Source organism: Cimex lectularius, unplaced genomic scaffold, assembly GCF_000648675.2.
Source record: "Cimex lectularius strain Harlan isolate CLEC.00 unplaced genomic scaffold, Clec_2.1 scaffold2, whole genome shotgun sequence".
In the NCBI taxonomy this organism is placed as follows: Eukaryota; Metazoa; Arthropoda; class Insecta; order Hemiptera; family Cimicidae; genus Cimex; species Cimex lectularius.
In genome coordinates, this window is record NW_019394219.1 from 3,204,456 (window position 1) to 3,348,634 (window position 144,179).

At 35.2% G+C, this 144,179-nt stretch overlaps 1 non-coding gene across 1 annotated transcript; it reads right to left on the reverse strand.

Moving 5' to 3' along the window:
• Positions 1 to 51,175: 51,175 nt before the first annotated feature.
• Trnad-guc lies at positions 51,176 to 51,249 on the reverse strand. The gene has a single exon. It is a non-coding gene; the product is annotated as a tRNA-Asp (tRNA).
• Positions 51,250 to 144,179: the final 92,930 nt, after the last annotated feature.

Consider the following 144,179-nt stretch of genomic DNA (forward strand, 5'->3'; position numbering starts at 1 on the left):
TAAAATAATATAAATAAGGTGTTCCAGATTTTATGGGATAAATGAAGGTGTTTTCAGCTATTTGTCGAAATTTTTCTTATTCCGGTTGTTGATTCGAATAGAACTTGCCAAAGAGCATATGAAAAATTTTGTTCTTATATAATAGTGTGTTATTTGTTATCATAACTGTCTTTTAAGTATTGTATGTAATTACATGACAAACTCACTAAATGTTATAATGAAAACAGAAAAAAACTGAAACCGTGAAATTCTGTTCCATTTAATATCAACAAATTTGATCATAACTGTACTAAGTACACAAAACCACCTGTCATGACAGTTCTATTTTATTTAGCTGCGGAAATATGTTACTGCTGATGAAAAATTGAGCCTCAAATTATTATTAAAACATTAGCACGCCATTATTAATTCATTTCACTGTTTTGGTCCAGTTTAGATGTCGTCAGTTGTATCGTAATTGTTAATCTATATTTTTCGAATCAGGTTATTTTACAGTTAGAAACCTATAGTTCTATACTAAACTAATTAGTAACCGATTCCGATTAGGTTTCATTTCATCAGTCGAAATACGTTTTTTTAATGTACATCACGGAAATCTTCAATAAATAATTAAATCAGTTAACAGAACAGTTAAAATACCCTGTTTTTTTTAAAATGCTGGAGCCTCGTATTGCTAAAGCTTTAATTTCACAGTGATTACCAAAACATTGTACATCTTTATAACGTTACTAACTTAATTTAAAAAAATCGTTTTATAACGTAAGTGATGGTGTTAACGTTTTGTCGAAATCATAATCAGTCATCACATAGAAACCATAATTAGTCATCTTGGTCTGTCAAACAACATTTATCTTGCTGTCGGCTGTCTGGTTTGTTACAAAACAATAGAATCTTATTGTAGACTTCAAATAAAATTATGAACCCCGTTAATGACGATTATTTTACATTACACCCGCCACAATAAGCCAATATTGTTTCTAGTTACTGTGGAATGTATGTGTATGTTGTATAAAATGAGTTTCCAAAGTCTTTTCAACAACGACATCAAAGTTCATTGAAGAGACAACCGTACAATACAGAAAAGCCTATTTTAATTAACCTAATGTAAAAAGGTCGAAATATTGCTTTAATCAATATTGTTGATGTTTCAACATATAAAAGTAAGTATGGATGGCAACGATCGTAAAGAATAATAGTGTCCTACATAGTGATTTTTATGCGTTTTTCTTTGTCAGGAATAAAATTCAAATAATTGTTGATAGATACTAACTACCGTGTAACTTAATGTATTTTGAAGCATAAAATGAAATTTTGTTCATGCCACTTCATTTTTTTTAGGCTCATCTCTGTAAACGTCCCGAGTTGGGCTTAAACTTACGTACAAATTGGCTTAAAAAAAAAGAGTTGTGAAATTTCATTTTGAGATCTACTGTGTTAGGAAGATATTGTTTGGTCGTTTGCTACCATTTTAGTTGGCCTATAGTCGCTTTTTATTTTTTTCCATCGTTACCAAAATTGTCCATAATAACCAAACTATGAGGTAATCTGACAGGGATGTTAGCCAAACTAAAACCATCAAAAACGGCAAAATTACGAATACATGAGTATTTGAGGTAATATTTTTATGCAAACCATTAATCGGGGACGATCAAGCTGCAGATTTATCAGGCGCAGATATTACTATAGAAAAAACTAAAGTAAGTCATGTCATACAGGCGGGCTAGCGTTCAACTACCGTTGGGTATCGCGGTTGATGGGTCCAACCTCGTTACAATATTTTTTCCGTATTATTCACAATTAAAACTCCCTGGGCAAAGCCGGGATTCGAACCCAGGACCGCTATCGTAGTAAATACGAGTCACATGCCGTAACCAATAGTCATCGAGTCCCCAGGCATCATGATAATATTTCACATTGTTTTTCATTAATTGGTTGTACAAAATAAATTATAATTAGAACGAGCAAATGATAAAATTTGGCTTTATTTTGAGAAGTGTGGTTTAAATTACGATGCATGCTCCAAGCATAATTGGGTAAACTAATATTGTAGGTGCACTGCAACTAAATATTTTATGACAATTAATTAAGATTTTTAGTTGAGATGAAAAAAAGCTAATGGCACGAGAGGGATTCGAACCCACGACCTTCGGCTAGATACGCCGCTGCTCTACCACCTGAGCTATCGTGACCTCGATCCACTCGGACATCAACTCCCCATCTCAATCCCACCTTATGAGTTTTCCCTCCTTTTGCCATTTTTCAATTTTTTTTCATCTCAACTAAAAACCTTAATTAATTGTCATGTATTAATTGGTCAAGCGGACCACGAAAGTAGTGAATTAAATATTTTATCCTTAATATCTTTTGTCTATTTTCAATCTAAATGCGGCTGTAATGCTGTTTGCTCACGATGTATTCTCATTTCGAAAGGTTCCCACATCCTATGGACTTTCGCTTTTGACGTTTTCCAGCTTTCTATGTATCCTTGTTTCTGGTGTTCTGTAGCTTGTTATGTATCCTCGCTTCCAATGTATTCCAGCTCGCTTTGTACACTCCTTTCCGATGTTTTCTACACCCTAGGTACTCACGCTTCCAATGTTGTCCAGCTTCATACATACCCTCGCTTTCGATATTTTCCAGCTTCCTATGTACCTTCGCTTGCGAAGTTTTCCAGATTCCGATGCACCCTCGCTTCCAAACATTTTACAGTATACCATGCTATCTAGCTTCAAATTTTACTTCCTTTCCCTTTTACTTCCTTTTTATTAGGCCTTTTTTCCCTTGGTTTGTGCAAGTTGTTATCGGTATTGATTTTTCTATTCTTTTACATCCAATGTGATTTGTTTCTGGATATATAACCCGTTGTGATATTACTTTTCAGAAGGAGAAAAATTAATCTTATGCGATATGTTTATGCCAAAGTTGTAGAGTACTCTCCTATCGTCTCTCCATATTGCCAAAATAGTGGGCCAAATTTCCCCGTCACGGTTTGTCATAAAGCCAGAGCACACGATGACGAGTGCGTAATTTTTCTTCTTTCATTTAAAATTTGTTTTGCAACCTACTAGCGCTTTTTCAAATTTGTTTTTATTTTTGCAAAACATTGACTTAGAGTGCGTAAAATTGTATCGTACAGCGATCAACTTTGACCAGTAAGGTTCCTAAAGCGAATATTTTAGTCGTCGGACCATAGCCAACGTAAAAGAAGAAAAAACGACACGATGACAAAGCCTTTCGACTTCCCAATTTTTTCTGCATGGCTCTTCGTCGGATGGAACTTCCAGATCTCAAGTCTAGAAAATTACTTCTCTCCTCTCGGTAAATTCGGAATCCCTATCGATGTAGGTCTGGGAGACTGGCGAGAATAGACGGATCATAAATTGCCAATTTTTATCGAACTACTCTCGACCTAAGTGGAAAAACGAAGGAACGATACTCGATATCCACCTACCGCCGCACTATTTTTTCCTGCAAATCTTCAACGTACACGGACCAATTTACTCTTTTTTTAATATAGTTAATCTTTAAACAATTTTTAAAAATTCAGTGACAATAAAAAAAAAATTATCCCGAACATCCAACTGGGGGCCTTAGGTAGAACAGACTTATACCAAGCATGTAACGAATTTTATTAATTTATAATAAAAAATATACAAATTTAACTATTTTAATCAGGACATTTCAATGCCATTAAGGATTATGTGTTTGACAATAAAGTTTAGCTTTTTATTTAGTTTATTTAGTTTTAAGGGTTTTTTCAATAATTGTGTTCGGATCTTTGTGGTTAGATGTTGGCATAGAAGCAAGGTAAAATTATTCTCATGATGAATAATATTTAAAAAATCGAAAAATCATTACAATTCAAATCAATTCTTTTACCATAGTCCGATTATTATATCGCTACTAAATGGAAATTAATGTTCTTTGTTTCTATAGAAGGGTTGTTGAATAATTTAATAATTGTAATTATGATAAATGTTTGTTTTGAGTAAAATACAACTGTTCACATTATTCAGTGGTCTGTTTTCTAAGTTACGACAATTGTATTTGTCATGAAAAGAGGAAAGCAAATAGTTTAAATAAGTGCTTAAAATATTTCACTTGTCAAAACGGTAATTGGTACTTGAAATTTACTTTAACTTAGTAGGTTATGAAAGTACGTCATTTTTTTATGTTTAATTTGTATCCAGCCTCTCCACCGTTTTCAATTACCTATTTAAATTCGACAAGGTAATAATAAAATAGGGTCGACGCTAAAAGAGCTGGAAAGAATGAAAAATAAATTATAAATGCTTCCCTGAAGGGGACAAGCCGGGGAAGTGTAATTATTTGAACATTGCTTCATTTGTGGGCGAAGAAAGAACAGTCTTTTTTCTCCAGGAAATAATTTATTTATCAAAAACCATGACGTCACAATAATAAAAACAAATTAGGGAGCGTGTCTGTGATTTTTTAACTCATTGGCAAACATTAATATTGTATTATTTTAAGAGTCGATTATCGCGCAATGATCCTGTCCAAATTAACAAACATTCGAGGATTTGGGACTTAATAAAGACTTACGTTATTTCACGATTTTGTAATTCATGAACTGTCAACAGAAAACAGCCAATATTTGATCTTTTGAAAATGAATAGAGGTAAACAAAAAGAAATTTTTTCAGGGGAGAGAGTTGATTAGATCAACACTCAGCTGACTATTCATTAGTTAATCTCTAACGGAAATTCAAAAATTAGAATTTCAGTCAGTTACGCTTTTATTTAAATAGATTCCACTTTTCATCTTCATTTAATAAGAAAATTATTCAGAAATCGTGAGATGCGGTCTGGTGTGATGTAGGATTCAGAAAAGTGCCCACTCTCAACACGCAAGAATGGCAAACTTACGCAGAAAACGAACATTTTGAGCCCTGAAGGTGATCTCAATAAAGATCGAAACGTTGGCACGATAAAGAAAATGTTTTTCTGAAACCTACATCACACCAGACCGCAACTCACGATTTCTGAATAATTATCGACTAACGGTCAATAATCACCACACATTTAAGAAGAAAATTATTTTAAAAAGGTTTTGACATTTTTGTGCCTATTTTAACTTACAAAGGGACGATCATTTTTATGGTTGATAATTCGTTTTAAAGAAATTGTTAAATGTATTTTATTATCAAGCATTAAAATTGGTCTATCATTTATATTTATTGGGCATCGCTCGTGCCATTGACTTTTTTATCTCAACTAAAAACCTTAATTAATTGTATGATATTAATTGGATAAGCGGACCACGAAACTAGTGAATTTAATAAGTTTGAAATGAAGTATCCTTCACTAAAGCTCTCCGTGGCCATTTCATTTGTCGCCGAGAATCAAATTGATTACAGGACATTTGAAAAATGGCAAAAAAGAGGGAAAATTCAAAACGTGGGGTTGAGATGGGAAGTTAGTGTCCGAGTGGATCGAGGTCACGATAGCTCAAGTGGTAGAGCAGCGGCGTATCAAGCCGAAGATCGTGGGTTCAAATCCCGCTCGTGCCATTGACTTTTTTAGCTCAACTAAAAACCTTAATTAATTGTATGATATTAATTGGTCAAGTGGACCATGAAACTAGTGAATTTAATAAGTTTGAAATGAAGTATCCTTTACTAAAGCTCTCCGTGGCCATTTCATTTGTCGCCGAGAATCAAATTGATTACAGGACATTTGAAAAATGGCAAAAAAGAGGGAAAATTCTCAACGTGGGGTTGAGATGGGAAGTTAGTGTCCGAGTGGATCGAGGTCACGATAGCTCAAGTGGTAGAGCAGCGGCGTATCAAGCCGAAGATCGTGGGTTCAAATCCCGCTCGTGCCATTTACTACCTTAATTAATTGTATGATTGACTTTTTTATCTCAACTAAAAACCTTAATTAATTGTATGTTATCTTTTATACAAAATATTTTACGATGTTAACTAGGCTGATGAATGCTGGTTGATCGCATAGCAAACAAAATATTTTAGTTTATATTGAATGTTATAAACATATAAATGTGAGAACCTGCGAAATTAAATATGTCCAAACTAGATTTTCGTCAAATTTACTTGTACGAATTTCAACTTTGGCAAAGTGCGGTCCAAACCGCGTGAAATATCAAGTCAGTTTGGGGGGAGGGAGGCATTAGAGAATGCACGGTGCATTTTACATTATTATTATCATTATTATATTTTGGATATTTCGATCTCGAAATCAGGGAAGGTCGCGTTATTATTTTCATACAAAGTTTATGGTTGAGATGAAAAGTTAGTGTCACGAGCGGGATACGAACCCACGACCTTCGGCTAAATACGCCGCTGCTCTACCACTTGAGCTATTGTGAATTCGATCCCCTCGGACACCAACCCCCCGTCTCAACCTACAACCATTCGAATTTTCCCCTTTTCATCTAAACCTTTAAATTTTTAAGTAGTTTAGTTTAAATCTAAACCTAATTGGAATGTGTGCTGTTTGGAATTGTGTGGTAATTGGAATAATTAATATGGTCAATTATGGCCACTAAACAAACATGGATTAATTTAATAATTAAAAAGAAGTAATTTCTTCACTAATAGCTCCCCGTGGCCACATCATAAGTCGCTTAGAATCGTATCCTGATTACACGACATTTGAAAAATGGCTCATAGAGGGAAAATTTGAACGACTGTAGGTTAAGATGGAAGGTCAGTGTCCGAGGGGATCGAAGTCACCATAGTTCAAATGATTAGAGCACAGCGTATTCAGCCGAAGGTCGTGGGTTCGAATCCCGCTCGTGACACTAATTTTCCATCTCAAACAAAAATCTTAGATGAAAAAAATAATTACCTGCATTATTTTTGCACCAGCCGAAAAAAAGCCGTTTTTGGATTATATCCGTTTGAAACCGATATTCCGATAACGACTTTTCAAAAATCCGAAAAATTTTAGGTGTCATAAAATCGATAAACTTCAGTTTAAAAAAAAATATAACTAGGGTTCTCTAGAGGTGCTAAAACGAAATTTCATGTTAATTTTACGAAACAAATTTGCTATTTTACGTCACCTATTTTACTTGAAAAATATACACACCTTCCTTTTTAGAAACGTTTTGGTTATTGATTAACTTAGCGTTTACTATGTTTTTATTGCAATCTACATATAAAATGCTACAGTTGACTACTCAGGACGGAAGCCGTTAAATTACGGTTGCTTAGTGCGTTAAGAGCAATAAAATGATCGTAGTACATCGCGGTCGACACTACCTTCTCTTTGATCGAGACTTCCGGTGGCCCGTCGTTGGTCAACGCGTCTGCCCGGACGAGACCTTCTCGACTTTAAAACACTCTATTTAGACAAAAAAAATTCTATAATTTATTTAATTAAGATTGATTAATATAATAATTGATTAAAGTAAGAAAATTCATTTACAAGTTGGCTTTGGAAAGGATGAAATTGGACAGATTTTCTTTATTTTTAATCTGTAGAGTGTAAAATGATTAGTCACACTCTATAAAGGAAAACAAGTTATAGTGTTCTGTTTACATTTTAAGCCAACTTAATCTTATCCCTAATTATTATGGAAAATAAATAAATACAAGTTGCCGTTGTTTGTCTTTGAGTTTATTTTACTCCCAAACAGGGATCGTTCTTACTGATGATTTTACTTGACGTACCTTGGCGACATCACGTTTTGCATGTATTATATGCTATTTATATCACAGATTGTTATTAGGTGTGGGGAGAGAGAGTAATATCGAAGGAATTAAATTTTACAGATTTAATCATTTATGTGATTCTCGATTGCGTTATTAACATCTAGTAGTTCAAATATGATGAATTCAAACACTTAAGTTATGATAAACTTGTTTTATTTTTTTCTTGCAAGAAAATTGAGTTAAAGTATAAATTCCGTGCGCGAATGCTAAATCTGAATATACACAACTGGTAATGATTAATTTCCAACCGAAAGAAAGTTGTGTCAACACCTCAACAGAATGCCAGCAAACGGTGGGTAAATCGCGATGTTTGTTTCGGTGAATAAGCAAAAGGAAAATTGCGGCCGAGACTCAAACCGACTTCGTACGAAGTCCTCAACAAACCTTTCGATATTTTCTTTTCAAAACGGAACATGTGAATCGGAATATACACGGTTGGGTTGAATTACTTTTTTTCCCGCCGGGCCGCCGGTTTCCATTATCGACGTCGTACTGAAATCCACAAATGTACAGACCGAGATAAATTCATTTGATTACATTAGACTGAAAATTAAAGTGATTTTTTATATATATATATATATTTTTAAATTTTGCTTTATAATGTTGTAATAATTATAAAAGCTCTCGATCATTTCGCTCTGCATAATCCCCATGTTTTTGTTTTTCGGAGAGAAAGGTACAAATTGTCATGGATGGGAGTCTTATCTTATCTCAACCTGCTTATACCCTAGATAGATAGATAGATTTCATAGGAGCCGGCCTCTTTACGGCATGTGCACCGTGAGCAGTATAGGTCTATTTTGCATCTGTATTTCTATCTAGTGCTACTCTTTAACCTTGAGGCTTTTTACCAAATCCCAATGTTTTTCCAAGGGCTCCTGTGTGTATCGTTCAGGCCCTTGCTTTTCCTTTCCCAGGATTACGAACCTCAGCCTACAGAGGACGATTTCTAGGCATATACCTCCGGAGTCTGCCGTGTCCAGTTAGCAGCCCTACTATTATTCTAGTCCCTGCACGTCCTGATTTAGTAGTTCTGCCATTAGTTTCTGCGATGGTTCTATGATAAATTTTTTCGCAATGCCTCTGTCCCGGGCTACATTCCTATTGAGCGGAGGACTTATTAATCCATTGTCTAATGGATCCGCGTTTTTGGCAGTTTGGTAAGCCACGAAAGGGTTCAGCGCCCATAGGTGTCCTCATTGAACTTTCCTTTGTCAATTATCGTCCTCCTCGTTGCCCCTCTGCGCTGTGTGCCTCGCACCCATACAAGGGTAATTTTGTCATTTTCCCCCATGTCTGACAGGGCTCTAATTCAGCCCCAAACGTCTCGGGACTTTACTTTCCGTGCCCCCTGGCTGTCCCAGTATATGCTTATATCCTAACCAATCACTAACGTGGTACAAGCCGAAACACGTGTGACAAACCAAAGCAGGAACATAGGGAGGAAACGACCAACGGGTTTCACCTCGCAGACCCCAAGTACGAATCTGACAATTTAACTTTATTTTTGCAGAACGTGTAGAACTGTAGATAGTAAGGAACTGCAGTGAATAAACAACGCTCCATACATCTAAATATTTATCTGCTTATCTACAGCAGAGCTGATTTCCGTCGATCTATTATATATAGATTATGAATTAAATATAGATCTATAAATTATATATAACCCTCTACTACTCTCTTTTTCTTATCAAGGGAAAGCGGCGGATGTATTTCTTACCTCGTTTGCCCTGACTTCCTGAGACCGATTACTGCTATATGTACAACATGAGCTGCCTTTACTTATATACTATAGATAACCGATAGAGGAAAAAATCACATAAATGGATCAACTTTAAATAACTGTTCGAAGCTGTCGGCCTTAATTTACGGTAGAATGAAGAATTTCACCCTTAGTAGATCGTAGAATAGTTCGAAGATCCAGTTAAGAGAAGGCAATCAGGCGGTCTACTTAAAATAAATCGTTCTGGTTTGTGACTGAAATTACAAATCGGTTACTAACTGATTAGAAATGCAGATCCTCACACGAAGCTTTCAAAACGAGATCGATCTTCCCAGTACTATCATCGTTACAAAAGAGAAAAAATGCGAAGATTTCGCTTCATGTGTTTTTCCAACTTTGTTATGCCTTTTCAATGTCTTCTTTCTTGGAGTATCCAGGAAGCGTAAAGTTCTATGAAACAGAATGCTCGCATAAATAAATAACCGAAACTGAGCAACTTAAATCATTATTGACTCGGCAGCCAAGTTGCCTGGAACTTATAGTAACGCGTCAGTAATCAGTAACACCGTTTGCGGTGTCTGATTTACTTACATTGAAGTGACCCGTTGCTAATTAGTTAGTAAGTCCAGCCACTAATAAGTTTCTTGTGAGTAGCTCCCGTGTGTAGACAGGACACTTACATCTAATTTTTAAATATCAACTGATATGCTGAACCCATTTTCCAATGTTTTTCGTAAGTTTTTATAAAATCTAATGGAATTGATGAATCTGCTAAAGAAAATGTCGATTACTATTCGAAAAACAAAATTAAATAAATTAAATTACTATATTTGAAAGGAAATGTGTGGTGATTAGTGACAGTTAATCGATAATTATTCATTATTCATTCAGCACTCTCAACACGACACGCAAGAATGGGACAATTACACAGAAGACAAACACTTTGAGCCCTGAAGATGATCTCAATAAAGATCGAAACGTTGGCACGATAAGGAAAATGTTTTTCTGAAACCTACATCACACCAGACCGCATCTCACGATTTCTGAATAATTTGACAGGAAAGTTTAGCTTAGCCTAAATATAGTTTAATGAATTATCTTTAATAAACATAAAATTTAAAATGCGATGTCATAGATTTTGAACATTTTTGAAATTATTTAATTACCCTCATTTCTATTGGTTAGAATTGGAGAGGAGGAGAAGCAAAGTCTTTACTGAATAAATAATTCTTCCTGCTACATTTATAAGAATCAACCACTCCAGTTTCACTCCTCCTTAGTATGCGTAATAAGAAAGTAATTTAGGCTTCTAAAAGTGAGGAACTGGGGCGAAATTGGGATTCCTCTTGGAAAGCCGGACCCTCTCCCCGGGTGAGTTTTGTTTGGAGCTCGGCCTCCATAAATCCAAAGACGTGCTTTGAATCAGTTTGACGTCTATATAGGATTTTAATAACCTGCCTTTTGTCAGCTTTACCTGGGAATTCGTAAGAAAAGAAACGCTCGGCCCTCTCTGACACTTCGTGGATGCATTGTCACCGATTTGTAACTGCACGTCTCTGCATCTGAGCAGATGTTAATGTTGAAATTGCAAAGTACTGTTATTCGACTTGAGAAACCAGATACATTTATGCTGTCAAGCCCAATCGTCACATTTTTTGACTTTTTTTAGTATGAAGGCTATTATATATTTTAAAATAAATTTGGCATAGTAGTTCGCAATTCCCCAAAAATAATTTAAATGTGTTATTAGGGCGTCGACACGGCGTTCATCACTGTAAGGTCCCGGGTTCGAATCCAGGCCGCAGGATTCAACCTCTACATACTTTCAAATGGGCTTCTTTTTTTTATCTAAAACACTGGCATGCAGAGAGTTCATATAACCTAGTAGTTGAAATATCCTCCTACAAAATGAAAAAGGGTTATTCTATGATCTATTTCATTGGTTTTAAGGTTTATTTGGACGATTAGCTTGCAATTAAGTGGAGAGGAGTGTAGTGCCTATATTTTAATTAAGTGAGTTGGTTCCGAAGCTTCGATTTGTAAAGACGTTTGTTTAATCAACTGTGATTTGAACTGTGCTTTTATTTTTTAACTACTTCACCTATCTACTTTATTTCAAAACGGTGTCACAATTCGAAAACTTTTCAAAATATTGCTGTACAATACAAGTACTTTTGAATCCGCAACAAATAAAAATGAAAAAGTGATTATGACACACAGAGTGAGTTTAGTTTCTGTCCCTACACCGAGACACGTAAATTTTCATTTTTTGCCTTTTTTCTATTGAACCACATAGTTGTATTTATTTTATGTTGGTTTTACGGGGGATTCACAACAGCAGAGGTTCAATCAGCCATGGGGTGTCGGTGTTTAAAAAAAACCCTATTTGAAGGCATGTTTCAAATGCAGGGCCGCTGGATTCGAACCCGGGACCGTCACCTTACACTGATGAGCGCCGTTTCAACGCCTAAATCGTTGCGGCCATACGCCCCCTATTTTTGTGACATTCTAAATGATTATAGTTCTCATTGGTAATTGATAGTGGTTTTAATCTATCTTTATTTATACTTCAGTGCAGCCAATATGGCTCAATGCGATCGATTTGTCAGGGTTGCAGTTGGTTTTTCTCTCTTGGTCGTTTCTGAATTAGTGGATCTTGGACAGTTTATGTAATAGTTGGGCCAAGATAGTTTTCGCTGTTCTGTCGGACATTTTTGCCTTATAATATTTAAGGTTAGTATGGTCAATGATGTTGTTGCTGCGGATGGCACGGCATGGGTAATTTTGTGTTTTGTCATAATTCCAGATATTTTCTTCGGGTTTCTTAAAGATAAACTGCCCAAATATGAATAGGGACATTTGTAATTTTCTTTTCTTTTTTTTTCTTTTACGAGGGTTCGCTACAGCAGAGGTCATATAAACCCTCAGGGTGCCGGTGTTTTTGAAAAAATGCCCATTTGTAAGTATGTCAGGTTCGAATGCAGGGCTGCTGGATTCGAACCCGGGACCTTTACCTTACAGTGATGAGCGCCGTGTCAAAGACTAAACCTTGCGGCCACCGACGCCCCAATTTATTCTTATTATATTAATTTTAATCAAATTAACCGACAAACTCTTGTTAGTTGGATAAAACAAAATAGAAAATACAAAACAAAAACAAACAAATGTTAATCCTCATTTTTAACAATAGATTTACTTAAGAATAGTAAACATGAGATTACTTCTTGAGATTACTTATTTTGTAAACAAAGACTTTTTCTCGTCTTGTCTCCATTTTATTCCAGTTGTAATCTCTTTAACCATGGAAAGACATCTTCTTGAACCAGAAGTTCGAAATATTATTGCGAGATGAGTCATCGAGTTCCCCGGCAAGTGGTATCGCAGAGGCAGTTGGCGTTTCTCCGAGCGTGGTCTCTCACTAGAATGGAAGTGCCAATAGGAGGGCTGGTAGTGGATCTCAGCGCACGACGCTAAGCCAAGCCAGAAATATGTAATTGCTGCAAGACGAGTTATTTTTACTGATGAGTTGTAACCACAACCACGGTTCTATGTGTATAGGGATAGCATGCGCTAAAGACTCTACCGAGAACAGGGGATGCGTACAATGCCCTTGTTCGTGCATCCTTCAGTCCAGTTGGTGGAAGTTGAACGCAACCTCACCGCAGTCCGTCATGTCCAAGAAATACATCTCTCAAATCAGGGATCTCATTGGCAGGGATTTTCGATTTCTGGATGACAATGTTAGAGCTAAAAGTGGCAGAGTTGCTCATCGTTGTTTTAAAACCCTGGGAATTTCCCATCTGCCCCTTTCCGTCATTGTCTCCAGATCTTAATACCACTGAGCACATATGGAATGCGTTGCAGATAAAGCTTTTCGATCACCATCCGCAGTTAGTCGACCTGCAACAACTGAGTGCAGCGTAGCAACATCTATGGAGTGAAATTCCTTATGAAATTAGTGACAACCTTATTAAAATATGCCTAACAGGTGCACAGTGGTTTTAGCTAACAGAGGGCATTAATTGTTCAATTGTTGTTGTTGCATTCACGGTATTAATTGTTTAAAAAATTATTGTGTACAATAAACAAAATTACGGAATTAAAACCTTTTATTTTATTATATTTCAAAATCCCTTAATTAAATTTTCCTTCAGTCAAAAACAATTTCTAATACATTTTAATACAATTAATAATATAAATAAAAGAAAAATGGTAGGGAAAATAAAAAAAACTACAAAATTAGCAATATCCATATTCACGTTTGTGCAGTTGATGTCGGTGTTGTTGCTGAATGAGGGTTTCTCCATGTTCTATGTTACATATTACTTATTATGTCAATTAGAAAATATCCCATACATTTTTTTACATTTTTGTTAGTCTGTTAGTAAAGAAAGGTATGGAAACAATATACGATTTTCAAGCAATTACAAACAATTTAAAAAATGAAACACTTCATATTCTTTTTTCGCCAAAATTTTACCTGGCAGCTACGAAGAATAAGCCAATATTTTCTCCTAATGTTTGAAGTCGTTTCAAGATCCAATCATTTGGACGGGCAGAGCTGAAATAGGGGCTGGAGCGAGCACCTTTCAGGGCCGAGGGTCAATTGGAAAGGATATTGAATTTCAAGAGGCTTAAGTAGAGTGTGTGAGCTCCGTTACCGGCAAATATTATGATTGTCCGAGGGTCAAACAAAACTATGGGCACCGTACAAGACGCCTCCCTAAATCAACAAACCCGGCACCCGACGCTCGTGGAGGGCTCCGGACGTTGAGCGACGCCTCTGGAATCCCGAGGTAAATATTAGTCCGGATCGGCCCTTTACTAATCCGGCTTATTGCATTAAAATGGCTTATGAGATTCTGACCAAAGTATAATATAAAATTATTACACATAATCGTTTTTGATCAGGATTATTCCTTTTATTTATAATCATAATAAATTTTCTTCTGTTGACCAGTTTTAAAAAGATCCAAGCTTATAAAAGGGGCGGTAATTCAATAGGATCAAATTTTTTATTCAATTAAAATATTCAAAAAATTCACAAGTACCATAGCTATCGTGGTAAATTATTTCTAAAAAATTACCACCAAAAACAAACTGTTTACAATCAATAATCTTCAGGCTAATACACCTCCCCCTTTCAAGCTTAAGTACAAGCTATCAGTGCTTGTGCCATAAAAAATTTTAAAAGGGGTTACACAAAAAACCATCATTAGACCAGAGAGCCAACCAGACATAAAAGCATTAGCACGTAAAAAGGTCACATCCCAAACAGTCAGCCCACATGATAAACACAGACTAAAAACAGAGAGAAACTGAGAAGGGGACAAACCCAACAGGTCTCAATTGTAGGTTATGCAATGAGGAGAAAGAAACTGTCATCTTTCAAAGCGAAGCAACATATGAATGTTGACATAACCTAGAGCGGGGCTTCCCGGACTGGTCCGCCGACCCTAAAGCCGGGTACACACTTGCCCAATGCAACGCTATGGGACTCTACCCGATGCTACCCGACGCCTTGCCACTTTTTGGTACGGTGTGCACATCCGATGTCAAGCGCACACCACGTACAGTCCACAGCGTTTGTCACAAATCAGTACCACAATCGCAACGCCTCTTTTGTTCTTAATGCATCATTTTGAGCAAAAGCATGTTATAAATTGTCTTTTAAATTTAATTGTTTTAAATAAAGTTATTCCGGTGTTTTGCCACATTTTCTGCCTAACCATCATAATTAAATAATTTTGATAAAAACTCATGAATTTTTGATCTCGTTTAATTTGGGTTATATTAAAATAAGAATGTTTTAATTAATACAACGACAAAATTACATATACATAGTTTGAAATAAACTACAAAAAATATGGGGGTCCTGTTCTGACGCTACTCGACGAAAATGGTGTAATTGTATGAGCAAAATCATGAAAAAAATTGTTAGATGAATTTTATGAGCAAAACCGTGTAACAAAATTGTTAGTTACATTCATTATATCAAAAAATGGTATTCCGGCGTTTTGATCAATTTTCTACCAAACCCTTAAAATTAGTTTTTTTAATAAAAACTAATGAATTTTTGATCTCGGTTAATTTGGTTTATATTAAAGTAAGTATGTTGTAATTAACATAACGACAATAATACATATAGTTTGAATAAAAGTATGAGTGTCCGGTTCTTTTGTCTTCGACTGTACTCGATACTTCTCGACGAAAATCTGGACAGTGGGGATAGCAGAGCGTAGATTAGGTTAGCGTTGCATAGCATCAGGCAGATGTGCACGGTGTAATACAATCTTATTGAAAATTGGACTTTGGATTTGCGTGTGTTAAGTATGTTCCCGGCTAAGCTCGGTGCTCCGCGGCGAACGTCGAGAAAAATAAATTTAGAATGAATAAATAAAATTAAAAAACTAATAACAAAAATTAGTGAAAACAAAATTTTTTATTTTGCAACAGCAGTCATTGTGTACTTCCGAGACATGCTTTAGCTATTAAACAAATACCAATCTATTTCAAGAAAGTTTTAGATAATCTGTGCAAATTATTAATTATATCAAATCGCGACCATTGAAGTAAAAAATGTTCACAATACTATTTGTCAATATGGGATGTCTTCATCATTCCGTGAGATGGCTGCCTCGTGGGAAAATCTTACCTCTGTTGATAGACACAATGTCAAATAGACCAACGATTTCACTGATTAGAAAAGGCAATGCATTCTGTCGTATTTATAAGATGTTTCCATTAAAATGAATGAGATTAGTCTTTCTTTACATAGGAATAATTATTAATGACAAAGTTCACTCTTTCAATAGAAAAATCCAGCTTTGAATTGAATCTGTCGTGATAGAAGAGGTGGAGTGTTTTTCTGTGTTAAATGATTTTTTACAAGAAAACAAACTAGAGATTGCGAATGGCACGTAGATTGATGAAAAATGTTAATAACTTCAAAATTTTGATATGTCCTTTGTGCACTATTTCCCATCTGCTCAAGATATAATGCTGCATGACCATGAAGATCAAACCGTTTTTAATTTCGGCGAAGCCAGACAGACTCTTTAAGTAAATACGACTGTTTGATTGACATTAATTCAGACTCCACTCTGAAATCTACTTTTACTCACCCCCACGTTTGAACAATGACAGTCAACTTCCCACTACTTCCAATATGAAGGAACGTGTCAATCGAACTGAACTAAGAAACTAGGAAAATAGGCCAGAAGGTTGCAGTGCTAGAGGACAGAACACCTAGGCTTCCTTGTGTCCTTCTCAACATTTTCTTAATCTGGCAAGTAAATAAGAAAGTAGCTGTATATTTCGCTTGGCAAGCAATATGGTTATAGTCATCTTTACGTCTAAGATATCCTGTTGTCCCTAAGAATACTACCACAGCAAACAGTCTTAGTTTGTTGACTAACCTAGCGAGAAATGTATTTGACATCACACTGAAGATGGCGAAACGGGCCTGACTGTTCTAGCGCGATTGACAGCGAGAGCGATAGTCAACCAAACTACAGGTTCCATACCCGCTGTGGAAGGAGGTAATCGAACATTTATGATTAAATTTGTATACGACCCACCTGTAGGAGGTCATTTCCGGCCTTCATTATTCATGAGAACGATTAACTGTATAAAACGTTAAAAACCACTAGGTTCGTTCATCGAGAATAAAGAAAAATTTGTTTGTGATTAAATTGAATTAAATTTGTTAAATTTTGAGATATCCGTCTTCCTTTCCCATGTTTATATTGTCTTATCTGTTTTGTCAAATTTGTGAAAAATAAAACGTTTTAAAAGTAGAATTTAATGCTTATTTTATTGAAAGTGAAGGTTAAGGTTGCCTAATTAATTAATGGCTGAAATATATTTCAAGACTGTGATTTAACTAAAACTTATTTTTTAACAAGTAATTAAACGGATTGTCCTTATATGTGCACAAATTTTTGTTACAATTTATTACCTAGTTTATCAGGAATATAACAGAAATACAAATTTTACTCCGTAATTAGCAATTTGATGGCACATTCTTATCAACCGGGATTTTTTTTCTCGTTTTGGCTATTCTGCCATTCTATCTTTTTTAATAAAACAATTATGTACAACCGCATAGCATGAATTTTGTTAAGTTTGCTCATCGATAATTTTGCATAAAATTTATATTTACTAAGATATATAGACAAAGAGACATTTCATGTTCACAATCGTTTTGGATTTCTTGAAAGCAAAATGGGTGGTAATAAAATGATTGGAAAATATTAAAGACCATCAATAAAAATAATACAATTCTCGGACAATAAATTATACAATTATTTATTGCTGATAGTCAATTATGAACTTTCACGTACCAATCTAGAACTGTACCTAGGATGAATAGAAAAAGTTTCAATTCACCAACTTTTAATCACGAGCCCGTTTTCAGGCTTTAATTTATCAATCTAAAAGTTCAATGCTTCATGTTTTAGATCTGATAAAAAGTTGCCCCACTCGCGAGGCGATTTAATTTATTTTTCCCGTCGAAATTCTATTACTGTCATAGCACATTTTCGAAGCGGTATCCCATCAGGAAAGATTCCGACTGAAAATGGAATGAAATTCAACCTGAGGAGCGGAGCAATAAAAGCCCCTCACGTCATCTTAAGCCGGCTTGACACGATGCACTTTTCTTGTCATTCCGTCAATTGATAAGACCGCCATGAAGCTATGAAATGAGAAACGTGCGTGTGGATGGAGCTCGCGAAACCATCAAAGACTTCATCTTTTGATTTGAAGAAATGATATTTGGCATGTCATTCGAATCGTTGAAACAATTTGACTAAATGTACATCTTCTCTTTCTCTTATCACACTCGCTTCTCTGTCACTTCTCTAATCATTGATTGATTTTCCTTCTAGATCAAGATCAACGAAACCAAATCAACAAACATAATATTTACCCTAAACAAGAAAACGCTCCCATCAGTATACCTCAACAACGTTCCCATCCCAATTGCGAACTATGTACGATACCTCTCTACGAACTCTACCTGGACAAACGACTTAGCCAGGAGCACACCTGATGCTACGCCATGCGACGCTACCCGATGCTACCCGACGCCTTGCCACGTTTTGGTGGGGTGTGCACATCCATCCGACGCAAGCACACGTCGCGTACAGTACACAGCGTTTATCACAATAATCGCTATCACAATCGCAACGCATCTTTTTAATGCACTATTTTGAGCAAATCCTTGTAATAAATTGATAGTTAAATTTTATGAGCACAACCATATAATAAATTGTTTGTTAAACTTAATTGTTTTAAATAAAGTTACTCCTAACCATGATATTTAAACAATGTTTATAAAAACTTATGCATTTTTTATCTCGTTTAATTTGGTTTACATTAAAATAACATGTTGTAATTAATATAACGACAAACTTACACGTACTTAGTTTGAAATAAACTACAAAAAATATGAGTGTCTTCTTCTGATGCTACCCGACATTACAAAATGGTGTAATTTTACGAGCATAACTATGAAATAAATTGTTAATTAAATTTTATGAGCAAAACCGTGTAATAAATTGTTCCAATTGTAGTATATGTACCGCCGAAGCGAGTACAATAAATTGTAAGTTAAATTCATTATATCAAAAAATAGTATTCCGGTGTTTTGATTAATTTTCTACCAAACCATTAAAATTAATTGTTTAAATAAAAACTAATTAATTTTTAATCACAGTTAATTTGGTTTATATGAAAATAAGTATATTGTAATTAATATAACGACAATAATACATCTAGTTTGAATAAAAATATGAGTGTCCGGTTCTGTGGTCTTCGACTGTACTCGATGCGACCCGACGAAAATCTGGACAGTGGGGATCGCAGAGCGTCGGGTAGGAGGTTAGCGTGGCATAGCATCGGGTAGATGTGCACGGGGGTTATGCAACCTTATGGAAAATCGGAGTTTGGATTTCCGTCGGGTAGCATCGGGTAAGTGTGTTTCTGGCTTTAAGCGCACAGACTGTAACATACGATTTTTCATGCTTAAGCGACTACTCGACAGACGATCAAAACTCTCACTAACAAACAAAAGAAAACTTTACATTGCCCTTCTGGCCCCCATTTGGACATTCGGAATCCAATCTCTTCAATCTAAAATCCTCAGAACAATAGTCAACGCCCCTTTCTACTTATCCAATCCCATCACCCATACCGACCTAAATGTCCTTCTTATTACCGAGCTAGTCCAATCCCGCTACGAACGTTCCATTCCAAACTACCCCATCATCCGAAACCTTCCGTCAAAAACCTGTCATCCACGTCATTACCTAATAATCCAAACAGAAGACTGAAGCGTCGGTGGCACCGCGACAACCTTTACATCTGTCTCCTAGGATGTAGTACATCTCGCTCAACGTATTGATATAGCAACGGCTACCATCACTGGATGGTAGATGTTCAAGCTCTCGTGCTACCGTTAAAATGTTTATATGTAAATATTATCTATTTTACTTGTTGCGTCGAAGAATGCAGTTGTAAAAAAACAAAGTTTTAACAAAACGTTCTTTGCCTTGCATTTTTCAGTTTCAATACACCATTCCCTCCCACTTCAATTTGTCCCAATTTTTTCAGTGCCCCTTTCTCACTCAATCTCTCTTTCTTTCTGAGAGAGGGTGTGTGGGAGAGAGAGATTGAAAGAGTGGCAGAGAATGAATGTGTAATGTGTATTCTTGCAGATTGATTTATAAGATATGTTTACATATTTATGTTTACATTATTGAACATCCACATAGTTAAACATACAAAAAACTTTTTGAACTTTCGAATTAAACGGTCTTTTCAAATACACATACAATAGGTTCTAGAAGGCAGGTTGTTTTCACAAAACACTCGTTGGAAAAGAAAAGCCCTCGAGGACCGCTCGGGCTCTATTTAATGGCAAAAGCTATTATTGCAAAGACAGGTAAAAAATATTAAAGCAATAAACCATAATAGCTTCTGAATGGCTGCGGGAGGAGGAAAAAATTTTGAGGCCGGACCTTTTTTTGTGTGTGTTAGTTTCTTCCACTCCCAACGGCAGCCCTTTGTTGGCAGGCTGAAGAGCTGGCAATAGATGTCAAACATCCTTCCGGACCGGTACGTGTCAGTTGGCCCACCCCAATGTACCACCCCATTGAAAGTACGGGCTTAGATCAAATCTTTCTCGAAGCCATCGGGGTAAAATAAAATTTCGGCTTAAGCCCCTGACAGCTTCCTGCCGGTGAGACCTCCTCAAATCGCACTATTATATGCCCTGGGATCGCCAAGATCTCTTTTTCCATTGTCACGATTTGTACCATAAGTAACGTTTTTTACGCGAAAATTGAGGAAACCAACTACTCATGTTTTTTCGCTTGACATTTTTACTGTATAATCCTTACCATCCTTTTATATTGTATATTAATAACTTTTAAATTATTAATCAACAAATTTCATGAGTAAGAGTTTAAGATGAACTTTTTTAAATATATTTTTCATATGTTTCTAATCTTCTGGTTCAAAAGATTACGGACCTTTGCTAATTTCATTGTTTTAAAAGGGCATGCATTTTTTAATATTCGTTAACGTTTTTATGTGTGATAATTTACAAAAAGCAAGAATGGGAGGATCAAACAAAGCCAGCCACTGTGAATTGACGATGGTTACCGTCTTAATTATTCTTATTGGATTTGTTTACAAAAACAATTTTCATAAAACTATTTGAATTTATTTTCCGGAGATACATTATTGCTAATACAATAAAACAGGGTTGCACTTCGCCCAAAATTACCATATTTTTTATATTTGTTCCGAAACGGTTCGTCTTTTTATTGATTTTTCAAAACTGTGAAGCATTGCTTAACATTTTCATATATTTCTCACGCTTGTTAGTTTTCTTGTCAATTAATATTTTTGTTCAGTGTTATTTCACGGACAAGTAGCGGCAGTATTGTTCCACATTTTCTACGTTAAGTTAAATTTAAGTTGGTTCGACTGGTGCAAAGGGAGGAAAATCATTTTCCCATGTCAAAAAGAGAAATAATGTTTGCCAATTCCTTAAGACGATATATAAAATGGCAATATAAATCTTGAAATCTTGGATCACGAACGTCGAGCTGAATCCGGAGGTTTTTTTATTCCCGCGCCATCACGTTCGGACCGTTTTATCATCCCAGACGGAGATTAAGAAAGTTTATCTGGCCCTTGATACCCGTAACTAGGGGTCCACTATCGGAAAAGGAGGATAACTGCTTTTCCTGACTTTATAACATCTCAAAACATCCACGTTCCGAAGCAGCGAGGATTAGAGGCACTTAAAGTTTTATAGGGTGGAGAGCTACTTCATCAGTTGTATCCCTGGACCCCGGTTCCCACGAGACTTTCAGATTTAAAGCATTGGGCTCATTTGATTAACCGCATTCGAGCTGAAAGGCGTCAAATCCTGGAATCCGATGAGTCCCGAAGGAAAAAAGGGCACTTATTCCATTTAGACCTGGCGGTGAAAACAAAAATACAAACAAAAAGTAGGACACCTTTTTTTTCAACTGTACAAACAAAATATTTCCATTTGAATTCAACTCGTCATAATCAAACGTAGGGTAATAGATTTGGTTAGATGTCAACTCATTAAAGGAAGTCATGTAAAACAAAAATTTTATTGTTAGACAAGTCATTTTGTGCTTCTCTCTTAGGTCCGGCTAGATTATGATCTTGGTAGTTTCGTATCATTTTGTTGTGTCATACACGTTTCCGCATCTCGACATCTTCAGACCACCTTAATTTAATCTATAATCACTATCTTCCAAAACCATACCTTTCCAGCAAGTACAAACCTTATTGCAACAAAAATTTGTCCGTCATCATTATTGCTCGTCAGTTAGTATACATCATAAACGAGGTGATGAAATTGTGAAGTCATAACGGACTGTCGTCTCTTGCTTCTCCCTGCTTCCCAAAAGAAACGAACCTCCACGGGGTATTAATAGTAAGGATGTTCTTTTTTTTCCTTTATTTCTCGGCCGGCTATTGCCAGTACCTCGCGTTTTCACCACCACATGTTTTTGCCCGAAGTTTTTTTTTGTTGAAAGATTTGTCTTTCCCGTAGGAGCCCTAGCGATCTTTCTAATGGAACTTCTGGGTCTTAATTTTTACTCGCATTTATCCCTCCACACGTGGTGAAAAGGTTCTGCAATTGGTGCATACCCCACGCATTCAAACTTAGCCTAACCTTACTTTGGCAGATTTCAGGGGATTCGAAATTCAGCTGAAGGCCCACCCTCATTCACGCTAATAAATACTGATAATAACCTCTCATACCTGCTAAATTTTTTTAGAGTATTAATATTACACCCGTGCCTCCCCACTTTCATTCTAAAAAAACTAGGCTAAAGCTAACCTAGTTTAGTGGGTCGGTGGGTACTCGTTATTCCACCCGCATATATTCAACACTCTCTCTAATAAATACATTCATTCAACACAAAACACTCACAAAAAAATCCTAACCTAGTTTGGTGGGTACTATATATTTCGCCATATCCCACCCACATATACGCATCCGTCACGCTAATAGTTTCATTTCAGGTAACGAACACCACGTGTGGAAAAGCATTAAATATGACCATATGAATTTATTCGCTTCAGGTAAGAAGGCAGTAGGGTAAAGCTATAAAATTTATACAAATAATTAAAGGCTATTCCATGATATGCATGTTGATGAATATATAGTTCTACCTCTCCGATCATCGTCTGTCTATCTTCACTGTTATGTATCATAATATGCTTAGCTGTATTTTGCTATTTATGATTTCCTGGCCTCAGGTGACTTACTTCGATGACCTAAAGGCTATTTTGACATGTCATGATCTGCATGCTGATAATCTGTTGTTTTGTCTTTCCGATCAACGAATATCGTCACAAATTTGGACCTATCATACGCTTACCTGTATTACGTTAACGGATTTGGCTATTTCTTGACAGCACCTTCCTTAAATTCACTCAACTAAACCAAACCTATTTTTCCATATATTGCTCGGTGCAATGATCCTGTATTTGTGTCATTCACGATCATAGTTTGATTATCGTCACTATTTTAGCCTAATATTTGACTATCTGAATTGTGCTCTTTATTACTGGTAGGGAGGTTTTCTGGCTTCACCCTAGTTATAAGCTTCACCTAAAGGCGTTTTTGCGTTTCGTGTTATTCATTTTGAAGAAATTATAGTTTTCTTTTCGATCATCGTATGTCTATCGTAATGGTTTTGGTCAGACGAAGGCTTCTACATTTTTTCTTACCCTGTTTATGCCACATATGTGAAAGCTTTATTGCCATTTTATGTTCAGGATGGTACATCCATTTCGGTGGTTTCCGATAATCGTCACTGTGTTAGTCTACTACTTGTACCTGTATTTCGTTATTTATTGTTTACATTCATTGCCATTGTTCTGTAGCTCTGACTTGCTAACCTCCAACTGTTTTGGTTACTATATTCTTGTCTGCATTTAGCTATAACCGCTATTGGAGCTGTTGTCTTACCCAGTTTATACCCTTTACCTAAAGCCTGGTTTCACTATTCGTTTCTTCGTTTCCAATTGTCGTCTTGTTACCCTCACCGTTTTGGAAAAATCGGAAGTTATTGTCTGAGTAGATCGAAGTCACGATAGCTCAAGTGGCAGAGCAGCGGCGTATTTAGACAAAGGTCGTGGGTTCGAATCCCGCTCGTGATACTGACTTTTTTATTTCAACCAATGCCGTACATAAAAATTAATAATTGAAAAACGTTATTCGGACCACGAACTACAATTAATTTAATAAGCCAAATAAGTATACCTTCACTAAAGCTCTCCGTGGCCATTTTATTTGTCGCCGAGAATCAAATTGATTACACGACATTTGAAAAATGGCCAAAAGGAGGGAAAATTCAAAAGGTGTGGTTGAGATGGGAAGTTGGTGTCCGAGTGGATCGAGGTCACGAGAGCTCAAGTGGTAGAGCAGCCGCGTATCTAGCCGAAGATCGTGGGTTCGAATCCCTCTCGTGCCATTGACTTTTTTATCTCAACTAAAAACCTTAATTAATTGTAATATATTAATTGGTCAAGAGGAACAAGAAATTAGTGAATTTAATTATTTAAAATTAAGTATACTTCACTAAAGCTGTCCGAGGCCATTTCATTTGTCGTCGAGAATCCAATCCGATTACACGATATTTGAATAATGGCGAGAAGGAGGGAAAGTTCGAAAGGTGGGTTGAGATGGGAAGTTGGTGTCCGAGTGGATCGAAGTCACAGTTCAAGTGGCAGCGGCGTATTTTTTAGCCGAAGGTCGTGGGTTCTAATCCCACTCATGACCCTGATTTTTTTATCTCAAACAATGCCTTACATAAAGAATAATTAGATTTTAGTGTTCATCAAAATAAAAACAATGGTTAACCTTTTTTTTAATGATTATATAATACGTGCTGGGAAAATGGAATGCTTGGCGAAGGAAAACATTGGAAACATGTTAATAAGATGAAAATCATCATTATTTTCATTCTATTTCCAGAGAAGAGACTAAGAATCTTTTTTACTTCTTATCTATGTTTCTTACGTTAAAATAAGTGATTTGTACAAGTTGTATGACTAGTAGCACTTCTTATTGGGACAACTTTAGCAATTCAAAAGCATTCTCCCCTGGCGTCGGTAAAAAAAACATATACTAAAAGTCTTTCATTAAGAACAAATTTAAAAAGTGAAAGTATAAACACTGTAATTAGAGTTGTGGTTAACGTCAAAGTGTAGCAGCAATGATAATTGGTGAGGAAAGACTGCAGGTTAAGACATGTCCCACTCGCCCGTAATGACGGTACTACCTTACTTTTCTCCTAAAAGAGGGGATTTTAATAAATTCCAGAACCTTTTTGACCGTCGACTAACATCACTTAGTTTGACCCCAGGATAGGGCGTTCGGAGGCTGTGCTTATTATCTTAGTCTAAATGAAAGACGGACATCGCCTAATAACAGGATACTCCGACTCCCTTTGACCATAAATTCGGCATACCTTTCTGCAGAGTACCGTCTGCGAATAAATAGCCGGTGCCTTGGCTACAAAAGAACGGGATTTTTCACCGTCGGATGAATAGACCCTCTCATTAACATGGAAGACACTTGGCCACGGACTCATTCAAAAGCAATGGTAGAAAAAAGAGCTAGATAGAAATACCGACTTCTCATTAGCACAGGGGGAAATGGCGGAATATTTTTATAACAACGATAGGATTTAATTTGTTATTACAGTTATTTTTGAATTTTATGTTAGAACCGATAAAATTTTTATAGTTATCATACCTGTTTCCTTTTTATGATAGTGTTTTCCTTATAAATGTTCATCAGTGTAGAAGGAAAATGCATTTTAATATATTATTATTTATTTTGTTATAACAATAAAAACTTTATTTATTTTTTATGTAAAGGTTAGGCTTAAAATAACGAGAAAAATAAAATTCTATCGATAAACTCACATATCTGAAGAACACTCTACTTAAAGAAGCCTATATCTTACATGTTGCCAATTTGTCACACGTACAAAATATCATTTTTAAATTGATCACTATTTTGTGTTCACTTTGTAGTATGAAAAACATTACTGAACATAATTATTTTAATAATTAGTGGTTATCTTTATGTTTTATTGCATTATACATTTTATAAAAACTGCCAAAAGGTAAATTTGCAAAAAAATTGTCATTTATTCTTATTCTATTAATTTTAATTAAATTAACCGATATCTTTTTGTTAGTTGGATAAAAAAAAAAAATACAAGCCAAAAACAAATAATTTGATAATCCTCATTTTTAATAATGGATTTATTTACTAGTAGTAGATTACTCATTTTGTAAACAAACACCTTTTCTCGTCTTTTCTCCATTTTAATCCAGTTGTATTCCATTAATTAAGTGAATTGGTTCCAAAGCTTCGATTTGTAAAGACGTTTGTTTAATCAACTGTGATTTGAACTGTGCTTTTATCTTAGATAATAACTACTTCACCTATCCACTTTATTTTAAAACGGTGACACAATTCTTAAACGTTTCAAAATATTGCTGTACAATACAACTATTTTCGAATCAGCAGCAAATAAAATGCTTGCCGTTGGTTTTTCTGTCTTGGCTGTTTTTGAGTTATTGGATCTTCGACAGTTTTTGTAATAGTTAGGCCAAGATATTTTTCGCTGTTCTATCGGACATTTTTGCAGTGTAATATTTAAGGTTAGTCGTGGTCAATGCTGTTGTTGCTGCGGATGGTACGGTATGGGTAATTTTGTGTTTTGTCATATTTACAGATATTTTCTTAGAATTTCTTAAAGATAAACTGCTCAAATATGAATTGGGACATTTGGAATTTAATTTTATTATATTAATTTTAATTAAAGTAACCGATATATTCTTGTTATTTGGATAAAACAAAATAGGTAATACAAACCAAAAGCAAACAAATGTAAATCCTCATTTTTAATAATATATTTACTTAAGAATAGTAACCAAGAAGATTACTTATTTTGTAAACAAACACCTTTTCTCGTCTTTTCTCCATTTTAATCCGTATGTAGTCCATGGAAAGACATCATCTTGAACCAGACGTTTGGGATGCTATTGTGAGAACGAGTCACCGAGGTGAAACCCTTTCCATAGTGGTCGCCAGATCCTAAATGAAGTACGGGCGTCGTGTACAAAACGTTTGTGGGATGTTGGCCTCGTGTCGTTTTCCCCTTTGAGACGACCGACAGCAAAGGCCCGCCACCAGCAACTCAGGAAAATATGGCGCAGAAAACGCCTAGAAAAGAAATCCAATTGGAATGTTGTTATGTTTCCTGACGAGCCGTGTTTCTGTCTTTAAGTGATAGCATAAGAAACTGGAAATAAGTGTATATTTAATTTAATTTAGATGTGTGTGTGTATGTATGTGTGTGTGACAGTTGTTGTATATGTTTTATGCTTATGTGGAATAATGCATTCTGAACGTTTGATGTTTATTTTACAAGTAACCAACTTAGTCAACAAGTCAGAATGTTCTTTTATAAAAATATTTACTGAGCTGTGCTATATATGTTTACATCAATAGTAAGCCCGTAAGTATAGAGTAAATTATTTAGACCAGACTTTATCAGCATTAGCTCATGTTTTTATAGGTCGTAAGAATTTTGTAAAGAAATGTATGAAAAATGTATGTGAATAAACAATAGCATAATAACTCTTTTAGCCTTTAATTCATTTGTTTTTTTATACGTTTGTGTTTTCCACAGAGTGCGATAAGACACGAGACAAGTCTGTCTTTAAAGCCATGGAAGGTTTTAGCAAAGCAAGAAAAAGAAAAAAGAGCAGTAATCTCTCTTTCCTTTCTTGACTCTACATATTCCCACTGGGAGGAGCTGCTTTTATGCTAATAAAACAATAAAGATATTAAAAGTCAAATTTTGTAGACAATTGAAATCAAACATTTCACATTTATGAAGGAAGTCCATAAAATATGAAATAAATGTTTAAATCAACAGGTTAAAAAAATATATCCTGATCCACTATTGGTTAAAAAGCTATCAGGAAAACTTAACAAAAGCACTTGTTGCCATTTTTAATTAATTAAATTGATTGTTAAGGACTTGCAGTCACCTGTATAATTACCTGAAGCCAATCTAGGTTGAACTGTTTGTTTTATTATTCAATAAGAAAAGGATTTTGTAGGCCTTTATTGACAGTGTTAAATAAAGAAAGAATTATAATTGCATATTTTGTAATAGTTATGGTTATTAAGAGCAAAAATCAACAATGATCTGATGCTGCGAAAAACTCTTTTTTTAAACTACATAAGGGTTTATACGTTATGTATGGTACGTGTAATACGAAAATGACTTTTACGGTTTTTTTTCTTCTTTTACAAATATGTATATATTAAAATGTTATTGTGACTATGATTATTTTTATTGTGACAACTAAAATTACTGAATACAATACGACAAATCTACAAAATGTAGAACTCTTTGTGTTTATTGGAGCAACAAAATATAAACGTTTTATGACATCCTAATCATTGCACTAGCCGTCGTATATTTTCATCCAGTTTTTTTCACCTGTTTTAGGTGATGTTTCCCAAACTGCAATCTCCAAGAAGGGTCAGGAAAGGCCAACTCAGGGGGTGGAGATGACCCATTTCTAGCGGGTACACAATGGCAATTCCGCCGGGGAAATTTCTATTTCGGATTAGGCCTTGTTGAGAGGTCTCTAATCCCAGATATTCTCTACCTCGTAATGAATGCAAGGCCGGTTCTAAGCTGTCGCAATTCTATACCAGGTTAAAATCCGTGATGAGCCACGAAATTATCCGTGGGGGGGGGCTAAATAAGATCCAGGCCGAACTTTCGTCGGCATCAGTTTCACTCCGGACGGCGACGTCAATTGCCCGAGGCCATGATATTACCTATCACCAGGTCGATAACTACACGAAACGAGGGGGGCTGTAACTGAAATGTAATATTACACATGTCACATGGCTTGGCAGATTGAATATCACTCCCTCGTAATTTAGTGGACTGGACAGTTGATCCGTCTCCTCTGATTATTCTAATTGCGAGAAAATAACAGTAAATTTTACACTTTTTTGCAATTAACGTGCAAATAAATAAAATACATTTAAAGATGTGATGTTCTTTTAACTCAACTCATTATTTTACCTTTGGAAAAAGATGAAAGTAGCTATAAGCTTGAAATTCAGATATCTGAAAACAACTGTATGTAGGAACTATGTTTTTAAAAGGAGTGAACAAAATACTCACTCCACCATTTATCATTTTTCTATATATGGAAGCAGTGTCACTTATCCTTCACGCATTGTTTACAAATATGAGCATTTAATAATAAATGTTTGTGAACAAACTTTGTTTTACACGAACCCTTAAAAGTACAAGGTTTGACAGCCTCTAGTGGTCAACATATTTTTGCTCGTAATAATAATTAATACTCTATCAATTTAAACCCCTCCAACCCATTCCTTATCATCCTGAAATCTTATCTAACCGACAGCCGCTTCAGAGTGATGTGCAGAAACAAGATTTCGGGAATCAAATAGTCACAGTCGGCGTCCCACAAGATTTCAAGCTTGACAATTCTTGGTCCCATCTTTTATTTAATTTGTACTGCTGAACTCGAATCCTATACAGGATACTTTCACGCCAATGAATACCTTGAGCTAGTCTTGCCCTCCATTATACATCAACAGTAAATAGATACGAATTTCCATTCAATTTTGAGACATAGAGAGCAGACGGCCATGGAATCCCCCCACGCTTAAATGGCAGCTACCCAACAGAAGACTTGGACAACTACGAAGACTTCCTATACCGAAATCCGTCTTGACCGTCCACACTAAACTAAACTTATACAAGACTTTACTGCAACCACTTTGGACATACGAAGTGGAACTGTAGATTTCCCAAGCTATTTAACACCCAATCCTTTCAATCAAAAGTCTTCAGGCAAAACGTCAATGCTCATTACTACATGAATTCCTTCACTATCAGCAACGTTCTGAACAGTCCTTTTGTCAACGAACTGATCCGTTTCCGATTCCAAAAGTTTTACTCCAACCTCCTCGATCCATCTGAACCCTATTGCTGAACCCATCTCTAAACATTCCAATTCCTTAAATGATGGAGATATCCTTGCCCCTTAATCACTCACACTGTGTGCCAGCATTGGCTGGTTTCCCATGTGTCCTCAGGGTGCAGCGCTGGCATTAATGTTAGTGCTTTGACCGGGTGTAAAATCGTTTTGTGTATAAGATACATACAAAATTATTAAAAAAAAAAAAAAGGTTTTGCCTCAACTTCTTGTAGAAATTTTTATTATTGAAAAGAAAAAATTCGGTTTAGAGGGTTATAATTAATAAAATTATGTACAACTACATCTCCAGACTTTACAAATTTGATAGTCATGCCAAACAATAGCCAAAGCCAACATCAGAACATAGAATATGCAATTTTTAAACATACTTAAGACGATATCAATGCAATCGATGTTTTAATGTTGAAACTGAGATGAAGAAATAAATGTCGGCCTCTCTGGTTCGAGCTGTCTTCATCAGGATTTGTTAGTTTCTTTTTTCTTCGATATAACGAAAATGGTTCGACAAACTAACAATTGCAAGTATTGACGTCGGATTGATCAAGATCGATCGTCCTATCATCTGTCCTTGCATGTCCGAAACGAGTTTCATCTGGTGATTGGCTTTAGTATTAAAAAAAAAGTCACTCGCACTTAAGTACGTCAGAAAACGGGTTGACGGAGATCAATCACGATCAAATTACGGTTTTCTTCTACTCGTAGACAGACCTGAGCAGTTAAACGAAAAAACTCACGTTATTTCATCAAACACGGTACAGTTTGAGCTTGTTTATTAACAATATTGTATAAACCGAAACTATTAATATATTCAAAATATATATTAATATATTAAAATTCAACCATTTCAGATTAGGAAATTTACGCCTTTTTGTGAATTAAAACAGTCAATTAATCTTTACAATTTTAATTAAGATATGTGAATGATGCTTATTGATAAGAAGTGTTAAGTATATATTTTTTATTTTAAAAAAATCACAGTATATAGCTTTATATTATTTTATCTATTTTTTACTGTTGTACCGAGTAGGAGGAATGGAAAAAAGTATCGATATTTAATTCGTACTGATATTTGGTTATACAATACTAGTACTTTGCACGGTTCTTTCGATAAAAATTCAATACTTTTGTGAAGAATTGAAATAAAATACCAAAAAACTGGCATAATCCGCTCGTGGATTTGGTAATAAATTGCAGATATCAGATAGAAAGAGGCAGCATCGGCGAAAGCGATTTTGTCTCAAAATTGGAGGAACACGTTTTCTGATAATCATAAAACATTGGTAGAGGCCAAAACAAACAGTGAGAAATTTGCCTTTCAACTTTTCAAACATAAAAAATAATCAATACATATAATACTAGAAACACATACAAACAAAATCATCGACTTACTTGAAATATTTTGACAATATTTGTTTATTCCTGGAAAATAGATTTCAAAAAAATTATAATTCTGCTTTGGTCACCTTCGGACAAATAAAAGCCTTGGGACATTATTATTTTTAAAGAAGAGCAGCAAAAGAGGGGGGGTTTGCTTAAGTCTGTATTTTTTATGTAAATATTTTTTATGTTGATATCTACGTTTTGTAAATAAAAACTGTTCTTTTTCATCCTCTTGTTTTTATGTTGTGTCTATAAATGTACATACATAAACAAAAACAGTTAGCAATATTTTCAACTGGGTCAATGCACTCATGGATATAATAATATTTCAGAAGTAAAAGAAAAGAGGACAGTACAAGCAACGGGTAAGGCATTGACGCGGTGCTCATCACTGTGAGATAAAGTTCCCGGGTTCAAATCGCGCGGCCCTGCATTCGAACAACAATTTTTTTTTCAAAAATACTGACACTATGAGTGGGTTGAGGGAGAGGAGAAGAAATTTTTTTTAGATAAAGTACATTCAGCAGGACTTGAGATGGTATTTTTCGTCGCTTAGTGTTTTAGACGCCTTCCAGAGGTTTTGATTTTTTTCGGGTATTGTAACAATTCGTTTTCATAAGGAGCATTGAGTATGTATCGAAACTAAATATTAAAACAAAAAATAAAATTAAATAAAGGCGGGAAAATTCGAAAGGTTGTAAGTTGAGATGGGGAGTTGGTATCTGCGTGGATCGAAGTCACGATAGCTCATGTGGTTGACCAACGTCGTATTGAACCGAAGGTCGTGGGTTCAAATCCCGCTCGTGACGCTGACTTTTCGTTTCAGCCAACACATTACATACAGAGAATAATTAGTTGAAAGAAGTAATTTGATCAATCAGACCACTAAACATAATGGATAAAATTTAATGTTGATACATTGATGCATTTATGATCTGTAGGACCTTCATGTAATTTGCGAAAGCTTGATTAATTAACATTGGAAAAACTTTTTATTACCATTTTATTGAATGCAATAATAATAAATAACCATACTTAAACATGTCCGGAATAATATCAGATTGATAACTACGGATCGGATTTATGCGTGAAATGAAATACGTATTTATGTTTTTTTTTAAATATGCATATATGTATGTGTGTAAATATGCATATATAAATTGATAATAAATATTTAATAAATAAATGGGTAAAAAAAGGAAAAATATAAGAAGTTAATATAATGTAAATAAACCTTTAATTTTCAATTATGTTTAAAATCCTGTTCTCTTTAAAATTGTTAAAAATAAAACTTTATCTTTCGAGTTTCTATAAAGTTCTATAAAGATAAAAAAGTGATTCGGAATTACAAAAGGTAATTATACTATATATTTTTAAAATTTTAAAAAGAGAAACATAAAAATTTAATCTTAAAATTAATTGGAATAATGTACATTTATTATACCAACTCAAAATTGTTTATATTATTATTTCTTTTATTAAATAAAGTAAAAATATCTAAATTAAGAAAACATGTAATTATATGTAAAATCATGTAAATATTTAATGCAGTACAGTTTATTTTATTCCCAATAACATAAAACATAAAATAAAATTTTCAAAAACGATTTACGAGACCCAGAAAAAAATTACAAATACGTATAAATCTGATGCCTATTGATAACACATGTTATTTAGACACTGGGATTATATTATTTGATAACAAAAAACGATATGTTTGTATAATTGCGAGGGCAATGTATAAATAATCAAAATAAAAATACACAGTTGTTATTGTAAATCTCCCGTGGCCAGCTTGGATGAAATTGCCGCTTAATGACGTCAAAAGAAATGAATTTAATTTACCATTATAACGACCCTTTTCACGAGATAACCTTAAGTTTCGAGTCAGAAACTTGCCGGCTATTTATTTCAAAGTCACTACCACAAAACGGCCGTTTCGCCTAATTTATTGCCTACTTCGGAGAAATACTGTAGCCAAAAGAATGGCCGCTTAATAATAATGATACAAACTAACCCTCCTTCAGGTCCGGGAAGGATAAAGAGTAAACAGACCTAGACGCGATATGCTACCAATGAAATATGCTAGTAAATAATATCCTAAAATAATTTATAATATATAAAAATATCAGGAAATATCCAGTAATCAATCCTATCAATATCAATTAATCCTTAAAGTAAGGCTGATATATAGTTTCATTTTTCATTTATATCAGATTATAACAAAAATTGAAATTCCAATCAGATAAAGATTTTTATAAATCTGTGCACGTAATCTTATTTTTTCAAATCACGAACTATATCCATTTCTGACAATAATTTTGTTTGCTCTATAAACAGATAAAATTATAAACAGATAAAAAGTCTAAATATTTTCTAAAAGAAGGCTACTAGTGGGAACTATTAGAACCTCTTGGAAAATTATAATGAACTTTTGTAAAGATAGCTAAAACATTTCGGCATAGAAGCTCTTACGTATCAGGAGCACTGTCGATAGTTCGCCTTCGGAGGAGCTGAAGAGGGATCATCTTCACCCAATAAGAATAAACCAGGCGCGGTTGAAACGCAGACACCTGCTTTTGGGCCAATGTGTCCCGCAAGTAGAGAATGATTGTTCTATGTGTGGTATTTCATCAAAGTATGCCATTTCTTAGCACTATAAAGAGAGCGTGTAGCCACCCGATGTGAGAATTGCAATGAGTATGTAGATCCGATTTTTAGAGAAAACATGGGTGTTTTACTGTCTGTAATATAGAATTGTAATAAATATCTCATCTCATGTTTGTTTCCTTGTGTATATAGAGACTGAATTTATTTAGTAGCGTGAATGTACAGGGTGAGAAGGCAATGGAGATATATCAAGAGATACATCACCCTAACTTAATGAAAAGTATGTAAATAGGAAAAAATGTATTTAAAAGTGATTGAGAGTGTGAGTGAGTTTTTATCTAAAAACTGAACTTGGCGTTGGGGCTGAAATGACCTAGGTGATGCCTGTGGCCCCAACCTCAGTGACCGGACAAATAAGACCATGGTCTGACGCCGGAGTGCCAACACCCATTCTTCTCGAAGTCTTCCAGTTATTTATTATAAATTACACTACGGTTGGAATTGCAGCGGTGAGAAGCGATAAGTTCAACTCTGTATACGTGCATGAATGTGCAGATCCACGATAATAGCATGGATGTAATTATCAATGTTGATTGTCATGTTAAAACTTGCAAGTATTGGTCCGAATACTGGGTTCGAGTGACACACATGACACATCTTATCATCTCAATATATAATATATACCATTTCCCTAAACGAGTATAAATAAAGTACATCAAAATTCTTAATAATCAAGGAATAGAACTAGAACTAGAATAGAAAAAATGGGCAAAACATTGCCCCGGTCATAACGCCGAAGCCCCAGGAGTTCCACAGCTAGATCATTTCAGCCCATCTCCGCTTTAATCGCCTGACGGGATTATAGGTCTTTTTATGTTGGACATGGATTCAGCTAGTGGGCTGGGGAGCAGTGGAACAGAGAAAAGTTTGTATTGATTAATTTGGACACATAGTAAGGAGTTTACTATGATTCTGTGGACTTGAATTGGAAGTACTGATTCGATGGATAATTGTAGGTTTAGAGATACCACTTAGTACTAGTCCATATCGCACACCCACAAGAAAAGTGACATAAGTCTAAAAATTACAAAAACCGTATTGTTTAGTGTTTTTTTAATTATTCGGGGGTATGAAGCTACTGGAAAAATGACACAACTGTAGGTGGACTCTTAGCTGCTAGGCAGCACTATGTGTCACTTTTAATTTTGTTTAATTGTCAATTTTGATTGGGGGAACGTACTGTCACCATTAACGAAAAGTGGCATATCTTACTTCTTTGTCGAGGTTTAAAGCATCAGTATGAGTATTTATTAGAAAAAGTGGCACATTTCGTGTTTCAGGAATTTTTTTCGTGTTTAGTGAAGGCTTCTATGATGTATCGGAATCATATATTCACATTATGAAAAAAATCTTGTTAAATCATTTGTACAAGTATGTTTTTCGTAATGTAAAATTAATACAGGCTTTGATGATGACCTTAAAATAGGTAAAAAGATTGGCAGTAACAACTGAATTTGCTTTTTTTCTTCAAGACCATACCTTGATCTGCAGTGTTCGTGAATTATTTTAATTTATGTTATTTTAATAATATTCTTAATTATAATGATTATCTAGAGGTCGTGAGATGCAGTCTGGTGTGACGTAGGTTTTGGAAAAAATTTTCTTTATCGTGCCAATGTTTTGATCTTCATTGACATCATCTTCAGGGCCTGGGCTTTCCCAATGGCATGAAAAATAGTGAATTTAGTTTGGTCTTATTCGGACCAGGCACTACAATGAATTTAATAAGCCAAATGAAGTATACCTTCACTAAAGCTCTCCGTGGCCATTTTATTTGTCGCCGAGAATCCAATCCGATTACACGACATTTGAAAAATGGCAAAAAGGAGGGAAAATTCAAAAGGTGGGGTTGAGATGGGAAGTTAGTGTCCGAGTGGATCGAGGTCACGATAGCTCAGGTGGTAGAGCAGCGACTTATCTAGCCGAAGATCGTGGGTTCGAGTCCCGCTCGTGCCATTGACTTTTTTATCTCAACTTAAAACCTTAATTAATTGAATGTTATTAATTGGTCAAGCGGACCACGAAAAATAGTGAACTTATTGTATTTTAACGTTTACATTATTTTATAGTTTCAACGATTTTTTAATGTTTTAACTACATTATTTTTAATAATCAATAAAACCTTTATTTCAATAATTAATTTATTAATTAAATAACTAATTAGCCCTGACTCCAGGAGGAAAGCAAATTTGGCCAAAAATAATCTTAATAATAGTTACTGCATGAATATTTATGCTCGTTTATTTGGTTTGTATGTTGTATGATACTATCGCAAAAACATTAATTCCCTTACAGTCACTTAACTAAGTCAACTTAAATTACTGAGAGCCGATATACGCAAGGCATGTGTCTTAATTAAAAAAGGGCTAGTTTTTTAGGAGTAGTACAGCTGGATTTTTAAAATTTTGTGTTTTCGCTTTTGTCTTGGATGAACGAAAGCCAAAATTGATTGATCATGACAGTTTCTATTGCAACCAACCGTATGGCTTGTACTTAATACATAAGTCAAAATAAGTAAACTATCCATTGTCTCTCCTGTAAATTTTTTTTTTTTGTTGAATTATATTACTTTTCTTGTGGGTGTGCGATACGTCCAAATCGGATTGAGAAGTGTTTTGTGCAGTGTCAATTTGTTTTTTGACATGTTAGATTCGCGTCCTAGTATTTGTAGAGGATTCCAAAGCGTCTGTTCAGTTTCTGTCGTTTTATTTGTGTGTCGGTTCTAGGTTAGTGTGAGTCCAGATAGAACCAAGGTAGAGTACACAATCGGTTTTAAGGACGCCCATATTCATCCAGTAAAGGAGTTAAGTGTGAATTTGGCTTTTGCAATACTGTCAATTTAATGACAGTTTGACTATTGATAAATTATTATAGGTGCGTGTAATACCAAGGTATTATAGAAGTTCATAACTTCTATTTTTATCTTAATTTAATACAATAAGTTCTATACTTAATTGTAATTAACAAAATGAAAAATAATTCAAATTCACTTATTCTACATCAAATTAATTTTTGCAAACAAAATTTTGTTTTTCTCAAACCGTTTTTAAACTTTTCTAAGTAAATTCGGTTATGTATAGCTTTTTCTTTTGCTAATTCAATTTTTTTCTATTTAAGAATATTTTAGGTCGGAATACAAAGGAGGTAAATAAAAATATTAAAGAAGCCAAAAACATATTTTTGTTTACCTATATTGTACTTTGTCTGAACATATATATCCGAGCTTCTTAAATATTTTTTGTTCAAATACACTTTTTTAAACTTTAGTGCAATAAATAATTTTAAAAAATAATGTTATACCTAAATGTATTGATTAATTTTAAATTTGAACAGTAAGTTTGATACTTGAAGAATAAGCTAATTTATGTAATTCACCTAAAATTGTAAAGACGTTTTGTTGTTTACCAATTGTTACACTTTTAAAAGGAAAAAGAATAATTGGAAAAATAAAAAGCTTAAATTAATTTGTAAGATTCCAGATTTTAATTTGGATTCCTAAAAGATTGGCTTAGACTCGGCAAATTTGACATCGTCAAAGGTCAAATCCATGTAAAATGGGTTGAAATAATTCCCTCAAATTCCCACAGCGTTTGTGGCAATTTCGCCACGGTCGTTTCTGGGTCGGTGCAAATGTTTCAACTCCAGCCGCAATTTACGACACTTAGGACAAACCAGGTTGCCGCACCCGAGGAGGGTGAAGGATGAAGGATAGAACGGAGCGAAGCCCGGCGGGAAGCTTAATCCAATTTGAGAGGGCGCACTCCCTGACTCATTCCAGCATCTGTGCGCTTTTACAGCCAAGGCCATTCAAGGCATAAGTAATATTTGAAATTGACTCCACCTTATGTACACTCGCCCAGACGCCCTGTTTTATGGACCTTTTCCATCCGCGTAGGGATTAGGGGCGAATTGATTTCACGGAGGGATTCACCGTGAGAGAGTACGCCATGAAAGTTGTTCAATCCTGATGGATAAAGGGGTTAAACTGATATCAAAACGCCATAAAAAATACTCTAAGGGCAGGACAACAAAACGTACATTATTTTAAAATAATGATCTTTGTTAAAAATAAGGTTTCTAAAGTTCTTCGCTTATTTTCTTTAACCGAACTACACTAATTTTACATTCATTGTAGTTCGTAGTCCGATTGACCGAATAACGTTTTTCAATTAATTAGCCTTTATATAAGGCATTGGGTGAGATAAAAAAAGTCAGTGTCATGATCGGGATTCGAATCCACGACCCTAGGCTAATTACGCCGCTTTTCTGCCACTCGAGTAGCGGCGTATTTAGCCGAAGGGTGTTGGTTCGAACCCTGCTCGTGACACTGACTTTTTATCTTAACCAATACCTTACATAAAGATTAATTAAATAAAAAGTTATGTGGTCAATCGAACCATGAACTCTAATGGATTTAATAAGTAAAATGAAATATATCTTCACTAAAGCTCTCCGTGGCCATTTCATTTGTCGTCGAAAAATGGCAAAAAGGAGGGAAAGTTCGAAAGGTGGGTCGAGGTGGGAAGTTGGTGTCCGAGTGGATCGAAGTCACGATAGCTCAAATAGTAGAGCAGCTGCGTATTTAGAAGAGGGTCGTGGGTTCGAATCCCGCACGTGACACTGACTTGTTTATCTCAACAAATGACTTATATAAAGATTAATTAATTGAAAAACTAATTTTACATTTATAAAATATATTTTCTCAATAACACCTCAATATATTTTAGCGTGTTTTATTATTTTTTTAATCAACCAATAACAGTTTAACAGAACGAAATACCAAATTATAAAACTTCTGAATTAATTAGTTTTTTTGTAAAATTTTTACACATTTGAAAAACACAATGAAAACCTCACGTGGCTGTAATTTTAGAAGGAATGCGGAAGTTAAATTTTTAAAAATTGGCAAACAAAGATTCAAAGATTATCACAAAAGTTATTTCAGTAGCTTGCTCGCCAAATATTTTTTTAAAATTATTATCATTTGTATTATTATTGTTATTACTATTAAATATTTCGAATGCATAGTAACTCTCCAGCATTCAATTATCACAAAAGCAGGTAGGAGAATATATAATTGGGTGTTTCTGTGATAAAGTTTCAAGCGCGTTGAACTACTAATTACATACCTCACGATAAATACGACTTGAGCATAAGCCGCCGGTTATCCCGTTCACATCTGGGTCCTGGAACAAAAAACAAAATATGGTTAACAACCAGGGTGGAAGATAATTGTAAATTTCATTCTCAGGATCGGGCCTGTACTTGTCAAATCTAATAACCGGGGTGGTAATATCTGTCGCTCTGAAAGTATTCCAATTAATGGTTGCACTGTGGTGTGGTTGCCGTCTTTCGACGGGAGCCTTAATTAATCCAGACTCAACTATTCGAAGCATAGCTGGCATTCAGAAAACACCGCCTTCACATCCCCACAAAGATTTTGGGATTAGTTACACGTTGAAGTATTTATTTATAATTTTTCCCACTTTACTCGTGAAACATAATACTACTATTAACTGATAGAAAAGATAGCTTATAGAGTAAATATAAAACATTAGAGAAAAAACATTTTATTATTTTATATCATCTAAATAAGAAGCATTTGAATAGATTTCTTCGATAGCCTTAATTAATCCAGACTCAATTATTCAAAGCATAGCTGGCATTAAGAAAACACCTCTTTCATATCCCCACAATGATGTTGAGATAAGTTATATGTTGAAATAATTATTCATAATTTTTTCCACTTTGCCCATGAAACAATACTTCTATTAACTCATAGAAAAAATATAGTAGCTTATTTAGCAGATATAAAACCATAGAATTAAAATTAGAGGTTGAGTTCTGATCGGGCGCCACCTACTTCTTTGGTAATTTCGGCGCACTTACGTTCCCTAAAACTAGTCATTCTCACACTCACTCATACAATATATACATGCATACTCCTATATACAAACCCAATAACACATTCATATCCTCTGTCTAGAATCCGGGTCGGAGGGTACTCGATATTCCGCTCCGACCCGGCTTGGCGGAGCAGCGGTGGATCCTTGAGATCATATGCTGCCCCGCTGCCGAGCATACCCCTACTCTAACATAAACTTTAACCTATGAAATGAATACCTCTCTATATACCACCCATTATCCTAATATCTCTCAGAAACTTAAAAAAATTTTCTTTAAAATCGCTGCCATGCTCGAGCATTCTCCTATAGTCCGGCGGTATTCCATTTCGGTCCCTATATGGGGCCAAGCTGGGACACCCCTCCAACACCTGTAGCACCGTGAGTCTGTTATCTTGGCATGCTGGGCACCTAGTTCAACTAGCACCGGACAACAAGTACCCATGAGTCGCACGTGTTACCGTTCCACAAGCACTTTCCCTTCCGGATATCCCCCCGGGCTCCACGGGTTGACCGTCGGCTTGACGGACACCAGCGCGTCAGTCGAATCTGCCTAACGACTCTTCCACTTTTCAAATATAATATTTTTCACTATTCTCTTAGCGTCGTCAGGCCGAATCGGGGTGGTCTCAGCATCATCACTGTGAGGGGCGAGTATAAAACCATAGAGAAATCATTTCATAACATCCCAATAAGCCGCATTTGTATTTAGATTTCTTTTCTTATATTACTCATAAATGGCATATTGTAAAATTTAAAATGTTACAAGAAGTATAATTAATGTTATTAAGTATTTATTAAATCATAAAAGTGTTCTCTTAGTTATTATGTGGTCAATGAAAGAAATTTTTAGTTCTTTCAATTAATTAATCTTTTTGTGTAAGGTTTTTGGTTGGATTGAAAAGGCTAGTGCTGCGAGCGGGATTCGAACCCACGAACTTCGGCTAAATACGCCGCTGCTCTAACCAGTTGAGCTATCTGACTTCGATTCACTCGAATCCTGCTCATGGCACTAGCTTTTTCATTTCAACCAAAAACCTTAAGATTAATTAATTGAAAGAAGTAATTTGGCCAATAAACCACTAAATATAATTGAAATTTTAAATTATAAATTTTCGCCTAACTTTGAACATTTTGTTGTACTTTCTTCAGGGCTCTATAAAACGATATATTATACGTTTTTAATTTTGGCAAATTTAATATCAAATATGAAAGAACAAGATACACATTTTTGAACTTACTGATTTTAGGTCAGAAGAATACAAACTTAAATTCTTTTTATTTTAATTTTAACACTAAAAACCTTTTTACTTTCTCCTTCACACTTTCCAACTATGAAATAACTAGACTAATTTATACAAACATCTCAAACAGTAAAAAGAAAAATCTACATATATTCGTCGATAAATCTATAAAACATAACATCAAGTATCATGGAGAAGTGGAGTCAGGTAAGGTAGTGGCCATGGGACAGGTCGATGTACTAGACTTGGCATGAGAAAAGCTCTGATGCCATCGACATGATGCAGAGTACAACTATTCGCATCGCACCTGGGAATAAAACAAAATTATTAATTATTAAAAATTATTTTGTTACCAAAAGTTGGTTGTATGCAAAAGTGACGTAGTAAAAAAATCAGGCTATGAGCAAATTGGTCGTTCTGTAAATTTTGAGTTAGTACTTAAATTACCTTTTTTACTGGCAATTGTATTGAACGTTTCTTACTATTTAGGCACTTTTCACTGGTAATTATTTAGATATGTATGAATAATTCCATCAGAAATTTACTACCATCACTTTTTTATTTAATACGACTTCGTTTTATCCGCTCACGTAAAAATAAAAAAAATGAAAAGATAAATAAATAAAACGAGAAAAAGTAGTAGCACAAATAAAATAAAACACTCCAAGCATTAATAAATTTAATAGATAGTTATAGAATTTTTCAATTTAATTACAAACAATATAAAACTACCACTTCTTTCTCATAGTTTGTCATTTTTGGCAACGCTTAAATACGTTTTGTTTAACTTTAATGTATTTAAAAAAAATTTAAATATTTTTATGAAATGGTTTCATACAGAAATTGTCTATTATGATGGGTTGTCTTAGGAAAAAATTATTATTGATTTTTGTTATTAGATAAAACAGTCGTAATGTATGTGGTATTAATTTCTATTTTCGTTCTAGATTGTTCTTTAATTAACAAATTATTACTGCGGCCAGGTGGCCTGAAAAGTTTTTACATGCTTAGGTAGCCGACCTGCTACCTGCAATCTAAAATTGTAGTCAACCATTTAATTTATGCTTAATAATTGGGTGTAAATTAGTAAGCTTACGCTTAAATATAGCCTATTTACCGGGGTGAAGGATGAAAACGAGTATTTATTTTAATCCGGAATTCTTCTCCGCCAACTAAAACAAAATTATGAGTTTAAAAGTACATTTTAATTCCTTTAATGAACTCACGCCCCAAATGGTGAATTCTAAGTTAAGCTAAGTCCTTTTAGCCAGGGTTAGGTTGAAATTCGGTAAAGGGAAGGGAAAGGGGTTACGACAGTGTTCGAGGGAGATTAGTGGTGGCAAGTGGGCAGGGTTGACCTTTTCCCCGATAATCTGCATGTGCGTTGGGATCCAATGTTCCATTGTAAGCCGAGTGCTGTGCCTTCCAACGGTCTGGCCCTATTGCCTTAATGCCCTCGTCAAAAGCAAGTGGCAAGCTTTATCCGTTGACTGTGAAGCGCGCGTAAGTTTTCCCGACCCCCCAGGACGAGGAACATTAATGGAAATGAAGGAACATTGATTAGCGGACCCACCTCTTTACCATGAATATTCCCCTTTTGACATAACCGATTCACCTCAAAATCACTATTTAAATTCCCTTTATAAATAATGCAAGAATCAGAATGGATATTAATTTAAGAGATCCTTCCAGCCGGGGAATGCGTTGTTTGTCATGCTAATAATGTTATTTAACACGTACCCTGAATTATTCACTCAACAGCTTCCCACATACTTGAATTCTGTGCAGACGCTATCGAGAGGGAGACAAATGCGATTAAGAATTTAAATGGTTTTGTTTCCTGAAACCTCTTCCAACTTCTTTACACCGGCATGAATTTGCATAGTTTCCTTTGGGTAAAAATGAGTTTATGATTCGCGGAATACTCCACAGTGATAGGGGATATCAGATGAAATCATATGAAATCGAAAACAATAAAACAATACCATTTTAAATACACTCGTAACAAAACAACCAGATGGCACATTAATCACAGATTGGTATCAAAAACCAAGAAACACAGATCGCTTCCTCAACTTTACATCACACCATCCTCTTCGCACAATAATAAACACGGCCAAAGGACTACTTCACAGAATTATTACCCTAAGCCATGAATCATTTCACCACAAGAACATAAAGTTATATCCTCCATGACAATCACTACCCTAAAATCAACAGAATAATCAACACTACAACTCAACACCAACACATTCCACTATTACTAATAATACTACATTAAGTATAACAAATACAAACAAACAAGCATACATTTCCATACCATTTATTCAAGGCCTATCACATAAATTAAACACATTTCTCTCGGCCGATAACTTCAAAATAGCTTTCAAAAATTATAAAACAATCCAAACACTTTTTTCCAAAGTTAAAGATCCCACACCAATAACAAATAAATCTGACGTAATCTACAAGATCAACTGTTTAAACTGTCCGGCAACTTACATCGGTCTTACATCCCAATATCTGGACAAGAGAGTAAAGCAACATATCTATGATTGCAAAAAACCTAAGCAAAATCCTACAGCACTCGCTACCCACCATCTTGAACACCAACACAATTTCGACTTCAAAAATCCAAAAGTATTACACACAGAACAAAACAAACATAAACGTAATTTCTTAGAAATGGTTTATATCAACAGGGCATAAACACAGCATCAATTACAGAACATATACATGTAAACTCAGTCGCAGCTACGCCAATATCATTAATCAAATACAATACAGATAACATACATATATCATCTCATCACATTCCACGCATCAAATCCTTTTCGCATAGTCTAATTTTCCAACAATTTAGCTTTCCTTTTCCTATTTATCCCTTTCTATATAATCCTGAAAGGATAATCTGGCCGAACTATTACCAACACATTGTCACACACATCCCCTTTGTCGGCTTAGATAAATTAGACATCCCACAACAATAACAAATAAATCTGACGTAATTTACAAAATCAATTGTTTAAATTGTCCAGCAACTTACATCGATATTACATCCCAATATCTAGATAAGAGAATAAAGCAACATAACTATGATTGAAAAAAAAAAATCCTACAGCACTACCCACCATTTTGAACACCAACACAATTTCGACTTAAACAATCCAAAAATATTACACACGGAAGAAAACAAACATAAACGTAACTTTTTTAGAAATGGTTTACACCATCAACAGAGATAAACACAGCATCAATTACAGAACAGATACATGTAAACTCAGTCGCAGCTACGCCAATATCATTAGTCAAATTCAATATCGATAACATATAAAACAATCATCACATTCCTCATCAAACATTTCTACATCGTCTAATTTTTCAACAATTTGGCTGAAAGGATAATCAGGCAGAACCATTACCAATTTTATCCCATTGTCGGCTCCTTTCACCTCAAAGAAGCCGACTCCTCATAAAAATGTCTTTCTATCCCGACTTCCTTCCCCACCCCTTCGAAATCCAAAGTATATATACATAAAACAGAAATATCTCACTGGCACACTCAACGCGACACACAAGAATGACACATCAACTGTTTTAACAGAAAACAAACACTTTGAGTGAGTCAATTGATTATACACAATTTTTTCGAAATGAAAAATTTGTGTAACAGGCGGCATTCGAACCCAAGACTTTCTATACTAAGCAGCAATTTGCTTCCAATAGGAATAAAATCGGGGAGTTGAGATGAGAAATTTGTGGCATGGGCGATCGAAGTCACCTTAGTTCAAGTGGAGAGCAGCGGCTATTTAGCCGAAAGTCGTGGGTTCGAACTCCGCCTGTGACACAAATTTTTCATTTCGAAAAAATCGTGTGTAATTAATTGAATATTTATGTAATTAAGTAGAAGCTGATAAAATAATTTAAAAATTTAGTACTTTGAGTGAGTACAAATACTTTGATTGAATATAAAATTTTCTAGCATTGTGTAAATTCTTTTTTTTCTCACATCCCACATGTATTCGTAAATTTTAAACAATGTTTATAAATCCAAGGCTTTGAAGATGATCTCAATAAAGATCGAAACGTTGGCACTATAAAGCAAATGTTTTTCTAAAACCTACGTTACACCAGACCGCATCTCACGATCTCCAAGTAAAAATGAAACGAAACTTGCATCGGCAATCAATCAGAGAACTTTTTTGTTGAAATGCAGACAACACAAGGCCCTAAAGATGATCTCAATAAAGACCGATACGTGTGTTTAGAGATTAGTGACCGTTAGTCGATAGTTATTCAGATATCGTGAGATGCGGTCGGGTGTGAAGTAGGTTTCAGAAAAACATTTTCTTTATCGTGCCAACGTTTCGATCTTTTATTGAGATCATCTTCAGGGCTCAAAGTGTTTGTCTTCTGTGTAATTGTGCCATCCTTTCGTGTCGTGTTGAGAGTGCCCCAGATGATGATCTCAATAAAAGATCGAAACGTTGGCACTATAAAGAAAATGTTTTTCTAAAACCTACGTCACACCAGACCGCATCTCACGATGTCCAAATAATCATTGGCTAACTGTCACACACACACACACACACTGTATATTTGAAAACTAATTATATAAATAAAATAAATAACATTTTTAGGAATACATTGATTTTGTCCTTATCTGAATACATTATATGTTTATAGTACAATTGGAAACATATCTTATTTATATATTTACCTATTGTACATTATCAGTTTTGCTTGTTGTAATTAGACATTCAATGGCGGATTAAAAGGGGGGTATGTTTTACAGATTAGCTATGTCCATACTACGGAACATGAAATAGATAGATCATAACTTATGTATTCTATTTCATGTTTCATAATATGGACATACCTAATTTGAAATACATACCTCCCCCTTTTATTATATTTTATGGGATATGACAACAAATATGGCAAGGAATTACGGAGTTGACTCAAGGAATGAAGCCAGCTATAGTAGTATTTTCTATTTCTTCAAGTTCTGAATTAAATTTAGCTAAACTACTGATGATTACATTTGATTTCACTGTTTCTTTTGATAGTTTAATAAGTTAATTTTTCTGTTTGGTTAAAATTGTAATATAAGTCAGGAGGTTAACCACCACGTAAAAAACGTTAAAGTTTTGAGAATCGCGAGGCCGGATAGAGGAAGTACAAAATGAGTGGAATAAAAGGGCATCGGAGACATGTGTCGTAAGACAAAAAGTTTCCTTTCGTTGTGCCAGCCGAGCAGAGTTTGTCTTGTAATTAGGGCCAGGGATGAATGCAGGAGGGGTGGACAATACCGTAAGTTCTTTTGTGACGGTAGGGAGCTAAAATCTCAGCCGGTTATTGCTGCCACCAGCTCCCTGCCATCGTCGACCCCCCCCCCGCAGGCTTCCGCTCTCTTACAGAACCTGAGAGCTTTCTTTTGTTTCTCGATTTGCTTAGCTCCCTCCTCCTCGAAACCTCCTTTCAGAACTTGATTTAATGGATAATACAAGTATTCTAGAGAACAAACGCCACTCCGGAGAAGGAACAAACGACACTCCAGGATCCATTTGAATTAGGACCGCATTTCACAACCTTTTATTTCTTGTTTATATTCAACTATTGTTTCCGTTATGCTTTCCAGCATACCTCGAAATAGAACATAAAATGATTATGCTCTTAAAATATTCTCATATTAGACGTAAAATTTCTTAGTTATGTTGAGATCGACCTACAATTAATAATTGAGATTAATAGGATCAAAAGCAGGTCAGCTGATGCACTGCACTAAAGTTGTGCCAAGCTTTCTATGTACATTATGACAGGGCTTTAGTGTACAACAAAATTATATGAGACAAAATATTAAAAGAATGGTTATTCAGATATCGTGATATGCGGTCGGGTGTGATGTAGGTTTCAGAAAAACATTTTCTTTATCGTGCCAACGTTTCGATCTTTTATTGAGATCATCTTCAGGGCCTGGGATTTACAAANAACGTTGGCACGATAAAGAAAATGTTTTTCTGAAACCTACATCACACCCGACCGCATCTCACGATATCTGAATAACTATCGATTAACGGTCACTAATCTCTACACATTAAAAGAATGATTGTTGAACAGTTAAAAATAATAAAGGTGTGACATTAATGTCATCTACAGGTAACTGAAGGTTTTCTAAATATTATTAGAACGCATATTTACATTTGTACGTAGCAGGTAATGGGTGAATCATTAATTAATGCAATAGATTTAATGAAATTGCTAAGCAGTCTTGCTAGTCATGTCCAGAGACGTGGTTGTAGAGCTCCTTCAACCTGATGATGAGCTGTAGGCTGGAAATCCGGAAAGTAAAACAACTTACTGTGAGTAGGAACTATCTTTTTTAAAAAGATTGAACAACACACACACTCGACCATTCATCTTTTCTAGTATTCAGTTATTGCATTCCCTTCTACAAATTACATTCGAGAAGTTTTTAAACTGGACTTTAGATTTAAGGCTTGAAAACAATTTTCTTCAAATTGAGGTTTTGTAAGTGAAAACACAATCTTAACATTAATGGTGGGATGCTTAAAAATATTCTTCTATTTATTAGATATGTATGGCTATTCACCTATTCTATTTATTGGGCGTCTTAATTTTATTTGAGCCCGATACACTTTAACGGCAGGACAGACGTACTTACACGATAAATTATGTGTATGGCAGTACATTTAATGTATTTTCACAATATCTAAGATTTGCATTGTCCATATTCTAAGGGTTTTAAGTATAGACAGTGAGGAGGAACTAGAACTTTCGATATGTAAAGTGTGGCTTGGCGAGCTGGTCTGATGCTTGTCGTACCTCACGCCGTGGGAATGTAAAGACTCGTAGCTCGAGGTGGCTCGGCCTTTCTCCGTGTATTGTCGCTAAATACTCCGAAATTAAAAGTTTAGGGCTGGACGGATGACAAGCATCAGTACGGTTCTAGCACTCCCTTACCACGATCTGTTCTGGTTTGTTGCAACTATATCGGTTAATTCTGAATTGAATTCATTTTTCAAAATCTGTAAACTATAATAGAACGCTGTACTAACGTTGATCTTTAAGTTTAAACTGACCATTAAAAAATTTACGCAGTGGGTGACTAGTGGCTGCTCGACATTCGCCAAACCACGAGCCATGGAAACTGCTTGCTATCGGAATACAGCAGGTCACAAAACTGTGACTACTCCTGCCAAGTTACAAGCCGTGGGAACAAGGCTTAAGTTCACAGTTGAACTTTCGGTCAATCAGGCCCTGATGATGACGAAATATACGTTGACAGCTTTGCATAACATTTATCTAGTGTTCAGTTGACCTTCTGATCCACATAAACTCTCTAAAATATATTGTCATATTTGCCTTCCGGTGTGCGTATGGGCTATTTACGATTAACTTTAATTTTTGCAACAGTTATTCTACTTTATTTTTGAGGGAAAATAATAATTAAAAACGGAAATATGGCACAATGCAAATCTTAAATATTGAGAAAAATAAATGTATTGTAACACATACAATTTTACATGTAAGTCCGTCAGTCGTGCCTTAAAATGTACCGGAATCAAATAAAATTCAGACCCCAATAGAAAAATACGACGAATAGCCTCTAGTCTGAATGTTCAAAGTCAGTTTTCACAACTTACGAAAAGCTTAAGTACCGAAGTCTCACGAGTAAAAAGTTAAGGCGAATCCGTCGGCGCAATTTGTGTGTCCGTACAAAAATCCCCCCTCAGCAAAATTGACTATGAAATTAACCTTCCTCCCGGCCAAAGTGTTAAAGCACACATTAACGTGTCACGAAGATTAATATTCATTGCCGTTAGATAAGTCCCACCCTCCGGGTGGCAAATGCTTACACTCTGAGGTCATTTTGGCTCAAGTTGTCACAAAACACAAATGGGGAGATAATAACTTAAGCCCGAACTCTTGCCGCTAACTCTGTTCCACAACAAGGGCCAGTCCCACCTATTATGCTATAGGTCAACCTCGGAATTAGAGATAATATTTTAATAAAGTTAGCGGCCAAATTAATTTAGATTGCTTCTATAAAATCATCACACTCAAATACAGAACAGTATGCTTTGTCTTTTTACTTGAGTTTATGTTTTATCCAATTTAGACATCAAATTTTCTGAATATCATCAGCAGATTTTCTTTAACGGATAAATAAATTAAATAATATACCAGATAATGAAGTTTTTTAAAAATGTATACACTGTTGAACGCACTCGAGAAAAATAGTTGTATTTGTTTAAAAGTAACTTCTCAGAATTTATTTTCCCTCCGTGGCATATATGTATTATACGTGACAATTTCCCGTAGGTTGGGCAGTTCCGTACCACTGATTTTGGCCATTTTTCTTCTTTTCGTCCTAAAGAAAGCAGAGCATTGATTAAAGGGGTTGTCGTCTTGTGTTGTATTGGCCTGTGGAGTTCCTTGAATGTGGTCCGGGCCCCTGTCGAGTAGATTGGCCCGCGGCCGGCAAATTGCCCGGGAGCGGCCGAGGATGAACTGACTCCACTCCGTCGGTTTATTACCCACCTCGGACCAAGGGAATAATTAAACTAATTTCACCAACAAGGATCCTTTTCACAACACGGCGACGTACCTGCTTACCTAGGTAAACCGAACTGGCCTGTAAATTGTCTAAATATATTTGTAAACGCTGCCCTAATTAAAAGGAAAAATAAATTTAAATTATTATCAAAATCTTTAACAATACAACCAGTCTACTCAATGAAATGAACTTAATAAATACTTAACAAACAAAGTACATATTAAGTTAATGTATTTTAATCTGAATGATTCATTCAAATATTTTTTCGATAGAACAGTTAAGTAAAATCCGATAATCATGTTATGCTGGTGTATTGAATATTTTATACATATTATGGTTAATTAAGGTTTTTAGTTGAGATAAAAAAAGTCAATGGCACGAGCGGGACTCGAACCCACAATCTTCGGCTAGATAAGTCGCTGTTCTACCACCTGAGCTATCGTGACCTCGATCCACTCGGACACTAACTTCCCATCTCAACCCCACCTTTTGAATTTTCCCTCCTTTTTGCCATTTTTCAAATGTCGTGTAATCGGATTGGATTCTCGGCGACAAATGAAATGGCCACGGAGAGCTTCAGTGAAGTATACTTCATTTTAAATCATTAAATTCACTAATATCGTGGTCCGCTTGACCAATTAATATATTACAATTAATTAAGGTTTTTAGTTGAGATAAAAAAGTCAATGGCACGTGCGGGATTCGAACCCACGACCTTCGGCTAGATACGCCGCTGCTCTACCACTTGAGCTATCGTAACTTTGATCCACTCGGACACTGTTTCATTTCACAAACACCTTACATAAATATTAATTAATAGAAAGAAGTTAATTCAGTCAATCGGACCACGAAATATATTGGTTTTTAATTTTTTTATTCAGTATAAAATTATTTACCATATCATGTGTAGAATACACAAATAAAAAAATTAAAAAAAATCTAAAAGAACAAAACTCAAACCTTTTATGCTCTTTTATGGTCCTGCATAGACTGACAGTAAAAATTAAAAAACTCCTTAAATCATAGTAGTACTAAAATATTTAATTAATGTGGCGGGTGACAGTTTATAAACTGTTGTTTAACTAAGTACTTAGGAAAGAATACTAGGTAAGAATGAATGCCTGTGGTCGTGGGATCACCGATTCTTATTAAAATTGTCTTGGCGATCCTAATTCCAAAATATTAAAAAAACAACTTAAAAATTGAATTCGTTTTAAAAACCATTTAAAAACATTAGGACTAATCTATAATATTTAGTGGTTATTGCATCTTTCAATTAATTAATCTTTTTATGTAAAGTTTTGGTTGAAATTAAAAAGTCAGTGTCACGAGCGGGTTTCGAACCCACGACCTTCGGCTCGACACGCCGCTGCTCTAACCACTTGAGCTATCGTGACTAATTTGGAATAGAAAAAACTCAATTGGTTGGGTTTGCCCTAGACGTATTCTTTTTCCCAATGTCCCCCTTTAAAATTCATAACAGTCTGGATTTTATTCTAATTCAATGTTATTACAACCGTTAGAAAGAATAGTTTCTTTAGTCTATTAATTTAGACTTTGGCAGAAAGTTTTAATTTTTATTACTACGAATGTGAAAAATAAGGATAAAATCATCAACAACAAAACATCTTAAACCTTTTATCTTACATATCTTTTTTTTTTTTTTTTTCGGAGGCGATGTTATGCCGTTAAGTGTAATATACAAAGTTCTCCATCCTTGAAAAGTTTTGAGTAGATAAATGAAATCCACTTTAATTTTTTTAAACTAGTTTTCCTGTTATGATGGTTATTACTGTATATTCATCGTGTTCTGGGGATATTTATGAACTTCTCAACACGTTTTATTTTTACGTTTTATTTCCAATATGTGTATCGGGTCCAACATACATAAGTTTTCAAAGTTTGTTGGAGCTCAGAACATAACCGATTTTATCATTCCAATAAAGCCCCGGGATACAATTTGTCTTAATTCATAAAAAAATTATTCAAGGGGTTTGTAGAGTGATAAAATCGACTGACAACTTAAGTTTTTCTTGTTTTATAATTCAGTTTCTACGTCCCTTGGTCACAAAATAATCGTGTGTTGTATTTCGTTAGATAGTTCGAAACTTTTGTCCGCAGATTGATTCTCATTGTGCTTTTCTATTGAAGGTTAAAACAAGTAGATAAAATCAAGTTTAAAGTTAAATTAAAAACAAATATAATGGTACAAACCTAGCCTTCGTAAATAAATCAGAATCGGAGATTTAAAATGAAACGTTTGGAGAGGGGTGGCTGATTTCATCGTAATGTTTTTCACCTGTAGTGACAGAAAAAGTAAATATTATTAATGTAGGCTCAAAGAGAGGTACCGCATTTTTCTGACTCTTTTAATACCATGTACATTGGATAATTTCCAAAGAAATTATACACATTTAAGTAAATCTGAAAAGGAGAAACCGAAATGCGTACTTGCGATGTCTATTATCTCTGTCTATTAATACAAATGTATATTTTTGTTTAAAGATGATGGCGGGTTTTGTTCTACCGCAAGAGAGGCAGTTCAACTTAATAATGTTGCTGTATGAAAAAATTGTGTTTTCGGGTTTTCCGAAAAAACCCAGTGATCTAGTGCCTGTTTCAAGATAGTTTTGTTTGCTATGAAAATTCTTAATTAATGGCTGATTTTGGTGTTTAAAACGAATCCGAATTTTTTTTTTCAAAAAATTACTTTTATTGTGAACTTTATTATATTTTTTATTTTTCATTTATGAATCTTTTTATAGATCTAAACTCGCTGATGCAATCCTGCAATTTTATCAATCCATTCCTCAAAATTTCAAATTTGCTGTCAGGTGAATTGAATTTCTGTCACAGCCAGAGTACAAATACAAGACCTCGCTTCTTCGGATTACCATTTTGCTGCATCAATTTAATTAATGGCCATAGAAACAGTGCATTCCCATAACTGGAGATATGTGGGATGTACATTTTAGATGGTCCGGCTGAATTTCTCTTAAATGACCAATGACGCTATAAAAAAAAGTGTTTAATATTTTTTAGTCTAGTTTCAAATTTTTAATTAAATTAAATTATTGTTTTTGAGAAAAATTGTAGTGGGTACCTTAATTAACAAACAACGAAGCAAACGAAATGCGTTTTTTCAAACTTTTTGCCATAACGTTGTCATTTTCTGACCAATTTAAAATCCGGTTGCACGTTTGTTTTCAGCAAAAATTAAAATCCTTTAAAATGATGTGTCAATTTTGAAGTTGAACTGGGCCTAAGGTACCCGGAATAATTTTTCTACAAAAAAAAGGTAAACAGGGCACCCCGTGTTCTCTAGCATAGGAAAAATAAATTTATTAGGCGTGTATATAATTAAAGTTGTAAGTTAGGTTTCTTTTTCATTCTATAAAAATCTTTTTCTTGACATATTTAAATATGTTAATTATTTTTTCAATGCAATTTAAATAATTGTATATTTAGAAATTTAACCTGTAATTAAAATAAATCCGTTGAAATAAAGTATTTTATATTTGATTATTTTAATATTTTCTGATGGCAATATTCAATAAATACCAAATTAATTTTACAAAATCGATATATCATTATATATTGAATATTGTTAATTGTGAACTTGTTTTAATGTAAAGTGAACATTTTAGGATTTTAAGTAAACATAAGAAAAGAAATGGCGTCCTATGAGCTTAAGATGGAGATATCCAGCAGATGTCTAGGTTAAATTAAATGGCCTCTTAATGTAATTATATAATTGGCCAGGGCTTAATTTAATCAAATTCATTAGGTACTGTAAGGGAATGAAACAGAGTAAAAGGAAGGGTTTGTTCATTTAATGTCCTTTTAAATTCAGGCTTCCCCAGCGAGGGATATCTAACATTCGCCATCTTATACGACCACGGTTGTATTATGATATAGGGCAGACAATCTGGGACTATGCATCCTCATTACTTAGCGCGAGTGGGGGGATTGGTTAAAATTTACTTAGACCCCCTGGAGGCGGCCATCTGGGAGACATAAAACTAGGCCTTGCCCACCCTCCGAACGGAGAAGAAGCCCAACCCTTTTCTTCCCTTATCACACAAACTTTCCCCCATCAAAACAACATCAGCTAAGTGGCGGAGGATAGGAACCGATCGGCTGGTTTGAAAAACAAAATGTTAATACAAAACATATTTTATGTTCAATCAAGAGATTGGCGTTTATGTTTATTCAAGTGGGTAGACTTGGGGTATGTCTTTGTATGAGCTTTTTGCACAACTCTTGAACTTTTAAAAAGTGAAAAAAAATAAGTTCTGTTGTATATCATAGAAATCATTGTAATTACCCTAGGCGTAAAGTATTATGTTTTGTCCAAAATGGCTTCGCAGTGTTTTATGAATAAAATATTTTTCCTTCAATAAAAAGAAAATCAGGCATGAATTTTTGTGATTTTGTTACATTGTTTGCTACTTTACAGAATTTTTTAAAATAAAAAGTGTACTACATTTAACAATAGGGAAAATCGTGAAATAGGCAAATTATCGATACAGGATTATAAAAAATAAAATCTTTCTTATTTGACATAATCGTGACAATCCGTCCGGGCGGCTTCCAGCTGCATAGCCACCCCATTGTTAAGCCGTGAGGGGTGGAAAAAAATCGCGTCAGGGTCATTGTTATTTATCGTCCTCTCCATTTCCATTGTATTGCCGGTTTCGCTTTTAATTCAACTGGAATTTCCCACCGGTATTTGGCCCGGGAAAAGTCCGATTGTTATCGATTAGTTCGAATTTTGATTTATCTCTAGGAAAACATGCTCGTTTCTGCGTTTACGGAATTATTAGATTTATTGGCCGTAGATTTGCCCCCGGGGTTTTATATGTGGGAAGGACCGAATTCGTGAAAACCGATACAGGACGAACCACGTAATATTTGTATACACTCGCCTTCGTCATATTTACTAAACTTCACCAAAGAAGAAAACTTTTTCTCTACAATTATTTAGATGTCTGTTAAATGTTAATTTCAATATCAACATCTAATTGGGTTTATAAAAATTTATCATAATGATATTAGGAGTAAAGATACCAAATTTCTACCCTTTTCAAAAACTTAAGCATAAAAGTATTTTTTTTTTTTTTTAATTATTGGCCTTATGATCTTGCATATTAGCCATAGTACGAATTCTTGTGTGTTCAAATTGGGGGTTATCGGGAAAAAAGGGCCAGAGGCGACGGTGGGAATCGAACCCACGACCGCGGCGTGAGAGTCTCTCATGCTAACCACCCGGCTACCGCGGTCCCCAATAAAAGTAATTTAAAACTTATAAAATTGTATTGGGCGAAATTTTAAGATTTTATTGTAAGAAAGCCCTTACAGTAACAAATGCACTGGGGTTACAAGAAAGCTACGCCAAAAACGACACCAAAGAGTTTCTAAACAATCGGAAAAAATCTTCAGATGATTAGAAAAGATGAAAGGGAAAGATTCTATAGACAACTCAAAAGAATGGGAAGTAGTGTAAAACACGGGCGTCAAATGGGATGAAAGGAGAAAATGCTTACATATGAAAAGATTTTGAACATTTCTCAGAACATTTCCGTTACAAATAGTACACGCGACGACTGATAATTATTTGTTATCTACAATTCTGATAGTGAAATTAAAATTAAAGTTGAAATATCGAGAAAATATTTTTAAAACATATAATGAGTATTGGGAAAAGTCACACCATAGACTGAGTAAGAATTGTAATTAAACATGAAAACCGTTTTCACAAGATTAAAATAATTTTCCAATTATCTGAATTATTATCAAGTTAACATTATTAAGTAATAATCCATTTTATGTTTAGTGGTCTAATTGACCAAATAACTCATTTCATATAATTAGTGTTTTTATGAAATGAAAAAGTCAGTGTCACGAGCGGGATTTGAACTCACGTCCTTCGGCTCAATATGCCGCTGCTCTAACCACTTGTCACGATGGCTCGTGGTTAGAGCAGCGGTATATTGAACGAAGGTGAACTCTCGGGACACAAACTTTTTTCATCTCAACCAAGATTTTACATGAAAATGATAATTAATTGAAGCAAATAAGTTGAAAAGTGTAGATCAGTAAAAGAAATGAAGAAAGAAAAAAGTTAAAAGCGAGACACGATTTTTTCAGTTTTGAAGGTTTCAACTGTGTGAATTTAATCTGCCTTTTTTTGCCGTTAGTGTGGATATAATAAACTAAAATTGAACATGTTCCCCCCAAGACATGTACGGTCAGAAGTTGTAAGATTTCTCCATGTTGTCTGTGGTATTTGTGCGTTTTGGTCTGCTATCCTCGCTGGATTGGTCAGTCAGACGCCATTGGGAATTTTATCTTATAAGAAAAAAATAAATTTCCAAAATTACAAAGACACAAAGATAGTAAGTATTAATTTGTGACTATTAAAAGCTGATGAATTTTTTCAAATATGTATTCCGAGTTGAAAAAGAAAACTCATTTGGTCGTTTGGTTGGTCATTGGGCCCTTGCACTCGCGCACGAACACACACAGACTTGGTAATATGTTTTGACCTGATGTTAAATTAGTCCCACCATGTGCAATATATCTGTAATAGTACCAGCCTACTAATACATGTCTTGTCCAGATCGGCCAAAGTATACTGGGTTGTGGGATGTGAGTCGTTAAGCACCGTACTCAGGGACCTTCTGCCAATTTTGTCCTACGGTGTCAACATTTGGGGAGAAACGCTGGATCTCTTCTGTAATGTCAAAAGACTAAACACAGTTCAAAGGAAAATCGCGCTAAGAACATAAAAGGCTTTAAAGCAATATCCTTTGTAACTGCTTGCATCGTAGCGAATGTAAAGCCAATACAATTGGTTCTTAGAGGAAAAAATGTCTTTTACGAGCAATACAAAATACCATCAAAATGTATCCAAGATATGAGACAGATTGCAACATCCATTCACACCTCAGGGGTTACTCGATCAGAAACTACGTTTTTTAACTACGTTCTATCCACTTGTACAAAATCCGAATTATTCCATTATTCCTCCACGGGAGTAAAATCAGTGAAGATTTGGGCTGTTCTTTCGTAGTGTACGACAATGAGAACCCAAAACTCGTTCGTTTTTAGAAGTATCGCTTGGCGGATTAGTGCAGTAAAACCCAGGAGGAACTGCTGGCGATTCTTATGGCATTGAAATGGCTGGAAACAATGCCAATACATCCTAAAATAATACCGAAATCATGAACGTCAGTATGGCATCCACCCAGGCGTTAAAAATAAGAACAATAAATGCGGAGCATATAAGAAGCTTGCATGGCATCTCATCTGTTACAAAATTGGGAGATCTCACTGGAATGGGTCTAGGCTCATAGTGGAACAAAGGGGAACGAATTGGCGGACCTATTGGCGAAGGAGGCAGCCTTAACAGTTAAAGACAATGCACCGGACTTTTACCTCGTACTATCCCATGTAAAGGAAGAATCCATACTAAAACAATAGAAAGAGTTGTGAAAAGCAAGTGATAAAGGATCACATACAAGAAATTTCTTTCCTGAAATTGAATACCGGGTAGACAAAAAGATACACCACACTTACGAAACGACACAAGTTCTGTCGGGACATGAGAATAACGCTGTGATTCAATCTACAAGCTGACTCGGAATGTAGATGCGAAGAACGGGCGTGGGAACGTCTTGTCGTCGAATTCTCATTGTTCGATCAACAACGAAGCTTTCCAATAAGAAAAGTGACTTTAAGCGGGAAACACTGGCGACCACCTTTCTCAGACTTGCCTTAAAGACTTTTCTGAAAAATTTAAAAAAAATTGTAAATAGCATGACTTTAACAAAATATAACAATGCATTTAAATGTAAATATTATAATTATCTGAATAATTGCAGGTAATAATTTATTTCGAACTTGCAGGAAATAAAGTCCATTAGCACAGGGTTACTGTGTTGAGGAAAAACTTTCTCACACACATAAACACATATGATGGCAATAAGGAGCCATGAAAATATTAAATTAAAAAAAAATGATTTACGGTTTATTACAACTTTCGATTCTTTAGAGTTGAGACATTTTTTCTTTCCATTCCTTATACAAAACAGATTTTCCAACAGCTAAATTAATTACTACTGTAGACTATGTAATCCAAAAGTACACAAAAACAGAAGAAGAAAAAACATAACACGATCAAAATGCATTAACACAATAACAAATCACCTACAACACCTCACTACAAATCAACACAACATATCTCAACAAACATACACCAAAACCAAAAATTGTTTCAAAAATAATCCTGACATACTCATTCTTTCTGCTGATAAAGCAAAACAAACAGAAGCAATCAGCAAAAACGAGTACAAGGAAAAAATTAACAAAATTATCAACGACACAAACACACAACACATACAACACAATCAAATCAGACCCTACCCCTTGTCTCATCAAACAGATAAACAAAATTCTCCAAGAAACACTTAAACAAAAAGAAATTGACATATACACTTACAAATCACTTCAAAACAACTCACCAACGCCCCCGAAACTATACGGATCCGTAAAAACACATAAACCTGAACACCCTCTAAGACCCCTAATTTATTTGTAAATTATACAATACATATATAACATGTCAAAATACCTAACCCACATACTCAACCACATCACAGATAAAGCATATAACGTAAAAGATTCATTTCATTTCACTAATAAAATTAATAATATTCACATCCCCTCACACTACTCTCTCATATCCCTAGATGTTTCATCATTGTTCACCAACATTCCAATGGGCACAGCACTGAACAGTATTAACGATAAATGGCCCAACACAACACCACACACAAGCCTATCAAAGAACACGTACATAACAATGGTTCAATGGGCCTCTCAACACGACACGTAAGAATGGCACAATTACGCAGAAAACAAACACTTTGAGCCCTGAAGATGATCTCAATAAAGGTCGAAACGTTGTCACGATAAAGAATTTTTTTTTCTGAAACCTGCATTACACCAGACCGCATCTCACGATTTCCGAATAATCATCGACTAACGGTCACTAATCACCACACATATATTGTTTGTATCGGTCTATATTCTTTCTTAAAAATCATCTGTACTACTTACAAAGTCATATTGTTCGAATCAACATTGAAGGAATAAAACGGTAAATTGGTTAAAACATTTTATTTTTAACTGTGTAGCACACGTTTACCAGGCCACCAAAAATTTATTATGTCTAATAAGATTTTTTCTTCATTTCAACCCGAGAGGCTTACGTGGCCGGCTGTTTGTGGATGCAAAGAGTGACCGGCACCCCCTGGGGATGGAATGGCGGGGGCGGCTCATTTGTAATGCAAGTGTTGGGGCGGCGCACACACTGGGCCCATTGTCACCGCCCTCCCCCAATCACACTCCCATTTACATACACCACTTACCACATCTCCACAATTAGAGACTTCCTCCTCCTCCTCCTTACTTAATGCACCCAGCTTTGAACCGTCTCCGTTAACTAGGTGCCCGACCAATGCTAGAATCCCAAAAACAATTAACGGATTTATGCTGATAGCTGCTCCCAATATTCCAGCAAATCCAATAGCATTTATTTATAATAATAAAAATTAATTAACAGTTTTTCTTACATAAAAAGTAAATTGTATTGCATATAAGTAAAGAACAACACTACATTCAGAAATGTAGTAAGAGCATCATTGTCTAAACATACTTACAAAGTAAGCAATTTGAAAAAACATACATATTAAACACGACTTAGATCATTTTGGTGTAAACAAAATAATATTCCAAACACTAAAATTACCTAAATTAAATATTTAAAAAATTTAAGTATCCGTTATAAAGATGTTCTTAAATCTCATCCTTAATCTATTTACGAAAACTTATTTGCATTGTACTATAATAAATATTTTTCAATATCGTTCTAAAATTTAAAATAATTATCAATGAATTAATAATAAAATTATTGATTATTCCATAATTAATTATTTTATGTTTTATGTTCGGATGTCAAAAACAAAAACGGAGTTAGTCAGAAAATCTTCTCAGAATGGAAATATTTTTATTATTTATTTTTGAACACAGGGAAAAAATAAATATAATATAAAGACTGATTAGTTTATTATCTATCTTTGTTTCCTTGTTCCAGAGAGCTGTTTTATTTAATTCACTAATAGATATCTCATTTTAGGTTTCTTTTTTATGTCCATTGAGAGTGAATGTATTTATTAGCACGAATGTGAAGTGTCAGAGGGCTAATGGTGGAATATCGAGTACCCGTCAATTAGATCAGTTAATATTTTTTATCACTACATACATGATTAAAGAACTTGCAGCATATGCGGGTGATCAAGCTAACGCGCCTACTCCATTTTTTTTCTTTGCCGTCTTAGATAGGAAAGAAGGATGAATTGAGACTCTCCTTCATTTTTCATTTAGTTTGTTCATGTAAGGTAGATTTATTTTTTTCGACCTCGATTCGACACAAGTCGAATTCAAATTCTTAATTTTAAATGAGAACTCCCATTTTTCTGATTTTTTTAAACTAGATTTTTTGGCGAGAAAAATGAGCACTGAGTTATTAAAATAGGTCCAATAGAAAGGGTGATATGATTTTTTGAAAACTGCCTGAATGCTGTTCTAGTGCGTTAGGTGGAAAATACATTATTTTGCCTTCTACTGCAAATATTTTGAAGAGGAGTGTAAAATCAGGCAAAGTAGACTGAAAAGTCTGAAAGCGTACTAAATTTCCTGCCAAATTCCGGCTATTTTCAAAAAATCATATCTCCCTTTCTATTGGATCGAGTTTAATAACTCAGTGCTCATTTTTCTCGCCAAAAAGTCTAGTTTCAAAGAAAAATGCGAAAGATGGGGGTTCTCATTTAAAATTAACAATTTGAATTCGACTTATGTCGAATTGAGGCCGAAAAAATAAATCGACCTTACACGAACAAACTGCATGAAAAATGAAGGGTAGTCTCAATTCATACTTTTTTCCCGTCTAGAACTGGAAAGAAAAAATGGGATGGTGGCATTAGCTTGGACACCCTGTATACAACACATTCAAAAATTTCAAACTCTTGGTTAAATTATGTTCGTAAAAGGTAAAAGGAAACCTTATGATTTTATGCTAAAAATGCAATAAAAAATATGATCAAAATGGATGGATGGCTCTCTGAGGATCTGAACCATCATCACTTGATTAATAACAGGCGATGCGAGGTTGGCACAGAGAAACTTAGTTTTGGGCCGAAGCCCGCGAATGTGTCCAACATGTGGAGAAAAGTTGCTTGATGTGTCCCACTTAATTGAATATTGGCATTCCTCGGCCTGATATGAGAACTGTGCTTGAGAGTATTTAGGTTCCCTGCTCAGATTTTTGAAGGAAACAGTGCTGTTTTATTGTTTATAGTACTGATAGATCTCGTTTTTACTCTATTTGGTGTACATTGAATCTGAACCATAGTGTGAGAGAGCCTGTTATTACAATTATAACCCCATTTGGTTATCCTATCACATAAAGCCAAAATATTTGTCTATTTACCTCAAGTTTCAAAAATTAGGATTTATATCTGGCAATAAATTACATCTGTTTGTAAAATATTACATACAAAATAAATGAAAAATAATCAGACTGAAGAACCAAATAAATGTATTTTGTAGTATTGGTATTTTCGTTAATTCTGGATGAGACTCTGCAAAATCGTAAATCTCCAGACTCTTTAACCTGGGCACAAGATATATTTTCAGTGTATAAGTTAAAAGCTTGTGGAGGTGAGGGATCGAATCGAGGTTTTTTTATGTGGGCAACTTTAGAAAATTGGAGTGCCTCTGACACCTCGGGTATGGGGCTTGGGGGTTTAATTTAAAGGGAAGGATGAGGTGCACGTGTTGGTGATGGGAGTGGGGAGGTGGCGGTGCACCTTAAGAAGTTGTTGGTAAAGAGATAGGCGTCATTTTTTCCTTAGAACCCTCCCCGATAGTTAAACTCCCCTAAGGGGTGGCCCTTCAAATATATTGACCTTGGGAATTGGAAGTCACCCCCCGCACCTTCACAGTGCAAATTACGTTATTACTCGGAAAGAGGGTCCGTCAAGTCTAGTGGGCTATCTCTATCAATATTTTCATATCTTCCATATCCCATCTCTCACCCTGCCGAAATCATTTATTGATAAATACGCTTTCCTCAAATAATCCGGGAAATGAATCTCTCAACCTTATGTACACACCGGCACTTATCGCTTTCGGAGACAAATCCGACCCTTCCTTCCTATTTTTTTTATTGGTTATTACTACTCACCCTTCTAGAGTACAGTATCATTCTCACATAACAACAACTACCTTCAATTCGGTAACATGTATCAATGAGATAGGAAATATACACAAAATTAAAAACAAAATCTATCAGTTGAGATGGGGAGTTGTTGTCCGAGTGGATCGACGTCACGATAGCTCAGGTGGTAGAGCAGCGGCGTATCTAGCCGAAGGTCGTGGGTTCGAATCCCTCTCGTGCCATTAGCTTTTTTTCATCTCAACTAAAAACCTTAATTAATTGTCATGTATTAATTGATCAAGCGGACCACGAAAGTAGTGAATTAGTAATATTTAAACCTGTACGTAATTTGCTACATGCATAAAATGGAGCAACAAGTATTTTTCAGAGGATTAAGGAAGGGGCATTTTGGAAACGGCGGATGTTGGAATGTCCGTAAGACCTTATCGACTTAACTACGGTGTTTACAGCAGATTTTTAATTTGAGATTCAGTATCAAGAAGTCTTGCAGGAGCATCGTGTCATAAGTACTTGACGTTTCAATGGTGTGTAAGGATTCCACATCAAGCGTTTGTCGATGCACATTACGAGGTACCACATTTTGTTCGCAGCTATGAGGGGCTATTATTTCAGAATACTGGACGAGAGGAGGAGAGTTCTTTTTAAGTAAAATATAAAATGTATAAAAATTAATAAAATTAGAACTATAAATGACAACTTGACAGACAGCTACGGCTCGTGTTATAATTTCTTAACGTTTTAGTCTTATATGACGATTCCACGTCAAACGTTTGTCGATGTACAGCTCGACGTACAGCATCTTGTCCGCTGATTGGAAAGAAATATTACATATGTCAACTGGCGAGGAATTTGTAAGGAGAAGAAAGGTTATGTGGGTAGAATTGTCTGTGTTGAATTGTATACTTTTCTTTGTAAACCAAGACATTGTATAAATATTGCATTACATTTGCATTGTATAAATTCACTTTTCCACATCCAAAATGTAATTGTAATATGTAAACAATGTTTGTAAATCCCAGGCCCTGAAGATGATCTCAATAAAGATCGAAACGTTGGCACGATAAAGAAAATGTTTTTCTGAAACCTACNTGTTCTCAATAATGATCGAAACGTTGGCACGTTAAAGAAAATGTTTTTCTGAAACCTACATCACACCAGACCGCATCTCACGATTTCTAAATAAATATCGATTAACGGTCACTAATCACCACACACAGTAAACCAAGACTTTAATACTGTGGGTTTAGTAGGTTTTGAGCGGAAATGACAGGATCGGAGTTACTAAAGAGAATTGCAGTATTGTGAGCAAATGTGAGTGTGGAAGTTTGAGGATGTAATGGGATGTCAGCTATGTACACCTGACTATGGGGGCCAGAACGTACCCTGAGGAATGGATACGCGGATATGCAGAGAGACAAAGACTCGGAAAAACCGAGCAGAGATGTTTCTGTGCAGTTTGAGCCTAGATGCCAAAATCGGTTAAAAGCTTGCCTTCAAAAAAGGCCCCACAATAATACGGTCCCATCTCAAGGGAGGAGGAAATAATGTCTACCAGGCGATGGCACAGTGGGCAGTTGAGTCGCAGTTGCGATAACCAAATTGTTGTCAGGAATTATATTTTAAGAATGTAAGCTTTGTGAAGAAAAATTACTAGCGCATGCAGTTCTTTAAACCACAAAGGACTAATGGAAAGATTTTACCCTTTTCAATAGATTTAGGATAATTAAATGAATATGGCAGAGAGTTCTTCAAACAAAGAAAAAGGGGGAGGACCCAAAAGAGAACCAAAAGATATTCTAATAGGAGGCTTTATTAATAATACTTGAAAAATTATTGACAATATATACACTAAAATCCCATACCATCACCACTCTTTTGTTTATCTTCCCAATCACCAAATGAACAGAAATAATAATGTTTTATGAGCTTACTTGCTCTTTTTGAAACTATCGTGTTTTTGATTCTGTGAGAGATCTGACCTGTACCGCCTTTTCCCTACATCAGTTACACGACGTCACTAGGGTGGGGGAACCAATCATCCACGTGTCGCTGCTGATGTGACACTACCCCCTCTCGATTCCCGAAACATCCTCCAAGTTTCGTAGAGGCTCAAGAGTTTCTCGAGGTATCGAGTGTCCATGATGTTTTAATTATTATATTATTATTATTATTATTATTATATATCTATATATATATACATACGTATATATAAAAAAGTTGTAATTGAATCAGGATTAGATTCTTTAATTCCGCACCCTCACAGATTGGAAGAATTCTTTTCAATATGACCCTTTCTTAATTTTACTCAAAATGAACCTATACATTTATCAAATATTATTATCAAAAGTATATTTGTGCATAATAATTTAATACTTAATAATTCAAATATGTTTAAGAAACACCAAGAATTATTAAAAATTAATTATTTAACGTTTGTCATGTCCCTAAGAACAATTGCACACTATTACACCTTTGAACACGCTTGAATCCCATTTAAATAATAAATCTAGGAGAGAAAAAAGAAATGACGCAATCCAAAATAATTCCCTGTCAGCACTTTACCCTTTACAGCTTTTCTCTGGGTCCGCATATTTTCGCAGTTTGCTTTTGGGTTGGGCCGTTTCTGCCTTAGGCCCTTATCTCGTCTATGCGGGTATCGAGTGCTCTTCCTGCCATACTAGAAAGGATGGGGTAAATTTGTATATTTTGTTAATAAGGTGATCTTGTCTGTTTCAACCAACCTAGAATTTTTGATGTTATAATTTCCTCGTTAAATACTTATTTATCTTGAAAGAATATTAATATTTATTTTGACATGTTTAGTCAATTAGTGAGATTTTTTCCTGTGAATTTCAACCGTTGTAGAATTCAATTGCGACGAGTCTGAATGATCAATTGTCTCGAAATTGCCATGATCGATCCCTTAATCAGTCTGATATTAAAACTACCTCGAGCAATTACAAATTTATTGCGAATACCGTCACTCGGTGTTGTGGACGGGGAGGAGGGCGGAAGCCGTGATAATTGTCGCACGGCGACCGGCCGGCTCATTAAGCCCCAGGTTCGTTCCAACTTTGTTTACGCTCAGTGTTTTCACTGGCAAACGGCGAATGCATAAATTCATCGGATTTACACTGCCGGATCGATAATACGTACCTGGGAGTTTCGCTAGACAAATCCGACCAATTGGCTCCTTTGATCTCAAAAAGTTTTACAATGCGAAAATATCTTTCTTTTTTTTAAATCCCCATACTTTAATATTTTGCTATGTTAACAATTAGTCTGTTATAATAATTAAACTAGCTAATTAACTTATTACATATGTGGGCCCAACCTAGACATTGTCTAGGTCCCAGGGGAAATCCCTCGATCGGTCCGACTGTATTTTTTTGAAATTTGCCAGATACCTTTTTAATTGATTTTACCTTTAACAATAAAATTGATCTTTATTTGTTATAATGGATAAATTTTGAAATGTCAGAATTAAAGAAATGAAATACACAAACTTAAAATTTTATATCTTTAGAAAATTATTTTAATAGTTTAAATATTACAAAATAAAAGTGAAGATGAAAAAACAAAATTAAATAAAATGAAAAAAAAAAACAGTTTAACCCACTAGTTTTTCCTTTTTCAATCGTAAGATAAGTATGAAATTAAAATTTAGTGACAATTGATGGAATAGTATTTTGTTTTACTCCCAGGACCAATTATAAAACGTAGCGTCTTACTCGGTCGTAAGTCTTTCTCTCTCTGGCTTAAATCCCAAAGTGAGTAAACAAAACAATATTAAGGGGATTGTCTCACACCGTGTGACAAAACATCCACTAGTTAAAAGGGGAGGAAACCCCCTCGTTCAATATTTTATATAAAGTGAAAATATTTGATTATTTTAAATACAATGTTTTGAATGGTTTTTTTATGGTAGAGTTATTCGTACTTCTTGTTGTGTGAGATGAAGCTCTTGACATTTGTCGTATAGGTGGTGTCATCTTTTCCGGGTTGACTTGGTGAGTTGACTTGGCTGATGGTCTTGTTGATGTTGCTACTGCTTTAAGTACTTATAGCATATTGCTGACTACCATCCTTCCTGTGTTATCTCTCCTCCTTTAATCCGTCACATTCGGCTCCTTATTGATGGGTAGGTAAAACCTGTTGCTAGCTGCTGCATGTCTATGGGAGGTCCAATTGGGTACTGGAAGACATTCATATTCCCAGTTGCGACTCCGCCATGTTTATGGATGGCCCTTTAATTATCGAGTACACGCACTTCTTTAGAATCACAAGATGTTGTAACGTTATTAGTACTCTGTAAGAGGAGTTTCGGAAAAGAACGTGAGGAATTGTGAAGTGTAGGCAGATAAAGGAAGCATGGATAACTGAGGATGGTTTGAACTGTCATTGTTATGTATTGTGCAATCAAATTTTACTGTTCAAACGTTAACATTTTGAAAATAAATTGATTTTGTTTTAAAGAATTTTCAAAGTATTTTTTAATTGTATTTAATCATTTGATTGACTAATGAAATTTTATAGAATTTCGTAAACATTTATTTATTTTATGTTGTATGTAAAACAAATGTACAATTATTCAGAAATCGTGAGATGCGGTCTGGTGTGATGTAGGTTTCAGAAAAACATTTTCCTTATCGTGCCAACGTTTCGATCTTTATTGAGATCATCTTCAGGGCTCAAAGTGTTTGTCTTCTGTGTAATTGTGCCATTCTTGCGTGTCGTGTTGAGAGTACCAGTGAGAAATTGCTGTTTTGGGTTTATATATGTTAGATTTTGAAGGGGTGGGGAAGGAAGTCTGGAGAAAGGGCTGGCCAGGCTAAGACCTTGATGTGCTGTTGAACGTACGTTTGTACAATGCGAGAAAATGAGAGTTCATGAGAAAATGAAAAAAAAATTCAATTGGGTGGAATTTTTTGCCTGTCAGTGTAGGTTAACAAATTGAAATTCTTCTTGTGAAAATGTTTTTTACAACAAAATAAAACAATAAAAATTCAACTGTCTAATATGATTGTATTTTTTAAAGATAATTGATGTAAGATACTATCGATTTCTGTTTCAACCATTCTGACCGGGATCGTCCCTTTTGACCTGGGGACCGTTTCTTTGGATTGAGCCTTCGCCCTTTACTCGGGACCAGAACATCCACTTGGACTGTTGAGAACAGCGTGATTCGAACTGACATTCGCGTCTGTGTCTACATCAGTGTAATCAGTTGAGATTTGAATTATTTAATTATAATTTTCATTTATATTTTAAGGGGAAGCACAATTCATATACAACTAAAATATATGTTTTCAGTTCTGATAGCTACATTTAAAAAAATTGTTAAATAGGAAATAAGGATACTCCTAGAACAGAGATAACTTGGATTTTCTCGATATTTAATCCGTAAATCGTTCTCGTGAGCGGTTCTATTTCCTTCCTCCCGATGCTCAGCCGATAAATGATTCATCGAGTGAAAAACTGAGTAAAAACGGGGGAGGGCGGCCGGGTGTGGGAATTAATGGAGCAATCCATTTTGGGGTTAGCCCCTCGGGGGTGTCTCCCGGCGGGAGGGTATCCAGGGAATCCTCGAGGGGATTCGACGAGTCTTATCCCAGAGGTGAAGGGTGCGAATCTTAACGGGCATTGACAGCCGGTGTCACAACCCATGCCTCGTACCCTTCCCGAGGAATTTTATTGCGCCGTCTAAACAGTCTCAATCCGCAAAGATGAGAAATTTATAAACCCTAAAAATCTTCTGAATTGAATTGTCTCTTAAAATTTATTTCAAGTATTTTATTTATAGGACATTGTAAACGTTAATTACCGTTTCCATGGTGATGAAGCATTTTCAAGAAAATGTAATATATTAATTTGTCAAGCGGACCACGAAATTAGTGAATTTTCAAGAAAGTCGACTTAGATTTTAAATGTGATGTTTCTTTCTTCACAAATTTCCGATATTCCCTACAAAACACAGATTGTTTCTTTTAGAGTTTGAAAATTAAAAATTATTGTTTTTAAAATGTAAGTAGCTAAATAAATATATAAGTAAACGTCAAAACTATTTTATTTCGAAATTAATATACTGCACATACATTAATGTTATATCTTATTAAGAAATAGACCAATCAAAACCAGGGTTTGTCCTCTCAAAAACCAAAATCTTTAAGCGTGTGTGAGTTCTCATTTTTGTGTGGGGATTAGTGATACGACACGCAAGAATGACACAATTACACAGAAGACAAACACTTTGAGTGAGTAGAAATACTTTGATTGAATATATAAAATATATTTTGCATTGTATAAATTCACTTTTCCAAATCCAAAATGTAATTGTAATATGTAAACAATGTTTGTAAATCCCAGGCCGTAAAGATGATCTCAATAAAGATCGAAACGTTGGCACGATAAAAAAATGTTTTTCTGAAGCCTACATCACACCAGTCCGCATCTCACGATTTCTAAATAAATCTCACTTTGTGTGTGTGTGTGTGTGTGTGTGTGTGTGTGTGTGTGTGTGTGTGTGTGTGTGTGTGTGTGTGTGTGTGTGTGTGTGTGTGTGTGTGNGAGAGAGAGAGAGAGAGAGGGAGGGAGTGAGAAAGAGTGTGAGAGTGAGGGAGGGGATCAAGCGAAAAAATGAGTGACACGAAGAGAGATAAGGTAGGTGCGCATACTCGATTAATCTCGGGACAACCGAATGAAACGAACACTGGTGAAATGTAAACAGCTAATATTAATTCACGCTTTATGTTTTGAACCAAAATTGTTTAGTTTATTGTAGGTCGATTGACAAAGAATAATTTGTTACAACACAGATAATTTATCGTGAACTTAAGCAAGATAGTTACCAATTGCCATGTTATGAAAAATAAACGCAAAACGTGCGTTGTTTTTTTTGTGTGCCAAATCGTACGCTTTAGCTGTATTGGCAAGTGAGATTTACTTTTGAGAATTCTATGTATCTGTGTAAATCAAGTTTATTTGACTCATAAAGAACGACCGGAACAATCAAGCAAGTCCAGGATGATCTAAACACCCCACCTCTCAAGACCTCATAAAACTGACTCGACTTAATAGAATTCACACAGACCCAACACTGAAGATGGTGAAATGCTGAAACCAATCACAGAAACACAAAAAATCTTTTTTGAATCTAAAATTTTCTATCATTGTATAAATTCATTTTTTTCACAACCTACATGTATTTGTAAAATTCAAACAATGTTTATAATCCCAGGCCCCGAAGATGATCTCAATAAAGATCGAAACGTTGGCACGATAAAAAAATGTTTTCCTGAAACCTAAGTCACACCAGACCGCATCTGACGATCTCCGAATAATAAGTGTTCAGTACGATACTCCATTAGTGATGTCCCTCTTAAGGAGGTTTACTTGGTTACTGATTTGGGGGTGGTGTTCAGTAAGAAGTCTACTTTCGAGGTCCTTGATGAGAGACTTTATTATTATTCATACATGATCAATATGCCATGATTCTTTACGTTTCATAAACTGTTGTTACCTAATATTATTATTACTATTATTATATCTTGAAGATTATGTTTGACGACAGCGTCCCGGATTGAACTATGTAATAAATGAATGGGTGTGCAGAGGATAAAATACCAGAGACATGAGATTTCGTTATCAATGTTATTGAACACGATAGGGTAAGAAGGTTTAAACTATTTTCATATTTGATATGAACAATATATGAAATACATTTTCAAAATTTTAAATTTAAAAAAATAATATTTATAGTATGCCAATTATCGCGCGTCACTGTTAATGGTTTATATACCAAATAGTCAAAAGAGTCTTGCATCTTGGCAAGTGGCTTAATTTGGCTGATTGCACCACCGGCTAAGTCCCTTCTCGTGATTAATTAATTCATTAATTAAAGTTGTGGTTTGATACCAACCGCCGTCATGGTGAGAGATGCATGTCTGAAGCGTGTCAGCCCTGTTTCAATTATGCATCGGATGGAGTGGTCGTCGCACGCAGTTTTCATTATCGGCCGGAAGGACTGAAAAATGTATACAATGGCAACAAAAAAAAAGCCAGTCTGATCCTAAATGATATAACTGAGAGTGGATTTATTGGCTGTTTTACAATACATTTGTATATCAATATTTGTTTAACTATGAAATAAATTATACAGACTTACTGACGATGGCGGACGATGAACGCATATGGCAGATCAACCTAAGAAAAGGTATATTTAAATGATAGGTAGAGACTAATTTAAAAATATAGAAGTTTTTTTTGTGATTTCAGTCATAAAATATTTTCATTTTAAAACTACCTTTCACCACATAGAAAATGAATTTATATCCCTACTTCTTTCCCTATTTCTTCAAAACCCAACATATCTAAACAAAAAACATTAATATCGCACTAACACTCTCAACACGACACACAACAATTGCACATCTACACAGAAAGCACACACTTTGAGTGAGTACAAATACTTTGATTAAACTTAAAATTTCTCTGTTGTGTACATCATTGTATAAATTCATTTTCACATCTTACATCTACTTGTATAATTTAAACAATGTTTTTAAATCGTAGGCCTTGAAGATGACCTCAATAAAGATTGAAACGTTGGCCAGATGAAGAAAATATTTTTCTAAACCTACATCACACCAGACGATCTCTAATATTCAAAATACTTATATTTATGCGGCTGTCAACGTTTGTACATTTTTGTTATTTTATGAACATCATTGTATATAGTTTAAGTACAAAGCCTGACATAAAATTCCTTTGTTTGTAACTTATATATTCTAACGTAAATGTATTGTCTACACAAATGGAAGAAAAATTAACCCATTGGCCCTGATCTAATGTTCTTTTTACAACTTTCTTTTACTTCCGTAGCAAAAGTTTTTTAACTTGCTTGAGAAGTTAATCCGAGGCGTATCCCCCCCAAAAAAAGAAAAAGGAAAGTTGTGATTCCCGGTGTGGAAAGTGTAGAGGGCAGCCCTGGGGCTAAGATACAAATAACTGAGCAATATCTGTAACTTAGTCCTGGAATGGTCGTAGAACATGGGCGGCGGGGAAGCGGACTAGATTTCTTCCAGAGAGAAAAAAATCCCGTCCGAGGAAAGGCGGGATCGATAGGTTCGCATCCGTGTCTAGGCCGACGGAGTACCCGTTGCCTGCGGTACGGGGCCTGGAAAAAGCTTGACCGGTACAGATAAATATACGTTTACGGACTCGTTCTAGGAGACTGCCGTAATCGTAGCCCGTCTTCCCCTAATCGTTAGAGGCGGCAATTCAATTACTTTTTCAACCGCCCCATCCCCCCGGCACCCCTCTTCACCCGTCCATTTACTTCCGGCGCATTGCTCTGCCCCCGGCCCGTATCCAGAACGGAGAAAATTAGCCGTGGACCTTTTTCCACGACGGGAGGACGACTTTTTTTCTCGGTTAATCATTCTCAACCCTTTCCCTGCTCGCTTCACGGAGAATTTACTCAGATTTCTAATGTTGTTTTTTTACTCTTTTATAAAGAAATTAATTTTCTACGAGCAGTTTCCCCCTCTTGTTTTTCTGCCTCTCTTTTATTGCCATCAAATTGCCCTAAGAGGCCAGAATCCCCGGCATCGACCCGAGTAACGCAAATAATAAAAAGCGAAAACTTTCTTGGCTAGTCGATCTCAGTCGGTATCCATTAAAGGAAACATGTACAATTTAAAATAGGCAGCGGTTGCTTTAAAGAGTGTAAATAAAATTTGGTTCGAAAGGAGCTTTTAGAGATCTTAAAATTAATGAATGTCCGTATGAACATTTCACAAACTTAGATAAAATTAATATTGATTAAACATTCATTCTATCTCTCTCACTCTCTCTCTCATGCTTTGACTGTCGGTCTGTTCTTTTTCTCTCTCTCAGGCTCTGTGTGTGTCGGTCTGTCTGTAATAGTTTGCATAAAATGTATGTATATTGTAAAATGTACTACTCACGTTAAGTGAAAGAAAGGTCCACGAAATCTATCTTTTCGTGATTAAATAAAAGGTTTAATCAGTCGATCGTTTTTTTCTCTTTCAGGCTCTTTCTGTCGGTCTCTCTCTCTCCTCTCTCTCTTTCTAGCTATCTCAGGCTCTGTTTGTCGTCTGTCTTTCTCTCTCTCTCTCACTCTCTCTCTCACTCTCTGTCTGCCCCCTCTCTCCTTCTCCCTCTCCCTCTCCCCCTCCCTCTCTCTCTGTTTCTATATCTCCCAGGCTGTGTCTGTCAGTCTGTCTCTTTCTCTCTGTCTGTCTGTCTGCCTGTCTGCCTCTCTCTCTCTCTCTCTCTCTCTCTATCTCTCTCTCTCTCTCTCTCTCTCTCTCTCTCTCAGGCTTTGTCTGCCTGTCTTTCTCTTTCTCACTCTCCCTCACTATCTCTTTTACTTTCTTCTCTTCTTTCTTGCTCACTCTTATCTCTCACACACTCCCTTCTTCCTAGACATAATCTTAGTTTCATTATAAAAATCAAATATTAAGCATTAATCAAATATTATTAAATTAAAATTATTAATATTAATTAGACGCCCTTTATCAACTCTATGATCAATGTGGATTGTATTGTCTTTGCTGTGTAGGATAACAGGATGGAGGTTATAATTCTGATATTAAACGGACAGGTGGAATAGCCAATATTATACACCCAATGCACAATCGTGCTAAATGGGGACAAGTTGGTATTTGATTACCTTGATAGACCACGTCTAAAAGTTGCACATGCAATGCGCATATCAAAGTGGTATTTGGTACCTTTATTAGCAATTTAGATATAGTTACAGACGGGAAATAAAATCTGAATACTGTGAATATTTCAAATAAGTTTGTTTACGAGCTAAAGTTAAACAACCATTCACATAAAATTCAACAAGGCTAAAGTTTTTTTACATTGACTTGCAAATAGCGTTCACTTATATGTAACATTAACATATTAGTGAATGAGTATATAAGTTTTTTGTCGCTAATTACGTTGTATTTACTGAAAACCTTTAATTCTCTGTGTATTTGTGTCTGACGTTTCTGTCTTTGTCTCGTATTTGTATTAGATTGTGTGTAGTATTTGATATGATTACTTTGTACGAGTTTGGTCTCTCTCTCTTTCTCCCTCTCTCTCTCTCTCTCTCTCTCTCCCTTTCTCTCTGAGTCTTTGTCTCTGTCTGTCTGTCTGTCTCTCTCTCTCTCTCTCTCTCTCTCTCTCTCTCTCTCTATTTCTCTATTGTTCTAATGGTCTGCAGCATTTTTCTCCCCTTATTTTCATCTTCTATTTTCACCTGCATATTACACTCTATTTCTCTCATTGTCGCTCCCTCCTCTCACTCTCCGTCACTTTCTCTCTCTCTCTCTCTCTCTCTCTCTCTCTCTCTCTCTCTCCTTAGATCTTTTGCGAGTTCAGATACGGTTTTTTCGTGTATCTCAAGCTATTTAACACAAATCACTGTTTAGGACGACATCATAGTAAATAGTAATAAGCAATTTATATAACGTCGTAGGCCTAAAGGTAAGATCACTACAGTGCTATGTAGAATAGATTCAACAACCCAAAAACATTACAAGATACCTGTTAATACCGGTAATTAATAAATGTCTTAAAGGGATAAACTAGGCGTCCAAGCATTAAAATATACAGTAGACAAAACACTTTGAGAAAGACATGAATTGCAAGAGTGCTGGAAATAAACCTTATATGCAGAACCGCTAATTTATGAGAAATACGTGGATCGGAAAGTAGAACAATGGGAAATAAATAGTATTATTGAAGAGGCCAGAAAGAAAACCAAGCCCCGAGAATTGATAGAGTTCCATATACATGCACCCTACAACTCGGAAACTTTTAAAAGACTGTTTTAACATCAATTTAAAAATATTAGACAGCCTTTCAATTTTAAACGAATCCATCTATTACCCTTCATGCAAAAGAAACCGCAACTCCCCTGAAAACTATAACCATGACTACTTCTTACTTTTTCAAATTTAATCTGATGTCATAAAAAAGTAGGTTGTCAGAGTGGTAAAGAACAAAATATATTCTGCCCAAAGCTCAAGTAAATTTTAGAAACCTCAACCAATCGTTTTTATTTTCTTTAGCCTAAGGAAACTTAAAACGAAGAAGAGCTCTCTCTCTCACTCTCTCTCTCTCACTCCCTTTCTCTCTCTATATCTCTCTCCTCACACACACACACACACACACACACACACACACACACACACACACACACACACANAAGATCGTGGGTTCGAATCCCGCTCGTGACACTGACTTTTTTATCTCAACTAAAAACCTTAATTAATTGAATGATATTAATTGGTCAAGCGGACCACGAAAACTAATGAATTTAATAATTATTAGATTGTAGATTTTGAATGATTTTTTCCAACATCACAGATGCATCAATTTTATATATTATTTACTTGTAGTAACAAACAATTGTATTTTAATTTGTTCCTAGTTCTAATTATAGTTTAATATAGATAGATTATAGTTAATATATAGATATAATATATAATAATAAAATAATAACTATATATCATATAGTAGTATATCAGTAGGACAGAGTAGTAAAGTAGACAGGTATTCTTCATAAAATTTGGGTTTATGACTGTATCGGGGAGTTTATGAAAAACGGCTGAGGTCATGGCCGCGTTTTCCTTTTTTTCTGTTCTTTCATCGTATTTTGTTTTAAACTGCAGTCATTCGATCGTCTCGATCTGGTTAGTGATTCTTTGCTTTTAAATGTATGTAACTATATTGATATCTTAAAATGCTAGATCTCGTTTGTGCCCCAGGTTGTTAAATACTAAATAGAAACAAAACATGTTATGGTATGGTGGAAGGGATGCTGGGAAGCGGGGCTTGTACTCCCCAGGCACTGCAGCCTTCTGGCTTATTGTACCTTCCCAGTTCCCTAGTTTAGTCAATAGACTCAATCCTTCTTCTCAGAAGTATCAGGTCATTGACTGTTATTGCTGAAATTTGGTTCCCTGAATCTTTTTCGTACGTTAGGTTAAACCTCCATTGAGCTGTTGCTTCGCATTCGAAGATGATATGAGTGGCTGTTTCCTCCTCCTCATTACATAATCTTCAAATGGGATCATCATTGTATATACCCATGTTGTGTAGATGTTTTCTCAGATACCAGTGACCGGTTAGTAGTCCCACCACTCCTCTGAGTTTTGCCCTCTCCAATTGTAGCAGTGTTTTTGCCAATTTTGGTGAGGGTTGTTTCATCATAAGTTTACTATGTCTAGCACCGCTAGAGTTTATCCACTTCTCTCTTTGTTTTGTTTGGATCCATTCTGCGATGGAGGATTCTATGTTTGTTTTTGTTATCCCAAGTATAGGTTCGGGGCCTATGTATGGTCTTGCAGATCCTCCTCTGGCCAGTTTGTCCGCCTCTTCGTTACCCAGAATTCCCCTGTGCCCTGGCACCCAAGATATCATCAGGTTGTTGTGTTTTCCCAGGCTTTGGAGATTTTGGATACATTCACTGGCTAGTTTTGATGTATGATTTTACATGCCAATGCTTTATAGCTGCTTGGCTGTCTGATGTTATGAGGATTATTTGTTAGTGTAACCTCTTTTAAGATTTTCCAGGACACAAGCGTTGATGGCATGTATTTCTGCTTGAAAGACCGAAGTATACTTCCCTAATGAGTTTGATTGCTCATGTTTTGGCTTGTACAGAAAACGCCTGATCCGGTTCCTTCGTTTGTTTTGGAGCGCCATCCGTATACCATATCATTGTATCTGGTACTTTCCTGTGTTCTTCCTCTCCTTTATAGTCTGTTGAGACTTTATAGGAAGTTGTGAAGATTGTTTCCGGAATCATGTAGTCAGTCCCCATTTCTAATAATGGGTGTCTGATTTTATTGATTATGGTTGTATGCCCGAATTGTTTGGTTCCTTTCCAATTTAATTGTTTTTGGAACCTACATGAGCTTTTCCTAGCCTCTCCTTGTATGAATATTTCTAGTGGAGGTAGGTTTAGCAAGGTTTCTAATGCGTTTGTAGTGGTTGTTCTCATCGCCCCTGTGATACATAGGTTTGCTAATCTTTGTAAGCTGCCTAATGTTTGGGTAGCTACTTTTTGTTGAGCTTTGTTCCACCAGATTAGTGATCCGTAGGTTATTCTGGGTCTTATTACTGCCGTATATAGCCAATAGGCCATTTTCGGTTTTAGTCCCAAGGATTTGCCTAAGGTCCTTCTTGCGGTCATTAGCGATATTTTACTTTTTGCTACTGAATGTTGCAGGTGAGGATTCCAGGATAGTTTCTTGTCAAAGATTATTCCTAGATATTTGACCTCATTTTTTAAAAGCAGCATTTCATTATAGAAGCGTAATCCTTGTATTTCTATATTTCTTTTCTTGGTGAAAGCAATTGGTGGTTTTTGAGGGGTTTACTTTAAGTCCCCGTTTTAAGCACCATTGTTCCACCAGGTTTAGTGCTCTTTGGGTGAGCTCTTTTAATGTTGAGTTGAATTTTCCCCTGACTAGTATGACAATGTCATCTGCATAGCCTTGGGTGTAAATTCCACTTTCATTTAGTTCGCATATGAGACTGTCCACTACCACATTCCACAGCAGAGGCGAGAGCATTTCTCCCTGTGGACACCCCCTCGCCACCACTGCTTCTACTTTTTCGTGGAACATGGAGACCTGCAATTTCCTGCTTTTTAGCATTGATTCTATCCATCTACAGCAGGTTTCGTCTGTTCCTCGCTGTTTGAGTGATGTAACCATCGCTTCGAAAGGAGTTTTGTCAAATGCTCCTTCAATGTCCAAGAAGGTTCCTAATGCTGTTTCTTGGTTCTTCAGTGAATCCTCTATCTGTATTGTTAGTTGATGTAGTGCTGATTCACACGATTTTCCTTTCTGATAGGCATGTTGATGTTTATAAAGGGGTTTTTCTTGTAAAGAGCTGCCCCTTACATGTTTTTCAACCAGCCTTTCAAGTGTCTTGAGTAGAAAGGATGTTAGACTAATCGGTCTATACGATTTTGCGTCTGTGTAGTTGTTCCGAGCACCTTTAGGAATGAAAACTACTTTTACAGTTCTCCATATGCTTGAATACACATATGAATCAAAACATACATTACATATATACATAAATGTTTGGACACATTCACTCCCCCAGATCATTCGATATTCCTCGGGGCGGGATCGAACCTACTCTATTCTCGCTAATAACTTACTTTTACTTTGCAGACGTCACACACTCACCCCAGAATACTCGATTTTCCTCGGGGCGGGGTTAAACAACCCCTTGCTTTCACGCTAATAAATTACATTCATTCCAATATATTATAAAAAATCAAAACAAGCATAAACAAACATAAACAATACATACATTTAATTTTTTTAACCCTTTAGCCCTGAGGTACCGCGGAACAGTGATCTGTGCCTCATCCCGAGCCACAAGACTAAGTACAAGTCCAATGATATGCCAAAATATTGTCTATATACGTCAACCATTCTACTATTAAAAGGTGCTCGACCTATCCTGGCATAACGGGCACCCACCTATTTTAAATTATAGTTATGGAAATCTATTCAAAATAGTAATAAACTTGTTTTCTCTGTAGCTGGAAACATGTTCGTTTCAACAAATCCCAGGGACATTTTGATTATTAGTTCAAAAAATTAAAAGTGTGCAGGATCAAGTTGAGCTTGTCAAACAAAGCAGAAAGGGACATTATATTAAATTAACTGAACCGTAGCTGCTGTCAATATTGTTATTGTTCCGAAGATAGATCAAGGGCCTTTTGATGTGATAATGGCAGCCTGTAGTAATATAGTATGATCCTAATGGCGTACCTGGAGCCCTTCCATAATTTCAACCAGGTCAAATTATCAACGCTAAGTAAAATTAAATAACTACTGTTTTCAATAACATAACGAAACAAATTGTGCAAAATTTATATATTATTATAATAATAAATAACCAAAGTTCTTAATGATTATACACTTTCTAGCCAAAATATCAATGCTTAACCGGCATTGAGTCATTTATTGGATCCGTCATCACTCGCGGGTTTGATGAACTACTCAAACGAATTTCGGCATTGCGCAATTTTCTGGAGGAAAAACTTTTACACGTTTTACTTTAGTTATTTAAATTAGACCATAAAAATTAAATTCCCGAGTGATCGAAAAGATAGTCCTTTCATTTTAGATGGGTAGAGAACGTACGATTTCACATATAATTCATTCTATGAATTTATACATTGATCCGAAATGAGGCAATTAAGTAGTATGAAGCTATAATTACAGGGGGTATGTGTCATCAACATGACTACATCCCACCGCCATTATCATCGAATACAAAGCCGCAGTATACTAAGCCGGTTAATGGAAATTGTTTTCAAGGATTATAACATTATATTATTCCGTACTGTGAACGAACGACGCACCGCCCCCGTAAAATAAATATACGAGTCACCCTCCGGGGGCGCGTTCGACTTATTGATGACTTCTAAGAGGCCATCAAAACTCCTAATAAGGGCGGGAGGGCGACTTTTCGATGCCATGGGGCTTCGGCTTAGAATGGAATATTCCATGTCCCGGCTACATATCAGGAACTGAATAGTTAATCCTGGAGATGAGTGGCTCTCTATTGTAAAGTTCACTCGGATGTTCCATTTAACTTTTACTAACGAAAAAGGAATAACAGAGAGGGACCAGGAATAAACCATTAGATAACCATTTTTAATTATAACAGATACTTTTAAGAGTGAGCCAGTGTGTGTTTGTTTAAGAATTTAAGAAGGAATGAGGTATGAATAGATAGAGAGAAAGAGAGTGAGAGAAAGGAGGGATACTGAGAGAAGGAAAAAATGTCGTGCGAGATAGAAGAAAAGAATGGGAGAAAGAGACATAAGATCTCGAGAAAAATAAATAAATAAAAAGAGCGAAAGAAAGAGAGAAAGAGAGAGAGAGAGAGAGAGAGAGAGAGAGAGAGTGAGAGAGAGAATCCCTGAATTTAAGTTTGCATTGCATGATTTGGAATATAATATTAAAGACTACTACGACTCGCCAATTCTTTTTATACCTATATACTGTATGAAAGTTTATGCTTTGTACGAATGTATTTATAAGAGAGATTCAGGATGGGACCTCAATAGAATACTGAGTACTTCGTGCACCACCAAACTTACATTTTGTGTGGTGAAGAGAATGATGATAATAATGATTACTGATAATGAGGTTGAACCCTTCTATAGTGCTCGCCAGATCCTAAGTGAAGTACAAAATGTAATCAATTAGGAATCGTTTGTGGGAAGTTGGCCTCACACCTTATGCCGTTTGAAATGACTTGCAGCAACAGCCCGCCACCAGCAACTCAATTTAATATGGAGCATGTATGTTTCTCATTGGTGGTCACAATGCCTTAGGCAATGAGGTTCTTTAACGTTCGCACCTGGCACATAGACCTTATCGTTTAGTTTCTCGAATTAGTAGCGACTCACCTCCGCTCGTGTCAACACCGTGAGGTTCGGCGTAGAATCCACCTAATCCACAGACTAATCAAATAGACATGCTGACTTCTCCCACTTGAGCCGTCCGAAAGGACGTTAACATTGTGTCCTCAACCGTGTGCCGCGCGTAAAGGGATACCCAAAAGAGCTGAAATGCATCAGCCGGTCTCCCAAAACGCTCTCTAGATATCTATAGACCAGAGTGTTGGTGCTCCGCTAGCGTCGAAACTTCCCGATCTGCTTCTGCCGCGGTTTCGTTTAAAGTGGAATTTCTAACCACCCTGCTTTCGGTAAAGGGCGCTCATGCGGGCACCACCGAACAACAGGCCCCTCTCTAAGTACTAGACAGGAGCCTCACCACTAAGCCACTACGTGTCCAATCCCACGCAACTGGGTTTGGATTTAGAACGATTTTTCGTTGCCCCTTAGTTCAGAAGGTTATGCACGGTCTAAGCAGACAGGATCTGGTTCGCGGCCAGCTAGCAATCCATCAACTCCCTTAATGCATTTCGAGGGACTGGGTAGGCGTAGTCTTTGCATCCTCTCGTACCATCCGTTTTTTGTACATGGAGGAATTTAGGCAATTGGTCTTTTAATTTTTTTTATCGTGTTCCATAGGGAACGAGTTCTTAGTGGCTTCGCCTAGTATTAGATTTTTCAGATAATTTCTGGTTGAGTAGTCATGTAGTTTTTTTTAAACTTTCTTTTAATTTTTGGGCCATGTTTTTTTCTGCAACATTACAATTAAACCCAACAATTTAATGCTAGGTCAAATAAAATTCTTCATTGTAATGTGTCGTGCAGAAAAATATTTTTTAAACATTTAAATTATTCTTGATTTACCTGATATATATATATGTTATTTTGTCCAAAACATATTGTACTAACAAGATAATATTTAAAGTTTTATGGATTTGAGAATTAACACAACCATTTTCCTGGTAGAATATTGTTGCAATATTGTTAGAACTGAATAATATTGAACATTATGTATGTCACAGTAAAAATTTGTTATCTATTGCTACTGACCATTTTGTTCTGACTATCTAGGATATCATACGACGCCTGCCAAACGATTGTAGGTATTTGGGGCCATTTTCAGTGTTGGGTCAAGGATAGGGAAACCAAAATGATTGGTAACAATCAAATTAAATATTGACTTTACTTAATAAAAATTAAGTAGCAATTAAAAAAATGTTATTATACCTACATTTATTCCTTACAATCTTAATTTTTAGAGATAGTCGTAATTTTTAATATTGATATTGTTTATATAAACAATGTTTTACTTTCTTATTGATCTTGGTGGTCGTATCGGTGAATTTAAATGTAATTTATGTAAGCAAACTAATTTAAACCGGACCAAAAATTAATATTGAAACAGATAAATATTGAGTAGAAATGGTTATTTAATATGACTTTATATGAACGCTCCTTTTTTTCTGTGTTCATAATAAAAATAAACCTTAGAAGAGAGCCTTTAAATAGTGTTAAATTGAACAGAAATGTATTCATTTGCATTCTGGTTTTGGCTCCGTCGCATGATTCGTTTTGGCTGAATTACCAACGGGTACATTTCAGTCCGCAAGTCAATATCATATATGCTCGGCGGGTGCCTTCCAAGTCCGCCCCAACTTATTTACGGCCATATTAACAACCAGGACGGTCCTCCGTTTTTGATTAACCCGTTATTAAACCTTGCTACGTGTAATTACGTCCCTAGCTGAGATTACGGCAAAGTGAAGGCAATTCTAGGACCGAGGATCCGCATAGCTCGTAAAGCGAGAAAATTCCATTTAACCCTTGAGCAACTGCCTGGGTTATTTCATTTAAAAACTATACTATCTAATTTCTCATGGAGCGTGCGAACGCTAAAAGCGGGCAGAAAGGACGTTTTATAACGTAGATTGCTATTGTTAAAATTAATTAAATGAACGGTGCACATGAACCAACAAAAACGGTGTTTCCTTTATTTATTAATAATGATTACTAAGGGCGCACTTTATGACTTTATAAGCAAGTCAATGTAATAAGTATTTGGATTGTAAAATAAGTCTATTTTCCAATAAGTCGTTTTTATAATTTTTACGTTGAATGTTGGTCCGTGAAAGGGTGAGCACAGTAAGTCACCCAGTTTAATATATTGCTGGGTGAATATTTTTTTTCTCACATTTTCGCTAAACAGTCGGATTTTCAGGCAAAATATCAACAACAATATTGCTTTGCAACTTAGATGGATATTAACGTTTTATAGACCCTAATTGATATTTAATCCGGGGTGGCGATTAGTCAGTTAGACAGGCAGAAATCCTAAAACGATTTAGTTTAATTTTGCCTAATCATTGAGCATAAATCATATGAACAAGGCAAAAACATATACTCATATTTATAATCAGACAATTTTAGAACAGTGATGTTACAATATTTTCGTTTCTCTTTCCCCTTTACTTCATAATAAATAAGTGTGGTGATTAGTGACCGTTAATCGATATTTAGATATTATTATTTATCTTGCCAACGTTTCGATCTTTATTGAGATCATCTTCAGGGCCTGGGATTTACAAACATTGTTTCCATTTAACAAATACCTTAAGGATGTGAAAAAGTGAAATTCACTAAATGTATTTGTTAAATGTAAACAATGTTTGTAAATCCCAGGCCCTGAAGATGATCTCAATAAAGATCGAAACGTTCGCACGATTAAGAAAACTTTTTCTGACACCTACATCAGACCAGACCGCATCTCACGATTTCTGAATAATAATAAATAAGGCAAAATATATTGGTAATGTATTATCATAGGTACAAGTATCAGGTAACTAGAAAAGTTCCTGCGGTTTTTCATTTGTTATTATTTTATTGCCGTTAGTCAAAATTTTTATTTACATATGGGGATTAGAGGTTTACATCACGTAATACCATATGCGTCAAGTTCGTGAAGAAACAGTGTCGTGAATAGTTTACTGTAAATTATAAAATATTTTCTTTCCACATTCAATTTTGTGCGTACTTATTGTATGAATTTAGGTTTTTCACTAGGGTAACCGACGCAACTTTTAAAATTCGTACTGCATTCAATGATGAAGGTTAGTCCAATGCCTACAAGTGGTCTAAAACGTGCGCTTCTGGGAATGATGGGAGTGAAGATGAATCATGGTCTGGTTGAATTTCTGTCATGAATGACGACGAATTGAGGGAGGCTGTAAAACTTGATTGTAGCCAAATATGTCAGGAGCTCGCCATAAGCGATGACACCATTCGTTCTAGCTTACATCGACTTGAGAAGATGTGAAAGCTGAGCAAATGGTTTGAGCGACGATATTAATCGTTTATTGCTTTCACGGCACAGAGTTGAGAATTTTATGAACGGGGTGTTACATGCGACGACAAACGGGTCCAGTACAGTTACCCCAGGCGGCTAAACCGTTGTCTGTCACCAAATGATTCTATCCCATTGGCGCGAAAACTAAATATTCACCAACAAATTGTGTTGGTGAAGTAGGGCAGGCTCTGAGCACTATGACCTACTGTCATATGCCAGACCATACAGATACACACTGCTCTCATGAACAGGAGAGGTGTACGTTTTCACCAAGACAACAGGAGATTTCATATAGCCATAATGAAACTTGGTTGGGAAATCCTACCACACCAGCCGTACATTCCAGACCCGTCTGAATTTTTCACCTTTCAAGCAATAGATAACCGATGCACAATCGGGAATTCGATAAGCTCCAACGGCGGGAAAATGAGCAGTACTTATTTTGTTAGTCCCGAGACCCAATTATGTCCTGTCCTTGCGGTGTACAAGGTACTGAGAACTTACACTATTACTGAAGCCCAGTTACCTCGCTCACTCTCTCACTCTCTCTCACTCTCTCTCTCTCTCTCTCTCTCTCTCTCTCTCTCTCTCTTTATATATATATATATATATATTATTCACTCAAATTGGGTGGTGGATTACATTTGACTAATCTAATTGAGGGTCGATATGGTAAGTACACCAACTGATCCGTCATTAGAAAAAACAACTAATTCGTCATTAGTACACACTAATAAATACATTGACACTTTATTTATATAAAACAACGTGTGTCATTACGACACGCTTTCTATGAGGAGCCAGGAATGACATCTGGCAATTATTTGGGTCACATACATTCCGTTTTGTTAATTTCTGACCTGTCCTTATACTCTCATACATAATAGGTCCATTCCCTATCCTATAAAGTTGTAGGCAGTTATACGTTAGCATACAAGTTAGGCATGCCGGCACGAATTGAAACGTGTCATTTGTTAATACTTTTCGAGTGCATAGATTTTGAATGAAAGAGTTGGTTAATTTTCCATTTTTATTAACTTCTGGCATCTTACAATTTAACACAGAAGAAAACCAAAACAAGCAATAAGCCTGCAAGGACTGTTATAGCTTTATTTTTGGTTCTACCAGTCGCCACGCGCAGCATTGCGGAAAAATTACCGTTTAACATGCTAAGAAAAGAAGGGTGGGTTCACGATATTAATGGACATTTCTCTATTCGAGTTCTTATCTTACAAACATCGTGAATACCTCTATTATTATTGTTGTTATTGTCGGAAAGCAAAAAATCTCATGATCATATAAAAAATTGATTTTTCAAAGACATGTGGAGATTTTACTTTACTAAGGTAAGAAGAGGAAATTCAATAAAATAAATGTCCGAAATGGCATGACAATTTAAAAAAAGAAGAGATTTAATGATTTAAAACATTGGTTAAAATAGTTCGAACATTATTTCTCCCTCGTAACTCTCACCTGGCTACTTGTTCTCTCCACTTTTTCTTTCTTTCTCTCTAACTTTTTCTCTCCCTTTCTCATTATATATATATAGCGTAAACGGCCTAACACAGGAATTCCAAACCGAAATGGGGGTAAATGCAGGGCTGCCTCCTCAGTCCCACGTTATTCTCTCTGTACCTAAATGATCTAGAGAGCCAACTAGATCGTGGAATATGCCTTGAACGTTTACACTGAAAGGAATGATCAGCTCACTAGATAACTACTGCAAAAACTGTAACTTAAAAATCAATCTTTGAAGTGATGAGAAAGTGATGGTCTTTAGGAATGGAAAGACAATCTAAGACCAGCGTCAAACGAGAAGTTGCATCTGGGTAAAGAATGCATTGAGGTGTTTAATGAGTAAAAATACATAGGGATCAGCCTTACACCCACTTTGTTCTTAAACAAACACTTTACAGAAAAGTCGGGAAAAGTTAAAATGGGCTTAAATATAATATGGCGCTAGCTTATGGATAACAACGATATAAGTTTCCCAGTAAAGGCGAATTTGTTTAATACAGCTTGTAGATCTGTGATTTGCTATGGTGCCCAAAAATGGGGATGGGAAGAGTACGAGGAAATAGAGAGAGTGCAAAGGTTCTTTATCAAAAAGTTGCTCAGACTCCCTCAATATTTGTATATTTTTTTTGTCTTTTTTGTCCAAACGGAAACAAAATCGCTCCCCGTGTATTTGTATACAATTAAATTGCATTTTGATTATATAATTAAAATTCGAAATCACCCAGATGATATGTTACCAAAAATCTTAGCCACTCAGGTAATTAAAAAAAATATACTCGTTCAGGCAAATACAAATTCTGTTGAAAACGTTTCATATAGATATAACACTAAATTATTGTAATGCAACTAATACTGAACTATGCCAAAACTGTTTTACAGAAATAAGAAAGTTTATACTAATTAATTACAACAAAGAATGTGAAGATAATATTAAAAATTCTCTAACCTGCCCTGTGCACTTAATTTGGATTTAGAAAATCATTATTTAAATGACAGCCTAACACTCGACTCTACGAGGTGGATTATTAAAATAAGAGGCGATGAGCTAAACCTGAATTATAAATATTTTAAAAAAACAGATTGATAGTACAGATTGAAATATTTCAACGAAGAAACCGTTTCAGGTGAAAAAATGTTAGAGTATATTAACGGCAGAGATTGGACACTTAGTTAAATACTGTAAAGCGGCCAACACCTCTCGTAACAAACAGTTACAAACCTAAAAGTACGATTTTTTATTTTTACTTTGAAAGCACAGAAATACCAATGTTAGGGTTTATTATTCCTATGTACTAATTATAATCACTTATTACTATCATTATTATGTATTAAATATTATCATATACTATTAATCATGTTATTTCAAAATTATCATAGTAGACTCTTCTGACGGTCTGAGACCATGATATTTGTCTTTATGAAATAATCATTTATTCATTAAAAGGCCCTATTATGTTAAGGTGATAATTTTTATCATTTTAATCAGTTTGTATAATTATGTTTGTATGAATTAAAAATAAAGAAAATAATAATAAAAANATATATATATATATATATATATATATATATATATATGAGAAAGAGGAGAGAACAATTAGCCAAGTGAGAGTTACGAGAGAGAAATAATGTACTGTTGAATAATGTTTTTCTTCATATTTGTCTGTGTGGAATGAGATGCCTGTTTCGATTTATAAATCACATTCCACACAGACAAATATAAAGAAAAACAGTACTAAAGATTTATAAAAAGTTACATTAACGGTAATGATAAAATAGCTGACATATCTTGTAACAAAATATCATTACTCACGTGCAAATATTAAATTCAAACGATATCTCTCAACTGAATACGGTTCAAGGAATGTAACAGTGTGGAATATCTGTGGCACGGGTTAATTAATCCTGTAATCTCAGTCAAAGTGATTTTGAAACGTCATACCCGCTTCGAGTGATATTTATAAACAAAAAGGTTTCTATTGCATTAAACTTTGTAAACAGGTTAATGGCAATTGCAAGGTTGGTTTTCACAAAGTAAACAATATATAATCATTAAATTATTTTGTAAATTTAAAAATGAAACGACCTTGCACTTATTAAATATATTTATTTATTCTTTCAAGGAATCACATCTAATTTTTTAATAACATCCTCATTACACATATTTTTTACAATTGCGGATTTATTAAAAAAAGATTAGAGATGAGACTTTCCTGATTTGACTGTTCAAATATTTACTAAATTAATGTATTTTAATCACATCAGAATTTTCTAAAGGGCTCATTAAGCGTGTTTTAAATTTGCATAGTTTTCTAACAATGTTGGTTTAAGACAATCTCGTCTGTCTTATCGGCAAGTTAATTTGTAATGACATTAATACTATAATCACAGTTGAATTTGAGCAAAACAGGTAGCGTTATTTTCAAAACAGTGTTAGCTTTCTGAAATTTAATAAGTCCTATTTGTATGAGCAATATTTTTCTGAATATTATATTTTTACTACATCTGCAAACAATTAGCCAATGAATTAAATCATGTATGTTTTCCCCCAATATAAATATATTTTCTGCATTTATCAATTTATCAAAAAACAAAAAAAAACAGCTTGTTGGAGGGCGTATCTAACGTTTTACCCCGTTTCCATTTGTAAGGGGACCACAGGAATGAGTAAACTGGAAGAAAAAGAAGCATCTAAGGAACAAACGGAGAATGAACAATTACTTTCGCTTTCGTCTGTCCTAGCCTTTTCCTGACAAGGGCTCCATGCAGTCTCCTAGCAAATGACAGAGAGTTTTAGAATAAGTGGAAAAAGCGTGACATGAATAACATTAAAAGCCGGCTACTTCAAAGCGGAAGTGTTGGAAGTACACGGACTGGATTTGTTGGCTGCTTTGTAATTTTAACACTTAGTTCAACGTGTAATAACCTGGAGAGAGTTGAAGACCGAAATATCAGATCTGTCATTAGAAATAATTAAAATGTTAAACAGTTCAACGAAGTAAGGTGAAGAACATTCTTTAGATGTAGGCACCTTTGCTATGTCAATCAAAATTTTTACAGAAAATGTTCAGCTTTTTTTTAAAAAAATCGCCTTTCTCATAATTAAAAACAATTTTCAATTAATTAAGGTTTTTAATTTAGATAAAAAAGTCAGTGTCACGACCAGGTTTCGAACCCACGATCTTCGGCTAGATACGCCGCTGTTCTACCACTTGAGCTAACAATTATGCCGCCTACGCATTGATTTTTTTTTTGCGTTGCGGTTGGCGAGTCAGCCAGGATTGCAACATCGTCGGCGTATAATAGAATCTATATTAAGATCTTTCCACAGTGAATTCCAAGATCATCCAGGAAGAGTGCAAGCAATAATGGACACAGGTTACAACCCTGTCGAATAGTATTTTAACGAAATACTATGTGAAAAAGTGCTATTTGTTAAAAGGAAATATTTTTTTTTGTTGATATAATTTGTAAACATGACTTTTTCCAAAAATTAGGCAAAAGACCAGCAGCGAATTTGGTCGGTTCTGATTAAAATGTTTTTACAAGAACATCACTGTCGCGGGGAATATGAACCGATTCCCTAATTCCAATGCGAGTTCACGTTTAAACGGAAAGGGTTCCAGTGCATAAATAAAGTTCGAGTGTTGCGAGTGTTGTGCATTATGCATAAGGATCTCCGGTTGAATCCTGTAGACGCTAACTGATAGTGTTCACTTAGCTCGCACAACGTCTCATAGTTTATGCAAGAAGATGCCATTGCAAGGAGCTTCACGAGAAACTTGCCTTCTCTTCTCCACCAAGACGTATTCGCAGATATCCTTTTGAACGTGTCAGTGAATACGTCAAATGTCTGCAATACTCAGGATGAGAACCGCTTCCTGTAATAGAAATCTTCTTAATGAATTTAGTAGCCACGAACGAAATGCTTTCCCCTTGCCCAATAAAGCCATTTAATTACACGAATGGCAGCCGATCCATAACTGTTATCACCAATTAAAAGCTCCCCAGTGGAGAGTAATAAAGTTTGGCGATGAGGCTTCATTGAGATTAATGATATAATATGAAAATGTCACATTAATTATCGCGATACAACTTTCCAGTACAACATCCATCAAAGTGATATCGTAGCTAGGTACAAAATTCATCAGTCAGTCACAGGCTGCTGATGCGCTGTCACCGGAAACTTTTTTGTTAGTAAATAACTATTCTTTCACGAGTTCTGGTCTGTTTAAATAAAAGTGACACATACTTCAATATTATACGATAATTACATACGTGTTGGTAATTAAAATTTATAATTGGGAAACAATTATGGTAAAAATTTTGTTTGTCTTAGTTCTGCGATCGTTACATTTATTTTATATGTTTTTAATACGGCCTTTAGAATAATATTGTATATTTTGGCTTGAAAATTGAATGATATTGATTGTTTCATTCAGATTCATTGATTGTCATTAAAAAAATGAAATGATATGGTACATAAATGTGTGGTGTTTAGTGTCCAGTACTTGATGATTATTTGGAGGTCGTGAGATGCAGTCTGGTGTGACGTCGTAGACGACATCATCTTCAGGGTCTGGGATTTCTAAACATTGTTTAAATTTTAGAAATATATGCCATTCTTGTCAGTCGTGTCATTGGCACTCTCAACACGACTGACAAGAATGACACATCTACACGGAAAACAAACACTTTGAGTGAGTACAAATACTTTGATTGAATCTAAAATTTTCCAGCATTGTAAAATTCATTTTTTTATCTAAAATTTTCTAGCATTGTCAAAATCCATATTTTTTCCACATCCTACATATATTTGTAATATTTAAAAAATGTTTATAAATCCCAGGCCCTGAAGATGATCTCAATAAAGATCGAAACGTTGGCACGATAAAGAAAATCTTTTTCTAAAACCTACATCACACCAGACCTCATCTCACGACCAAATAATCATGATACATAAATTTAAATAACAGTCAATATATAAATTACATTAATCGAGTGCCGTTTGAGGTTATTTAATTTTGTTATGAAAACCTATTGATGGTATGGAGTGTTTTATGTGATATAATCTTGAATCTTGGCATAACTTATAAGTTTTGGATGAATTTGGATTAAAAAAAATTTAGAAAAATTATTTAATTAAAATTCACGTAGGGTTAATAAACTGGAAAACATATTTATTTAGAAATTGTGAGATCCGGTCTGGTGTGATGTAAGATTCAGAAAAACATTTTTTTTTATCGTGCCAACGTTTCGATCTTTATTGAGATCATCTTCAGGGCCTGGGATTTGCAAACATTGTTTACATATAACAATTACATTTTGGATGTCGAAAAGTGAATTTATAGAATGCAAAATATATTTTTTATGTATTCAATCAGAGTATTTCTACTCACTCAAAACTTCTAAATAAATATCGATTAACGGTCACTAATCACCACACATTTCTAAACTGGAAAACATTTTGTCCAAAGGTAGAATTACCGATTACTTATATGTATAAGCTCAAATCTTCACTTGCATATACATAGGCACAAACGAGTACAGAGTTAAGCCGATCACAACTCGCAGTCTGACCTCGGTCGTATCAGTTCAGTCACCGAGGTTGTGCTTCAGGTCAACAGCTGGGTCATTTCACCTCCCAACGCAAGTCTAAATCTTAATCCATTCGTACTCTCGCTCATTCTTTAATACATTCTTTTTTACGTCTATATTTTTACAATAATGCAGCCTGTAGATCCCGTCCATGATATAGGGGCCAAATTTGGGAATACAAAATATATGATAGGGTGGAGAAAGTGCAACGCTTTTTTATCAGTAAATTGTTTTCATTGCTTTACACCCAACTATCCCTACAAAATATATATATATATATATATATATATATATATATATCTTCGGTTTGTACTCTAAATCTGCTATATCTGCTAAATAGTCAAAACCTTCCCTTACGTAAAACGTCCCGAGATTCTAGGCTTGCCAATATTATGGCTAAAGTTATTATTTATTCCGACCTGTCTTAGTTCTCCCATAAAAGGTCTTATTCGAAAAATACGGGATTCGAAGCATTTAAACTTAGAGAATTTAACCGAGTGGAACTCTTTATTTCTAAAAACTTTTAGCCCATATTTCCCCAGTACTTCAAAATGAGTCACTCCGTCGTATTCACCTTTCAACCAAAGATGTTCTTTACAAAGCTTTGTCGGAGGCCTGGTCTGTTTGACTGTAGAAAGACAAACATGGATAGTCTAAATCTCTCTGATCGTCGATGGATGTTCAAAGTACGATCTGCAGTGCTATGCCTAAATGTGGTTGTCTGATAGCATAAAAATGAAAGATTGTATTCTCTACGCAATTCAGCAGTTAAGAAAACGTATTGCATTTTATGGCGGAATGCGAAATGGTTGGGGGGGTGCGGTTTTTGCATTTAGGATTTTTTCGGTGAACAAAGATACAACTACTTGAGTTCTGTCAAAGGAAAAGAAACGTTAAGCCTCTTATCACATATACCTCAGATCAAGCTTGGAATAGGTAGGAACTAGTTAAGGAATTCAATTTTTGAAGAAAAAAAATACTTCGAAGGAACCTGTTTTGTCGCCAATGTTATATTACCCATTTATATTTACTATTATTTTATTTATTTATATATTTTTTGTAAATACAACTCCGGCAGAAAGAATAAAATGCATGCTATTAAAAAACTATTTTTTGTTCTATCATGTTAGCTTACTTGAAAAATTAAGTGTATTCTATTCTATTCATCCAGTTAGGATGGTGATATTCTTCGATACTCGATATTCTATATTTATATATATAACTAACTTAATTGGGGGTCGATGGGATACTCAATATTCTGTTGAATGATTGTCTCATCGACCATCTCACTTCAATACACGTTAGGGACACAAAACTATCATTACTATATAATAAAACAATTTTCTTTGAGAATCGGAACAGGGAACCCAGACACTCGCTTCCATGCTCAGGTAGAACTCTCATACTTGGCTTCTATGTGAAGCCAAGGAATTGCATGCATGACACAATCGCGGGCTTCGGCTCAAAATCAAATGTCTGTTTATCGACCTCGTATGGCCTATTTTTTATCATGTGAGGTTGATCCTTCTTCTACGAGGCAAGAGTTCCGAAATACTCATCGTAGTAGAATCGATAGGAAATGCGAAATAAGGAAAAAACGTCACTTTTGGGGAACAACGTCCGTTAAAGTAAGGTTTTTTGATACAAAAGGGACAAAATCTGCCAACTCGTTTAACATGTGCGTTTCAAATTTTTTATGCCGTAACATAAAAGGTCTTTAAGCACTTTTACGATAGCTTGTCCGAAAACAACAATTTCGTTGAGAAAATGTCCCTTTTAGGCTACGCCTTACCCCCCTCCAACCATGTAAACACTACCCGCAACACTTTTCCGGGTCCCCTTAAGTCAAAATAAAGTCCGACCTATGAGTAACCCATCATACAATCCTGTAAAATTCACTATAAAAACCGGATATATTATGTTGTTTATGTTGCACTTACATAGGTCTTTTACCGTGATATTAATTATGCATACTTTTTTTTTCTTAAGAGGGTTCGCAACAGCCGAGGTTATAAAAAACCCTCAGGGTGCCGGTATTTTTTAAAAAAATCCATTTGTAATTATGTCGGTTTCTAATGCAGAGCAGCGGATTCGAACCCCGGACCTTTACCTTAGAGTGACGAGCGCCGACGCCCAAACCGTTGCGGCCACCGATGCCCTATACTTATGTTAATGTAAACCAAATTAAACGAGATTAGAAATTCATGAGTTTTAAAATAAATAATTTAATTACGATCGTTTGCAAGAAAATTCACCAAAACATTGAGTGATAGATTAAAATTTTCCTAACAATTTTTTAAACCTAGATTTCCTCTTAATGTAGTTGTAATTAACGCAACGTTAAAAGTACATATAATCAGAAATTAACAACAAAATATGAGTGTGGTTTTATTTTACTTTGAATATTTAAAACTGTTGCCAATATCTCAACCTGGAAAGTAAACGTATAAGTCTCACAACAGGAAATAGTTGAGAAAAATAAACAAGACTTGATACTGGCCTTTGCCTACTCAATTACCACTTCAAAAAATGAGAAAAACTGGCAAAGAAATCTGTCGATGACGTGGTTACGCAGAAAAATCGGAACATGTCCTATGTGTTGCAAAGCATTAGACCAGAAAAAGTACAGTTTTTGTGCACTTTTCGGACTCGGAAATAACGGTGTGTCAATTTCACAATACATCTGTATGTCGCAGAGGAAGAAAGTTAAAGACACAAAAATCCTCGTAGGAAAAAAAAGGTTTATTTAAACAAACAAATAAGCTCACGACAGAGCATAACGAGTTGTAATAACATTCAGATGTTGACTTCAAAACTTAACCAATTCTCAAACAAATTAGTCAACAAAAAAACGGACCTTTTTCAGTGAATACATTAACAAAAGGCCGGGGAAAACAAATGATAGAATAGCTTGTTCAAATTGTCCGAAAGCTAGTCCAACATACTTCAATATTGTTATAAGGTATACAACGGGGGGGATGAAATAACCACAAAACTTGGACGGAAGTCAAAAAATCATTTATTTAAACACAACACAGTTTGCAGGTATAAAAAGGACATATTGTCAACATGGTAGCAGTCACCTGGTTGACATTTTCCGCTCTGATATTCCTTTTTTTTTTCTAATTACAGTTCGGTATACAATCCTCGGGACATCTGCCTCAATCTGGACCTCAGGTAAACACTACCTTCGAGTTCAGCTTTAATTAATAGAAGTCGAAGGTTTTGTCAGGATGACAGGTCGCATACGTGATTTGGAACATTCGTAGGTCATTAGAAGGCCACGGCAGCCAGTCAAATCCCCCGGGACGATCCAGAGTCAGGTATCTCTTAGACTGTAAATAACCCTCCTTTTTTAATCTTCAAAATCATATCCTTGTGCGACGGTGTTCTAGAATTCACGAATGCTCGATCGGTATCTCGCCTGGGAAAACTGGAGAGGTAAATGGACCTTCTACACGGTGATTTTGGTCTTCTAAAAAACAAAACAGTTATTTTTAGCTCCTTCGGATAATCGGACTTATCTGATTCGTGGATCGAAATCATGATCTGGTAATGGCCCATGCCCGAGGCGTCAATGACTTTCATTAATTTATTACTGCAAGACAAAAACCTTCAGTAAGTTTAGACCTTCACAGATATACCATTACCTAGTCAAGGTAGGGAGAATAAATTCCTGTGCATCTACGTAAACGAATCTTATTCAATCTGTCGTAAATAATTTGTTAACCTGAAGGAAATACATGTGTGCTTAAATAAATCCTACTAATAAAATTACGGAAAAATTTCACATGCACATAAATACAATTTTGTGAATTAAAAAATATTCAAAACTCTATTTCATATTAATAATAATAATATAATAACAATATAAATTATTGCAAAAAAAAGAAAAGTTATAAATATTACATAATATATAATTTAAAGTAAATTTACGGCATGGAAGGTCCGTCTGCCGGAATATTTAATATAAATATTGTCAATAAATAAAAATATTTGCCCCAAAGTAACAATCATACACCTCAAATCCCACCCTCTGAATCTGACGGTCTGGGCAATTTGATAATTCGCCGGACATAACATGGACTGATAAAGGAAACCCCGTATCTTGTAAAATGTGCAACTCAACAGTTTCCTTTTCTCTCGACCTGGCCCGGTGGAAAGAAAGGGTTAGGTGAGAAGTTCTTAATTAAATAAGTTCCTTTCTTCATAATAAAGAGTTTAGCAGGGCTTGCTGAACTTTACTGCTTAAGCTAATTGATGATTTTTTTTTTCCGCCCGAGGGCCACACTCTCCCCCGCTGCCAGATATCCGTAGTTGTTAAAATTTGCCGTGTTCCCTCCCACACTTTCCGAAGAGTTTAATGTTTCTCAATTTTGAAAGTTGACAATATTTTTTTGAGGTTAATTTTTAATTACGTTGATTGTGAAAGGATATAATAGATTTATCACATCCTTTGTGACTCATAGGGCTGTTTTTAAAATTAGCCTTTCTTCGACGGTTAATCCAGTCGGAAGATAAATATCGTTATATAGTTAAATACCCGGTGAAACTTCATCTCCCTCAGGGGAGTTAGGTAATACAGTTTAAGACAATAGAATGTGATATGGCTTTGAAATGTTTTAATACTTCACTAAGGCCAGGGCTTGTTTTTGTGCTGAACTCGCGTGCATTGTGCTGCCCATTTTAACTTTTACTACTTGACAGCTTGTGTACGGACGCAAAACCCGAAGCCGCCCCACACAATGCCGGCCTCCAGGAGATAAAGAAGGCAAAAAAAAAATAAATGCGAGAGGATATCGATCTATCATTTGGCTATCAAAAGTGAGAGGCGACAAGGGCTTAGGTTTGACAGTGGTGTGACGAGCTATCGCAATCTGACCCAGGTAAAAAAACCCACACGGGCTCTCACACAAAAGAGATTTTGCCAACGGTCGACCCAGATTTCTTTTCTAAAAATGCAAAATAGGTAAAATAAAATATCTAACTAAAAATAAAAAATAAATTTTTTTATAATATATATATATTTAAAAAAACTGATATTAGTATAACATACTTCGTTCAGAAACAGCCCAGCTAGCTTGGTAACAACAATAGTGTATATTTTGGTGTACAATTTGAGCGAGCCCGTTCAAACCGACCTCGTAAAGTCTAAAACAAGACGAAAAGCAATTTCCAACAGCGCTAAATAAACATTAACCTTAACGCGGTGCATAATAACGTACGGGAAAGATTAAGCTTTCTTCCCTGACTAGATTTTCAATGCTTAGGTGCTTAGGGGAAAAAGGAATAAAAATATTTAGAAACCCGGTATACAAAAGAATAGAAAGAAAGCAGAATCAGAACACCTCAGAAGATAATGCAAACTTTAATTAAAAATAAAAGCAGCTTAGAGAACAACTTGTCCATAGAAAATGTTGATACAAGATTATGTTCAACATTACATACTGCTGGTCTATTTTGTTCAAACCGGTTGAAAATATGAAAACTTTTTTTTGGACACGACTGAAAATATTTCATTGCTTCTGATTTTCCACTTTCATATTTCCCCATTTTTTATATTCCTTCTCCAAACTCAATCTTTTCACTCCCTCTCCCTCCCTCTTTCTCTCTGTCTGTCTGTCTGTCTCTCTCTCTCTCTCTCTCTCTCTCTCTCTCTCTCTCTCTCTCTCTCTCTCTCTCTCTCTCTCTNCTCTCTGTCATTCTGTCTGTCTATCTCTCTCTCTCTCTCTCCCTCTCTGTCTCCCTCCCTCCTTCCATCACTCTCTCACACACATTCTGTTTCTCTCCCTCTCTCTCTCTCTCTCCCTTCCTCCATCACTCTCACACACATTCTCTTTCTCTCCATATATATCTTTCTATCCATCAAGCTCTCATACCATCTTAAATAGTTAAAGCTAACGTTTAATTAATGCAATTAATTAACAGGCTTTATATTATGTACCACTAACCCACATCAGTCAAGCTACCTAGCGTTAAAGATTTTGCCCAAAATTCGTAAATAATCCCCACAAGTCTCCCAGTTCTATTTTTGATCTCAAATGTATTCCATCAAATATACATGTAGATTTCCTAATATGTACTGAAACTGGATGCTTGCTTATTTTGATTTAATCAAATAAATAGTCTTGTTTGTTGCAGACTATTAGAATAAATAGAAAATAGTTTTTGAAAAAATGTGTGGTGATTAGTGACCGTTAATCGATATTTATTTAGAAATCGTGAGATGCGGTCTGGTGTGATGTAGGTTTCAGAAAAACATTTTCTTTATCGTGCCAACGTTTCGATCTTTATTGAGATCATCTTCAGGGCTCAAAGTGTTTGTCTTCTGTGTTTCTTTATTTTTATGTATGGCAATGTAAGGCCCCACACAGCTATGATCGCTAGGATCGTTCATGACTACTTGGAACACGTTGTCCCTATTTAAACCCTATCGAACACCTTTGGGACGAGTTATCAAAGGGGTAAAAGTCGCCGAGTAATAGCAGAGAATTAAGAATTATGCTAATGTAGGAGTATGAAAATATTCCACATCACTACATTCAAAACCTCATAAAATCGATGCCACGTCGAACATGAGCGAGAGAAGGAAAACAAAAAATAAAAATTATAGCGATTCCATTATATTTCGTGGTACGATTGACCAAATAACTTCTTTCAATTAATTAATCTTTATGTAAGGTATTGGTTGAAATGAAAAAGCTAGTGTCAAGAGCGGGATTCTCACTCACGACCTTCGGCTAAATACGCCGCTGCTCTACCACTTGAGCTATCGTGACTTCGGTCCAATCGGACACCAATTTCCCATCTCAACCAATAACGATTGCAAGTATTTACTAAAAAAGAAGGGTTTTCTTTTTCTGGGGGAAAATTCTTTTCGAACTATTCGATTAGGTACTTTCATTCACTTAACAACATGAAATTACATACAGCTGACGTTTTTAATTAATAAATAACAATAATGAACAGTAATTTGTCAAGTATATGAAGGAAAAGGCACATTTCATTGTAAAACATTTGGTAGTATATGTAGCAATCTTTCATGAATTTACTCGGATAGAAAAAACTAGTTTATAGAAAAGTGATATATGAAGAGCGATCTAGCTTGTGAAAAATCGAAGGGTAGCTCGTTGAGGAATAATGGGACCCTGGCCGAGGAAAGTAATGAAGTGGGCAGGATGAAGGTGGGATCAATCCGCGGACAGAGCACTGTCCTTTGTCCTACTGGATCAACAAGTAACCCGCTCCTGATGAATCGCACCCCGATCATTTACCCACACACATCCTCCGTCTACTTCCTAATGACTTTTCCCAGTTCGCCGGCCTTTGATTGATGGGCCGTCGGAATTGCCGTTCGAAAAACGCCCAATTCAAACTACGCAACCGCGCCATCACTATCAATCTTCGACACGGTCCTTCGATGTTCAAGTTTCAAACGAGATTTTGGTCAATTTGCCATCTCTGTTCATTTCACGCGGAACATAGGGCTCGAAACTTTTCCCAATTAGCAGATAGACTGTCGAACAGGTGACTAGAAGTTCCGGTCCATCTCCGCTTCTCGTCTCCCACTCTGTGTGAAACAATGCATTTATATCGGAAATTGAGCTGATATTAAACAAAAACATTGCCGACGTATTTTTGTCTCTTTATAGAATGGCAAAATAATGCTATTAAATGTAAGAACCGACGTTTTTCAGTATCCAATAATTATAATAACAATCTTTCAATTAATTAATCTTTAGGTAAGGTATCGGTTGAGATAAAATAGTCAGTGTCACGAGCGGGATTCGAACCCACGTCCTTCGGCTAAATACACCGCTGCTCTACCACTTGAGCTATCGTGACTTCGAAATTCAATCCTTACAATTGATAAACATTTACCAGCCCAAGACCCTTGTAAGTCAATTACAATCCAATCAATGTATATGTTTAAATAAATGACAATAAGGCGATGTTTGAAATGGGTTCGTCGTGGGTTCGACTCCCCCTCGTGACACTGACTTTTTATCTCAAAAAATATATATACCTTACATAAGGGTTAATTAATTGAAAGATGTTATTTGGACAATCGGATCCGTAATGTAATGGATATAATAACAATTTTCAATTTCAACACATACAAACATACGTACATGCGCCACACATTTTCTATTTCGTAGTCCTGTCTCTCACATATTCCATCTCAAACTTTCACTCTTACTCGCTTTTTCACTTTCTCTAATTACCAGTAATCGATATAATTCACGCTTTATTCATTCCCTTGTAAAGTTACGTACACTTTCAATCTTTATTACTCTCTCTCATTCTCTTTGTATCAATCAGTTATTTACTTAATCATTCTTTCTTTCCTTCTATGGTTCACTTTATTTCTCTTTTCATAGTGATATCTCTTTCTTTTTCGTCAACAATCTTTCAATATTATTCACCCTCATTCCTCTACTATATATCTATCTTTCTTTATTTTTCACTCTCTCTCACTCTAACTATCTCTCTCTCTTTTTTTCTTTATTTCGAGTTCCTTAATTATGCCTCTCACATTAACTTTCTCTTTTTCTGTCTCTCTCTTCCCCCCTGTTGCTATGTCTCTTTTTTCAACCCTTATTCTTTCAATCTCTTTCTCTCTCAATGTATATTCTCTCTCACCCTCTCTTTCTCTCTCCAACTCTCTCTTTATCAATCTATATAGCTATATCTATCTATATCAATTTATATCCATCTATCTATGTATCTGTCTACCTATATATCTATCATTCTATTTATATCTCGTACAATACAAAAAATCACCTACTTTACATGTTTACATAGCATACTAACTTACCGTACTAACCTGAGTTTTATGTAACACTTTGTCTGTCAGATTGATTGTTTCATTCATTCATTGCTATTAATTAAATTATCCACTTTGGTTTTATATATGAACAAAACACTTAATCACTAATTACCATAAAACAAAACATGTAATCATTACAATTAATTAAGGTTTTTAGTTGAGATAAAAAATTCAATGGCACGAGCGGGATTCGAGCCAATGATGTTCGGCTAGATACGCCGCTGCTCTACCATTTGAGCTATCGTGACTTTGATCCACTCGGATAATAACTTCCCGTCTCAACCCCACATTTTTGAATTTTCCCTCCTTTTTGCCATTTTTCAAATTTCGTGTAATCGGATTGGATTCTCGACGACAAATGAAATGGCCACGGAGAGCTTTAGTGAAGATATACTTCATTTTAAATCATTAAATTCACTAATTTCCTGGTCCGCTTTACCAATTAATATATTACAATTAATTAAGGTTTTTAGTTGAGGTAAAAAAGTCAATGGCACGAGCGGGATTCGAACCCACGATCTTCAGCTGCTCTACCACTTGAGCTATCGTAACTTTGATCCACTCGGACACTAACTTCCCATCTCAACCCCACCTTTTTGAATTTTGCTTCCTTTTTTCAAATGTCGTGTAATAGGATTGGATTCTCGACGAGACGTGGCCATTTCATTTGTCGTCGAGAATCCAACCCGATTACACGACATTTGAAAAATGGCAAAAGAAGGGAAAACTCATAAGGTGGGGTTGAGATGGGGAGTTGATGTCCGAGTGGATCGAGGTCACGATAGCTCAGGTGGTAGAGCAGCGGCGTATCTAGCCGACGATCGTGGGTTCGAATCCCGCTGGTGCCATTGACATTTTTATCTCAACTAAAAACCTTAATTAATTGTAGTATATTAATTGGTCAAGCGGACCACGAAATTAGTGAATTTAACATATAATCATTGTCAAAACGATCTGAGTTAGAAATTACAGTTTAATCACATCGAGATACATATGTGGATGGATTTAATTAATTTTTCATACAAAAACACTATCGTTTTGTAAATAAAATTGAAGAAAGGGATGATTGAATGGAACCAATTGATTTTATTGTGAATCTTTCTGTTTACATTGCCAAGTCATACACACACACACACCTCGTGCATACATTTTTTATAACACACACTTTGGCAAATTGAATAACATAAGCATTTTAATGTGGTAAATGAAAAATTTATAAAATGTAGGGACAATTTATACTAATAATATATTAATTATTGTAATTATAATTACAATTATTAATTTATTGAAATTCTGGAAAGTCAATTGACACTCTAAACATACAGAATCAGTACAATTACTTCTTAAATTAATATTCAAGTTGGTAGAATACGATTTCAGTACTGTAATTAGAACTGAGTTAAAGAAGTTTTGAATAATGTTAAAATGGTTGAATGGTTCATGAATAGAATCCAATTATATCCGAAAATTGAAAAGGTGGTTAAATTAAGATGTACAACATTTTGATACAATTCGAATGAAGTATTGAAAAGCGAAGTGTTGTTTTTTTATACCAAAATAATAATATTTAAAATATTAAAATTTATAAAATAAATTGGATTTTTCGGAGAATGATAGTAAATTATTATTTTATATATTATTTTATTATTAATTAAAACTAATATATTTAAATATCAAGCTTTTTAATGCTGGCCATAAAAAGCCCAGCTTTATTATTTATACGGACCATAAAGAAATTTAAACATATACAGAAAATTATTGTAAAAGATGAAACTCGTGTGAACGCAAAAGTAAGGAGGAAGTTATAGGAAGGGTCTGGAGACCTTTCACAAAATATTGCATCTAAATCAATTGTTACCCTCGGGGTTGACCGGGAGAGTTTTTCGCCCTCCTAATAGAGCCGATCTCATATTGGCTTTTTGTGCCTGGCTGAATGGGCCCAATCAGAAGTGGTCTTTGGACAATTACTGAAATATCGGGCGTCTCACCGGGCGCACCTGGCCTTCAAAGGAGCCGGCAATCTTTGGCCGGTACAATGTACGCCAGGGCTAACAGCCTGTAAGTAATATCCGGGACATGATTTGTTGCCGCGGTCATGCTTTTGAGAAAAAGCCGCGTTGTGGCTTCCACTCCGACGAGCATCGACGTGCATGCATACTCGGCCCAGGAGGCTATTATCGACCTGGACGATATTGTTTTCCCTGTCGTGAGTCGTTCCTTCGAAGCTCCAGGCATGATATCTAATCGTCTGAACTTTCCTCTTGACGGATCTTTTGCATTAGGAAAGCGTTGAGTTTCCCGCGAAATTTCACCCGGCGGAATACTGTTTGATACACTTAATGAAAGTTCAGAAATGGTGCTTTTTGCCCGAGAGAACTGAGTTGCGAACTTTCTTGTTAACAATTTGTTCATAACTTTTTTGTACAACGTTTTCAACCATTTTTTTAAAAGATTTTTTACGCCAATATTGAGCAATATAACAAATACTAGACTCAACAAAACAACACCAACAACAAATATTAAAAAAATATAAAAACAAGGATACGAAGAAATAATTCTTTTATGGAATGAATAAACTTAAAATTTCATGTTGATACAAAAAGAGCGGTCTTAACCGGTACTTACCATCAAGCTAGCCAATGTCAAGAACAGAATGTAAGAAAATAAAGAAAACAGACATGCAAGAAGTTGACATTCTAATCAGGAATGAAGCTGGCCTGCCCTGTCAAACACCAAAAGGTATGGGATAATGAAAGCTACATAAGCCTAGATGGTACCCGCTCGAGGAGGGACCCGGGATACGGAGGTCACATAATTTTTTTTTTTTTGGATACCAGGGACTGGAGGAGTTCCCTCCTGAGCACTGTACAGCTTATGTACTTTATCCCTGGCTCCATATTTTGGGGGAGGGCTCGCAACACAAATGTGAACTTGAGTCCCCGTTGTACCGGTGTTCTTCCATCGAAGAAACTCATTTTTGAAGGGGGATGGGACCAAATTCAGGTTCGCTGAGATCCGATCCCGCCCCTTCTATTGATGAGTGTCGTGTCAATTTCTTTCAATTGCGGCCACCGGTCCCCTTAGGCGTCAGATAAAGTCCATAGGCGACGGTGGGGATCGAACCCACGACCGCGGGATCTACTAGCCGAGAGTCGGACGCCTTAACCACTCGGCTACCGCGGCCCCCACTTCACATATAAACCAGTTGCTAACCTATGCTAGGACATGTATATGTTATTAAAATGGCGATAATCTTTGGGAAAACTAATAAGGGGGTGCCTTGCTACCGTTCATAAATGTTCAATACCGGACGTACTGTCACCAGTTTTAGGTAATACGAGGTCAAAAATACTAGAAACATGTATGAGTTTTCTTACTAATGAGCCCTAGGAGCCTATTATACGCATTTAGAAAATACTGCAAAGGATCGTTGAGTGTAATATCGGCCTTCTTGATAAATATTGAAATAAAGAGATCGGGGATGAAGCCTTGTACACCTTAACATGGCTTCATCCCAGATCTCTTTATTTCAATACTGTATACGATCGTATTTGATGATAAAAAAAAAGTTACGAAAACGGAAACATGCAATCAGTAAAATCGGCAAAAAAAACGATTCTGGTTTATATATACATATTTTTTTTAAACAATATTCGGTTCTTATAGGTAAGAAAAATAAGAATGAAATTAAAAAACAACTCAATCGTTTTATTTTATACGTACGGTTATTATTATTTATTTACAGAGCCAACACATGTAGATTTATGTAAATATTTTAAGCCTTTCCGAGAATTCTTATTCGTCGTACAATGTTCACGGTTGTTATGAGTGCGAAAAATTACAAATTATTATAGAGGTACCAATGTTTTAATTGGTTTTCAAATATCGTTTGTAGTATGAAGAAACAAGATAAGAATGTCAAGCTTGTATTAGTATATTTTTTTAATAATAATAAATAACAATAACAAGGAGTGAAAATTCGAAAGGTGGGGTTGGGATGGGAAGTTGGTGTTCGAGTGGAGCGAGGTTACGATAGCTCAAGTGGTAGAGCAGCGGCGTATTTAGCTGAAGGTCGTGGGTTCGAATCTCGCTCGGGACACTTTTTCATCTCAACCAAAGCCGTAATTAATTGAAATAATAAAAAACCTTATATTTACGGCTTTCGCCTTTACAATCCATGCATTACAATATTATTGTTAAAATGTGTGGTGTTTAGTGACTGGTAGTAAATGATTATTCGTTGAATCTAAAAGTTTCTATCGGGTTGTCCGGAAAATAATGCAGGATTTTAAGTTTTCATTAAAAAAAATCTATATAAAATATTCTGTTTACGTTTACAGGATTACTCATTTGTATGAATGTCAACACTTATTAATCCTCTTCCAAATGATATTGTTTGTTTACCTCTGTAGCATTCCGCTACTTGGAAATAATTCAGTCATCCTTATAATGTCAAAGCGAGAATTTCGTACGATTTTCTTTTACGAGTTTAAACTCGGCCGAAGCGGAGCCCAAACGGCTAGAAACATTAACCAAGTCTGGGGCGAGGGTTGTGTTAATGAGTGCACTGTGCAAAGGTGGTTTAAAAAATTTCGGGAGGGAGATTTCAGCCTTGAAGATGAAGAAGGTCGTGGAAGGCCTTCCTCTCTTAATGATGATGTTCTGCGATCAGTGGTGGAAGAAAACCCCAAAACAACTGTTCGAGAACTTGCAGAGCAACTCAAAGTCAGTAAAACGACCGTCGCTGACCACCTCAAGGCGATTGGAAAAGTGAAAAAACTCGAAAATTGGGTTCCACACTCATTAAACGATCGCCAAAAAAATCAGCGCTTTGATGTTTGTGCATCACTTCTTTGTCGAAACAAAAATGACCCATTTCTGGCCAGAATTGTTACATGTGACGAAAAGTGGATTCTCTACGATAACACTAGACGTTCTGGACAGTGGCTCGACAAAGGAGAAGCTCCAATACATTTTCCAAAGCCCCCAACTCATCAAAAAAAGGTAATGGTTACGGTATGGTGGGCTTCATTTGGTTTAATACACTACAGCTTCTTAAATCCTGGCGAAACCATCAATGCTGAATCATACTGTAACCAAATTAATACCATGCATCAGAAATTGGCAGTAATGAAGCCCTCTTTGGTCAATCGGAAAGGGCCCATTTTGTTGCATGACAACGCTCGACCACATGTGTCACGTGTAACGTCACAAAAATTATTGGAGCTTGGCTATGAAACTTTGCCTCACCCACCCTACTCTCCGGACCTCTCGCCTACTGACTACCATTTTTTTAGACACCTGGACCACTACTTACAACACATAATATTCAAAAATCAAACGGAACTGGAAAATGCATTTATTGACTTTATCAATTCTAAAAATTCTGAATTCTACTCAGACGGAATTAATAAGTTACCAACACGTTGGGAGAAATGTATTGAGAGTATGGGAAATTATTTTGATTAAAGAACATTGCTTTAAAGTAACTAGTTTCTTTTTTTTTTGTTTAATACCAAAATCCTGCATTATTTTCCGGACAACCCAATAGCATTGTATAAATTCATTTTTATTTTATTTTATGCTTTTTGATCAAAAATTTTCTTGCATTATAATTTCATTTTTTTAATCTAAAATTTTCTATCATTGTATAAATTCATTTTTTTAATCTAAAATTTTTTAGCATTGTATAAACTCATTTTTTTCTTTTAATGTAAAATTTTCTACCATTGTATAAATTCATTTTTTCTCACCTCCTACATGTGTTTGTAAAATTTAAAAAATGTTTATATAAACCAGGCCCTGAAGATAAAGAAAATGTTTTTCTAAAACCTACATCACACCACACCGCATCTCACGATCTCCAAATAATTATTGTTAAAATTTACCAATTTTTTGTCGTAAGCACATTTTACGTAGAAAAAGAGATCTTATTTTTCAAACTATGTAATGAATCATAAAGTACATTTATCTCTAATAAATTTTTCACTCTACATGCTCTTACTCTAGGTGCTGCAAATAAATAATTAGTATGGAAGAGAGGAACAAAAAATACGTGGTGGTGTCTCATTAATTTTACAGATACATTTAAATAAATTCATTGCAATAGTTCAGGAAGTTTATTGTTCAATAATTTATAAAAATATAATGTCATATATATTTTTTTCTAAGGCTAAAGGCCAAAAATTTTAATAATCTGTTTTGAACATTTTTACTTTTTATGAATGTAAATCAAACAGCATGGAACCATTGTGTATTTCATAAGTGAATGAAACATGAAAATCAAGTTTTGGCAATCGTTATCCATATCCACGTTGTTGATTTACCTACTTTGAAATCAGAACATAACTAAACTATGATTATTAATATCTAAGCTGATAGTCTCATACAAACAGCAATACTCAAGAAATTTATTGATAATTAAATTGTCGATTAAAATTGTGAATGAAAATAAACCTATCAGACATTTTCTATGTGCGATGGTTGATCTGGTTTCCAGTTATTAATTCGTATAATAACAGGTCGGTTTGTTTTAAAGTTTAAATGTTCAACGTTCAAAGGAGTGTACTTTTAGAAAGAGGTAACAATAGTTTTTCCAACCCGAGTCAACTCGACAAAACAAAAAATTACCAAAGAGGAAGTGAATTATTGATGCATGTCTTGAAAAGTTTTCACGCACAATTGGTTAACATTCATAGACTGGCTTAATAGAGCTGATTGACTGTAGCCAATGTAATTTGTCACGGAAAGCTGCGCCCGGTCGGGGGTAAACAAAAAAAGCGGCACTCATTCATCGGGCCGGCATCCTTGAAGTTTAAGAATCACCCTCATCTTTCAACCGGGACCGGGACTCAGGAAAAATGTTTGGTTTCTTGAAATAAAAAATAAAAAATACACCGCGCGTTGCTTATTAAACGTCAAAATAAGAAAAATGTCTTTAAAGGTCTATGGAGAAAACTGTTTTGAAAAAATGTACTATTTATAGTAAAACATTCCCTTCGTTAAACTAATACACAGGGGGAAGAGTGGTAATAAAATTTTGTGCATCAGTAGACCAAAATTTTCTCAAAAATATATTTTCTTGATATATTAATAACTCACTTTTTCGAAAAGATAGTTTTACTTACAGCGTTTCAACCAGCTATGTGGATTTCGAGTAATAAAATACTAATCATCAGGCAAAAGATACTCACTTTTTTTTAAATATACAGTAAGGAAAATAATTTTAAATTAGGGGTTAATTGTAGAGTGAATATTATTTAAGAAGTCGTTTGAAATTGGAGATAAATCAAAATTTATTATATTATTTGATGTTACTAATTTATTATATCATTTGTTTGATGTTACTAATTTGATTTCACAAGAAATTAATGAAGGTAATTATGTTATTGCATTGTTTCTGGACAGTAAAAAGGCTTTCGACTCAGTTGATCATAACTTGATGCTAAAAAAACTCGAGTGTATTGGTATCTCTAATATTTCCTTTAAACTATTTGAATCATATTTATCGGACAGAATTCTAGTCACAAAGGTTGGAACAGTTTATAGTCCTTCTTTACGCGTTGAGTCAGGAGTACCACAAGGTTCAATCTTAGGCCCAATTTTGTTACTTTTATATTTTAACGATTTTTTGAAAATTAAAGTCTCTGGAAAAATATTTAATTAGAATTGATATTTATATATATTCTCTTATATAAATTTAGAATTGAAAGATGTTATTTGGTCAATCGGACCACGAAATCTGATGGATTTCATAAGTTAAAAGAAGTATATCTTCACTGAAGCTCTCCGTGTCCATTCATTCCATTTGTCGCCGAGAACCAAATAGATTACCCGACATTTGAAAAATGGCATTCGAAAGGTTGGGTTGAGATGGGAAGATGGTGTCCGAATGGATCGAAGTCACGAAAGCTCAAGTGGTAGAGCAGTGATGTATTTAGCCAAGGTCGTGGGTTCGAATCCCGCTCGTGACGCCCAATTTTCTATCTCAACCAATACCTTACATAAAGATTATTTTTTGTTATAAATGTTTATATAATGTACATTCTTGCAAATAAAGATTTATTATTATTTATGCATTTATCTCCATGCTTAATTTTAATTTATGTATCTCAACATTTAAATTTTTTTCACTTTTTTATCATTGTTATATTCGTAAAAATAAATTCACTTCCCGGTACGCATGGTATCGTTTTTTCCCGACTCACATTTATTTCTTTGCTTTTAAACGATTGAACCACTTAAACAAGGAAGAAAGGGATAGATTTTCCTATGTATTCATGTTAAAATGCTTACTGAAAACGACTTTTTTCAATCTCTCTTTTGTTTACAAATAATACAGAAACTCGTATTTTATTGAACTCAAAGTCCATTAAAGGCTACTTACTGAGTAGCCTTTTTGTTAAAGACAAGCCCATTTAACAGATGTTATTTAAATGTCAAGGAGGTTTACAAAGGTCTCTAATGTTCTTTGTGGTCCCCGGGCAGTTATTTTGTTGTTTTAGCCCTTTTCCTTTTAGGGCACCGCCTCAACAATGCTTAGTCCGTGTGACAAACATGTTAAATACTGACAAAATGTTGTCATGATTTCTAATACAAAAGAGAAAATAGCAGACTGTATTCGGTATTTCTACTTAAACTGTCTTTAGAAAACAGATTCGTATAGATTAATTAATTTATATAATTTTTTAAGTGAACCTCCAGGTGAATTCGTTCCATGGCCATCATATGGCACGTCTAGTAAAACTTTTGCAAATGTAGGTCTAGCTTTCGTAGAATGACTCTCATAAAAAAAGGCAATAAAGCCAGCGGCACGTTTTATTCACGTATAAATAAACCAACCTGGTGCCCCTTCTTGGATCTTCTAAAAAAATAATAAAGATGTTAATGGGAGAGTTGAATTAAAACTAGGTCACCGTCAAACATAATTATTTGACGAATTGGGCTATTTGCGTAAATTTGTAATAAAATATTTTTAACACTAGGTAATTTTTCATTTTTTTAGTAGACAGAACGGACAATAAAAGTTTTCAGTCTCAAAATTTTCTCTAGTCAACATATTCTTCCTATTTTATCACAGTACCTAAAATATGTACTAATGTGGGACTTTTTGCTAAACCAATTATTACTGATATAATATATCAGTTAACACTATAACAAGCAATATTGCTATCAAATTATAAAAAAGCTGGATGGTACAAAGATCCGAGAAATCAGCGAACTAACATGTTTGTTATTGTTAAACCGATGCATGTTTGTGGACACATTCTTTGCACGGATTGCGAAATATTAATACTTCAGACGTAAATTAAGTTTGGTATAAAAATACTGTGAAACTACTGAAGACAGATCTTTAAAACTTCAGCAAGGGGCACATAATTAATAATTTGTGATGACCTCGCATGTCTGGCGTCTTGAAATCGAGGGTATTGCAGGTCATAAGGTAAGTCAATAAGCGTGAAATGTATGTCAATTGTTGCGACAACTTGGCCCATTGAATAATTGAACCCTGGTTCCGATGACAGCTGACAAACTGCGATCGCTTTTGAATTTATAATCTCTTCTGACAACTTCGAATTGAAGATAGATGCGGGGAAAATATATCACAGTGAGAGAGGGAGAGAGAGAGAGAGAGAGAGAGAGAGAGAGAGAGAGAGAGTGAGTGAGAAAGACAGACAGACAGAGAGACAGAGACAGAGGCATGCAGCGAGAGAGAGAGAGATAGAGAGAGAGACAGAGAGAGAGAGAGACAGAGGCATACAGCGAGAGAGAGAGAGAGAGAGAGAGAGAGCAAAAGAGAACGTGATTAGCGGATGAGGAAAAAGTGATGCAAGAGAAAAGAGATTACTCACTGAGCTCATGCAGCATATTTTATACATAGTTTTTAATCCGGTGTTTGGCATCCGCATAAATACATCACCAGGATCAATAACTTTTAAAACAAAGATTTGTAAAGTACACCCTAATCATTATTAAAAAAATCGTAAATCATTAAATATTCATAATTGCTTGTCGTTAAAAAAAATATATTTTGGACAATAAACCATACTCATTTTCACTTTTAGTCAGGAAATATTATCAAATTGTTTCAATTCCAAAATCAGGCATATTTCAGGTTTAAAAATCTATAAGACAATAATGGTTTTTAATAAAATGATCAACAAGTGCAAATCTAAGATTAAATGAAATAACCACTGGATTAATTACATTTTAAGCAAGACGTAATCCAAGTTTAATATTCAGGGTAGTTCACCATGAGATCAAAACATTTGGGTGATAGAAGACTGTAAATGAAATAGAAATGGATGGAAATGAAACGAAAATGGATTTTCTAATTTATGCCTCGAAAAGATATTAATATAATTTAAAAAATGGGGAATCATACTTATTTAACTAATAAATCCGTTTATCCAGAAATGGATGTGCGCAGAAATTACATTATCGTCCCGTTTCACTAGTACTGTCGTCAATCAAAACGACAGGCTTGTGTTATTATAATGTTAGATTGTAATTAATATGTTTGTGCTATTTGTTCAGCAAATAAAGATATTAAACATTACATATCATTTTTAATATTATATAATTATGCATTATATAATTTACTTTCAGGGTAAAAATGTACGCAAGAGATTTGTTTATAAAGGATAATGAATTACCACATAAAAAATCTATCGTGGAGAGAAGAAAATGAATATGTTTGTAAAAATAATTGCAAAAATGATGAAATAGCATCAAGCATCAAGCTTTTCTATTTTATAAAATTAAATAATACTAATTTTATTGGAGAACGATGTATCATGTGCTTACTTATACGTACTACGTTTCTTAGGCTTGAAGAGCTTTATTCAATATTTAATTTATAAAAGGGGGACGCGTTTTTCCTTTAAAAAGAAGAAAAACATTCCTGTTTTATTTATTCGGGTGGGAAGATTTACCAATATAGAAAGGATGCACAGTATAAAAAGTATATCGAAACACTTATATCATTGAAAGTTTTTCTGAAATATAATGAATTTTTTACGAAATTTCTTGCGTGGTATGAACACAATAGAGGCTAGTAAAAAGACTGCTTTCATTAGAAAAGGCTGAAGCTACAAGCAATTGTTTTTAAATTAGTGGAAGTGAAAACTTACCAATATTTAGCCCGATGAACCTTACTGAATTTTGGCAAGCGTAGACTTGATTGAATAGTAGAAATATGATGACTTCATTTTCAGATTTTAAAAGTTTTATGATATACGATTTTGATATAAAAGACAATACTTAGCTCTTTAAGTTCGACAGTGCCAGCGTATTGTGGACATATCACATTCTTCTTTGCGAAGAAAGCATCCTACTTTGGAGTCTTTTTTCGATGACGGACAGATTTTCGATTGAGTCTGGCACCCGGTTGGCTCAAGGGCAGTCTACCCTCTACTTACTATATTTTCCTTAAATCCTACTTGGCCGAATGGTACTTTAGGGTGTAGGATCTTCACACTCTCTTTTGTACAGGCGACCACAGAAATCCCTCAGGTAGCGTCCTCGCCCTGCTATTGTACTCAGTACATACTGCGGATATCTTTTCTATCTATTCCTATCCCGACACCACTTTCCTAACATACGCTGATGACACTGTTATTCTATCGTCTAACTAAAATACTGTTATAACTCACCGAACCCTCAAGATATTCCTATATTCCATGAAAACATATTTAAAAAATGGTGAATCAAACTAAATGCCATAAAGTCCCAAAACATAAGTCTCACTCTCCGTCGCATCATTCTACCTCTAAACTATTATAAACCCCCTTCCTACCAAAAACATCATTTGCTACCATGGGCTGTATTTAGATAAATGAATCGTGCACGACTTAAACGGGTAGAACTGAACCTACGATAGCGATAAAAGACTACTAGACAACAGACCTAAACGTCCTTTTAACAATGAAATTGTCTTATTCACCTCAACACTGAAACTAACATATGTCATAGAACTAAGGGTTCAACCAAACCTTCCAATCTCCGCAGAAATAGACCATACAATCACGAATCTTTATATCCATCGTCAACGCTTCTAGTTCGAACCGCGGCATTCATGACGATCCCCCTGCCCCATTTTTAAATGAAGTTGCAAAATACAGCTACCACAAATTTTACACTAATCTCCAAACCCACTCTAATCTTCACGTGTAGACTTCCTAACAATCCTCCTCAACGCTTAAAATGGCAGTTGCCCATTGACCTGCTTTCAGAAGGTGAGAGTTATTAAGTGATGGTTTCCGAATTAGAAGTGCTATCATTGGTTAGCTTCTACACTAAATGTCTTTCGTTGATTCTCTTTCCCTTCGGATTATCTCGTTATCTATGTCTTTTACATAATTTTAAAAACTCCTTTAAGAACGATTCAGCATAAAAAAACCCTTGAATGTGAATAAATGATGCTATATTTATTGAATGATTTGATGAGCAAGCCTCGAGAATTCCTGTCTTGGTTTTGGCAGTCCGTGGTCAAAAGTCGGTCTTATTCATATTTCCAACGAGGTTGGGCTCCAGGGTTTGTCGACAACTAGGTTATTTCATCCTTCAACGCGTAGATTTTAGACTTAGGTTTTACACTCCTAATCTCTTTCAGACTTAAATATATATTATAAATCCTATACAAATTGAATATATAAATTATAAAGGAAATGTATAATGTTCAATTAATTCATCTTAATAAGGTTTTGGTTGAGATAAAAAAGTCAGTGTCACGAGCGGGATTCGAATCCTTGACCTTCGGCTAAATACGCCGGTGCTCTACCACTTGAGCTATGGTGACTTCGATCCACTCGGACATCAACTTTATATCTCAACCCCACCTTTTGAATTTTCCCTCTTCTTTTGCCATTTTTCAAATGTCATGTAATCTATTTGATTCTCGGCGACAAATCAAATGGCCTCGGAGAGCTTTAGTGAAGTAAACATCATTTTCCTTATTACATCTATTGGGTTTCGTAGTCCGATTGACCCAATAAATTCTCTTCCATTAATTAATCTTTAATTAAGGTTTCGGTTGAGATGAAAAAGCTAGTGCCATAAGCGGGATTCGAATCCACGACCTTCGACTAAATATGCCGCTGCTCCACCACTTGAGCTATCGTAACTTCGATCCATTCGGGCCACGAAACTAAGTAAATGTAATAAGCAAAATGAAGACCCTGATTACACGACATTTGAAAAATGGCAAAAAGAAGGGAAAATTGGAAAGATTGTAGGTAGGGATGGGGAGCTGGTGTCCAAATGTCGAAGTCACGATAGCTCAAGTGGTTAGAGCAGCGCCGTATCTAGCCGGAGATCGTAGGTTCGAATCCCGCTCGTGGCACTAGCTTCTGCATTTTAACCAAGACCTTACATAAAATGAATAATTAATAGAAAGAAATAACTTGGCCAATCAGGCCATTAAACATAATGTATTCATTCTTATGTTATTTCTCCAATACCCTTTAACTTATTAAATTACACCATTGTTCCTCTCACACTACACATTCACCCTTATAATTATGCCCAATCTAAGATAACAAATAGAAACACAAAACGAGACTTGTGTCAAGCACTACTGCAAGAAAGCAGCCCTGTTTCCGCTAAAAATCTGAACAGGCGCCCGAATAATCCTTGTCATACCAGGTTCAAGAACAATTCTAAAATCGGGTGGCTTTCCTATTCGCCCGCTATGTAGAGCCGAGGAATGACATCATTCTATTAGTCGCGTAAGTATGATTCCTCTTCTTCGGTAAAGATCGACTGAGGGCCAACAATCGACCTTACTATTAATACTTCTTAGCAGATCCGTCCAACCGAGCTGTCATTTTCTAATAATCATGTTTGAAATGCCTTTTTATCATCAGATGACCCAGTCTTATCCACGATCACCCCGATGGATGGATCGTCTGGACGTCTTATTCCATGTTGTTTTAGATTTTTGACCAAATTCAAAAAAGATTAAAGTATTATAAAATAACTTTACAGCTTTTTTAACATTCTTGTTTGGTTTTCATTAGGTTCAGTGTATTCACCCTGCTGGTTTATCGACTCCTGGTTGAAATTTTGTTTCTTTTCCTAACCTAACTTTGCACAGTAAGCGAATCAAAGGAGGAAAAAGCGGGCATAAACAGAGTTTTCCACATCTGTTAATTACATTGAGGCAGGAGGCCTTGTACAAAAGCTCTGAATTTATAACGAAAGGCCGCCACCCTTGTCAGGTCTTTTTGAAAGGGTTTTTCAAGGGTAGAAAGGGTTGAGGTGGTGTAACTAGCGGGCTGTAAATAGTAATTAGCTAAGGGGCTCCACTTCTGGTGGAGGTGTTTGGATGTGTACGCTACTTCTCCGCTTATATGCATTCCCTGTTACTAATAAGTTAATTTACAAACACGCCCTCGCCGTGAGCAGCCAGGGGCTTGGGGGCGCTTCGTCCCCCCGGTGCTTCTCACCCCCGTGTTTATAAGCTTAGTCAGATCGGTGGTTCCACTTGGCGATCCGATTTATAGATTGCAACTGAGTAAAAGTTGATCTTTTTATTTTATTATTTCCGTAAACTATACATTTCTATTGCAGCAAAACAGATTTGAAAATAAATAATCAATGGAAAATCGCTCTCTTTTTTCTATTACAGTGATTTAACTATTTTGAAGTATTAATTTTTATTTTATCAAGATAAAATAGTTATTAGGTATATTTTTTCTTTCTTGTTGACTATCAGTCTATTTACATCCATTCCTTTGTTTTACTTTCTTCATATTTTACACTCTATCTCTCTATTTAATTACCTACCAAACTACCTATCTATGTATGTTACTATCTAGAAGAATATTAAAATAATTATGTCCATTTCATTATGACTCCATCAATTTTTTTCCTATGCTCTATCTCCCATATTCAAAGAAAAACCGGAAACTGGTATGTTGTTGTTTATTTCACATTATATGTATTTTTATATCAATTGCAACATCCATGTAAACTAAATTAAACGAGATCAGAAATTCATGTATTTTAATAATAATTATTGAACTGTGATGGTTTGAATGAAAATTCCCTGAAACACCGATAAACTATTAAGTGATAGAAAAAATTGTTAGTTAAATTTTAATCAAATGAATTTCCGGTGTTTTGGTGAATTTTCTTTCAAAACATCGTAATTAAATAATTTTATTATTCTGATCTCGTTTAATTTATATTCAAATAAAATAAGTGTATTGTAATTGTTCAAAAAGATGATTTTATGTTGTTGTTTTTTTAAATCTGAGTGTATTTTCTTTATCTTTATCTTCCTCACTATCTCAATTTCATTCCCATTCTTTCTATCCGTAATCTATGGATTTCTTTGTTATTTTATTTAATTAGACATTGAACTAAAGAAATATTCATCTAGAAATAATTAAGGTGAGGTGAAATATATGTGTCTACATATGTTACTGTATACATACACATGTCTGCACGATAGACTGTCTATCTTTGCCGATCTATCTCGTCCACTTATTTTTATGTTTTTGTTTGTCTCCATTTCCTCTCACCCGCTCTCCCACTCTCTAACTATCTCTCTCACACACTTTCTATGTGTCTGTCTGTCTGCTCTCTCTCTCTCTCTCTCTCTCTCTCTCTCTCTCTCTCTCTCTCTAATGTTGTTGATCGTAAGTATTTGACCAAATTCTGCGACATTAAATGTAGCCGCATTCATTCTCTCTCCCTCGTACTCTCTCGATTTCTTCTCACTCCCTCACTCTTACTTCTTTGTTTCACTTTTTACTACTTATATTTTCGCTTTCTAAGAGACTTTTTTTCGTTCAGTATCTCATTCCTCACATTGTTTTTTCTTATTATATTTTTCTATCGTTTTCTTTTTAATTTTCTTATAAATTAAACTCATTGCAGGTTCACTATGGTAGAATTAACATAAAAATGCTTTTTCATATTATCATTTGTATGTTTACACGTATGCGTTCATTTATCACTTACTTAATTCACGCTAATTTTCTCATTCCCTCTCGCTCTCACTCACTATCTCTTTCTATCGCTCGCGTTCTTCTCTGTCAATTTGTTTGTACGTATTTTTTTAAATTTCGAACTATCTTGAGTGTTGAAATTCTTCTTATCCTCAAGCGAGTATGTTCGTCATTAACTTTATGATTTACCAATATCATTAAAAACACAAAGAAAGCTATGCACAAAAGAGCATACTCTCAATATTACCGTTACCCTCCAACCCATCTTTTTTTTATTTTGTACACAAAAACATCGTTTATAAAGGCATTAATCTGTATTAATAACGGGCGTACGCTCTACGGTTATATTACATCAGGGGAAACCTCAGAAAAAAATTGATAAAAGGCGGACCCAGAAAATTTAATGTATAAATTGCTAGCAAAATCTCATCCAGTGTTTTACCACACAGCATTACCAAGATCGAGGATTATCTCCGACCCGCAATACCCATTCTTTCGTACTAAAGTATAATTCGCTCATCTCAACTATCATCCTTACCATCATCGGCCTTTTGATATGCTGTTATATGATTAGACAACTGTTAATAGCGTGGGAATTAGTTATTTCTTTATTTTTTAATTTTTAAAATTTATTTATCTAATTATATAGTTATATATATATTGGGTTGTCCGGAAAATAATGCAGGATTTTGGTATTAAACAAAAAAAAAGAAACTAGTTACTTTAAAGCAATGTTCTTTAATCAAAATAATTTCCCATACTCTCAATACATTTCTCCCAACGTGTTGGTAACTTATTAATTCCGTCTGAGTAGAATTCAGAATTTTTAGAATTGATAAAGTCAATAAANCTCTCTCTCTCTCTCTCTCTCTCTCTCTCTCTCTCTCTCTCTCTCTCTCTCTCTCTCTCTCTCTCTCTCTCTCTCTCTCTCTCTCTCTCTCTCTCTCTCTCTCTCTCTCTCTCTCTCTCTCTCTCTCTCTCTCTCTCTCTCTCTCTCTCTCTCTCTCTCTCTCTCTCTCTCTCTCTCTCTCTCTCTCTCTCTCTCTCTCTCTCTCTCTCTCTCTCTCTCTCTCTCTCTCTCTCTCTCTCTCTCTCTCTCTCTCTCTCTCTCTCTCTCTCTCTCTCTCTCTCTCTCTCTCTCTCTCTCTCTCTCTCTCTCTCTCTCTCTCTCTCTCTCTCTCTCTCTCTCTCTCTCTCTCTCTCTCTCTCTCTAAATCTAAATCTAAATTTCTCTCTCGCTTTCAATCTCTCTCTCTCTCTCTCTCTCTCTCTCTCTCTCTCTCTCTCCCTCCCTATCTATCTATCTATCTATCTATATATATATATATATATTATATACAAATTATTTTCTCAGTTGATAATATATTTATATAACCAGTTTTGCTTAAGTAGTGAAGTCAGCTAATTTTACCATCATTATATGTAATTTTTTATACATATCGGTATGGTTCGGTTATACCACCCCATTTTTGTTATAAACTTTTTATTGCAAAAGTTTTTAAGACCACGTGTCATATTATTCGTGAAAACAAACCGTCAAATTTGGATGTATAGGTAATAAAATTATGAAAATGCTTTATGCAGTAAGATGAATCATGATACGGTGTAAAAGAGGGTCATAATTTTATAGCTAGCTCATAAAAAAGGGGATAGTCAGCAGCAATCTTCTTCCGTCCCCTTTTTTGACACATTCACTTATAAACTGTGCAACGGTAATAAATTTTTCCCTTCCTCACAAATATAGAGGGCGTAAACATGAACGGAAGTCTGTAATGAAAGCCATTAAGAAAGTATACATTCTTTCAGTTCCTGGAGGGCGTATGTGGTTCTTTGCTATTCGACTTTGTTGGGGGGATGTCTGCGGGTGGGCTATATGTCGGAATATGCGCCACCACCATCAGCACTGGAGGATATCCGGGAGCAGTAAGGGTGAGCCGCATCAAATCTCTATACATAATCTCGTCGTTAAATTTAACGGCACTCGTTTGACTCCGTCTTTTACTAGACTCGTTGTCATGCAAATTCCCTGAAGTCCCACACACTTGAGTACATGAAAGCTCACATGTCGAAAATACCGGCTGAACACAGAAAAATCTATTCAAATATTTTATTTATGCAAATTCGGCGATGAATGAAGATGTGAATGAGACACGTGTGCAAATTTAGGATATCGGACGATAGGACGGTTCACTTTTACAATTTGATTTTGTGTGTTTACTTTGTTTTTGTGTGTTTACAATGTGTGTTTGTTTACTTGTAGAGTTAATGTGTATATGTGTGTGAGTGTGTGATAGAGAGAGAGAGAGAGAGAGAGAGAGAGAGAGAGAGAGAGAGAGAGAGAGAGAGAGATTGCTACATAGATAAATATATAGATAAAAACAGAGGAAGATAGAGAGGTGGAGGGAGATAATGAGACAAAGGAAGATAAAGAGATGGAGCTGGACCTAGAAAGAATGAAATAAAGAAAGAAAGAGAGTGAGGAAGATTGCTAGATTGATAAATAGGGATAGTTAAAAAGAGAGGAAGTTAGAAAGGCGGTAGAATATAATGAGAAGAAGGTAGATTCAAAAATAGAGATGGACATAGAATAATAAAGAGAGAGAAAGAAGGAAAATACGAGAGAAAGATTGCTACTACTTAGATAACTAGATATATAGATAAACGTAGTTAAAGAGAGAATTGAAAATAAAGAGAGTATGAGAGTGTGAATTGCAGAATAGGTGAGTGCAAGAGAGAAAGAAATAGAGATGGACTAATAATGAATGATGAAGAGAAAGAGAGAATAAATTATCAATGAGAAAGAAAAAGAAAGGGGGATAGTAGTAGGGACAGTTGCATAATATATTATATACAAAATATAAACATATACAGCAATAGAACGATAATGATGATTAAAGGTACATCATTAAAAGATCATGATGGAGAAAGTCTGGGAGAGATAAACAATAATAAAAAGAAAGATGTTGAGAAAGAATTGTAGGTAAATCGGTGGTAATTTCAAAGAGATTGGAGCACATACTAGTATTACTTGGTGGGTAAAAAGTGGCGAGAGAATGAGAGATAGAGGGAGAAAGACAAGTAAAGATTGACAAAAAGTGTGAGAGAATAAGAAGAGAAGAAAGGAGCGGTCGTGGAAGAGAGGTATATGAAATAAGGTATTATTGAATTTACCTGATTTTTCGCAACGTTCATCCATGGAAAAATTATACCGTGAAACAAAGTAGTAGAAAAGTAAATGGAGGCTTGTTCATGCCAAAACTTCTGGCAAAATTCTGTTACACAGTTTGCCTGCAAACAAATGTACTCATTTAATGTGGCATATAATTATAGAATAACAATAGTTTCGTTATAACAGTCTGCACTTCAATTACGTTGATATTCATGTTTTTTATTACAAAAACACTGCCATCATCTTCTAAGTGAGATCGTCTTAATAATATATATGCCATATTCTTTCCGAGGCAATTTCTGCATTTATTAATTAATTTATGCAACATTAATGTGAGTAATGTTGTGTTACATGGCAATTTGCCACGCTTAGCGTTTTTCAAAATTAGTTATTGTATCACGTCTGACACCTGGGGGTGGGAAGACGATGTTCTAAACTAATTGTGTATTTGCCTGATGGTAGAGGCATCGGGGGCGAAGGCCGGGGCTGTTGTAATGCACTGGTCTGAGGGAAACATGTCAAAACGAATACTCAAGCGACAGCGGACTACATAAAATATGAACAACACGGATATCGTATATGGCGGGGCCAATTCACTGTTAGGCAGCCGCCTTCCCCCGGCCCCCGAAATGATAATTTCCATAAATTTATAAACCCTATTACACGGGGAGCCGGGTCGGTTTTGGTAATAAAATTTGTTGGCAGAATTCTCGTTATGAGAATCAGAAAGAATCGCTGTTTTCCGGGCGTAGGTTCCTTCGAGAATTTAACATTATAATGTCGTTATAGTGCCCACATATTTTTAACAAATCATAGCCAATGGCTTATTATGAACGTAATATCTCCATGTTCTTTATCATCTTTTAGGGAAACTACTTTTGAATGGGCTTTGTGCCAGTTTTTCAAAACATCGTACAAATATATGTATTACATACGTTAAACCTTTTGAAAAATCCGGCCCATTATTTCAAAAATCCCACCTGTTCTACTTAAAACAGGGATAATATAGGTGATATATAAGATTATTGACAATAAGCCCTTCTGATTTGTCTTATAAAAATGTTGGCTTAGAAAAAATATAACCTAACAATTTGTTTCTTATTTTCAAACATTTCTAAATTTCTTATTAAGAAGATTGATGCATACATATTGGTTTAATTTATTTTTAGGTTTTGATATGTATATCGTTGTAAGCACTAAATTTGAAATTACTATATTTAGCGTACATATCGCACACCCACAAGAAAAGTGACACAACTCAACAAAAGAAAATTATACACGAGAGCCAAATGGAAGTTCACTTTTTTTAACTTTTGAATTAACCATTACTGTTATTGTCAATAAAAACTGTCATAATCCGTCAATATTGTATTTTGTTTCTTAAAGACTTAAGCGAAAAAAACAAAACTTTAATAATCCAGCTTTACTAGCCCTAAAAAACTACCCCTTTTTGAGTTTTGATACTTTTCTTGCATTTATTGCCTTTCAGTAATTTTAGTTTGTTTGCTCAATGATAATGGTAAAAGTATTAATTTTTTGTGATAGTAACAGAAAATATAACCTAACAAACGAGCATAAATATCCATGTATTAAGTTTTATTAAGATTATTTTTGACCCAAATGTACTGTCCTCCTCGAGCCAGGGCTAATTAATTATTGAAATTGAGGTTTTATTGATTATTAAAGATATTGTAATGAAAACATTAAAAAACGCGTTGAAACTATAAAATAATGTAAAATTTAAAAAATAATATTCTTAAAAAATTATGAAAAAACAAGATTGTAATTAAGAATGTTATTAAAATAAAAGAAATGAAAATAAATTAATTGACGAACACTCTAGATCATTGTTGTTGAAGAAAAAGGCAAATTCAGTTTGTTTCTGCCAAGCTTTCGTCCTATTTTAAGGTTATCATCAGAGCCTATATTAATGTCTGATTATGAAAAACATATTTGAACGATCCATTTAACTATTTATAAGTGACCCCGGTACAGCATAAAATCCTTCACTAAACAAGAAAAAACTGACGTAATTCGAAAGTCCCACATTCCTGATAACTACTCACACCAATGCTTTATCTACGACAGAACTGAGATTTATCATTTTTTGTGAATGGTGACAGAACGTTCCCGCCAATTCAAAATTGACACATGAAGAAACATGCTAAGAATCCACCTACAGTTGTGTCATTTCTTCTGTAGCAGCACACACCCGAAAACGACTAAATAATCCGGTTTTTATAATTTTTCGACTTGTATAACTTTTCTTGTGGGTGTGCAATATGTAAGTTGAGTTGTTAATAATCAATATTGAGATATCTTGGAAATTAATTTTAATCACTCTACCTTACTCTCTTATAGTTTTTGTTTTGTTCTTTTTTTATTATATACCTAGTTTGTGTGATTTGTTTTTGTTGAATACAGAATGTCGAACCGATAAATTTGTCGTTACCAATTGTTGTAATCTGCGTTTCTTCGATGTATTAGTCACTCAGACGCGTTTTGGCATTTCGCCATCTTCATCTTGGATGTGACTGCTGACAGAGCGCAACCTGCAGAGCTGATTCCTGATGCTGCAACATTTTGGGCAAGAGATTGCCTCCACATGGGCCCTCTATTTCCCTACTCAGGTCTTGGGGTTAGCGTTAACCGTTCAACTTAAACATATTTCCAATTTTTATATCCGCCGATTGCCGATGTTGCGCCCAGGCTGGTCGGTGGAAGATATCTTCCGTGAAACTATAGGAGACATGGTGATGACCCGATGCCAGTTTTACGATGCGTTAGCTAACTTCAACGTCCCGGCCACTGAGCTAATTCGTGGACTAGTAGTGGTCAGTAGTTCTCCTCTCGAGGAGCATCATTTTTGATTTTTGTTTTTTAATTCGTTTCCTGCTTCCAGAGAATGGTTGTAGGTTTAAAGAATATGAAAGATAAAAGTAGTGAGAATAGAAAGGCTAGGATTCATTGTAAACGGTTTATGTAGTGCATCCACTTACCATGAAAAACAAAAAGAAATTCAAAGTATAATAAAGAGCAAACCGCCGGAAATGAATATTTCAACAAGTTGATATAGGTGAAATGTTGAAACCCATTTACAGAACTATCCAGGAAGACAAACAAAACCAGTTGATTGGAGACAATGGAAATATATATAGTCTTCAACACAATATTGTCAATGAAAAACTGTATAGGTTGAAATTTAATAGTTTTGTCTGACATCCAAAGCTGTGGCAAATTATCAAAGACCTATGACCGCGAGATGTTCTGTGTATGTATATTTATGGGCAATTTCATGTCACTCGTGATCACGTAAATTGTTTTCCAAAGGGATGACAAGGATAAAAACTCATTTAAATTTCAAACCAAGATCTGTGAAGAAAAGTTCATTTTGTTTGAGATTAAACGACATTCCTTAACTAAAGCGCCTTTCTTACCCGGATTTTCCGAAATGCCCCCCCCCTCACACCATCGCTCTTTCACGGGGGATTTTCCTCATTTCAGATTTTTTCTAATTCTTTTATCTTCGAATTGAATCACAAAAGGGCATTAGATTACTAAAAGAAGAACGAGGGCGGGGCTAACTCATTTGATCGCGTTAAGGATTTGTCGCCGTCAAGTTTCCACCCGCTCCCCTCCGAACACCACATTCTAGCGCAGCCCTTCGCTCCAGAGATCCAATTCCCGATAATGAATTTCCAGGATAGAGGGAGCACCGGCGCCCGGGTGGGACGCAGGGATTAGAATTAGGTCAAATCAGCTGCTCAGTCAAGTCCGTTTCATCCTTGGTTTGTGGGCTGGATAGAACCATAACAGAATATCAACAGAATCTAGCTAGTCTTTACTAGCGTGATTTCTTAATAATTACTGCGAATTACTTTTTTTTTATAAATCAGCATTCATCTCACATGAAATGTGTATTATTCACAATAGAAATATCGTTTTTAATGCGTAATTTATGCACTAAAATAATATTTATTTAAACTTGATATAAAAAGTTAATATGCCGGCAAAATAAAAACGAGAGCACAATCTATATTTAAATACATTTTTACATTCACGAATCTGTGTGTGTGTGTGTGTGTGTGTGTGTGTGTGTGTGTGTGTGTGTGTGTGTGTGTGTGTGTGTGTGTGTGTGTGTGTGTGTGTGTGTGTGTGAGGACGAGAGAAATGAGGGGGAAAGAGAAAGGGTGAGAGAGAGAGAGAGAGAGAGAGAGAGAAATGAGGGGAAAGAGAAAGGGTGAGAGAGAGAGAGAGAGAGAGAGAGAGAGAGAGAGAAAGAGTGAGAGAGTCAGAGAAAAACCGATCGATATATAAAGAAATAATTCATTTCAATTAATTATTCTTTATGTAACGAATTGGTTGAGGCAAAAAAGTCAGTGTCACGAGCGGGATTCGAACCCACGACCTTCGGTTACATACGTCGCTGCTCTACCACCTTGAGCTATCGTGACTTCGATCCACTCGGGCACAAACTTCTTACCTCAACCTACAACCTTTCGAATTTTCCAAATGGCCACGGAGAGCATTAGTGAATATATATTTCATTTTACTTATTAAACCCATTAGAGTTCATGGTCCGATTGACCACATAACTTTTTTCAATTAATTGATCTTTATGTAAAGTATTGGTTGAGATAAAAAATCAGTGTCACGAGCGCGGTTCGAACCCACGATCTTTGGCTAAATACGCCGCTAGTCGACCTCTTGAGCTATCAGCGACTTTAAGGTCGAACCACGAACTCTAATGAATTTAATAAAGAAATGATACCGGAAGTGGGGGTGTGTAGTATTTAGTGGTCGTTAATTAATAATTAATTGGAGATCGTGGGATGCGGTCTTGTGTGATGTAGGTTTAGAAAAACAGTCTAAAAAAAGATATATCACACAAGACCGCATCTCCCAATAATCTCTCACATTACAACCGCGACACATCTACACAGATACTTGTGAGATATGCCTATACTTTGAGCCTGAAGATGATCTAAATAAATATAGAAACGTGTGGTGATTAGTGACCATTAATCGATATTTATTTAGAAATCGTGAGATGCGGTCTGGTGTGATGTAGGTTTCATCAAAACATTTTCTTTATCGTGCCAACGTTTCGATCATTATTGAGATCATCTTCAGGGCCTGGGATTTACAAAAATTATTTACATATAACAATTACATTTTGGATGTGGAAAAGTGAATTTATACAATGCAAAATATATTTTTTTTATATATTCAAAGTATTTCTTCTCACTCAAAGTGTTTGTCTTCTGTGTAATTGTGCCATTCTTGCGAGACTTGTCTAGAGTGCCAGTGAGATTTCGCTATTTTGTGTTTATATACGTTGGATTTTGAAGGGGTGGGGAAGCATATCGGTATAGAAAAGACATTTTTGTATAAGGCGTCATCTTCTTTGAGGTGAAAAGAGCCGACGAAGGGAAAAAAGTGTTGCTAATGGTTCGGCCAGATTATCCTTTCAGGATTATATAGAAAGGGATAAATAGGAAAAGGAAAGCTGAATTGTTGGAAAATTAGACTATGCGAAAAGTATTTGATGTGTGGAATGTGATGAGATATGTATGTTATCTGTATTGTATTTGATTAATGATATTGGCGTAGCTGCGACTGAGTTTGTATGTATCGGTTCTGTAATTGATGCTGTGTTTATCTCGGTTGATATAAACCATTTCTAAGAAATTACGTTTATATTTGTTTTGTTCTGTATGATGATCTCAATAAAGATCGAAACATTAGCACAATAAACAAAACCTTTTTCTAATCCTGCAATACAGGCTGCGTTGAGAGTTTATAGGGTTGAGTTATGCACTGCATTTTTTCGCTGGCCATTATTTTTCGACAGCGAATATAATAATAAAATAAAAAATATAAAAATAAAATAAAAACTTATTTTGTAATTTATTTCTTCATTATTTTCCCGAAATATATGTTTTTCATAATGGGTTTTACATTTGCATTTACATACTCTGTGCAGATGTATTTTTTTTAACTTTTCACATAATTTTCATTAAAATAAAAATATAAATATTATATCTTGCTGAAATGAGTAGACACGAGAATTAAAAAGGTATTAATTACTTAACTCATTGGGTGGTCTAATTAGTAATTCCATGTGTTTTTGGTAAACTAATGAAACACTGTACTAAAAATATTGTAATATTCTATTCAGTACAGGCAGATGTTAAACAGAATCACTTTTTAACTTAAACGATACCACTCTTGCCGTTCCCCAGGGGTAGAAAGCGAATAGAAGAGAGCTTAGGGGTGGATTATATAATTCCAAGGAAAATGAACATGGCAAAGCTGATGCGGAGCAAACTGACAGGTATTGAGTTTGAGATAAGTCATGCAACCTGTCACTCAGTGCCAAAAAGTTAAAAAGTCCAAAGTCAGTGTTTTCTTTTTTTTGCAATTATATCAACGGTTTTCTGTTTGGAAAACAGCGTGAACTCCTACTTAACCCTTTTCCCCAGGTAAGTATTGTAGTTCAATTTTCCGGTTTGATTTTTAAGCGTGTTGGGTCAAAAGTGATAGTTTTATGTAATGAAAGTAAGTTTTTGAGAGTTGCAAGGAGATTTACCTACGTAGTACCTATACTTGGTTGATTGTTTCCTTGGGTTCTTGATAGTATGTTTACATTCCAGCATAAAGATTTTTCTATCGGAGAGAAGCGAGTTTTTAGTTTGGAGTCATCAAAGAAATAGAAGGTAAGTAAACAGATATGACGGAGGGAGAAAGAAAGGAAGAAAAGAAAGAAGAAAAAAGCAAAAAGGAATAGATAGATGACCAAATAAATCGAGCAATCGAGATAACGAAACAACAAATTGTTGAAGTAAGTGAAAGAAGAAATGAAAATTGGATGGAAAAGTATAATGAAAAAATAATCAAAAATAGAGGTGGAGGGATAAACTGGATAGAATGACAGATGTATAGATATGAATATTAATAGGTGGTAGTTAAATTAGTAGAAAGACACATAGATAAATGGATACTAGAGAGAGAAAGAGAGATTGTAGTCAACAGGTTTTATGACAAGACTAGATTTATCAAGACATTGTTATTCCGACATTGTTATTCCGACATAAGTGAACTATCGTTAACAAATTTGAAGGCGGGAGAAATAAATATATTTTAGTATTAGCCGATTAAAAATATATTGAACACATTTTTTAACTCCCATATACGCCCTTTCATCGATGAGTTGATGATTTGAAAGTCTTGTCTTTAAGGCGGAGGAAAGAAAAACAATGGAATTAACACGCCTTTGTACTTAATTAGTGCTAATCATCTACAAAGGGTGTAATGCTTTTAAACCCACTTTGAAGACACCCTGAAGCAAAAGAAGTCCTAGCGTGAATAAATCACTGGTAACAAAAGACATAGTTACCGGGCAATTAAGATAGAGTCAGCAACTCCTGCTAAATCAGTTAAAGGACAAGTCCCTCTTTCCACCGGAGCGGCTAACCTCGTCTCTTGAACGGGATTTGACTCGATGACTTGGTCCAACTAAGCCCCCTTGGATTAATTAAACCTTGCGTTAATTAACTTATCGATAGCCTAGTTTTAATTAGTGAATTTCACGCCACGCTTTCCAAGGATTTACTTTAAACTGCCTTGTAACTTTTCAGGCTGTTTAATCCATTTAGGTCTTTTTCGGTAAGAACGTAGTCAATTTTTCATCTTGGAGTAGGCTTGACATGGAAATCTTTAAAAGTAGAGAATATGGTGGAGTTTTAAGATAGTTAACAGTTTCTATGTACAAGGATGGAAGAAATAATTTGGGAACAGGTAGAAAATATGCAGACTAATATTTTCGATAAAGAACAAATTACAAGTTCATCAACCAGTCGTTCTCATCCAAACTTACATCCAAAATATTTTATGGAACAGTAGGTGTAGTGTAGAGTAAAAAATGCAAAGATTGACCAAAAATTGAAAAAAACAAAAAACAAAACTGAGATGATGCTAATAGGAATAAAAACTTTTAATTACATTATCTATTAAAAGCGGCTTTCAACCCGATGTTTTTGCAAAATTAAAATTTGGTTGTTTTTTCACATTTAGTTTGATGAATGGACAGTTTGCTATCTAAAAATTGTGTAATTTTTTAAACTTTTACAATACCGATTTCTCCTATGATTTTTAAATTATTTTTACCAAGATTTACTCAAAAATGCAATTAAAGAATCGTGTTTAAAACTAAATTTAAGTTGCGTTTTTTCTTTTCTCTCTTTGCACAATGGAGCAAGTGGCACCCTATTTGCAGAATGCTTAAGAATGTTCTGTTTAATTAATTAATATTTATGAAAGGTATTGGTCGAGATAAAGAAGTCAGTGTCACGAGCGGGATTCGAACCCACGATCTTCGGCTAAATAGGCCGCTGCTCTACCACTTGACCTATCGTGACTTTGATCCGCTCGGACACTAACTTTCCATCTCAACCTCACCTCTCGAATTTTCCCTCCTTTTTTATCTCGACCAATACCTCTCATAAATATTAATTAGTTAAAAAACGTTAATTGGTCAATCGGACCACGAACAGTAATGGGCTCTGTTTAATTGTTTTACATTTGTATAATTCTTAACTAAACATTAAGAGCTTGAACGGTTTGTAATCGAATTTCTTAAAATTCTTGTATACTGTATATTCTTGTATACGTGATATAATTATATGGACTGGACTAATTATATGGAAAAAAGACCATTTTTTCTAATAGAAAAGCAGTTGATGTGCAATTTACAACATTCAAGTTTGTAGTGAGTTTTTTTGGCTTTAAAAGAAAAATGTTACTTGCAATGTCGCAGATGAATAAGCAACAATTTGTTTGTATAGTTGTGCATATTTTTCTACAAATATGTGGCTTTTATTTTGCTTCATTTACACAATAATTCGGCAAAACGTACTTAAGTAAGTTATTCTGATCAGACCTACCTACCAATCATATAGGAATACTTCACAAATAATGAATTTTATATCTAATGACGGTCTTCCTAATAAGTTAAAAAAAGAAATCCAGGTAGCGTACCGCAAGGTTCAATTTTTGGACTTCCTTTTTTTAAACGCTTCATACCAAAGTGTGTAAACCAAAGTTGAATCTTTGCAGATGACACTGCAATCATCAAGTCATCAGGACTGACACTATAGGTAAAGAACTAAGTTAATCAGCAGGAATAAAAAATTTAAATCCTTTAATAAATTAAATATAACACAAAACAAACGGATACCGATGATCTGAATCCGGCGATGATCGACTTCCATTAGCTAAAAATGTCAAATACTTACGGGTGGGACTTAAAACATAACTGTATCTATTACATAAATATTAAATGTTCAAAGACAATTAAAGCCACTCATCAAAGTCTTTCTTCTATTTTAAATAAAACTATAAATAATAAACTCTTATCTTCAGCTTCTACATCAGACCAATTCGATACCACGTATCGAAAATCTGCGCCGCAAATTATAACTAATACAGACAGCCTAAAATACAGCACATTTTCAATTTGCATCCAAACATGGATATTCCTCGAAAGAACATACATGTGTCCAATCTGTAATTTACTAACAATATTTCTCGCATCATTATTGATTTCATTTAAACCCCTATAGCAAAACCCTCTACAAAATCCCCAAAGACTTCCACTCTATGCTAACCAATAATTCAACTTAACAAAATTTTCAACCTCAAAGGTTTTCTTCATATCTCTCTATCCTCGTTTATTCTGCTGGTATCCGATGTTGGCGATGTGGCGGGGCTTAGTAGTTCTTTGGTTAGATTGAAAAGCGCCTATCCGGATTCAGAGATTAGAGCATCTCTAGTGAGGTGTAATGATAAATCCCTGAACGCATTTAAAAGGATAAGTCACGAAAGAACCGACTGACGCTGCATAGGCTTAAAGGTTTATTCATGACAAATGAGGTCTCTACCTTGATCCATGACCCACGTCAAAAATTTGTAATTTCTTCACCAGTAAAGGTCCTTTTTATATTGTTATATAAAGTAGTGTAACTAGTTGGATGTAAATCCCTTCTTATGACAGGAATTACTTTTATCTTTATTCATACAAAAACGAAAAAAGAGCAAATAGATATGAGCTTTGCAACGAAACTTGCATAGCAAACGTTGTCCTATTTGTAAAAGGATAAAAAGCGTTTAAGCTTTTATAAACAGGGGTAATGCATATAATTTATTGTTATGACGGATTAACCACAACGAGAACGATAAATTTTCTCCTAACATATAATTGAAACAAAAAACAGTATGGGCTTTCAAAAGGTTAAAGAAATTGAATAAGAAAATAGCAACGAAAACCTGTTTGGCTCGGATACACAAAAGTTAAAAAAAGGTATTATTGTACAAAAAGACAAAAATGAAAATAAAAAGTGCACAATATTTATTTTTAAAAAATAACATTTTTTTAAAGTATATAATTAAAGACCACAGATAGTCACCTGTAAACTGAGTTAACGGGGAATTTCAAAAATTTTAACTTTTCGATTTTATAAATATCCTGTAAAGAAAAAGTTTGATAATCAGCTGAAGTAAGGGTGCTGGCTGCAGGGTTAAGAAAAATCAATTGTATATATATATATATATATCCATCAATCTATCTATCTCTGTCTTCTCTCTCTCTCTCANTCATCCTACAATTGGGGGCCGCTTTACGGTAGCGATAGGTTGGAGTGTTGATATTGTTGAAAACACGTGCTCGTTGTGCCGTGCCGAGACTTTAAATTTTTGAGTGTTGTCGAACTGAGACGGAAATGGGAAGGAAAAACACCAATTTCCACCCAATGGCGACTTCTGGAGCACAGGAGGAAGGAAAAGAAAGGCGAAAAGGTCCGTCACCGGCTGAGCCTAAGGAGGTAGGTGGCTTTAGCGTGTTATTTCGTGACGTTGAAGACGCTATTCCCACTTTTTCGGGAGACGAAGAAGACAATTTACAAATATGGGTATCCAACATCGAAGACATGGCTTCACTATGCGGGTGGAACGATATCCAGAAATTTATTTTCTCGAAGAGGAAACTCTCAGGTTCGGCGGCCATGTTTGTAAAGTCAGAAAGAGGCCTTCTTTCGTGAGACCTATTAAAAGACGCTTTGGAACGAGAGTTCTCTAAATCAATAAACAGCGCTGAAATCCATCTCTTATTGTCGAATTCTAAAAAGAAGCGAGATGAAACGTTTCGACAATATTTTTATAGACTTCGAGAAATCGCGAATCGCGGAAACGTGGACGACCAAGCGTTGTTTTCGTACGTTATAAAAAGAATCAAGGACTCCGAATTTAATAAGTCAATCCTATATGGTGCTAAGACGGTGAAGGATTTCAAAGAAAAATTATTTATTTACGAACAAATGCTAATGTGACGAATTTCGATAAATTGTCTAAAAATGTGACAATGCAAGCCACTGAGGGACGTTTCATGGCGCCGGGCTGGACAAAACCGACTTTGATATATGGCGGGCTTCGTTGTTATAACTGCGGAGAAAGGGACCACAAGTCCGTGGATTGTCCGCGTAAGGAGAAAGGCAAGAAATGCTTCAAATGCAGAGCTTTCGGCCATTTAGCCAGAAACTGTCATATAGAGGTAAATGTAAAACAAAAAGACGAAATAGGGAAGATCAGTTTGTTTACATCACGGATCGAGGTTTCGCCCCATCTTTCTGGAGCGGTAAACAACGATGTTACCGAAGCGACGGTGAGCTCTACTATGACGACGTCACCTCCACAAGCCGCCATTTTTTCAAAGAAGTCATTGAGTAATTGCAATATTTTTCTGCAAATATCTGGTAAAATTTTTGACTCTCTTGCGGATACCGGTTCTGACGTAAACTTATTAAGCAACTCTGCATATATCGCGCTTGGGAAACCTCCTCTGTGCCGATCTGTGGATGTTCGAGGTTTGGGTGGTAATACAGTCCATACTAAAGGCGCTCTGACTTGTGACGTTTTCATCGCCGACGACCTCTCAAAACGATTTGACAACATTAAGTTTTTTATTGTTGATGATGGGGCTATGAATATCGACGTTATAGTTGGTCACGAATTCCTTAAGAATACGAACATTTTAATCAGCCAAAATAAAATAATTCATATCGGAGATGCCTCAGAAGATCGTCCACATGTGTTCAATATTACTATTCCTGACCTAAACGAAATTGATGTCGGTATTTCTTCACTTAAAACCTACGTTGAAAACCTAAAGAAGTGTTATGGACCTAATAAAATTAAAGGATCCCCTGTAAAAATGCGTATACTCTTGATGGACGAAGCGTTCGACTTCCAAGGCAAAAGGGCCAAAACCGAAGAATTGAAAGTGACTGGAGTGCCCAGGTCCGGCAGGGTACGCAAGAAGTCATCGAAGCTAGCCGATTTCGAATCCCGGGACGACCTGGAGGGCAGGGCGAAGAAGAAAGACAAAGAAACTCTACCGATATCATCTAGGCCGGCTAAGAAGGAAAAGGTGAAACAGGAAGAGATGTTCTCAGAAGAGGAGCTGAACCAATCGCCCTACGCGACCAAGCAGGAAGGCTTGAGCGAGGAGAGCGACTACAAGCGGGAACCGTTAAAAACGTTCAATAATATAGGAGAAAGCCGGAGAGAGTGTGCAAAGGTTGGAGAGTGGGTTGCAGTAAAACGCACACAGTTTACACCGTTGTCCAAAATAAAGGCCAAGTTTTTGGAACCGTATCAAGTTGTCCGACAGATTGGAAACGGCAGATACGAGCTGGAGAGGATCAGCGGAACAAGGGGACCAGGGAAAACCACTTCCAGTGCAGACTACATGAAACTTTGGTCAATCGGGGAGACGGGCACAGCACAGATGACGAGGACGACACAATCAGCGCGTTACAGCAGCCTAGTCATTCGAGGGCGAATGACATTTTCAGGATGGCCGAGTTGTAGGATCGATGCTTCCAACCATTAATTTATCCCCCTGCGGGATAACTCAACAAAAGGAACAGCTGAGAGAGGGAGGTGACTTCAAGTGTCGAATGCCTAGGCCCTAGTGTGTCGGCTTAACATCGTGTTGTCCTTTCTTGTATTTTTATTGAATAATAAAACGTATTTTTGTGTTGCAAGTGATTTCAATTACTCTACACTCCTCCCTCATCCTACAAATATATCCATCAATCTATCTATCTCTCTATCTCTGTCTTCTCTCTCTCTCTCTCTCTCTATCTATCTCTCTCTCTCTCTCTCTCTCTATATATATATATATATATATATATATATTGGCAAAATCAATCTATAAAAGATATTTTAAGATATAAAGAAGATATTTCTTAATTAATCAATTAAATGCAGTTATTCCAATAATGTATGTTAACACTTTATTAAATTATTAAAAATTTGTCTCGTATGTAATTAAATAAATTATAAAAATTGAATTGAAAATGAAAATTGAAGTTTTCTTTTTGAAAAAATTTCTACGGTTGTTTGTAAAATGCCAGCTTGTGATAAGAAAAATAATGTTGAACACATGTTTTTATCACAGTCGTGTTGCGTGTTTGCCGATTGTAGAATATTTGGTTTGTTAAATGATGGCCAACAAGAAGAACAATCGGGTGGAAAACCCGACCGAAATAAGGGTTTCTTTTACCCAAGATGATCGACGGAGCTCCGAATATCTAGATATGGTGTCACCTCAATCGTCGACAGCATACGTGCCGAGAAGAAAGAATTTTCTAATCAAAGTATATGTCATTCTAATAATTCAGTTTGTTATTAACGTTGTTCTGTGCCTGCTGAGCATCTGTATCGAGGACGTTAAGAAATTTATGATTGAACACAATTGGACGGGTATAATCTCACTCGTGTTTCTCTCTGCAACCGTGCTTGCGATGCTCTTGCGCCAGGAAAAGTTCAAACTTCCTTTGAGCATCATTTGTCTCGTATTCATCGGAGTTTTCGGGAACAAACCTATTGAGATCATGGCCGCCAAACACGACTATTTACCGATTGTAAGTTCGCTTGGGATAACATTCGCGATTATACTGGTTGCGACCGTACTCGCTGCGGTTATACCGTGCCATGTGGACAGTCGAACTCTCACTTACATTTTCACAACCATCATCATCGCCGTGACTACATCCACAATTTCCATGATCGCTTGTTTCGTGAAGTACAAGATCGTTCACTTGATCTTCTCGTCGGTCACAGCTCTGGCCGGAAGCGTCTACTATTTCCTAGTGAGCCAATTTGTTATAAAATACATGTACATAGAACCGGCCGATTGGATATTCGCAAACCTAGCTTTGTATACAGCCATTCCAATCTTTTTAATACATATTGGCAGCGTATTAATTAATGTGATACCACATAGGACTGTTTGATGATCAACATATGTTAACTTCTACGAGTAAACACATTTCATACACGGTATTTTGATTTGTCATATAATTTTAAAAGGTATACCTGCGTATTTTGGTAACTTGGTATACTGAAGTATATGGTAAATAAAAATTTTATACCTGGAAACACCTTAATTTTTAACTTTGAGGCTAATAGTAATATGGTTGAACGCATATTTCGAAAATAAGTCAGAAGCCTTAATACAACACAATTCTTTCAAAAACCTTCAATTTAATTTCATCAGCAAAAAACAATATATTACCAGTATATCAGTATAAAAAGACTAACCAATATTTCAAAATAAAATATTATGATATTCTCATAGGATGTTAGTCGATTGGCAAGATATCTTAGGATTAAAATCACAAGAAAATAAAATGTTACGATAACCGTGCATAAATGAAACAGCTAACTGCACTAAGAACTACAAATTGTTCAAGAATCGCGAAGAATCCAAGAAAAAGGAAATAAACAAAATTCCATTTTGAACACCTTAAGTAACTGCAAAATTAATATTAAACTCATATTAAACTAAAATCACATTTCATTATCTGTAAGTAATGAATCATATTGTGATAACTGTTATAAGTTTTATTTATTTTTGAGTGGCTTTAAGTTTTCCATATTAGCCAAGAAAAGATACTTGTGTTGGTTGAGGGAAGGGAGGTTAACAGAAAATTCCAGAGGAGACTAGGGAATCGAACCCACGCCCGACTAGGTCTACGAGCCGAGAGTCGAACACAAACCACTTCGTTACCACGATTCCCTATATGATATTAGGTTTGATTATCAAAACATAATTTTATATACATAACGTACAGACAGAGAAAGTTGTCTTGAGCTCATCTAACAATTTAAAAAATATAGCATTAGTGAGAAAATTTGTTGGATTCGTGAGGAGCGGACACAAGAATGAGGTAGCTTAGAAAAACAACTTTTTCATTTTTTGAAGTTTTTGTGAGGCTCATAACAATTTCACAAAAATCATTATGACACCACACGAATGGAAACACACTTTATGCTCTGAAGATGACCCGAATAAAGGTCGAAACGTCGGCAAAGGAATGAAAACTGCATCATTCTTGTGACCGCTCCTCACGAATCCGGCAATAATTAAACAACCGGTCATAAAAATCTTACCTTATTAAAAAAAACTTTTCAAACTCATAAGGTGGGGTTGAGATGGGGAGTTGATGTCCGAGTGGATCGAGGTCCCGATAGCTCAGGTGGTAGAGCAGCGGGTCGTGGGTTCGAATCCCTCTCGTGGCATTAACTTTTTTTCATCTCGACTAGAAACCTTAATTAATTGTCATGTATTAATTGGTCAAGCGGACCACGAAAGTAGTGCATTAATGATTTAAAAATGAAGTACACTTCACTAAAGCTCTCCGTCGCCATTTCAATTGTCGTCAAGAATCCAAACCGATTATACGACATTTGAAAAATGGCAAAAGGAGGGAAAACTCATAAGGTGGGGTTGAGATGGGGAGTTGATGTCCGAGTGGATCGAGGTCACGATAGCTCAGGTGGTAGAGCAGCGGCGTATCTAGCCGAAGGTCGTGGGTTCGAATCCCTCTCGTGCCATTAAATTTTTTTCATCTCAACTAAAAACCTTAATTAATTGTCATGTATTAATTGGTCAAGCGGACCACGAAAGTAGTGAATTTGATAAATACTTTCAAATAAATAATACAACAAATAATCATGTATTGCAGAAATAATATAGTTATTTTTTCTCACTAATATTTTCAATTCCTTGTCTAATCGGCTACATTGGCACGTATTTTGTCTTGTAAGGGGGTTAAGGGCGAATAGACCGATTTCATGGAAGCTTGGTGGATACTAGGTCGTAAAAAGTCGACTAATAACATTAAATATAGGTTATACACTCTGGTTCCTTTTAAACCACGTATAAAGAACTTTGTTTTAGACATTTATAGCAAACACAAATACACAGTTTTGGGTTGGAACAGCTGGGAGCGTTTTATTTCTACCATGTCTACGTAAAAATTCATATTTTTATTTTACTTCATCCGTTGTCGAAGGTATTACAACCGTCGCAAAGCTGTATTTCTCAACCTGAACTTTTTTAAAAATTTTCGTTTTTATGTCATGATAATTGAGAAAATAATATATGAAATAAGCTAATAGTCCCCAAATATTTTATTTTATATTTCCTACTATAATTTCGTAGACCAATTATTACATTGCGGGTAGGTTATGGAATTGTAAACACCTGTAAAGATTCCAATAGATAGGCGGAACGGTTTCAATGCTATTACAATTTTCATGATTTTACAAAATAAAATATTTTGAAAAAAGATTGTGGAAGCTTTTGGAATGTGAAAACCTCAAGAAAAAAAATCAATTCCATTAAATCTGTATTTATGGTTTTTTGGGGTGAATACCAACTACTTTTTTATTTTTCTACGTTTTTCTTTTTATTATATCTTCATTGGGGAAATTATTTTTGTTGCATGGTAAACATAATGTGTTAACCAGTGTTAATAAGAATGATGTGATCTTTTTGATATCCTTGAGCGTGTGATTGATAAAACAGTAATTATTGGAAAAAATGAACATTTAAAACATTGAATGTTGGTCCAGCTTTGAAATTTAAGGATAAATTTATTTGTTTTTCTTTGTTTGACCAAAAGAGCTGGAAGAATTTTAAAATGCCTACATATTTTTTATAATATATAAACACATGTTTCGTCTTTTACTTGTATTTATTATTTTCCAATTGCGATATGTACATAAGGTTTAAATGACGACCGAACAGCAGGATGGTCTTGCGGATAAAACCCCCGAAGCAAAGGATACGGCGTTCTCCGACACTCTCGTCAGCTCTGTAATCACTGAAATGGGATCATCTCCATCATCCACAAAGCCGGCACGAAAGAAGAGTTTTTTTATAAAAGTATACGTCACTCTAATACTTCAGCTCTTCATCTGCCTGGTTGTCTGCTTGCTGAGCGTCATGGTTAAGAAAGTAAGAATGTTCATGATAGTAAATTGTTGGACCGGTGTATTCGCCCTCATGCTCTTCGCGGTCAGCGTTTTCCTGTTGCTCCTGTGTCAGGATATGTTCTCGTACCCTTACAATGCCATTTACTTGATGGTCCTTGGATTCTTGGGCACATGGCCCCTGGCGATTATAGCCGTTAATTTCGACAGTATTGCGATAATAAGCGCACTTGGAATAACGATCATGGTTGCTCTGATTACGACCATCATTGCAGCGGTTATACCATGCGCTGTGAACAGCCGGACCCTCATCTGCGTCTTCGCCGTCATCATAGTGGCCGTGACTACATCCACAATTTCCATGATAGCTTATTTCGTTAAATACAAACTCGTCCACATAGTGTTTTCCTCGCTCACTGCCTTGGCCGCATCTATTTACTACTTCTTCATGACACTCTTCGTGATGAAAAACTTATACAAAGTGCCGTCGGACTGGATATTTGCAAACTTAGCTCTGTACACAACTATTCCTGGACTCTTAGTTCATAGTCTCGTCGTATTAGGTGAACTGATAAAATAGTTTTCTTTTAAAAATTGTAGATATAAAACATATGTCATTACAATATTCAAAGCCTACAGTTTTGTAAAACCTTGAGAAAAAGAATATTTATGTAAATTATTTAAAATAAAATTTTAACCCTTTAAACTGTTTTGAATTCTATTAGAAAGTGCTGAATGCTAGTTCTAGCTGATCCTTTTTTCAAATTCAATAAATATTTAAGAAGAATTCGTTACAAATCAGATGTTAACAGTTATTTTTAACGTACACAGGTTGTCTATTTTATAATAGCTACTAGGTTGTTTTTAATATTAAGAAATTACTTGATTTCCTTTTATTTAATTATTACTTGAAACGTGTAGAGATTAGTGACCGTTAATCGATAGTTATTCAGATATCGTGAGATGCGGTCGGTTGTGATGTAGGTTTCAGAAAAACATTTTGTTTATCGTGCCAACGTTTCGATCTTTTATTGAGATCATCTTCAGGGCCTGGGATTTACAAACAATGTTTACATTTAACAAATACATTTAGGATGTGGAAAAGTGAATTTATACAATGCAAAATATATTTTTTATTCAAACAAAGTATTTCTACTCACTCAAAGAGTTTGTCTTCTGTGTAATTGAACCATCCTTGCGAGTCGTGTTAAAAATTACTTGAAACTTTGTACTTAAAGTTTTTTTTTTATTTAACGTTTTTTATTTAGTTTTTAAATTGAATGTACAGAAGAGTGCTTCATCTCCAGTGAAACACAAATGTTTCTTCTTAGTTTGTCTATGTGCCCCGCGTTCGTTTTTTATCATCGTGATCAAACCCAGAACTGAAGATGTGCTGACAGATCAAAATATCGAAGATGCCAGGATTAAACTGTAGGTTCGTCACCCTGCAAACCACAGGAAAAAAATTAACGATACTGGTGTTTAGTGACCGTTAGTCAATGATTATTCGGAGATCGTGAGATGCGGTCTGGTGTGACGAAGGTTTTAGAACTTCTTCTCTTCCGACAACTTCAAAATAGCTTTCAAAAACTACAAAACAACTTTTTTCCAAAATTAAAGATCCCACATCACTAACAAATAAATCTGGCGTACTGTGCACAATTGTCTAATTGTCCCGCAACTTACATCGGTATTACATCCCAATATCTGGATAAGAGAGTAAAGCAGCATATCTTGCAAAAACTCCAACAAAATCCTACAACGCTGGATACACACCACTTTGAACAACAATGCAATTTCGACTTCAACAATCCAAAAATATTACACACAGAACAAAACAAACGTAAACGTAACTTTTTAGAAATGGTTTACATCAACAGGGATAAACACAGCATCAATTACAGATATTTATTTAGAAATCGTGAGATGCGGTCTGGTGTGATGTAGGTTTCAGAAAAACATTTTTTTTATCGTGCCAACGTTTCGATCTTTATTGAGATCATCTTTAGGGCCTGGGATTTACAAACATTGTTTACATATAACAATTACATTTTGGATGTGGGAAAGTGAATTTATGCAATGCAAAATAATTTTTTTTTACATATTCAATCAAAGTATTTCTACTCACTCAAAGTGTTTGTCTTCTGTGCGATTCTTGCGTGTCGTGTCGAGAGTGCCAGTGAGATTTTGCTATTTTGTGTTTATATACGTTGGATTTTGAAGGGGTGGGGAAGGATGTCGGTAGAGAAAAGACATTTTTGTATAAGGCGTCGGCTCACACTCAGCCAATAAAGATTCCCACTCTTCATTTTGTAAAATAATTTTATTTAATCGGCTTATTTTATACAGTTGGATTTTTATGTAAAAGGAACATAAATTGAAATCTTTTTTAATGGTATAGATAATGTCCTGATTAATTGAAAATTTTTTCATTTTGATAATAAAAATACATACGTTACCTCTACCTACCACCCTCCTTGCATCATTTACCGCTGACACTATCCTCTAACCCACATCTTGAGGGTAGTTTCGTAGATCTGAGACATATAACATGTCGAGCAAATTGGTGTAGAGCATGGAAAATGAAGATAAATGAGAGTAAGTGCGCCCATGACAATTTCTGATACATATCTTCTCTTACCACCTACTGACCTATACAGATGCTACTGTCTACTCTGTAAACTTAAACGACGACAATCCAGGCTACCGAAGGAAAATAATTTACAAAACGCTACTACTACCTGTGGGAACCACAAAACCTTTTAATAACCAACGCCTTCAACCTTTTTAATCATAATATCAACCTTAAAATCACATATTTAATTAAGGTTTTGGTTGAGATAAAAAAGTCAGTGTCACGAAGGGGATTCGAAACGAAGACCTTCGGCTAAATACAATTTATAGACAAAATGTATTTATCAATTTTTAGACAAAATAATCTATTAGGTTTCGTGGTCCGATTGACGATAAAAGTTTTCCTTCAACCAAAACCTTAATTAAAGATTAATTAATTGAAAAGAATTTATTTGGTCAATCGAACCACGAAACCTAATAGAATTAAAATCACATTTGTCTATAAATTAATTCACCAAAATGTTACAAAGTCCTACAATAATTTCTCCCACCCCGAAATGGTTTCGCCCAACCCTTGCCCAACAGAACCCGCTCGTACGATACCACACGGCGTGTTAAGTTGAACTGGCCTTCTTGCTGAAGAGTAGGTAATGATGTTAATTTAGTGAAGTGAAATGGGAGAATAATATTGACTATTTTCAATAATTATTCAGAAATCGTGATATGCGGTCTGGTGTGATGTAGGTTTCAGAAAAACATTTTCTTTGTCGTGCCAACGTTTCGATCTTTTATTACAATTAATTAAGGTTTTTAGTTGAGATAAAAAAGTCAATGGCACGAGCGGGATTCGCAACCACGATCTTCGGCTAGATACGCCGCTGCTCTACCACTTGAGCTATCGTGATCTCGATCCACTTTTTTTTCGATCTTTATTGAGATCATCTTCAGGGCTCAAAGTATTTGTCTTCTGTGTAATTGTGCCATTCTTGCGGGTCGTGTTGAGAGTGCCCATTTTCAATCCTTTTAGAAAGATAGTTCTTACTCAGAGTAAGTTGTTTTCAACTTTTTTCGAGCTTTTAGCTCATCATCAGTTGAAGGAGATCTACAACCATGTCTCTCGAAATGAATTGCAAAAGTGAACCCGCCGATAACACCGCCCACGCGACATTCCAATGAGAAGCTGGTTTTTCATGCCGCTCAATTTTGAATGTGCAAAAAGCAGAATTATAACCCATCAATGTGTATTTATCGGGGGATCGGCCGGTTCACTTTTGCAATTCATTTCGAGAGACGTGGTTGTAGAACTCCTTCAACCTGATGATGAGCTAAAAGCTAGGAACTATCTTTTTAAAAGGATTGAATACCGCAACTCACTCCAACATTCATCATTTCTGTTGACTATTTTATCCCTTTAGCGTAAATATGTAAATATTTTCAAATATAGCTATATTTAAATATATCTAATTTATTGTCTATTATAAAATTACATGTTGTAACAGAAATTGGAGATAATAAAACATTGAAATTTAAAAAATGTTTAGTATTGTAAATTTTGATTGCACTTTCTTTTCAGTTGTCACTGGCCATAAGGGATGATTGGTTCCAAACTGGGTCCTTAGCTGATTTATTTAGATGATTTTCCACAATTTCAGTATAGTTCTGTTATGATGTTTTTTACGGGAGGTACATCCAAATCGCTGTGAAATATATGTGTCAGACGTAACATTGGTGCCCGCATTTATACTTTGGGGGGGAGGCAGATCTCTCTAATATGACAACCGTTGATTAATAAAATTATGTGATAAAAGGATTTAACAAGCCCTACGTGCCAGTTGAGCGTACAAATTTCAAAACAAGAAGAATTAAAATTGGCATTTTTAGTGCTATTGACAAAAATTGTACAGTATAATTGGCTAATAATTTCTGCTTTCAGCTACAAAAGCTAAAATATGGATTTTGCTCAACCGGTTTTAGAGCTAATTCCAAGTATACCTGTGTTTGAGATATTATCAAATCAATTAAGATGAAAACTTACTAATTTATTTTTTGCAACAAACATATATTTATTGGCACTAACTGAAAAAGTAAAAATAAAATATCGTTTTGTTTTCCTTAGCTAAAATTAAAGAAAACGTGAAGTTAACAAAAAATGTAGTGAACAAATTTTTTGTGTGGCGTTATTGAATTTCCACATTTTGACACTACAAACCAAGATGAAAAAATAAATAAATTACAAAATATGTTTATAATAATTTTGCGATTTCTTCCAACAATGGAAAATAGAAAAGTAAATCCTCTCCTAGAATCACAATTACACCCAGAATGTCTAGTTGTGCAATTAAGTTTACACAAAAAAATTAAATGTGTGAAACATTTTTAAAAACTCATTCTTACTAAAGTTTTGCTAATTATTGGCACTAGCTAAATTGATATAATTAAAAGATAGCTTTTTCCTTCAAGTTGTAATTAATTGTCTAGCCTTAACCAAAATATAAGCGCAAACGAAGAACAAATGTATTCTTACTTCTAAGAAGGGACTTGATTATTGATAGATGTCAAATAAGACCAGAAGTCATGAAGTTGACAAAAAATAATAGTATTTGTTGATTTTTTTATTGCAATTTTCGTACCAGCTTAACTTTTAGAAGAATATGTGGAGCAATAGTCGGCGTTTACAAAAATAATTGATTACATCTCTTGGCACTTGTGAATCGGGGATACATCTGCTCTCGTATTTGGTTTGATGAAGACATTCTTCTTAAACCGAGATGTGCGATAAGTCCTTTCAATGCCGGGCGGAGTCGGTGGCCCGGTTAGGGAAAAAAGGTCCAGCTGGTCCAGGGGACAATGGTTTCCAGCCCATTGTGAGGCCGGTTGCGGCTCACCTAGGAACGCCCATCGGACTACCTGGCCTCCAAGAGCAAACAATTAACCCCCCGTGGATCAGGTACTGCTCAAATTGCCCCCACGTTGGGGAACGTTGTAAATCCAAAACCGGTAATAACTCATATCCTGCTTTTCGTGCCCATTTAGAATCTTAGAAAACCAAGGAAATTCGCCCAGTTGTAATAGTGCCATGAATGCATTGATCCATTAGTCGAGATCAAAATACAATGAATACGAGATAGTTAGGTGTAATGATTAACGTAGATAGATGGAGAGACATTAAGATAAAGATGCATGAATAGAAAGAGGCTGAAGAAATAAATTACACAAAAAGTTAAACAATTAATCTGATTATCAACGTCAAATGTCATTATTTGCAGAGAGTTGTGACTGTAGATAAATGATAGCCTTTGCAAATCTGTGCTCTTCAACTCACAGCCACAGTCACAGTTTTATTAAATCTACAGATTTTCTAAAGTAAACATGTTTATTGTATGTTTATGTATTGAAGTGTTTCCCAATTACAAATGTATACAATAACTATATAAAAGTTGTAACTATACAAAAATAGAGATATGCTTACGATAAAAAAAAATGAATACGACATGAAACAATTTGAAATTGGCATTATAATTAGGCAACTAATTATTATTAATAACATTTACTTAACCTGACAAGTTAATACATGTTTTCAAAAGAATTTAGCATTCTTGTTTGTATAAAATGGAATTTTGCATAATTCGCACTTTGCAATGAATGAAAAGTGTTATTGGGCTTTCGGAATAGTAACATTCCAGTGCGTTAAACTTAATTATGCAATCAATTAATGAATGTAATAATTTTTATAATAATAAATCAATGAATTAAGGTGTCCAAACCATATCAAATGTCAGTGTTAATACAGTCAAACTGTAATCCTTCCAACTGTAATCAAAATACATTGTATTATGTAGGCTTGAAATATTAGAAAATTTGTTAATGTCGATCATTGCAAATTGAAACAATGGTGACTTGAAATATTACGGTTACTAAATTGAAGGAATTTAAAACAGTATTTGGAACCACTTAAGCTACAACAGGTTGAAATGGTCAACAAATGGTCATTTAATTAAAAATGTTAATTTTATTATGAAAAAAAAAAATAAACCAAGGTAATTACTTTTATGTTAAATTCTACAAAATTCCAGTAAATATATTTATTAAAAAGTAAAACTAAAATGTAAGTAATATCTAGTTAAGAATAATTTAAAGCTTTACTTTGTAATTACTTGTAAAAATATGAAACATCGAAGTACTTCTTGCAAATTGAGAAAATGTTAAAGAAAAAGTAAATGTTACAGTTATTTGAGATAAATTTATACAAGGGAAGAGTGTTTGTATTCATAAATATTTTAAACAATGTTGTTATTGTTTCCAGATATTTATTATTCAAGTACTTTTCTTTGCTCTTTTACTTTATTCTTTTTAAACCTTTTTTCTCTCATTTTCCTTACTCTCCATTGTTGGTTCTTCTCACTTATTCATTATACATTTAAGGCTTAATTTATTTGACCTTTCATAAAAAAAATTTCTTTCATATTACAATTTTCATTTCAAAAATTGTCAAATCTGTCTAATATACCGCTTATTTTATTTATAATTTTAAATATATATATATNATATATTTGTGTGTGTGTATTTCTGTTGTGGTTACTAAATTGTTAAGAATTTGTCTGTTCATCACTTTCTCTATATGCTTTCAAATTATATCTATAACCTGATTTTTTATCACATATTTATATTGAAACTACCACATTATTTATAACAACATTGTTTATAATCCAATTTTTTATTCCTTAAGGATAAACGAATAGGAACTTTAAATTATGTCGATGAATAATTTTTGAATTACCAACAACAGATTGAAAATGTTTTGATTCCAAATGATTTCTCCTTTCAGTCCAAAATAACATGCATCTCGTATAAAAATCTTTCACCCCATACACAGAAACGTTTTAACGTTTAGTGGTAACCAAAATGACGAGTTATAACATTTTTTTTCATGCCGTTTTGTAATGCAAAGAAAAGATATTCCGCACAATATCACAAAAAAGGGGATGAAATGGAAAGGGAGGCCGTAGGGGAGATGACAAGCCATCAACCCGTCGTAGAGACAATCGAGTTTGTTATAAACCACGTTAGAGGCCCAGGGAGTGACAAGGTGGCCCTTTTGGGACCTCAGTTTTTACATTAGAGCTTCTGGTCGGAGAGCGGCGCAAGCCACAAATAACAAGACAATGCCCAGAATGGAGAACTGGACAGTGGATTGTGTTTGTTGTCCCCCACGGCTATTATACTTGCTTTATGGAGCGCTTTCGGCTTATCGCTCCCGTGCTTGCAATGTTTGATCGATGTGAGTGTAATATACTATCCCGGTGTCTTCTGCCCTAGGAAGGATGCGCCCTTACTCATCTTCCCTCACTGTTCTGGAAGAAGAAGATTCGCTCCAAAATGTCAAATTAATTTTTAGACGACAAACAAACCCTCCAACAATGAGGATTTCGGCAAATTGGTTGGATTTTTTATTAAGTACAAAACAATCTTCCCTGCCCTGGTTGTGATATGTGTAGACAAATAATTTGAAGGGAGGTATCATCTCTGTTGGTTTTGTGATAAATAATATAATTTAAAAAGTTTCTCACTTCTTTCAATTAATTAATAGTTATGAAAGGAATTGGTTAAGATAAAAAAGTCAGCGTCACGAGCGGGATTCGAACCCACGACCTTCGGCTAAATACGCCGCTGCTCCACCACTTGAGCCGCTCGTGACGCTGACTTTTTTAACTTAACCAATACCTTTCATAAATATTAATGAAGGGAAAAAAGTTAATTGGTCAATCGGACCACGAACTGTAATGGATTTCTCACTAATATACTTGCTATTTTGAGTACAATTATATAAAATTAATGTATGACGTATGTAGCATATAGCAACAACTTGCACACGCATAGTTCTGTTCCAGTGAATGCAAAAAAAGCATGTTTTATACAATTAGGCTAACAAAAGGACGATTATGTCACGAATCTGGCTTAACTTTTTTTTTTGGTAATTCTACACGCCAAAATATCAAACAATTATCTGCCACTTTGTGTGAATAGGCCTTTGTGCTTTCGCCCAAAAAATTATTAAAAGTTGAAATTTACTGTTTTTTAATATTTATATTTTGCCGTTCTAATTACTTAAATCAACTATGTAAATATATAATTTTTTATGTAGATTGCAATAAAAATATATACTGATGGAAAGATATGAAAATCAAAAAGACGTACAAACAAATCGTAGTAGATAACGGTATTACAAAAAGAAGAATATTA